This window comes from Phacochoerus africanus, chromosome 2, assembly GCF_016906955.1.
Source record: "Phacochoerus africanus isolate WHEZ1 chromosome 2, ROS_Pafr_v1, whole genome shotgun sequence".
Lineage (NCBI taxonomy): Eukaryota > Metazoa > Chordata > Mammalia > Artiodactyla > Suidae > Phacochoerus > Phacochoerus africanus.
The window spans coordinates 118,417,730-118,561,908 of NC_062545.1; the positions used below are offsets into that span (position 1 = coordinate 118,417,730).

The window sequence follows — 144,179 nt, forward strand, 5'->3', positions numbered from 1 at the left end:
CCACATCTGAGCTGTGTCTGTGACCTACACTACAGCTCACGGCAACATTGGGTCATTAATCCACTGAGCGAGGCCAGGGATTGAATCCATATTCTCATGGATACTAGTCGGGTTCTCAATCTGCTGAGCCACAGTGGGAACTCCCATGACAGTCTTTTAGCTTATAGCTGAAAGAGGAAACAGACCTGAACAAACTGGTAAAATGTTCCTTTGGGAAGATTAAACCTTCAGTTTCATTGGAAGTTGAGAGTTCATGCTGTATTTCCAGAAATGATGAGGCAAGAAATGGAAGTAAAGCTTTAAACATTCTGATAGTTGTGTAAAGGTAGGAAAATTTGCCTAAAGTATGTGAATTTTTACATTAATGTGCTTTAAATATTTTCTAGAATTAATTGTTCAAACTGTTAGCTGAAAAGTCTTTCTTTTTGGAAAAATTACAGAGTATGTTTATTTTTTTATATTTTAGGATAGCAATATTCCAAGTTTACTGCTTTGTGTATCTTATATAGCAGTTAAATCAACTTTATAGTCCATGCTCTAATGCTTCTTTTAGGTGGTTCTTAGTTCTAAATATACTATAAATTGGTGAATAATTCTGTGTTTGATTTTATACGCTTTAGCTTTTTTTAGTCTATATAAAAGAAAATTTGGAGTTCCCTCTGTGGCGCAGTGGTTAACGAATCTGACTAGGAACCATGAGGTTGCGGGTTCGATCCCTGTCCTTGCTCAGTGGGTTAAGGATCCAGAATTGCCGTGAACTGGGGTGTAGGTCGCAGATGTGGCTTGGATCCCCCGTTGCTGTGGCTCCAGCGTAGGCCCGTGGCTACAGCTCCAATTAGACCCCTAGCCTGGGAACCTCCATATGCTGCAGGAGCAGCTCAAGAAAAGGCAAAAAGACAAAAAAAAAAAGAAAGAAAGAAAGAAATATTACTCTCCAGTCGTCTTCAGCTACATTTTCTGTATAGAATTAATAATTATCGTGGGTCATTTGTTCTCAAAATGTGGTTCGATCAAAAATACAAATATGCTATATTAGAATCCTGTCTTTAGGAGTTCCTGTGGTGGCTCAGCAGGTTTAAGAACCCAACATAGTGTCCATGAGGATGCAGGTTTGATCCCTGGCCTTGCTCATTGGATTAAGGATCTGGCATTGCTGCAAGCTGAGGTGTAGGTCATAACTGAGGTTTGGATTGGCATTGCTGTGGCTGTGGTGTAAGCTTCAGCTGCAGCTCCAATTCAACCCCTAGCCTGGGAACTTCTACATGCCACAGATGCAACCCTAAAAAGAAGAAAAAGAAGAATCCTATCTTTAAGAAGTAATCTTTGGGGAGTTCCCATCGTGGCTCAGTGGTAACAAAACCAACTAGTATCCATGAGATGGCCTCGCTCGGTGGGTTAGGGATCCTGAATATCTATGAGATGTGGTGTAGGATCCAGATGTGGCTTGGATTGCACATTGCTATAGTTGTGGCATATACCAACAGCTGCAGCTCCAATTCAGCCTTTAGCCTGGGAACTTCCATCTGCCATGGGTGCGGCCATAAAAAAAAAGTCATTGTCATTCAGTTACCAATTGAAATGCTTTATTTCTTAAAGGTATTTTTTAAAATTAATTCAAATATTTTTATATTTCAAATCAGGTATCCTAGCCTTAGATATAAAACTCATTTTTCTTGGAGTTCACGTTGTGGCACAGTGGTTAACAAACCCAACTAGAATCCATGAGGATGTGAGTTCGATCCCTGGCCTCGCTCAGTGGGTTAAGGATCCAGCATTGTGGTGAGCTGTGGTGTAGGTCACAGACATGGCTTGGATCCTATGCTGTGACTCTGGCGTAGGCTGGTGGCTACAGCTCCAATTCGACCCCTAGCCTGCCGACTTCCATGTGTGGCGGGTGTGGCCTAAAAAGCTAAATAAATAATTAAAAAACTCAGGAGTTCCCGCCATGGCACAGCAGAAACAAATCCAACTAGAAACCATGAGGTTGCAGGTTCGATCCCTGGCCTCACTCAGTGGGTTAAGGGTCTAGCGTTGCTGTGGCTGTGGCGGAGGCCGGCAGCTGTAGCTCCGATTGGACTCCTAGCCTGGGAACCTCCATATGCCATGGGTGTGGTCCTAAAAAACAAAGACAAAAACACCTCATTTTTCCTGAGTATATTTTCTCTTTATTTGAGTAATATATTTTCATAGAGTGTGTTGAAAATTAGGAAAATCAAGTGTTCTTGCTCTGTCAGGTGTAGTGTTTAGAGTGTTATTTTGATAAAAACCAGTAGCTCTGATATGGCTTGAAAATACTTGCTCCTTTGGAGTATAATAACAGGGGAAAAACTGTGGCATAGGTAAAAATTCACCGTAATTACTTGAATTAGTTTTATACATAATCATCTTAGGTTTTGATAGTGAGGTAGCTGTATGGAGTGACCTTGGGTCCAACATACACGAAAACACAGGATTGCCAGGGTTCACACAAGAAGGCTGTTGTTCAGGTTTCATTTCTGTGTCTGAATTTGAAGCTGAAGTACTTTTCTTATCCTAAAAGATAAACACATGTAATAATTCTCAATTATAAAATTCTGAAAAAAATAATTATTTTAACTGAGCCCCAACCCTATCTTCCACCACTAAGAAGAAATGGCATAAGGAGTTCCTGCTGTGGTGCAGTGGGTTAAGAATCCAACTGCAGCGGCTTGATCCCCTGGCATGGTGGGTTAAAGGACTTGGCATTGCTGCAGCAGCAGCGACATAGGTTCCAGCTGTGGCTTGGATTCAATTCCTGCCCTGGGAATTTCCATATGACCTGGGTGTGGCCATAAATTTTTTTTTAAAAGTGGCTTGAAAGGGATCAAAGATTTAAATGTAAGATCTGAGACTATAAAATTCTTAGAAGAACAGAGAGTTGTGATGCAGCGGAAAGGAATCCTACTAGTATCATATAGGATGGGGATTTGATCCCTGGCCTTGGGCAGGGATTTGGCATTGCCATGAGCTGTGGAAGGCTGCAGACATGTCTTGGATCCCGTCTTGCTGTGACTATGGCATAGGCGGGCAGCTGCGGCTCTGATTAAACCTCTAGCCTAGCAACTTCCATATGCTGAGGGTGTGGCCCTAAAAAGCAGGAAAAAAAAATCCTCGAAGTACATTTAGAGGAAAAGTTCCCAGGAGTTGGTCTTGGTAATGATTTTTTTATTTTTTTGGATATGACAAGAAAAGTATAAGCCACAAGAACAGAAAGAAGTGACTACATCAAACAAAAAGCTGTTGCACAGCACAAGAACAGTGGAATGAAGAGGCAGCTTGGAATGGGAGAAAATATTTGGAAATGTTTGTTAGATAAGGTGTTAATATCCAAAATATGTGAAGAACTCAGTCAATTCAATAGTAAAAAAAACCAAACAATAGGAATTCCTGTTATGGCTCAGTGTGTTAAGAATCTGACGCTATCTCTTTGAGAATGTGGGTTTGATACTTGGCCTTGCTCAGTGCGTTAAGGGTCCAGTGTTGCTGTGGCTGCAGCACAGGTTGCAGATGCAGCTCCAATTTGACCCCTAGCCTAGCCTGGGAACTTCCATATGCTGCAGGTGTGGCCCTAAAAAGAAGAAGAAAAAAAAAAAAACCACCCCAAACCAAACAATATAAATAAATAATGGGTAGACGATCTGAATAGACATTTCTCCAAAGACATACAGATGGCCAACAGGTACATGAAAAGATGCTCAACATTCCTAATCATCAGGGAAATGCAAATCTAAAACCACAATGAGATATCACTTCATACCTGAAGAAAGGCTATTACCAAAAAGTTGATAGAATAAGAGTGAGTGAGGATGTGGAAAAAAGGGAGCCCTTCATGCACTGTTGGTGTAGGGATCCAAATTAGCACAGCCACTGTGGAAAACAGCATACAGGTTCCTCAAAAAATTAAAAATAGAACTACCATACGATACAACAATTCTACTTCTGGGTATATATCCAAAGGAAATCAAATTGCTGTGTCAAAGAGATATCTGTACTCCGATGTTCACGGCAGCATTATTTACAATAGCTAAGACACAGAAGTAGCTTAAGTGTTCATTAGCAGATGAATAGATGAATAAATTTTATTATATATACACATTGGAGTAGTACTCAGCCATAAAAAGGAGGGGATCCTGCCATTTGCAACAACATGGATGAAACTTGAGGGCATTATGCTAAGAGAAGTCAGAGAGAAATAATGTGTGATCTTACATATATGTGGAATTAAAAAGAAAGTCAAACTCATAGATACAGCAGAATGATAGTTCCCAGGGGCTGGGGAGTTAGGGGGAATGGAGAGATGTTGATCAAAGGATACAAGCTTCCAGTGATAAGAAGAGTAAGTTCTGGGACTCTAATGTACAATATTATGACTGTAGTTAACTATACCATATTATATATTTGAAAGTTGCTGAAAGAGTAGATGTTCTCACCATACCCACACACACAAATTTGTAATTATGTGAGGTTATAGTTGCATTAACTAATTTTATTGTGCTAATCATTTCATTATATATATGTATATCAAAGCATCATGTTGTACACCTTACACAATGTTATATGTCAATTATATCTCAATAAAGCTGGAAAACAAAACAGAAGGAAACAAATTTATCCCCATCTACTCTGCTCCTTTGAGAAATCCTTTTCTCTTGAGGACAATGAAGAGTACCCAGTGAATTATATGTACAAGATAACTTTTAAAAGTCCTATTCTAGGGAGTGCAGCAGAAACAAATTTGACTAGTATCCATGAGGATGTGGGTTTGATACCTGGCCTCATTCAGTCGGTCAGGGATCCAGCATTGCTGTGAGCTGTGGTGTAGGTCTCAGATGCGACTAGGATCCTGCGTTGCTGTGGTGTGGTATAGGCTGGCAGTTATAGCTCTGATTCGACCTCTAGCCTGGGAACTTCCATATGCTGTGTGTTCGGTACCAAAAGCCAAAAAAAAAAAAAAAAAATCTGTTCTAGAGCTATGAGAATTGATAAAAAAATTGTAAATTAGAGAGTAAATCTGTAATAGGTCATAGAGGAGGATGTATACAGCTGAATTTTAGAGAAGGCAATGAAATAAACATTCAGGTATCTTAACCTTGTGGGGGATATCCATTAAGCAAATTATTACAAACTAAATTACAGTTGTGGTAAGTGCTATGAAGAAAAAAATCCAAGATATTTATGAAGCATGGGGGTTCTAACCTAGTGTGGTGGCCTAGGAAGTAGGAAGGCCATTCTGGTGAAGTGTCATTGAATCTAAGACTGGAAGACAAGGAAGGAAAATGTAGAGGAGGGAACAAAGAAAAAGTGTGGCCAAAGTCAAGTAAGTTAGAGTAGAAAGGGGCTTGAGATGAGATTAGAGGGGCAGGAGTCTGATCCTGCCTGTTTTTTTCACCATGTTAAAAGTTTGGATCTTTTTACCATAAAGCAATGCAAAATTATTGAAGAGTTTCTTTTCTTAAATAAGTTTCTTCCTCTACCTTCCATTGGTGAAGACAAGTATTAACCTAGCCCTGACTTAATGATCTCAGAATACTTTTACAACTGATTTAGGGGGGGTCCCTAAAGTTCTGTTACTATATATATATTGCTGTTGTTGTTTTCTTTTTGCCTTTTCTAGGGCCACACCTGTGGCATATGGAGGTTCCCAGGCTAGGGGTCTAATTGGAGCTGTAGCCACTGGCCTACACCACAGCCACAGCAATGCCAGATCCAAGCCGCATCTGCGACCTACACCACAGCTCACAGCAATGCTGGATTCTTAACCCACTGAGCAAGGCCAGGGATCGAACCCGAGACCTCATGGTTCCTAGTCAGATTCGTTAACCACTGAGCCACGACCGGGAACTCCAAGTTCTGTTACTATAAATAGACTTTTTGTTTAGCAAACTTCACCCACCTTGAGATTGTATTATATTGCTCAATTTTTTTTCTGAAAGACTTGGAAGTTCTTATAAGCTAATTTTGTTGGTATTTCTAGTTGGGAAAATCATAAATATAAATGTAAGTAAGAACCTTTATCCATATATTGTCTTATATCTGCTTGTGTTTTAAATGCACTTGTGTCTGGTTATAATCTTAAAAAATAAAAAGGTGCTATGTGTTGATTGTGAGCTAAAATGTTTTCCCAGCAATTCCTGTTGTGGCCCAGCGGTAACAAATTCGACTGGTATCCATGAGGATGTGGGTTCGATACCTGGCCTTGCTTAGTGGGTTAAGTATCTGGCATTGCTGTGAGCAATGGTGTAGGTCACAGACTCTGCTCCAATCCTGTGTTGCTGTGGCTGTGGTGAAGGCCAGCAGCTGTGGTTCAGATTTGACGGCTAGCCTGGGAACCTCCATATGCTGCACATGTGGCCTTAAAAAGCAAAAAGAAAATTTAAAAAAATTAAAAAATAAAGTGTTTTCCCTATCAATTCTTAAAGGCTAGCTTTATTTATTTACATTATTGAGGTACAGTTGAATTATAGCATTATGAATTTCAGATGTACAACACAGTGGTTCACAATTTCTCAAGGTTATACTCCATTTAGTTATTATAAAGTATTGGCTTTGTTTCCTATGCTGTACAATGTATGCTTGTAGCTTATTTATTTTATACATAATAGTTTATACATCTTAATTTCCTTTGTCTATCTTGACCCTCCCCTCTTCCCTTTTCCCCCACTGATAACTAGTAGTTCTTTATATATGTAAGTCTTCCTTTTTTGTTATATTCACTGTTTTTTTTAAATTCCACATATTAAGTGATACCATACAGTATTTGTCTTTGTCTAACTTACTTCACTAAACATAATACCCTCCAGATCCATCCATGTTGTTGCAAATGGCAACATTTCATTCTTCTTTATAGCTGAGAAATATTCCATTTTGTGTGTGTATGTGTATATAAAATCTGGAACATGTCAACTTCTTTTTGGCCTCTCTGCACAGCCCAGGACTGTGTCATTTGGTATCTGCAAAGCAATTGATTTAAGAAGCCAGTACCTGGTGGGTGTGGATTTACAGGCACATCAGATTGACATTCACTGTGTCAGAAATCAGGTAACTGAGGCAGAAAAAAAAATTGATAGGAATAAAATTTTATAGCATTTCTTTAAAGATGTTAAGATAGAAGTATTTTCCTCCAGAAGTTCTCGTCATGGTGCAGCGGAAATGAATCCGACTAGGAACCATGAGGTTGTGGGTTCCATCCCTGGCCTTGTTCAGTGGGTTAAGGATCCAGTGTTAACCGTGAGCTGTGGAGTAGGTCACAGATGTGGCTCAGATCTGGCATTTCTGTGGCTGTGGCTGTGGCCAGCAGCTATAGCTCTGATTGGACCCCTAGCCTGGGAATCTCCATGAAAAAAAAAAAAAAGGTAAGAAGTATTGTCCTCCAAAGTAATGTAGCATGATTTTTAGAAGACTGTTAACATGCATGGGATTGGGAAAGGTAGGACTAAAGTTGTTCCAGATGATACCAATAAACTCCATGCTTAGCAAAAAAAAAAAAAAAAAACAGCAAAAAAGATATATATGTATGTATTTGTTGATGGACACTTAGGTTGCTTCCATGTATTGGCTATTGTAAATAGTGCTGCTGTGAACCTGGGGGTGCATATATATCTTTTTGAATTAATATTTTTGTTTTCTTCAGCTATATACAAATTCAGGAGCGGATTTGTTGGATCATATGGTAGTTCTGTTTTAGTTTTTTGAGGAAACTCAATACTGTTTTACACAGTGGTTGCACCAATTTATATTCCCAACGACAGTGTCAGAGGGTTCCTTTTTCTTTACACCATCATCAAAATTTTCTTTGTGGATTTTTTTTTTTCTTTTTAGGGCTACTCCTGCAACACATGGAAGTTCCCAGGCTAGGGGTTGAATCAGAGCTACAGCTGCCAGCCTACGCCACAGCCACTGCCAGATCTGAGCCATGTCTGTGACCTACACCGCAATGCCAGATCCTTAACCCACTGAAAGAGGTCAAATGGAACCCACATCCTCAATGGATACTAGTAAGGTTTGTTATTGCCAAGCCACAATGGGAACTCCTTTTTTTTTTTGTGGACTTTTTGATGATACCATTCTAACAGGTGTGAGGTGATATCTCATTGTGGTTTTGATTTGCATTTCTCTGAGGATTAGCATCTTTTGATGTGCCTATTGGCCATCAGTATATGTCTTCTTTGGGAAAATGTCTATTCAGGTCTTCTGCCTTTTTTTTTTTTTTTTTTTTTTTAGGTCTTTTGAGGGCCGCACCCACGGCATAAGGAAGTTCCCAGGCTAGAGGTCCAATCGGAGCCGTAGCCGCCAGCCTACGCCAGAGCCACAGCAATGCCAGATCCGAGCCACATCTGCAACCTACACTACAGGTCACGGTGACGCCGGATCCCCAACCCACTGAGCGAGGCCAGGGATTGAACCTGCAACCTCATGGTTCCTAGTCGGATTCATTTCTGCTGTGCCACGATGGGAACTCCTCTTCTGCCTATTTTTAATTGAGTTGTTCTAGCATTTTATTTAAAAGTACTATCAAAGCATATTCAGTCACATCTTCAGTCAACTATTAATGTTCTACTTGAACAATTACATTAATAAACATTTTGAAAATACTCTCTGAATAAGGACTTTAAAAGAATGAATCAAGTATAGTGAAAAGAGCTTGGAGACCCAGTTTCTAGTCCTAGATTGGGTAAATCAGATTCTCTGTGCCCCAGTTTTCTGTTGTAAAACAGGGGAGTCTGGATTATTTGTCCCCTCAAGATCTACTTACTCCATTTCTTACATAGATTTTATAAAGTTTCTCAACTTATGCAGTATACTTAAAAGTAGATAGTATCATAGTATATGTTCTATGTAGATAGTATCATAGTATATGTTCTATATGATCATATTTTGCCTTATTTTAGTGACAGTTATAAACTTTTCATAGGGTTTCTTTAAATGACTTTGATAAATCTTTTGGAACACTTGATAGCTTTCTGAAAATCCAATCCAAGAATACTTATTTGCTGCGTGCTTTCCATAGGAGTAAAAGCCTTTTTTCCCCCATTTATAAACACAGGTGTTAGAAATGAAATTGCTGATCTTTTAAAAATTTTTTTATTTTTATATTTTTTGCTTTTTAGGGCCACACCCGAGGCATATGGAGGTTTCCAAGCTAGGGGTCTAATTGAAGCTACACCTGCTGGCCTACACCACAGCCACAGCAACACAGGATCTGAGCTGCATCTGCAAGCTACACCACAGCTCATGGCAACGCCAATTCCTTGACCTACTAAGCGAGGCCAGGGATCATATCCGCAACCTCATGGATACTAGTCAGATTTGTTTCTGCTATGCCACAACGGGAACTCCAGCTGGTCTTTTTTTTTCCCCCTGCTGCTTTCCAGGTAGCTGTCCATTTCTTTAAAAGCTGACATAATTCACAGAGGTTTGAGTGTCTAGTTATTGTTCTATTGTCTTGGTATCTTGGACTGAGAGCCTTTAATCTTTTGCTTCTGAAAACTGACTGGGGAGTTCCCATCATGGCTTATCAGCAATAAACCCAACTAGTACCCATCAGGTTTCGGGTTGGATTCCTGGCCTCACTCAGCGGGTTAAGGCTCCAGCATTGTGGTGAGTTGTGGTGTAGGTTGCAGATGTGGCTCAGATCTGGCATTGCTATGGCTGTTGCATAGGCGAGCAGCTGCAGCTCTGATTCGACTCTAGCCTGGGAACTTCCAGATGCTGCTGCTGGGGCCCTAAAAAGCAAAAAGAGAGAGAGAAAGGATGAAAGGAAGGAAGAAAGAAAGAAAGAAAAAAAAAAAAAAGAAAGGCAGCTGAACTATCATTGGTCAGTTCTTGGAAATAAGACTATTATTTTATGAATATCTATCTTATTAGAAACTCTAGCTATCACTGACCCAGCCACCTTTAAGGCTTCTTCATTTCCTTGACATTAATTTTTTTTTTTTTTTTCCTTTTTAGAGCCACACCTGCAGCATATGGAGGTCCCCAGGCTAGGGGTCTAATCGGAACTGTAGCCGCCAGCCTATGCCACAGCAACTCAGGATCCGAGCCGAGTCTGCAACCTACACCACAGCTCATGGCAATGACGGATCCTTAACCCACTGAGCAAGGCCAGGGATCCAACCGGTGACCTCATGGTTCCTAGTCGGATTTGTTAACTACTGAACCACCATGGGAACTCCTCCATGACATTACTAATCAAAGAAAAATCTTACCTCTTACTGATAACACACACACACACACACACACACACACACACACACGCACGCACACAATTATCTGAAACTAGTAGCCCTTTCTCTGATAACACTGAGAGTTTACAGGTTCCTAGTCAGAACCACTAGGGTGGTTCCCCAGTGCATTGTTTCTCAAACTTTTATATGCAAATGTAATACTTAAAATCTGATTAAAATACAGATTTCTGACCCAGATCTTGGGCGGGGCCAAAATTCTGCTAAGAAAATCCTAAGTGATGCTGCTGATCCCCGGATTACATTGTGGGTGGTAGGTTAAACACTTGTGAAAGATGTAACTAAACTGTAGTCGGGAGTTAAAAAGGTCTTTGGATGAATGGATAAAGAATATATGGTATATGTATATATATATAATGCAATACTACTACTCAGCCATAAAAAAGAATGAAATTTTACTATTTGCAACATGGATGGATCTGGAGGGTATTATGCTAATTGAAATAAATCAAAGACAATTACTGTATGATATCACCTATATGTGGAATCTATAAAATACAACAAAACTAGTGAATATAAAAAAGAAACAGACTCACAGATATAGATAACAAACTAGAGGTTACCAGTTGGTAGAGGGGAGGGGGAAGGGACAAGATAGGGGTAGGGGATTAAGAGGTACAAACTATTATATATAATGTAAGCTATAAGAATATGTTGCACAATACAGAGAATGTAGCCAATATTTTATAATAACTGTAAATGGAGTATAACCTAATTGTGAATCACTATTTTATATACCTGTAACTTATATATTACACATCAACTATACTTCAATTAAAAAAAATGCCTTGGAGAGGCAGGCTAAGGAGTGTGGGGATATGTAGAGACTATCTGAGAAACCTATATTTGTGTACCTCCTGCTGCAAGAGTTATCTAAACCACATAAACTGGTTGTTATCATTTCTGGGTTCTGATATTGCCAGTGGTAATAGCTGTGTGACTCTGATGAAAATTATTTTTGCAAGGATTCAAAAAAATTCCTTGTCTGTAAAAATAAAGGAGATGAATTGAATAGTTTTGTTTCCTCCTCTGAGGATATCACAGCTCTCCAAATGTAGGAAGAGAAAAGTGATTTTTTTTTTTTTAGGGCCATACCTGTGGCATATGGAGGTTCCCAGACTAGGGGTCCAAACGGAGCTGTAGCCTCCGGCCTACAAGAGAGCAGCAATGTGGGACCCGAGCCAAGTCCTCCTCGTATACCACAGCTCACGGCAACGCCAGATCCTTAACCTACTGAGCGAGGCCAAGGATTGAACCCATGTCCTCATGGATGCTAGTTGGGTTTGTTAACCACTGAGCTACGACAGGAACTCCCAGAAAGTGATTTTCAGTTATTTGAAAAACATGAAGGAAGGTATATTCTTACTTGTGATAAGGTCCTTAAAAATGCATCCTGTGGTGTCCATGTAGGCAAAAAACTTTTGTTAGTTTTAAAAAACCTCCAAATTTGGCAATTTCTGGAATACCTAAGTTCTAAATTCTTCTATATTATAAATTATATCTAATCTCATAGAGGATGGGAGGGTACATAAACCTTTTATTTTTTTTTGGACGCACCCACAGCATGTGTAAGTTTCTGTGCCAGGGATTGAACCTATGCCAAAGGAGGAACCCAACCCAAAGCAGTGACAATACCAGATCCTTAACCCACTGAATCACATGGGAATTCCCTGCCTTTTTAAGGTTGAATTAAATAGAAGTTTGTTTATATGCATTAAAATTCTTTTTCTGGAGTTCCCTGGTGTCCTAGCAGTTAAAGATCCAGCATTGTTAGTGCTGTAGCTCGGGTTATTTCTGTGGCCTGGGTTTGATTACCTAGTTCAGGAACTTCTACATACCATGGGTATGACCCAAAAAAAGAAAAAAGAAAAAAATTCTTTGAAGACTCTGTAGTAGATTCTTGTGATTTATAAAACTGAGACCCTTTAGGAATTCTAAATCCTTAAACTAGCAAGCATATAATCTCAGTTTCTCCAATTCTAAATTGGAGGCAAGAGTACTGACCAAGTTGTAGTGTCTGTCTGAAGTGAGGATCAAATTTGTATCAGATTAGTTGGGTTCCTTGTTAGAATAATCCAGCTCACTCTGAATTCCTGGGTTATTCTGCTTAATGTCTCAGCAAAGTTAAGTTTCTCATTATTAGAAACCTATTTGCCGTGAAATCTTGAGTTTATATCTGCAAATGTGAAGTATTTACTCCACTTTCTTTTCTTTTGTTCAGATTTGAATGAGTATTAATAGTGTGTTGGAGAAGTTGCACAAGGCAAGAACTGTATGACCTAAATTCCAGTCCTTTATCATTACTGCACCTTGTTTTTATGTTGTTTGTAAAATTGGTAAAAAAAAAAAAATCTGCCATAGTTCCTGCGGTTGTGGAGATAAAATGAGAGAATATCGGATGTAAATGCTAAGTGCTATATAAATGGAGCCAGTTTTTTTTATCATTTTCTTTTTTGCAAGTATACCTCAATGCATATGCATGATTTTTCAGAGTTCAGTTCTGAAATTTACAGTTAATAATACTTTGCAGTATGCTACAGTTTACTAATACTCATAACCTTGTGGGAAGCTGCCAAAGCTGGAAGTAGAATTCATCAGATTTTGCTATTTATTTTTAAAAAAAATTTATTTATTGAAATATATAGTTGATCTCCAATGTTAATTTCTAATGTATACCACTATATATATATACACACATATACACACACACATATATATACATATATTCTTTTTCATATTCTTTTCCATTATGGTTTATCACAGGATATTGAACATAGTTCCCTGAGCTATACAGGTTGTTTATCCACCTGTATATAATAATTGGTGTCTGCTAATCCCAAACTCCCAATCCTTTCCTCCCTTAACGTCCCTTCCCCCTTGGCAACCACAACACTGTGAGTTGTTTTGTTTGATAGATATGTTGATTTATGTCGCATTTTAGATCCCACATGTAAGTGATATCATATGGTATTTGTCTTTCTCTTTCTGACTTCACTTAGTATGATAATCTATAGGTCCATCCTTTTGTTGCAAATGGCATGGTTTCATTATTTATTCTTTTTTGACACTGTTTAATAATTTGTTTTAAATATCAAGAGCACAGACATTATAGAATAAGAAGTCACCTGAATCCTGTGGCATTGCAACAGGTCAGCTTTTTTTGAAATGCCTCCTAGGTTTCCTCAGCACAAGGAAGGCTGCTTAGGTGAAAGGTGCTACCCTGTGACTTGTCGGAAAAAAAGGAAAAAGCAACAGTAATTTACTTTATGGACACCCAGTCAGGTGGCCCAGGGCAACCCCAGTCACAGAAGTTGTGACTTTCAAATCACCTTTTACAACTGGCTCTAATATTCTGATCAACTTTGACTCAAAATTTAAGACATAAAACAGAATCTTGACAAAACAGAGGACAAATTGGCTGAAAATTTTTGTTGGCATAATTTGTACCACACAATCTGTAAAAGTTAGTGCCTACTAAATCTTTTAGATCTCCAGGATAACTCACAAATGTTTACAGACTTAGAAACAAACTACTCATTCCCTTTACATTTAGGTCCTCACTGCAGCTTTCTTACTTGGGTTTCACTCTCTTCAAATCTCTTATTCTTAAAATGTATTCAAAACAGATACAGTTAAAAGCAAAACAGTCTAATACACAGAATAATAAAAAGATTATTTTAAATTCTTGGAGTTCCCGTCGTGGTGCAGTGGTTAACGAATCCGACTAGGAACCATGAGGTTGAGGGTTCGATCCCTGCCCTTCCTCAGTGGGTTAACGATCCGGCGTTGCCATGAGCTGTGGTGTAGGTTGCAGACATGGCTCGGATCCCGCGTTGCTGTGGCTCTGCCCGCGTAGGCTGGCAGCTACAGCTCCGATTAGACCCCTAGCCTGGGAACCTTCATATGCTGTGGGAACGGCACAAGAAATGGCAAAAAGACAAAATAAATAAAAAATAAAAAAATTAAAAATTAAATTCTCTGCTAGCCTACATATTAGGTCGGCAACTATTACTTAAGGATAAGAAGATTACTTAAAATTATAAATGAATCTTTTAAAATTAAGTCTTAAAATTAGACCATGAAAGTGCCTTGAAAAGAATGAAAATATACTTTGATCTTTCAGTCTTTTGTCATAAACACATTTGTATATAGATAAAAGCAAGCCACTGAAATACAAATGCCATTACAGAAACTGTAATTATAAAATCTGGTGTTGTCACAGGTGATGTCAACTATAGTGACTCCAAAAGCAAAAAACCCCCTAAAAGTATAATTTTGAGGCACCCTTTTGTTTCTCCTCAAGCCCGCCATCCTCCTTGTTAATGTTTTTCTTAATCTTTTTTTGGTCACAAATAGGGGACAGAGAATTTACTGCCTTAACTTACTGTTTCCAGCAACATTGAGTATAAGTTTTGAACAAGGCACAATGTAAATAAATATAAGTTTTAAAAGACTGTATTTTTCTTGTTCAAAACCATCTCCAGTTCGCGAACGGGTACAAATCGCATACCATCTCCAATCTTTGTACTTTCAGAGGCAATTCTGGCTTAATGCAATGTATCTGTGTGGCCCAGTGGTTGCCTAGAAAGGTGGCTTTTCTGGGGGTAGAGGTGGGTGGGAGTGCAGGGTGCCCCAAATTTATAGTAACGACAACAGTCAAAAACATCCAGCCCTCGGCCCCAACCCACCCAGTCGCACTCGGTCATTCTTGCTATCTTCTTTATTTTCTCGGCGAACGCAGTCTTTTCCTGCAGCAGACGGCGAGAAAGCCAGCGAGCGCCGAGGGCACGCGGCCCTTCCACTACGCCCAATTAAAGCAGCAAAGAGAAGGCGAGCCGTCGGCTGGACCAATACGTGAAAACGAATCCTCTTAATCCCGGGACCTGTCCTCCTGGGTGGAATCCTTTCGTGTGGTTGTAAAAGCCCGTCTCCATAGTGACCGGCCACTGCGCCTCTCCAGTGCCGGGGCCCGGATGTTGTGAGGATCACTACCTCGGGGCCCAGCTTCCTCCAGCCTCGCCGCGGCCGGCTGCGCTTCCCTGCGGGAGTCGTAGTTCTTTCCTCCGCCACCGACCGTTATGAGGTTCGGAAGGGACTACGAGTCCCGGCATGCGCCACGGCGCCCCGCCGGCCGCCGCCTCCTGGCTGCGGACGCCTGGGAGCAGGTTGTTGTTTTTATGAGAGGCGTCACTGCTCTGGGAGCTGTGACTGCCGCCACCACGACAGCCAGCGCCGTCCCGCGGGGGGTGGCGCTGCTCCTTCAGGTACGGCCCTGGGCTGGTTTGGACACCGGGAGGGGAGTCGGGCCGACTGTCGGGGTCTTGGCCAGCACCCGTGGTTCATCCGCCTAGCGGAGGCAGTCGTGGGGTCTCGCTGAGGCAAGTTCTTGACCCTAGGCGTTTAGCGTTTGCGGCTGCCGGGGTGGCCTCTTTCGCACGCGAGTCTGCAGCTTCCGCGGCAGAGCTGATCCCCGAGGCGTCTGTTGCGGTGGTCCTGCAGCCTTGAATCGCTCCGTGCAGACGCGAGCAGTGCGCGGGGGTGTGGGGGAGCTGACGGCCGGGGGATGCACCCGCCTTTCGTCCCTGGGCTGGCTTAAGGCGCTTCTTGGTCCTGATTGATGAGAGTCCATATGGTGAGATGTTATGTGCGTCACCCTGCCGGATTTTCAACCGGCCCATCTTTTTTGGTGACGTTTGAGTCCCGTGATACCAGGATACAGAAAGATTAAATAATGTATTTGAGATTTCTGTTTGTGCGCCAGGCTAATAATGGTCAAATCCCTCTGCCTATCCTTTTTCCCCTCCACGGATCTCTTTTAGTGTGGACCTTCCTAATCGTTAAGTCCTCCGTAACAGTAGTCCGCACAGTGCTTTGTACAAATTACATGTTTACCTTTGTTTAAGGAACCCAACTTTTTGCCATTGGGAGCGCCAGTTTTAACGAACTCGGCCAATTAGGTACTTTGTTGAATGAGTGAAATTTGCACTGCTTCATTCTAGCTTTATTAAAAAAAAAAAAAAAAGACAGTGGAGCTTTCTTGCAGCTAGAATAGGTAGTTATTTTAGTACTGCGAATTTTAGATTTGTCTCCTCCAGTAAGGTCACATCTACTGGATAGTACTGGAAACGTCATATTAGCGCATCATATCTTTGGCTTAAGTTTTGAATCTTATTAGGCCTCACATTTCTCAGGGGGATATTTATCACACTTTGGAAGCTGGTGTGAATGGTTTATTATTCTCTGAGCTACAGTCGTAAGGGGGAAGGTAAAGGAAATCCAGGGTATTATTTTAGTAAATTTTTAATATTTTACCAAAGCTAAGGATGGGATTCTAATTAAAGAGCTATTAGGAATTGTTCTGAAATAATATTTAAGGGGGTGGGAACTACTAGTTTTTAAGTGAAAATAGGTTAGAAAGTATAATTCTCATTTTGTTAACTAAACTACAGAACTAGAAGTGATTCTATGCCTATTGGAAATTAGAATCAAAAAGATAATAGAGTTGTAAAAGTGATTGGATAGTGAAACTACAGATTTTTTTTTCTTTGTATTTTCTGGTATTTTCACAATTTCTATAGAAAAAAAACTTAATTTAAAAAAAGGAACACAGGGGAGTTCCTTCCCTGGTGGCCTAGTGGTTAAAGATCTGGCATTGTCACTGTTGTGGTGAGGGTTAATCTCCTAGCTCAGGAACTTCCATATGCTGCCAGCGTGGTCTAAAAAAAAAAAAAAAAATTAAAAAATTAAAAAGGGACACAGGTGCAGCAATTCCAGTTAGTCTACATAAACATTAATTTTAAAAAGCAAATAACAACAGACAACATAGGTGGAGCCCCCTTTTCTGCATATACAAACTCTAAGAAGAACACATTTAAGTGAAATTACATATGGAAAAGTGACAAGAAATGTGTTGGACTAGAAAGGGGAAAAAACCCAGTGACAGTAATTCTTAGCGTTTGTGCTTTTCTTCTTATTTTGATCTGTTTTCAATTTGTACAGTAAAAGACAAAATTGCTTTCTTCAGTTAAGGCAGTGGAAGCTTGATTATTCCTATGATTCAAGGTGGCACATGGGCATTTAATCTGAAAGGATGTGAATGTAGAAGGATTTTTTATTTATTTGTAATCACTTGCTAGTGGGAGTAAAGAAGTTAAACTATTATAAAATGAGAAAATTTTAGCTTGTTTTCATTGAATCATTTTGAAAACTATGTTTTTTGTTTTCTATTATGGACACGTTGGATATGGTTGGGTAAATAGCATATTTAGTTCACATTTGCGCTCTGTCATAAAGAAAGGGCACGTTATTCTTTGATAGGAATAGTTTATGTATTTTTGAAGTTATCAGTCTTGAAAAATTCGGGTTTACCTCAACTCCAAGTGTCCATTAACTCTTAGAAAAATATCCATTCTGAAGCATTTTAGTTTTTTAGACTGTAGAAGTCATGCTTTGTTTTCTTAGGTTGTTTTCTTTGGAGCTTTGTTTCTCTCCCCAAATTTCAACTTCTTTTCAATACTTTCTGTTGTTTAATTTTGTATGTTTTGTGTCCTTTGTTGATTCAGTATCTTACCAGATACTTGGGTTCATTTACAAGGTATAAAAAACATTCATAATTGATTAAAATGTCTGATTTATTAACTGGTTCCACAATATTGTTGTTTAGTTTGTATAATTGTATTCTTATCCAAGTTAAATATTTTAAAAAATTAGGTGGATTTCAACTGATTTCTTAGAAGTAGTAGCTTTTGACATATAAAGAGTATGGACATAGTGCAAGGCCTGTTAAGTCCAGGGTATTTTAAAACAGAAATGCAGACTCATCTAACAATGCAGAACTACTAGAAGCTAAATTGTTTTTGTGCTTGTGTGTGGTTAGGATGAGGAAGTTGCCATATTGTAAGTGGTAACTACTTTTTCAAGAACTTTCTTCCTAGGAGTTCCACAGTTTTTGTTTTTTTTTTTTTTAAATTAGTTAAAGTTTTTGAATACAATTTTTAAAGGCTACTTTTCATTTACATCTGTTATAAAATATTTTATATTCCCTGTGTTGTACAGTATATCCTTGAGCCTTTCTTACACTGGATAGCTTGTACCTCCTACCTCGTGCACCCCTATATTGCCCTTTCCTTACTCCCTGCTGGTAACCACTAATTTGCCCTCTTTATCTGTGAGTCTGCTGTTTTGGTTATATTGATTGGTTAGTTGTATATTGTTTATATTCCATGTATAAGTGATATCATACCATATTTATCTTTCTCTGGCAGTTTTGACTAAATTAAAACTGTTAGAAAAAAATGAGTTGGTTTCAGAGTTCATGTTTGATGTGTTGCATCAGATAAACCTGAAAAAAAAAATCTCAGTTTGAGTTCTAAGGTGAAATTTAGTCCTATAATATGGGGAGGATCACAGCTTTCTGATAGAGTTAGAGAAGTTTTTTTTGAAAAGGGTATTTAACATGTGGAAACCTGCCTAAGGGCCTGTAGGGTTTCCTGAAGGAAGTATTTGTATTACCAGAAGTCAGAAATCTGATTTTTCTTCAGTATTTGTCTGTAAAGCCCTATTCCAAAACCTTTCTTCTGGTTCATGTTGCTAGCATTATGAAATATAAAAAAAGAATTGGATTGGGAGTCAGGATATTTAATGATGCTGACAAATGATTTAACTTGTGAGCCTCTGTTGTTTCCATTTGTACACTGTAAATCATTGCCATACTTGTGGGGGTATTTGTGAAGATCAAAATCTGATATGAAAGTGATATCACTTTATAAATGGCAGTAATCTACCTATGTAAAAGTATTGGCCTGCATAAATAACATTTACATAAAGCAGGTTATACATTTGGAGTGTGATAACTTAATGCGATATATACTTATGGACTGGAAAGTTTGATGGAAAAAAGTCAAATGGGGTCTTAATTTGATTTCTTTGGTAGAGCTTTTTGCCTTTTACGAAGTTGAAGGAAACCTGGCTCCTTTCCTGACTGTGACTTTGCAGTCTGCTGCATTAAAAGTCTGAAACTGTAGTGTGCATTTTAAGGTTGGGCCTTTAATTTTGGTTTTGATTTGTTTTAATTACACATCTAAAGTTTAAGGAAGGTCGTCAGAGTAACTTAGCAGTAAGAAGTGGGTGGGGTTGTTAATGTTCTAAAACGGTTCTCTAAGTGGACTTCATGAACAGTGAGCCTACACTGAATGTGAAATCCCAGATCCTACCAGAGATACATTGCATGTGCAAGCATTTGTTATTCAGAGAAAGAGGCAGTTTAGAGCTTAGACACCTCCTTCTGGCAATGTCAACCTTGACTATATTATATACAACATCTGACCTTTTGAGTGTAACTTCACATTGGGTCAACCTGTAGGACATTCAAGTAAAAAGGTCTTTCAGAAACTTGTAAATCAATTCTGAGGACCTTAAGAGGGCAAATATAAGTGAAAGTAAAAGGCAAAGAAATGTGTAGTGTATCATAGTTTAGTCTGCTTATATATATGATTCATTGATAAATAACATCTTTACTAACATTTTATCTAATGTTACTACTAGAAAGTCACAGTGGATGTGCAATTATCTATTCTGTACTTTAAAAAATGGAGAACAAAATAAAAATATGTAAAATCCCTTTGTTTTCTATCTTTCTGGCTTTTTTTCCACATGAAAAGTAGAAGAGTTGTGAACAAAAATTAGGGCAAATTAGCCTCTAGTGGAAAGTAGGTTTAAAATAAAAAATATAGGCCTCTGATGAATACATATATTTTAACAAGTAAAAATAGTTTTTAAAAATTTGAGAGTAGAAGAAAACATCGAACCAGATCCAAGTAGTTTTACTTATTTATCCCTGAAAGGGGAAAATGAGCCACCAAGGGCTAATACTGCCCAAGTGAGGGCAGTATGGAGTCTAGTCAGGCTTTAGATTTATGGGCTCTTTCAAGCTTTTTACAAAATTAGATCTAGGAGTTCCTGTCCTGGCGGCAGTGCACACGAATCCGATTAGGAACTATGAGGTGAGGGTTCGATCCCTGGCCTCACTCAGTGGGTTAAGGATCGGGCGTTGCCCTGAACTGTTGGTGTAGGTTGCAGACTCGGATCTGGTGTGGCTGTGACTGTGGCGTAGGCTGGCAGCTACCGCTCTGATTCTACCCCTAGCCTGGGAACCTCCATATGCTGCAGGTGCAGCCCTAAAAAAAAAGACAAAAAGACAAAAATAAAATAAAAATAAATAAAAATTAAAAAAAAAAACAAAATTAAGATCTGACAATCCTGGAAAGTCAGTGTTCTTCTTAGAATGAGAATAGCTGATGAAAAGGTTATTTCCTAACAGGTATATTAATTTCCTTTGAATTCATATTGTTTACTCACTTTATTTTAAAATTTTTATTAGAGGTGTGGCTTTTTTTGATGAAGGCAAAAAGGGATACTTTTATCTTCAAATATGGTAGTAGTTGCTTTTGTTTCCCAATTTGAGGGATGTTACATCATAGAAGAAAACTGTGATGAAATTGTCTATTGACTCACTTCTTGCAGAATTTGTTTTCTAGATCAGAAGTTTAATCTACTGTATGTAACACTATTGTGCCTCTTTCTGGATAAAGTGAAATTTCTACTCCCACTGGGGATTATTTTTCCAGATACCTATCTTTTGCGATAGATTTCAGTCATTAAAAGGAATTTCACTCCATTAGAATTAGGAAATCCAGCTTGCTGCAGAGAGGTTATCTTTACATCCACTTACAAGATGAATATAACCAAGAGGCAGGACACCAGTTGGACTCTTGTTGCCGTAATTGCTGCACTGTGAACTCTTCAAAGCCCTGGAGCATCAGTTTTCCACAGTAAACTTCTCTTAAGTCCTTTAACTTCTTGAAGGGATTGGTCATCCTGAAGATGATTGGATTTGTGTCATTTATTTACTTAAAGATGGGTTTGTCTTTTCATTTAAAAAGTTTATTTCCTGCTGATTATAAAGATAATAATAGGTCATTGAAATTTAGCAAACATATGTGTAATTTTAGTTTTTCAGATTTGAAAGACCTTAAGCACAGATATTTATTTGTTTTTTTTAGAGCCACGCCCATGGCACATGAAGGTTCCCAGGCTAGGGGTTGAATCAGAGCTGCAGCTGCAGGCCTGCACCACAGCCACAGTAATGCGGGACCGAGCTGCTTCTTCAACCTACACCACAGCTTATAGCAACACCAGATCCATAACCCACTGAGCAAGGCCAGGGATGGAACCTGAGTCCTCACTGATACTAGTTGGTTTCGTTTCCACTGAGCCACAGTGAGAACTCCTGTGAATTTTAAATTAAATGAACTCACTCATGGTAGACCTTTCACATTTCAGGTGTATATATTTTCGTACTCAGGTGGGTATTTCTATCAGATAAATTTCTAGAAACGAATTGGATAGGAAATGAAATTAATGGATAGGACATAAGATTTTAATGACAATATACATTTTCAGGGTTTACAGTGCCCATTTTTTCTGTATCTAACCTATTGACCTGTTTAATCTTTGTTACTCTCTGTTTAGGCATTAAAATAATCTTGTTTCTTTTTGTGTATCTTTGGTAGTAAGGTTGAGCATTTTTTACCTCATAAGGCATTTTAATATTTTCTATAAATTGCTTACTCATGTTTCTTGCTGAGTTTTCTATTCAGTTTTTTAATCTTTTTTCTTATTGATTTATTGGTGTACTTAAATGTTTTCAAAGCTCTGTTATATATGTTACAGGTATTTTCAGTATATCATGCTTATATATATGACTTTTTACAAACAAGTTCATGATTTTTGTATAATGAAAAGCTTTTTCTTTATGACTTCTAGGTTCTATGTAAAGCTTAGAAAAAGGTCCTATCTTTATCCCAGGATTGTAAAACTTCAGTTTGAGTCTTTTTTATGTGTGGTTTATTTTATTTTTTGCATGCACTATTCTGTAGCTCATTTTTAATTTTTTTGTGGTTTTATTTTGTATATTTAAATCTTTGAGCTATATTTTTGCCAGGTGGTCTTAAGGTTTTTTGAAGCTTTATATTAATAAATCTTAGATGACTTTTTTCTGCATCACTATTTCTTATTGTGATAAAAACTGTAAATAAACATCCATTAATAGGGGAATGAATTGTAATAAATCTACCTATTATGTAGTCATTAAAGTCATTTTTGAATAATTTTTAAAATATTAAAAACATTTCTAAATAGCAGAATGGAAAAAGTTAGGAAACTTGTTCCCAATGCTTATATCCTGCTTATATATTGGAAGTGTATGTCCTAGATGTATTTAAATCAAATTGGCAATAAACATAAGAGTGTAGTCCTTATGCTATTGAGGACTTTTTTTGCCCATGCTTTTTCTTGCCTTTGTACATGCGCTTCATCTTACCTGAAATGCCTTCTCCACTCTTGTATTTTTTCTTTTAATAGGGCTGCACCTGCAGCATATGAAAATTTGACTCCAGACCAGGAGTCGAATTGGAGCTGCAGCTAAGGCCTATGCCACAGCCACATCAACACTGGAACTGAGCCGCTTCTTCGACCTACGCCACAGCTTGCAGCATCCTTAACTCACTGAGGGAGGCCAGGGGTCGAACCCATATCCTCACAGAACCTAGAAGGGATTGAACCCTTAAGTCACAAGGAAACTCCACCCTCTTCACTCTTAATCTGCATATTTTATTTCTGTTTGTACTCATCGTACTTGTTGCTGTAATCTTCAAAATCTATTTTGAGCTCTAAAGGTTAGTAATTAAATAAGTGGATTTAGAACATTGTTATGTAATTGGTGTTCAGTAAATACTTGTTGAATGAATGTCAATGAATGGATGAGTTTCTCTTGTCAGAATTGAAGCAACTTATAGAGATAGATAAAATGCAGCAGGGTAACAAAAGTACAAGAAAAAATGAAGTGAAGGGAACACAGAGGTAGGAATTATAAAATGGAACCAAGAACGAATATATTATTCTACACAAATTACATACTATGAGAGCCTAAACTTTTTAATTACCTAATCCAACTGCTCAGGATAAGTTCAGTTATTCTAACACTAAAATCAGAAAGAGGTTTTTACTGATGATTTTTATAAAGAAAGATGCTTGAAAATATAGTCAACTCTGTCCTTACTAACAGTTTTAGGAACAAGAAAATGAGTCCAGTAGGGCTTCCCCCCAACCCCTAGTGGTATTACAACAGAGTTTAGGTCGAGGGTAAGATTGAGGCCTGGTACTTTTATGGGGGCTGTCTGTGTTACAGGATTGAAGAGTAAAATGCCTTTGGATAATCCGAACTAAACTTCACTGTCTTAATGCTATGTTAAGATCATCTTCAGTATTGTATCAGAAAGATTGGTCTCATATAACCATCTGACTGCTGAAGGTGAGGCGAAGTATACGTAGGCTGGCTCCAGTTGGAAACTTTCATCTTTTTGCCTAACGGATTATTAGGTTTTAGTAAGACGTCTTTTTAGAGCTGAGGAGTACAGTAACGGGCCAAACCACTGGGTAATATGGCATTGGGCATCATCACATTTTCCTTCCTTGTTACTGGAGACTTTTTAATAGGAAGCTAAAGTGGGGCATGTTCTCTCCACACCTAGCTGTGGGCAAAATTGTTAGATAATAGCGGATTTCTTAAGCTTTTCTGTTTCAACTCCTTCATTGTGGTGGTCAGTGATTTTGGTGGCTCTAGATCCCTTTTGAAAATAGGCAGAAATAAAAAACACTTAGGGAGTTGCTGGTAGCCTAGTGGGTTAAGGATCTGGCATTTTCACTGCTGTGGCATGGGTTTGATCCTTGGCACAGGAACTTCTCCATACCACAGGCATGGCCAAACTACCCCGCCCCACCCAGAACTAAAAGCATTCATCATCTGGTATGTTTAACAGAGAGGCAAGCTTAAGGGTGGAGCTAGACCTGAAATTAGACTCTATCTCATTACTATTTCTGATATGAATAAATGCTTATATGTCCTTTTCTGTAGATAAAAATAGGATATTAAGGATTAAAGATGAGAGGTTAGGAGTTCCTCTTGTGGCTCAGTGGAACAAATTGACTGGCATCCATGAGGACTCAGGTTTGATCCCTGGCCTTGCTCAGTGGGTTAAGGATCTGGCATTGCCATGAACTGTGGTGTAGGTCGCAGATGCAGCTAGGATCCCTCATTGCTGTGACCCTGGCGTAGGCTGGCGGCTACAGCTCCAATTCAACCCCTGGCCTGGGGAACCTCCATATGCTGCGGGTGTGGCTCTACAAAGACAAAAAAAAAACCAAAAAAACAAAAAAACAAAAACGAGCAGTTATTATGTGTGAATTTTACGACTAGAAGAGGGCAGTTAAAATTTTTATTCTGTTATAAAGACATCAAAAGTAAAATTGGAACTCCTTATCAAAGCTTTGAACTTAATACTAATTAGTAAGGTAACTCATGGATAAAAGTAATAATAGAAGCTGCTGTTAAGCAAGTTATGCTAAGAAGTAAGACGTAAATACTGTACATGGAGGAGAAGGAGAGATCAGTGTGTCAGAAACATGAAGGAGAACTTCATAGAGGAGGACTCAGCCTTAAATGTAGAAATTAAAACAAAGGAGGAAACCATGCCAGGAAGTATGACTTGAGTAAGTGAAGACATGGAGTTAGGGCTGTCCTTTTCCACTTGTAGCAAGTAGATTACTTTGACCAGGTGAGATAGTTCTTTAGGAAAGAACTAATTGATTGCAAACTAGGCTAAAGTCAGATAGTGAAAGCATTTGAATTTCACCCTAAGGAGTTTGACCTTATTGTATAGGATACTTATTTTCAAGGTTCTGGGGAGACTTTGGAATAAGTGTTGTATGTAACTTGCAGTTGATTTCATTGTTATCTGTATGTAAGTGTTTAGGGTAGTTGTGTGTATTTTGGGAGGGACCAAGGAAAGAGTTGAAAAATGGCACAGTAGAAAGTGATGAGGGCAGAGCCTCCTCGCACCTGCCCAGTTGCATCTCTCACAAGTGACCTATCTTATTTATTTATTTTTTTGGTCTTTTTGCCTTTTCTAGGGCCGCTTCCCGTGGCATATGGAGGTTCCCAGGCTAGGGGTCTAATCAGAGCTGTAGCTGCCAGCCTACACCAGAGCCACAGCAACGCGGGATCCAAGCCATGTCTGCAACCTACACCACAGCTCACTGCAACACCGGGTCCTTAACCCACTGAGCAAGGGCAGGGATCGAACCCTCAACCTCATGGTTCCTAGTCGGATTCGTTAACCACTGCACCATGATGGGAACTCCAACAAGTGTCCCATCTTAATCTATTTCAGCATTGTTTTGGTGGGACTCTACAAGACAAAGAGTGGCATTTTATCTTGTTTTATTTTTGTATTTTTTGTCTTTTTAGGGCCACACCCATGGCATATGGAGGTTCCCAGGCTAGGGGTTGAATCAGAGCTGTAGCCACTGGCCTGCACCACAGCCACAGCAATGTCAGATCTGAGCCGCTCTGTGGCCTACACGACAGCTCATGGCAACACTGGATCCTTTAACCTACTGAATGAGGCCAAGGAGAGAACCTGTATCCTCATGAATGCTAGTCAGATTCGTTTCCGCTGAGCCACTACGGGAACTCCAAAATGGATTCTTGAAAACTTTCCAGACTGACTGACTCATCTTTGATTACATGTACAGTCCAGAAGCACTTTTGGGACCTTTACTCACAGCCCATTGGTTGGCTTACATCGGAATTATAGACATGTGGGAGAATAATGCCCCCATTCTTCTCCATCATGTCTAATTCTATAAGATACAGTAATGGAAACCATACCTTTTCCATAGTAAAATGTAGCTACTCAGGAATTATGAAGGGTAACATCATATCAGGTAATATTCACTCCGTACTTTTTGAGTTAAAATTAATATTGTTGCTGTGTTTACTAGTTTTGACAGCTGCCACCTAAAATGTCTTAAAATTATATTGTTAGTCCATATCTCTCCCCTAAATTCAGTAACCAGCTGCCTATTTGACTTTTCCACTTGGATGTGATATTAGCTTTCTGAAATTTAATATATCTCCAACCAGTGTACCAATTTTCCTTTCATAACCTGCTTCCTATCTCAGGGGCCATTCCATTCTTGTATATGTTTAGGACAAAGGTCATCCCTCATACCTCATATTCAGGAAGTCCTCTTGGCCAAACCTTCAAAGTACATGTATAATTTGCCCACTTCTTACTGTCTTTGCTACCACCTGGTCCAAACCACCACCATCTCATCTGGATTATTGTAGTAGCTTTTTGCAAATGGTATTCCTGTTTCTGCCTTTGCCCCCTCACAGTTCTGTCTCAATAGGGTAGCCAGTGTGGTTTTTCTATTCCTTTTCTGAAAATTCTTCTGTGACTTTGTTTCATTGAGAGTAAAAAGTCTTAAGATCTGTAAGGCCCTCCATCATTGTCTCCCACTCTCTTATTTCTGCCCTCATCTCTTCCTGCTTTCCTATTAGGCCACTCCTCTTCAACCAGATAGGCCTCCTTGCTCTTTCTCAGAGATAGAGGCTTGGTTCTAACTTTGTACCTACTGTTCCTTTGGTCTGAACACTCCTCCTCCAGTTAACTACGTGATAATTCACTCACTCATTCAAATCTTTGCTCAAATATACTTTCTCAAGAGGGCTTTCCCTGACTATCTTTTGTGAAATTAAGCCTCTCCAAACCAGAATTTTCTATTCTCTTTTTTCATGTTTTCTCTGTAGTAGGAAATACACCATCAAACACACAAAACACTCTTCCTGTTTTATGTTGTTTATTAGATGACTCCAATGTGAAAGATGAGATGCATAGGCCAATTGAGATGATTTTAATTCAGACTATTGCAATAGGGAGAAGGTTCATTAATGAGGAATATCTCATTAATGAACCAAGGAATTTTGTTTTTGCACTCATTTTATTGAGGTATGTTATACCTAACGTAAACATTTAATTTCATAAAATGTTGAATGGTCTTATAATGGATTTGAAACCATCTTGATGCGGCCTCCTCTTTGTCTTCTGGAGTAGGATAACTTTTTGAAAGTTTCCAGTCCATTTGTTTGAAGGTCGTTCAGCATTTGATTGTAATTTTGTTGTTTTTATGAGAGAAGGTGAGCTCCACTCCTCCAATTCTGCCATCTTAATCCCATCTCCCTGAAGAGACTCATGAACCAAGGAATTTTAATAAGAGGCAAGCAAACAAGGGACTTAAGATGGGTGGAAGTGAACCTTACCTGGGATTTTGTGAGGGCAGGTTGGTCCTTTACAGTTAGCTATTTGTCAGAACACAAAACAGGATGGGTAAATTTCTCAACCTTCCTTGCTTTCCTGAAGCTTAGACAGATAAAGTTAAACATAGTCAATTACTAATAGAATTTAGCCTCAGGAAGGCAAGACTTTTTTTTTTTTTTTTTTTTCCTGTCTTTTTTAGGACTGCACCCATAGCGTATGTAAGTTCCCAGGCTAGGGGTCAAATTGGAGCAGTGGCCCCTGGCCTCGGCCACAGCCACAGCAACAGACAGATCCGAGCTGCATCTGAGACCTATGCCACAACTTGCCAGCAACACCGGATCCTTAACCCATTGAGTGAGGCCACATATTGAACCTACATTCTCCTGGATACTAGTCAGGTTCTTAACCCACTGAGCCACAACGGGAACTCCAAGACACTCTTACGTATTTTGTAGATTGGTATATTTTTAGATTCTCCCATGCGCTAAGAACTCAATAAATAGTGAATGAACAGGTAGATAAAGGAGTGACTTTAAAATAGTATTAACTGTAGGCCCCCTATGTGCTGGAGAGTGTGATTATACTAGTGCAGTATAGTACTTCTACCGTTTAGTAACTTTGTAAATGAGATATGAGAAACCATGAAATAAATTTATGTCCTAACGTGATTAGTATGCTCTATATTCTTTATCGAAACCATATGTCTGTAGTACTTAGTGTCAAGTGCTCTTCCATAGAGTTCTACAAAATCTTAGATGTGAAGAAATGTTCCTAGGATTTATGAAGTGAGAGTCAATGTAAATGACTTGTTTCTCTTCTGGAGGCTCTTGTTATTGGAGTTTGGATTTTATCTTGAAGGCACTGGAGGCTAATTTTAAATGATAGAGTGATTAAGTGATGAGATTTATGTTTTAGAATAAACGAAGTAGGGCAGCCTTGGTAAGGAGTGACTGGGGGGTGGAAATTGAAACTGAAGACACTGTCATTGTAATTGAAGTGGGAAATGATGAACTAGGGTTAGGAAGTAGATAAAGATTTAGGCTTGATGGGCTTTTTCTGGCCCAAGGTAAGAGTTTTAGTTATCCCAAATGCAGTTATCCTAAATCCTAAATTTTTGACCTGATGTTTGGTGGCTTCTGCTTGCAGCTGGATTATTTTTAGCTAATGCTTTTTTCTGAGATAACAGTAGGAAAATGATCTTGAGTTTTGTAGGTGCTGTATTTGAAATGGCTGAGAAGCCTATGAGTGGTCATCCAAAAAGCAGTGGGGAAATACTTGTCTGGAGATTTGGGTAAAGAAACTACCCTAATGAGTGAAAGGAAGCCTGCGTCTAGGAAAGGATTTCCAGTTTATTGTTTTCATTAGTACCTTTAGCTTTATAACTCTGTATGATTTTTTTACGCCTTTGTAAATTTCGTATAAACTCTGGTGCTTATTTCTAAGTTATTAGTAAAGCCCTCTAAATGGGATGGATTTTTGTGTTCAGCTGTGGGTCAGAGTAATGAGGAGAAGGACCTCATGGTTTCCTCCAGAATTTTGAGTTCCTTGAGGAACAATTTAGCTTTTTTTGTGTGTGTCTTTTTAGGGCTGTGCTGATGGCATATGGAGGGTCCCCGGCTAGGGGTCATTCTGAGCTGTAGCCACTGTCCTACGCCACAGCCACAGCAATGCGGGATCTGAGCCACATCTGCGACCTACACCACAGCTCACGGCAACGCCAGATCCTTAACCCACTGAGCGAGGCCAGGGATGGAACCTGTGTCTGCATGGATGCTAGTCGGGTTCCCTAACCACAATGGGAACTCTGCTTTTTTTTTTTTTTTTTTTTTAAGGGCCACACGTCGCATATGGAAGTTCTCAAACTAGGAGTCGAATTGGAGCTGTAGCTGCCAGCCTGTGCCACAGCCACACAGGATCTGAGCCGTGTCTGCAGCCTACATTGCAGGTCATGGCAAACGGGGCCAGGGATCAAACCCTTGTCCTCATGGAATACTAGTCAGGTTCATTACCACTGAGCTCTATAAAGAATATAGAGCATACTAATCACGTTAGGACATAAATTTATTTCATGATTTCTCATGTTAGAAGTGTGTCACTAACTGCATCATCACCCAGATGTGTGTTTATCTTTTCTCTTTATTGAGTGCCTAATATGAGTTAACAGACAAGTAAACAAGCAATTACAGCACAATATTCTATTTTAAGTGGTAAATTAGGGAAAATACTAGTCTTTGGCGATATGGTCAGGGAATGGTTCACAGTCATGCCTTAGTTGAGATGGGAAGAGTGGGCAGGGAGTTTGGATGGAGGTAAGAGAGAGGGTGAGAAACTCTATTGAAAGTAACTCAAAGCCCGTGAGTTAAGAGAAAGCTAAGCTTTTTAGGAAAATTGAAAAGGCTGGGGGAAGAGGGAGGGAAAGGAAGGAGAGGTTGAGATACTAGAGACAAAAGTGCTTGATATTCAAGGCCTGTGGGCATTATCCTGAAGGCTGTAGGAAAGTTTTAACACCTGGGGCACATGGAAGTTCCCAGGCTAGGAGTCAGAGCTGCAACTGTAGTCTGCACAACCATAGCAACGCTGGATCTCAGCTGCATCTGTGACCTACACTGTAGCTTGTGGCAATGCTGTATCCTTAACCCCACTGAGTGAGGCCAAGGATTGAACCCACGTCTTCTCAGACACTCTTTTGGGTTCTTAACCTGCTGAGCCACAACGAGAATTTTGAAAATCATAGCATTTTTAAGGAATGGCAAAATATTGCCATTTTAGGATGATAACTGACTATAATGGGGAGGTTCAAACACAGTGTAACTTTCGGAGTTGGTGTGTCTTGGGTGGGGTTCAGAAATTTACTTTTTTGTGCACCCAACTTTTTGAAAACAGCTGAATTAAGAGGGTTCTTTAGTAGGGCTGTGAATTTTGCTTATTCAAACTGTTACTCTGGTGGTGTAGCCAGTAAGGGAATTTTTTTTCCTTCATTTGGGCTTGATGTCAAACTTGTTCTGCCTCTGAGACAAGTAAACAGAAGTAAACTGGGATCTGATTAAAGAGGGCTCCTTGATTTGGGAAATACAAATATGTTAAAGTCCCAGTTTAACTTTTTTTTTTTTGAAATGTTTTCTTTGTTAATCTCATCTCCAGAGCAATTAGGAGTTTGTTTTTGCTAGAAAGCAAAAGCTAAGGACTATCTGTTTAAAAGAACTGTTTAATTGGAAATTTCAGAAATTACCTAGATAAGGGTAGGAGATATATACACATTAAATATCCTTAATCTTTTAACCTAGCAGTTTTGGGAGGTCTTTATGAAAATAAAGAAGTGAGATGGAGAAGCAGTGAGGATATGGGCTATTAGGGGACTTTAGGAGGTGGGGGTTTGCAAAGGCAAGGAGAGAATCTTTCACCTGAAGAATGAATGCTTTTTTTTAGGCTTCAGCCAATTTTCTTAATCTCAAAGACCTACTATAGTTCTTTTTTTTTTTTTTTTTTCTTTCTGCTTTTTAGGGCCGCACCTGTGGCATATGGAATTTCCTAAGCTAGGGATCAAATCTCCACAGTTGCCACCCTGCCACAGCAATGCCAGAGCCAAGCCATGTCTGTGAACTACATATACCACAGCTCAAGGTAACGCCAGATCCTTAACCTGCTGAACGAGGCCAGGGATTGAACCTGCGTCCTCAAGAATGCTAGTCAGATTCATTTCTGCTGAGCCATGATGGGAACTCCTGGTTCCATATTAAATTGTTTAGAGTAGAGTTCCCTTAGAACACTAACCATCAACTTAGATATAAATGGGTTCTCAGTATATATGCAATAATAAGCAATAATAGAAGCATTTGTAAGACTTATACATATAAAACAAAGTCACTAAGATACCATTTACTTTAAGGAGCTTGATTTTGAAATTTAAATGGTCATTTCAGAGAAAAAGGGTAGAACAAATCAGGTAGAATAATCACTGTGTGCTGGTTTAGGGCTTCAGTCTATCTAGGTTATTGCTAATGACCAGATTTCTAACCAACTCCTGGTCTTTTTCTTCCCCTGTTTTAATCCAACTGAAGTATTACATGGTTATTTTCCTAAAAACCATTCCTTCCCTTCTTGAAGACGTTAGTTGCTTCAAAACACAGTAGAGTTCATTTTGCTTGGCCTTGAAACTCTTCCATTTCCCCCACCTGGTTTCTTCAGCCATGATTTTCACACTGTACTGTTCATTGAAAACATAGGCTTTTACTCTTGTTGACTCTTCCTCATTTATCATTCTCTCAGCAGTTGACTTCCTCCCAGTAAAATTGTTTTTTTCTCCCTTTGAGTCTGTCTGTCCAAATAGTCCATTTTCTTTCAGGCCCAACATGCTGGTTCTTTCCACAGTATGACCACCTAGACCATTCTAGCTAAGGAGGATCTCTGTCTTAAAAGAATTGCGTTTGTTCATACAGGTCTGCAAGCCTGTCTTGTATGGTAAACCTGTGGGTGGGTTGTCTCAGCTTAATCTGGAAGACAGTAAGCCACTTTTTGTACTGGGGTCACATATAGTGCTTCCTATAGAATTTAAAAAGTATGTCCCACATGTCAATATGTTTTTGTATTTGTAGACCTGAAAAATGTCTGAAAATTCCAGTGACAGTGATTCATCTTGTGGTTGGACTGTCATCAATCATGAGGTATATGCTATTTAATACTTTTTATAAGGAAGTTTGTAATATTATGTGTTAACAGTGATATAAACTCTCGGTTCTTTGAAGGCCAGTATTTTTTATATTTAAACTTAAGGTTGAATTGTCTATAGCTGGGGCATTTTCCCACACACGTTATGCTTCACTGCTGAAAACTCTTCATGAGCCAGCATCTTCAACATTACTGTACATTGCTTTCCTCAGCTTTGAGACATTAGGCAGATAATTTATTGAGGGTTAGTCTCTGTGCTTTACTTACATTCTCCTATAATTTTAAACAACCCTTTGTGTTATGGGATTACTTTCATTCTCATTTCATAGTTGTGAAAATCAAGTCTTACATTTAGAGAGGTTAAGTAATTTGGCCAAAATTATATAACTAGAAAACACCAGAGTCTACGTTAAATAGACCAAAAAGGAGTGTGGAGAACATGTGTTTCACCTATAGTTATATTACATTAAATTATGTTATTGCAGAATTTGGCAGGAAAAGGACTATGGCTATAACTCTGTCACAAAAATGAATTTTATTATAAAAGTATGGTGTTACATATTATACCTAACATTTTCTCACATGGGTTGTGTGTGTGTGTGTGTGTGTGTGTGTATTTTTTTCTCTTTTTCCGGCCGCGCACACGGCACATGGAGGTTCCCAGGTTAGGGATCGAATTGATGCTACAGCTGCTGGCCTACACCACAGCCACAGCAGCGCCAGATCCAAGCTGCATCTGTGACCTACACCACAGCTCATGGCAAGGTCAGGGATCAAACCTGAAAACTCATGGTTCCCGGTCAGTTTTGTTTCCAATGTGTCACGACAGGAACTCTGGTAATATTTGTTAATTACAGAAAAAAAAAATCATAAAATACTGATGAATAGCAGCAATAAGATAAAACTATCTGTTTAAAGTTTTAATGGATTTAAATATAGTTTTCCTGTTTGTTTTTAGCATCTTTTTAAGTCTCACCAGCTTTCCTTCATCAATAAAAGTTTTGAATGGCATTTTTCACAGTTGCTTTGATAATTTAAGGTTTAGACAGCTGGTTAGTCATGTCCTGCAGAAAACAACATTAGGTGTTCCTGCTGTGATGCAAGGGGATCAGTGGTGTCTCTCCCATGCTGGGACACAGGTTCCATACCAGGCCAGCACATTGGGTTAAGGATCTAGCATTGCTGTAGCTGCAGCATAGGATCTAATCCCTGTCCCAGAAACACCATATGCCTTGCGTGGCCAAAATAAAAAAGATTGCCTTTTCTGTAAGAAAATTTTAAAATTAATAGCAGCTGTACTGGTTGAATTTGGTGTGGTTTTCTTTTTTTTTAATAAATGACTTCTATTTTTAATCTGTATTCTCCAAAGCTTAGATCAACTTTCAGAGAACAACTTCTCCTTCAAGGATAATGAACAGTGTAGGAGCAGCACATTGGTGGGCACCTGCAGTGTGAAGCAAGACAGCAAACCTTTCTAACACTTAAACGATGTGTGTCATTTGGGTATTCTGTATTAGGGATGCCTTGCCACAGAGTTGATCGTATTTATACATTTTCCCCTCACCCTCTATATCTTGTTAACAGGTTCTGCTCTTTCTTGCTAGTGTCTATTATGTGTATTTCCTTTCCCTTTATCATTGCTACTATTCTGATATAGGCCAGAACTGATTTCCCCAGTGACTCATAATTCAACCTGAACCTTGTGTTCCCAAAGCCTTATATTCAGAATTTTCTTTAGGACTCAACTCAAACCCACTCCTTTAATGAAATCTCAGTTTTTGCTCTTATAACTTCTGTGTGTCAGAAGAACTTAGACTTTTTGATTTTGTGGATTAGTAGATTATAGGAAAAATGGAGGGCGGAACATGGAGAAAGGCAGAATCATTAGTGGATAACTTTATTTTGCTAGTTAAGATGAGAAAAAATCCATTAAGATCCACTTTTATTACAGAAAAGATAGTCTTATCATCAAAGTAGGAAGGACAACCTTGGAAGAATAAAAAGAGTCTAAAATTTTATAAGGAAAGTTTACTCTGTTAATCTAATAGGTTAATTTTAATCCTTGCTCTTAACCTCTTTTAGCTTCTTGTTGCAATAATAAGTAGTTATTTGCTTGTGGCTATTTCTCTGAATAGGCTATACATTTTTTTTTCCCTTTTCTTTTTTGGCCGCCCCTCAGCACATGGAACTCCCCAGCCAGGGATCAGATCTGAACCTCAGTTGTGACATAAGCTGCAGTTGTGGCAACACTGGATTGTTAACCCACTGTTCCAGGCCAGGAAGTGAACCTGCATTCCCACATTCCCAAGATGCCACTGATCCCATTGGGCCACAGCAAGAACTCCAAATCTGTAGATTTCAATTTTTATACCCCATGGCACCTGACAAAATGCCTTGCCTATTGTAGTTCCGTAAGTGTTGAGTTAGAGCAAAGTAATAGAAATAGGTAAGTTTAGAAAGTTATCATCCGGGATTCATATTTATTACTTGGGCTTATAGCATAGAGTGTTTAGCTTTGGCTGACTTCTAGAATCTAAACCTGTGGCTTCTCCTGCTATTTCCCTGCCATAGGTTTTTCTGGACTAGGTTGAACAAAAGAATACTGTTCCTTTTGGAATATAGCAGCAACTGAAGCATATAATAATGGAAGCATGTACACATATTTCAAATCTAGCTTTGTGTAGTTGATAGACAGATAATTGATTACTGCTTTTTCTCTAGGGGTCTGATATAGAGATGGTAAATTCTGAGCCTGGTACAGCCAGTGACAGCTGTTTGCTCACCCCAGAATGTTCATCTTTATCGCAAGAGGAGCTGCAAGTATTGCAGTTAGAGCAGGGAGGTAAGATGTTAAAGTCTGATTTTTTTTTTTTTTTAATAGGATATGTGTGTGACATTACCAATCTTGCTTTCTTTCTAGGTGGGCAGCCTTTCTGGCTAGTCTAAATGATGAGGTCACTAAAAGACTAGAATTTCAGTGTAGATGAGGCAAGCAAGCTTAAAGAACCCAGTGACACCAACCTGCCCAGGAGTTTATTTGCAACTATAGTACATACTGAGGCCGCCATACAACTCTTTGGTACTGCTAGTGTAACCAGTAACAAAGTATTATTAATCTTGATTAAGACTAGGGATATACAAAATTTTTTATTCATCACAAATGATGTACTAAACACTTCTCCAGTTATCACACTTCAGAGTACCTTTGGTTATAGGTGGTAAATGGTGGTCTTTAACTGCTGTATTGCATTGCTGTTATGTATACTTCTGTGTGATTTTATGCCCACATTAATTAGACATAGAGAATTAAGAAACCCAGATAATTACTGTGTATTCATCTTCATATTTAAATTACTTCTTAAACTTCCTGTAAAAAAAACCCCTGAATTAAAATGTAAATGAAGCATTTCTCCCACAGGAGAATAAAGCAGATATATCAAGGCTAGAAATAAAAAAGATTATATCTGTTAATTATGTTTTCAACCTGTTTGTCGATTGCTTTTCTTATTTGTTTTTTTTTTTGTCTTTTTGTTGTTGTTGTTGTTATTGCTGTTGTTGTTGCTATTTCTTGGGCTGCTCCCGCGGCATATGGAGGTTCCCAGGCCAGGGGTTGAATCGGAGCTGTAGCCACCGGCCTACGCCAGAGCCACAGCAACGCGGGATCCGAGCCGCATCTGCAACCTACACCACAGCTCACGGCAACGCCGGATCATTAACCCACTGAGCAAGGGCAGGGACCGAACCCGCAACCTCATGGTTCCTAGTTGGATTCGTTAACCACTGCGCCACGATGGGAACTCCCTGCTTTTCTTATTTGAACAGTGACTCTCCTCATCGTTCATGGGTCAGAGATCTCTTGAGAATCTGAAAGCTATGGATGGTTATTTTCAAGAAATACATATATTTATGTTTGTAAAAAAATTATCATACTTCCTCAGGAGTCCTTGTACCCAAGTCCACCTTTGTTGAGGAGTTATCTCCAAATTTATATTCTCTTAGAGGCTATATAACACACACAAAATGTGCTTTATTATTATTATTTAGGAGGGGTTAAATTATGATAGAAAAATGATGAGCAAAAAAATTCAAATCCACCTATAATTCTTTTTATCTGGAGATAATTTCTGGTAACATTTGGTGTTTTCTTTGCTGTGCATAAAACCTGATGTTTATTATATACTATTTTATTATTTTTAGCTTCTGCTAACATTTTATAGCCTTTTTCATTAAAAAATATGACATGAACTCTGTTCACTTTTTTGAGAAGTTTCTTATAAACTATATTTGCTGTAGTAACATTATCTTATTTTTCTGTGTTGAGTCCTTGTTTTTTATGGTCTATTTTTTATTGTAAAGAGTTTGTAATTTTAAGCCATAATTTTGATTCTTGTGTTATCAGTATAATGATTGCCTTGCATTGACAGCCTTTAGAATAGTGATACCTTTAAGAATTTTGAGTATAAGAATTCAGGAAATGTAGCATCAGTTACCTGAGGCATTTCACAAATGCCTTGGATTAAGTACCTTGGAATTGTAATGCAGAGACTGTTTATTTAGAGATTGTACTTTTTAATAGATTGTGAAATGAATTCAGTAGCTAAAATTATCTTCTGACAATTTTTACAGAGGTCTTTTTAGCAACAGTAAAGTGTCTATTTTAATTACATCTGGCATTTCATTAAATATGCTTAAAAAATTAGAAATAGAGTTTATCTACCCACATTGTAATATATTCAGACTACAAAAAGTTGATGAAATGTAATTAAATTGATCTTTGTTTTACATCAGAGAGCAGCCAGAATGGCACAGTATTATTGGGAGCATCTACTTACCCGGCTTTGGAGGAAATGACGTCAGCACTTAAGGTAAACTTGTGTTTTACTCTGTGGACATGATTAATAGTGTTTCTTAGAGAATACTAATTAAGGCTTCTATTTCTAGTTGTGCATTCTATTTGTATTTGAATTATAAATAATTTTTGTTGAAAAATGTAAGATGCCACCGACTGGTCAGTTTAAAGATGAAAGTTACTTTCTATTTTAATTCCTAATTAAGTGAGCTGTCTTTTAATTTAGAAAAGCGATTTCTTGGTACCATGTTAAAGACCTATTCATTTAACCTCTAACATTTCTTTGGAAATATGTTGCCTTCTTGAATTACATTGAGAAATTAAAGATTCATATCTAAAATGGAGATTAGTTTTAAAATTTGAGAACAGGGAGTTCCCATTGTGGCTCAGTGGTAATGAACCCAGCTAGTATCCATGAGGGCTCAGGTCCAATCCCCTGCCCCACTCAGTGGGTTAAGGATCTGGTGTGGCCATGAGCTGTAGAGTAATTTTGCAGATGAGGCTCATATCTGGTGTTGCTGTGGCTGTGGTATAGGCTGGCAGCTGCAGCTCTGATCAACCTTTAGCCCAGGAACTTCCAGGTTCAGCCCTAAAAAGAAAAAAAAAATTGAGAACAAACTAGATCTTGTCCTTATATGGTGTAGCTGTTGAAGTTCATCAGAAAAAAAATTTTCTTTCCAGTAATTTTTGCCTTTATTTTCAGCTAATAAATACCACAAAATGTTTTGTGTATATAAAAACTGATGCAGAAAGTCTTGGGATGTAACCAAGTTTTTTTTTTTTTTTCTTTTTTTCTTAGGGCCACACCTGTGGCATATGGAGGTTCCCAGGCTAGGAGTTTAACCAGAGCTGTAGCTGCCGGCCTACACCAGAGCCACAGCAACACCAGATACAAGTCCCATCTGCAAAACTACTCCACAGCTCATGGCAACGCCGGAACCCAAGTTTCTTTAACTATATAGTAGGAGATAGGATCATAAAATAAAAGAAAATATGCATAGTTCATTCAATAAAAATATCTTCTGTATAGTATTTCTTGTATCAGGATGACTACAGCCTGACCTAGAGAATCTACAAATCTAGGGATTCTTTTTTTTTTTTTTTACATTTATATGATTTTAATTTTTTTCCATTGTAGTTGATTTACAGTGTTTTGTCAGTTTCTACCATATAGCAAAGTGACCCACTTTTATGTATTTTTATACATATATATATATTCTTTTTTCTCACATTATTCTCCATCATGTTCCATCACAAGTGACTAAATATAGTTCCCAGTGTTATACAGCAGGATCTCATTGCTTATCTACTTCAAATGCAGTGGTTTGCATCTATTAACCCCATATTCCCAGTCCATCCCACTCCCACTCCCTCTCCCTCCCCTTTGGCAACCACAAGTCTGTTCTTCAAGTCTGTGAGTTTCTTTCTGTAGAAAGGTTCATTTGTGCCATATATTAGATTCCAGATATGAGTGATATCGTATGATACTTATCTTTCTCTTTCTGACTTATTTCACTTAGTACGAGAGTCTCTAGTTCCATCCATGTTGCTGCAAATGGCATTATTTTGTTCTTTTTTATAGCTGAGTAATACTCCACTGTGTATAAATAACACATATTCTTAAGCCATTCAACTGTCAATGGACAGTTAGGTTGTTTCTATGTCTTGGCTTTTGTGAATAACACTGCAATGAACATATGGGTGCATTTTTCTTCTTCAATGTAAGCTTTGAATTTAATCAGTTTTTTATGGGTTCCTTGACTACAGAGTGAATGCCTAGAAAAACCCCAAAAAACTGGTGAGAAATTAATCCTCTCCTTTCTGTGGACGGTGGGTTTCTCAGCTTCTGCAGCCCATGATGATAGACAGCAGTTCGATTTAATTCTGAGAGAGAGTTGCCAAATTTGATGTGTTTTCAGACTACAAGATGAGCCTCCTGGGAAGGATTTTTATTTTATTTTATTTTATTTTGGCCACATCTATAGCATGTGAAAGTTCCCAGGCTAGGGATTGAACCTGCACAGCATTTGTGACTTGTGCCACAGCTGTGGCAACGCCAGACCCTTAACCCGTTGTGCTGTAGGGGAACTTCCAAATATCTTTTATTTTAAATCCTGTTACTGTGCTGCTTAAGTACCGTTACATACTTTGAACCATCTAGAAAATATAAGGCCTGGCATAATTGTTGAATTTGTCTCTAAAATTATGATTCTTCAGGGAGAGGAAGAAAAGTTACTTGAGGACAACCTCTATTTTGGAACTGTCAGTGATGATTCTGATATTGTTACCCTTGAGCCACCTAAGGTAGAAGAAGTTGGAAATCAAGAAGAAGCAATAATTGTTAAAGAAGAAGAGAGTCCAGAAGACTTTAATATGGGTTCTTCCTCTAGCAGCCAGTATACGTTTTGTCAGCCAGAAACTGGTAAGAACTACATAATGAATACACTGATGGGAGACTTAGGATTCCTGTGACCACATTTTATATAATAGCTTGTTTCCTGACCCTGAATGTCAAGTTTTGAATATATTTGGGTAAAACTCAAGACTTTTTGTAAAATCTAGTATACCTACAGCCTAGAGCACAGTAGTCCAGTAAATACCATCTTTTATCATTAAGTAAAAGACAAAGAAAAAAAATGGCTTCAGGGAGATTTATTCATGTCTTAAATGCTCCAAAATGTGTTTGACAGTTTTTAGGGCTTTAGGAGTAGGAGATTGAGCTATTATACCTAAAAAACAGGAGAATATTAAGATTGTTAGTTACAGTGGTACAAATTTTGTATTGTTGAAATAATGAAAGAAACTTTTTATTGAAGCCTTCCAGATCTATTTAGTTATTAGTCATTCAACAAACATTTATAGGGTGCTGCCATGTGCCACATAGCGTTTAAGGAGCTGGCAAAACAGCAGCATCCTAAGGCCCCTGAGCTTTGGATCTTTCACTTTAGATTGAGTTATGAAAATGTGCATATTGTAAATCTCATTCTTAATGCAGTTAGTTAATGTTTATTGTTCAGTCAAAATCATTTGGAGGTAAAATGTGAGTTACTGAGCTAATTCCCTTCTACAATTCTTTGGCTGGGTTTTAGGGATACATATGTAACATTTGTTAAGGTAATATAATATTTAGACACAAAGTTACTGGAACCTCTAAGAAGCAAATCTGTAATTAACCCATGGTTATTAACCCCCAGTTATAATTTATGGCTAATTATAGAAGAGACATCTGGGAACATTGCTAGTGATAACAAGAATTTTGTAATTTGATGCAAAAATAGGAATGTGTAGTGTTTATGTCAGATCATTTTCTTAGATTTTACCATTCTTTGTTACATTTGCCCAAATCAGACAATGGAATTTCTTCTGTTATTCCAATTTAAGCTAATAAAATTTAAATAGAGGTTAAACCAGATGCTGTTTAATTTGAGAATATTTGTGAGCCAGAATATGTAGTCAGATTGAAGCCAGGAGCATTGCATAAGAGTCCAAGCAGACACTTAAGAAGTGATGCTACACGCTGTTGAATTTTTTTTCCCAGGAACTTTGATACTTCAAAGCACTAGTTTCAAATTCTAGTTTTTAATCTCCTTTCTGAATTTGGATTTCTTGATTCAGTTAAGCAGAATATTTTTTAGATGTATTTTTATCCATTGCTATCCTTCCCAAGGGAATTACTTATTTCAATAAAGAAAATGTTAAAAAGTAATAAAAAATGACATTTTGACTATGTTGAAAATATATATAAATCAGTTATCAAGAGTTTTTATTCTGTTTCCTTAGCCCATATTTTTCTAGGTTGGTTAATTTCTTGCTAACTTTGCTTAGTTTTGTTTTTTTCCTTTCCCTTTCTTCTCCACCCTCTATAGGATTTCAGCTTCATTTTTTTTCTTCTTATGAATTTCATTCTTGTGGCAATAATCTTTTTGTTGATTTAAGAACATTTCCCACTCCCTCCATGTGACACTGTCCTCTCCTTAGGAAGCAAAGTTGGTAGGTGTAGAAAAGTTTGTATTGTATATGTGTTTTTTAAAAAGGTATGACTGTTAGATTTTAATGGAGCACAAGTGATAATGTTAAGTGATAATTGAAATAAGTATTTTCAATTCTCATTTTCCTTTATATTCTTTATAATAAAGCTTTATACATCTTTTTTCCTGTTTATTCACAAAAGAAAGGTGGTGGGAGAAGCTGTGGAAGATTCCTGAATGCATAAGGGGCTGGGATGATCAGCTGAAACACCATGTTCCTAGCCAACTCGCTTTCCAAGGTGGTGTGACTAAATCTGATCAGCTTTTCTAGAGCTGAGTGTGCCTAGTCACATTTACTATTTACTTAGTGCTTTAAAGATATCTATTGTAATCTTTGATACTCTGAACAGGTGTTCAGAATTGATCTTGTATTAAAGCTGGCTAAGCTTATTGCATGCCTTTGCATTGCTTGCATCTTGGACTGTGGGCCAAATTAAGCTTTGAAAGAAGTTTAAAAATCAAAATATTCCACCTATCATCTGTATGGGTTAAAAAAGATGGAAGCATTAGATAATATTAATATGGGTTAGGCTTGTTTATTTACTTAGAGTATATAATGGAAGGCAATATAGTTAATATAGAACTGAAAATTTAAGAGAATTTGACAAATGGTTTGTTTTATATTTACCCACCTTAATAATGTCAGAAAATCTGACTTAAATACTCCAATTATGATCGTGAATGCCTTTGTATTATGTAATGCTTTGTTAAAGTCTTCCTTTCTTTCTCTTTGTCCAAGAAATGTAACCTCACAGCTGAGGCGACGACATCTTGGAAAAACTAGTGATCAAGAATAACCAGATAAACATGATGGGCATAAGGGTTATAGCCAAAAGATCTCTCAGTGGCATCTTTATCACTAAATATTAGGAATATTCATTCATTCAGTAGTGCCTTCTGTCTTTGTGTTTGTTGTTGTAAGTGTAAAAGTTAACTGAATTCTCCAGGATCCATCTTTTAAAAGTATTACCTAACCTTAGTCACCAGCTTTCCTGTGGCACAGATACCTTGTCTTCTGAAGAACTTTTTTGCTTTTAGAAGCATGAATGTTTGTTGTTTTGGAGCTCTTTGTATCAAATTCAAGTTCACATTTTATCTTTACTTTTAGTGCTTTTTTTTTTCTTTGCTTGGCCTAAGGAAACTATACTGAGTCATCTAATCTTCCTTGCCAGCATATAGTTTACTGATAGATGGAACAATGTTAAGAAATTATACATTTGAAGAAGTTGAAGATGTTTTTCTCAATGGCTATGTTTCTAGTACTTGAGATTTCCAGTACTTTTAGAGTTTTTTTCAATTTGTTTTTCTTTATTATTCTTTTCATGAAGGTGCAGCACCAGACTAGTCCTTAATATTGGAGATAGCTATTGTGTCACTTCCTCATGCTGACATATTTACTAGAGGGTAAAGTTAACAACCTTCTAGTAAGAGTGGCAGTCGAAGGGAAGGGCTCATCTGACTTCTGGAAACCTGTGTTAAACTATAGTGCCTTGAACCTTGATATTAGGCTCATAGGATGGAAATGAAACTAGGGACTAGATATACTCAAGGAACCTTTTGGTAGTTACTGTCCTTTTAAGTCACAGGAACTGATTATATACTTTCCTGTGTTCCTTTACCAATTGAGATTTAATTACCTCCATTTGAAATTGAATGAAGAGATAGAGGTTTTTTTACCCTTCTAGAAATGGTATTTGTGCCTCTAATAGCAATAAAATTTAACAGGCTACGAGAATGATTGTTCTAATGACGTGAACTAGAAAGTTTAAAAACCCGAAACACAAAAAACCAGACCTTCAGAGACCCCAAATATAGTTAAAAGATTCTTATGTATTACCATTGAAATCTTTGGCTTTATGTTGATAAACTTGAAAACTTGAGTTTTTGTTTATGTCGTGCTGTTTTTGTTCTTGGCTGTTGTATGTAAAACGGCATGTAGGGATGGCATTGATTATTCTAAATTCTATTTACTGGGAAAGCATTTATAAAATATTTAATATTTATCTACATTTTTCTTTTAAAATAGTATTTTCATCTCAGCCTAGCAATGATGAGTCAAGTAGTGATGAAACCAGTCATCAGCCCAGTCCAGCCTTTAGACGACGCCGTGCTAGGAAGAAGACTGTTTCTAGTTCAGAGTCTGAAGAAAGACTACTTGCTGAACAAGAAACTGAACCCTCTAAGGAGCTGTGTAAACGTCAGTTCAGTAGTGGTCTCAATAAATGTGTTATACTTGCTTTGGTGGTTGCAATCAGCATGGGATTTGGACATTTCTATGGTAAGTAAGTATTGAGAATTTGTTATACATAAACTGATTGCATAGTGTAGAGGAGGCACTTATGAAGAGTGCCTCCAGGGATTTTTTTTCATTGTCATCCTTGAAATATATGACCTTGGAAAGCTTGTACCTATTTGAGCCTTAGATTTTTTTATTTGGATAATGGGGATAGTGTTGCCTATCTCAGAAAGATGTTTGCACTTAAATTCAGTAGTATTTAAGAAATTTAAAGATTGTTAGCACATATGTATTAAAAAGATTAAAAATCTGAAATGCCTACAAGTTAAATCATTTTAATTTAGAATCACAGTTAAACTATTTTTTTGTTGTTTGTTTGTTTTTGGCTGAACTCCCAGCATGTGGAAGTTTCCAGGCCAGGGATTGAACTTGCACCACAGCAATGACTGAAGCGGCTTCAGTAATGATACTGGATCCTTTTTAAAAGAAATTTTCATTTTAGGGCCACACCTATGGAAGTTCCCAGGCTAGGGGTCAAATCAGAGCTGCAGCTGTAGGCCTCCTCCACAGCCATAGCAATATCAGATCAGAGCTGCCTCTGTGACCACTTACACTGCAGCTTGCAGCAACACCAGATCTTTAACCCACTGAGCAAGGCCCCGGATCGAACTCCTGTCCTGGGTGCTTTTGTTGGGTTCTTAACCTGCAGAGCCACCTGGGAACTCTGATGATGATGCTGGATCTGTAACCCAGTGCACCACAAGAGACTCCTAAACTAGTTTTAACTGTGACTTTATTAAGAGATTATGTAAATTTCAGTTGAAATAGTTACATTTGAAATGTCAGTATAATTGGTGCTCATTATTTTTACCTTCAGGCTTTATATTTTGTGACCTTTGTTGCCACTTCTGTGATTCATGTGATATGAACATTCATTCATTTTATCCTTTGCTCACTATTATCCTTGTTAGTTTCTTTACATTGATTAATTATGTCCTTAATACAAAGTTTTCAAAGGTATCTTGGGTGAAAAGAGAAAGGATTCCATGTGCTCTTATTTTCTTTTGGCGTGCTATTCCTTGAATCTTATTTAAGGTGTATATATGTACAAATTAAGAATGTTTGAGAACTGAAAATTCATACTTTTTACTTATTAGAATTTTAAAATAGGCATTTTAAACAAATATCTTAGATCTTCAAAAATTTCAGTTTGCCTTATAGTAACTACTTTTAGGATTTTTGCCTATATAATATATAGTTTAGCTTTCTGAACAATTGGTTTTGCTAGTTCCTTCTAACTATATGTTCCTTATGACTGAAGAATTACTTGTACCCTTTGTTGATTTGTGGAAAAGATGTATTCTTCAACATAGTGTAATATTAGAATAAACGTAATGAAGACAGTCAGTACTTGTTGAAAGTCAGTCAAATGTATTTCTCCTTGTATTAATTTTATATTAATAAAAGTAAGTAAACTCCTAATAGATGCCTGCTTGAGTTTGATACTATAATTTATATCCTCCTTGAAGTTTGTTGTAAGGAGATTTGACTTTAAATACACATTCAACTTGTTATCTAGCTAGATCAGATATGTGAATATGTTTTTTTGAGTATGGTTTTTTTCCCTGCAGGTAAACATGGAGGTAACAAAGGAGAAGGTCTTATTTAATTTTAATCTTCTTTCTTACTAAAAAAAACAAAGTGCAGTGATTTAATATTAATCCAGATTGCATTTAAACCCTACCAGTTTGCATGACTTTTAAGTATTTTGTAAAAAGATCAATTTAGGAGTGCTTTCAAAATTGAGAAATTATTGCCATTATTTAGAATTTTGCTTACTTATAAGATTTACTTTATTAATTATATTTAATAAAGTATATTCTTGTAGTGGGTCAAATTACCCTTTCAGAATAAGAACAGCCTTTTTTTTTTTTGTCTTTTGTTGTTGTTGTTGTTGTTGTTGTTGTTGCTGTTTCTTGGGCCGCTCCCTCAGCATATGGAGGTTCCCAGGCTAGGGGTTGAATCGGAGCTGTAGCCACCGGCCTACGCCAGAGCCACAGCAACGCGGGATCCGAGCCGCGTCTGCAACCTACACCACAGCTCACGGCAACGCCGGATCGTTAACCCACTGAGCAAGGGCAGGGACCGAACCCGCAACCTCATGGTTCCTAGTCGGATTCGTTAACTACTACTGCGCCACAACGGGAACTCCAGAACAGCCTTTTTTTAATAAAACATTTTTATTATAGCTTTTTTAATAAAACATTTTTATTATAGTTGATTTACAGTGTTCTGTCAATTTCCACTATAAAGTCATACATTATTTTTCTCGCATTATCCTCTATCCTGTTCCATTGCAAGTGATGGGTAGAGTTCTCTGTGTTCTATAGCAGGATCTCATTGCTTATCCACTCCAAATGCAATAGTTTGCATCTATTAACCCCAGACTCCCAGTCCATTCCACTCTCCTCCCCTCCAACCTTGGCAACCACAAGTCTGTTCTCCAAATGATGAATTTGTTTTCTATAGAAAGTTTCATTTGTGCCATGTATTAGATGCCAGATATAAGTGATTATCATATGGTATTTTTTCTCTTTCTGACTTACTTCACTTAGTGTGAGAATCTTTTGTTCCATCCATGTTGCTACAAATTGCATTATTTTGTACTTTTTTATGGCTAAGTAGTACTCCATTGTGTATGTGTACTGCATCTTCTTAATCTGTTCATCTGTCAACGGATATTTAGCTTATTTCCAAGTCTTGGCTATTGTGAATAGTGCTGTAATGATCATAAAGGTGCATGTATCTTTTTGAATGTAAGTTTTGTCCAGATATATGCCCGGGAGTGGAATTGCTGGATCATATGCTAGTTCTATATTTAGTTTTCTGAGGTACCTCCATATTGTTCTCCATAGTGATTGTACCGATTTACATTCCCACCAACAGTGCAGGAGGGTTCCCCTTTTTTCACACCCTCTCCAGCATTTGTTATTTGTAGACTTAATTAATGTGGCTATACATTCTGATTGGTGTGAGGTGATACCTCATTGTAATTTTGATTTGCATTTCTCTAATACTTAAGAGATGTTGAGCATTTTTTTCATGTGCCTATTGGCCATACATATGTCTTCTTAGGAGAAGACACCTATGGTCAATTAATCTTTGACAAAGGAGGCAAGAATATAAAATGGGAAAAAGACAGTCATTTAGTAAGTGGTGCTGGAAAAACTGGACAGCTGCATATAAATCAGTGAAACTACAACACACTCTCATACCACACACAGAAATAAATTGAAAATGGCTTAAAGACTTAAACATAAGACAAGGCACCATAAAACATCTCGAAGAGAACATAGGCAAAACATTCTCTGACATCAACCATTCAAATTTTTCTTAGGTTATTCTCCCAAGACAATATAAATAAAAATAAAAATAGGAGTTCCCGTCATGGCGCAGTGGTTAACGAATCCGACTAGGAACCATGAGGTTGCGGGTTCGATCCCTGCCCTTGCTCAGTGGGTTGAGGATCCCGCGTTGCCGTGAGCTGTGGTGTAGGTTGCAGACATGGCTTGGATCCTGCGTTGCTGTGGCTCTGGCGTAGGCTGATAGCTACAGCTCTGATTAGACCCCTAGCCTGGGAACCTCCATATGCTGTGGGAGCGGCCCAAGAAATGGCAAAAAGACAAATAAATAAATAAATAAAAATAAAAATAAATCAAGGGGACCTAATCAAACTTAAAAGCTTTTGCACAGCAAATGAAACCATAAAAAAAAAGAAAAAAGAAAAACCCAAAAAGACAACCTACGGAACGGGGAAAAAAATAGTTGCCAACGATGCAACCGACAAGGACTTAGTCTCCAAATATACAAGCAACTCATACAACTCAACAGCAAAAAAAAAAACCAACCCAATTGAAAAATGGGCAGAAGACCTGAATAGACATTTCTCCAAAGAATAACAGCCTTTATAATAATAGGTTTATGTAATAATGAGATACAAAAACTTAACTTTAATGATTGCTAGCTTTTCAAGTTCACATTTAAAGGACATCACATTTTTTCTTAGTTGTGGCACTGATGTCAATACTTTAAGAACTCTTTTAAGTTGATTTTAGAGCCAGCTTGAATTTCCCATGCACCATGAAGTCAGTTGGTTTATAATCATTTAACAAAGACACAGTACTAAGTGAATCACTCAGAATATTAACCAGCCTTGACTCCATTACTGTCAGATCTATCTTGGAAGGAAGAGAGAACTAGCAGGACTGAGGATGGTAAAAAAAATATACTGTAGGTATTTGGCACTGTTTCAGGTCTTGAAAATGCTTACAGTTTTTTTTTTTTTTTTTTTTTTTAAGTCACGATGTATGAAGTACCTATCTTTCTTTACCTGTAGATTATCCATCTAAGTCAGTGGTGCAGTTCAGTTGATTTGGTTTCTCATGGATTGCTTTAAGTACTGATAGGCTGCCCTGTTCTTGAGCTCAAACTGTGATACTTACTGAGTCATCCTAGCGGTGGTTAAGATTTGAGTTGGGTCTGGACTTAGGCTTATGATATGTGGAAGGAAAGTGGAACCATACTAGCAGTGGAGAACCTGATAACCTGAAAGGAAACTTGCTAGGTTTGGGAGCACTGGAAAGACTGGCAGGACTATAGCAAAACAGATTATGTAGAGATAATGGAGTATAAGGTTGGACTCTGTGGGATACTATTATATTATAAAACATCATAGAATCTGGATAGGAGAGTTAGATTTGTAGAGTGACCCAACAGCAGTAATTTTAGAGGAAAAGTGCAAATAGTGTGGGATAAATTAGAACAGTCAACTAGGAGGTATTTGGTGATACAGGGCCTTGACAGAGTGATGGTGGGAATGGAGAGAAGGTTGGTGAAATAAAGGACACTGAAATACTGATGGAAAACAGAACTTCCAGTCTGGATGCTTAAGATATTGGTGATTTACTTTTTAAATTCTGGGAAGTGAGTTAGCTGCTTTAATTTTGGAGTTGGGAAAGTTAGAGGGGAAGAGTTTTGCTAGATGATAAAGTTAGTAGATGGTGAGCACAGTTTGGTTTGTTTTTACCCAACTTCTTGAATGAATCAGGGCAAGTGCTGAAGTTCCATTTTGTTGTTGTTGTTACTATTCATGAAGACACCCCCAAAATTGTGCCCATCAGGCAGCTGGATGTATTGGCTGGAAGCTCTGGTGAGATTGGGACTTTATCTGTAGAAGAGAAGGCTTACAGCAGTGATAGCAAAAACTGACAGGGGGTTGATGTGATTAAGGTAAGCAGATTTGTGGGTATAACCAGGCCTTACGCCCTGGGTTGTTGAGTTAGGCAGCTGGAGATAGGAAAAAACACCCCAATAGTCAGTGAGATTGATTGAGACCATTTTGACCATCATCAGACATATGCTGTATATTAATAGTTCTGCAAACTCAGATTTCAACATGTATTTTTAAGTTATTTTCCAGTGGGCAGAGGAATTCATTTATTAGCAGTTTGAAAAGTCAGAGGTTTTTCTTTTGCTTTAGGAACTACTATTTCAGTATTTTAAAAAATATGAGATAATTTTGAGTAAATTGAAGCAAATTTACTGTGCAAATTTTGATTTTTTTTTGTTTTTATTTACTTCTTTTTGCCTTGTTTGAAAAGAAGTGAATTATTTTTTTTCCCCCATGTTTGGCCACCCCATAGCATATGGAGTTCCTGGGCTAGGGATCAGATCTGAGCTGCAGTTGTGACCTACACTGGATCCTTTAACCCACTGTGCTGGGCTGGGAATCAAACCTGCAAGGTGCCCCTGATCCTGTTGGGCCACAGTGGGAACTCCAAGAAGAAGTGAATTCTAACAGAATATCGTAGCTGTTAACTGGTAACAGATGTCTATAATTTAGCAAAAGTTTTCTCTTTAGTGGTTTTCAGGATGTACTGAAGAAATAAGTTAATTTTTCAGAAGTCACAAAGTATAATAATTATTCTACTTTAAAATTCTCTGTCTTTACATAATGGTATGCCACTCAGTAGATGTAATATTATGGTGGCCAAATGCATTTTGCCTTCTTTTTGATTTTGCATTGTTTATTCCCGTGCATGAAGCATGTAGCAGCATGTGAATGGCATGTTTTGGCAAATTAACATTTTGATTTTTAGGATGAAAATGTAGAGCATCTTGGTTAATTTATGATTCATTTATCACTGGGATAGGGATGGTGATACTTCAGTTACAGACCTAAATAATGTGGAGCTCTTAAAAGATCTGGCTTTGAGAATGGTGGGTCATCACAGTTTAGCCAGTTTACTTTCCTTACTCTTCTTTTTGGGCTTGTGCTATTATCATTTAAGCAAAACATAGTGAGAAAAACAGACATTTTCACTTTTCCTTAGTCTTAAAACCTGTAAATAGACTCTATGGTTTATTTCTTTCTCTGTCGAAGTGGGGAGTGTAGCGCTTTATATACCTCAGAGAACCCTTAAAAACAGCAAAACTTGAGTGCCTTCAATATAGTAAGACAAAAATGTTACATGAATTGTTATGTTTGGTAGGGTGATATGGTCTGGCTTGTTTTAATCAAAAGGATAGTAAACTGCTTAAATGTCCCTGGTGTATACCAAATAAAATAAAAATTATAGTAACCTACTTGGCCTGATTTATGTATTAACATCCATCTACCACTATTTGGTGAATGACACCATAAGATTTTACTTATTCATTCTTTGTTTATGTAATCAGAATTTTTATGGAACTGTGAAATGCGGATACTTTGAAGAAAACGATCCTATCTGGGTTAAGTAGTTAAATATTCAAATTAAATGTTTTATTGTATGTTCAAAAATGTTGGAAATCATGACATTTATGTTATGTATCCCTAATAAAAATTTTAATTTTTAGGCACAATTCAGATTCAGAAGCGTCAACAGTTAGTCAGAAAGGTACATGAAGATGAGTTGAATGATATGAAAGACTATCTTTCCCAGTGTCAACAAGAACAAGAATCATTTATAGATTATAAGGTAAGTATTAGTAAATTTTATAAATTGTGTTAGCCAGTAATTATTGTGCTATTCATATACAAGCACAGCGAAGTTTAGTAAATTAATAATGCTGTTAATAATTGTTGATTGAGCACAGTTCACCTACCTCCAACAGCAGTGTGCTGTCCATTCTGTCCAGTTACCTAGCAACTTTCTTGATTTATGAGGACTAGCAAAATAGGTGATACCTTATCTAGTTCTTCTCTAGGAAGTGTGTAGGGATTGTAGATAAATTCAGGATAGAAATAAACTGTTCCTTTTTCCTTTCATTCGCCTAGATGTCCTTCCCACTTAATTTATTTATGTATTCCTGGAGCTCCCATTGTGGTAATGAACCTGACAAATGTCCATGAGGACACGGGTTTGATCCCTGGTCTCATTCAGTAGGTTAAGGGTCCAGCATTGCTGAGAGCTGTGGTATAGGTCACAGATGTGGCTTTGATCCTGGGTTGCTGTGGCTGTGGCATGGGCCGACAGTGGCAGCTCCGATTTGACCCCTAGTCAGGGAATTTCCATATGTCACTGGTGCAGCCATAAAATATATATATCTATATGTGTGTGTATATATATGTGTGTGTGTATATATATGTGTGTGTGTGTGTGTGTGTGTATATATATATATATATTCCTTATAGGGTTATGTTTTTCTTTGGAAGACAGAATACCACTTAACACCTGAATCACTTCTTTTAGGGAGGGGCTACTAAAGTTAATTGTGAATAGTGTAATTTTCCCTACCTCAAACAAAGAATGTCGTAAAGAGAGTAGCCATTTTCTTCATCACTTTGGTTTCTGGCTCCATAGAATGACTTTGGCTCTTAGGGGTCTTGCCCTGCATAGATCTTTACTGAGTCAATTCTGACAGACCTTTTGTTTCCAGCTATTTAAGTGTGGTTTGGATTTTGAAGATCATCATGAAAGACCTGTCTAGGATCTGCTTACTTATTGAATTCAAGATTATGGAGTTTATTGGATGTAATACCTTTTTTTTTTTTGTCTTTTTGTCTTTTTGCCTTTTCTAGGACTGCTCCTGAGGCATATGGAGGTTCCCAGGCTAGGGGTCTAATTGGAGCCGTAGCCACTGGCCTATGCCAGAGCCACAGCAACACGGCATCCAAGCCGCGTCTGCGACCTACACCACAGCTCACGGCAATACCGGATCCTCAGCCCACTGAGCAAGGGCAGGGATCGAACCCTCAACCTCATGGTTCCTAGTCGGATTTGTTAACCACTGCGCCATGATGGGAACTCCTGCAATACCCTTCTGAAGCCATTCTTTAATTCACTGTGCTTGGCCATTTAAAGTTAATGTTACATCAGTCTGTTCTACTCCATAGTTCACTTGGGCTTTTTGGTTTTTTTTTTCTGGCCATGCCTGTGGCATGTCAAAGTTCCAGGTCCAGAGATTGACCCACACCACGGCTATGACCCACGCCACTGCAGTGACAACGCTAGCGAGATCCTTAACCTGCTGTGCCACAAGAGAGCTCCCATGGTACACTTTTTAAAAAAAAAATTTTATTGAAGTATAGTTGATTTACAATATTATATTAGTATCAGGTGTATAGCATAGTGATTCAGTATTTTTATAATTATACTCCATTAAAAGGGATTACTAGATAATTGTTACAGTTCCATGTGCTATACAGTACATCCTTATTGGTTATCTATTTTAAACATAGTAGTATGTTATCTCTCTCTCTTTTTTTTTTGCCATTTCTTGGGCCACTCCCTCGGCATATGGAGGTTCCCAGGCTAGGGGTCTAATTGGAGCTGTAGCCACCGGCCTACGCCAGAGCCATAGGAACATGGGATCTGAGCCGCGTCTGCAACCTACACCACAGCTCACGGCAATGCCGGATCCTTAACCCACTGAGCAAGGGTAGGGATCAAACCTGCAACCTCATGGTTCCTAGTCGGATTCGTTAACCACTGCTCCACGACGGGAACTCCAGTAGTATGTTATCTCTCAGTCCCGTAGCTTTACTGTGCCTCTCCGCCTTCCCTCTCCTCACTGGTAACCACTGTCTTGTTTTCTGTATCTGTGAGTCTCTTTGTTTTGCTGTATGCAATTTATTTGTATTATTTTTTAGATTTCACATATAAGTGATACCATACAGTGTTTGTCTTTCTCTGACTTACTTCACTGAGCATAATATTCTCCATAGTCCACTTCCAATTGGGTATATGGAACTTTTTTTTTTCTCTTAAGCAAGGAGAGCAGAGTGGAATTGTCATTGCTTTTATGAAAAAGGCAATGATACTTCAATTTTGCTTAATTTACTACAGACATCATGGCTCTCACCTTTGAATCAGACCAGAAAAATATCTAATATACACGGTTTAAAAAAAAAATGTTCTTTAAGAGAATGACAGTATTTTCCACTTGAAAAATAACTGTCCGAAATGGATGTTTCACTTTCTGGCCTATTTATTTTCAAAAAACAAACTTACGCTTCATTATAGTTTTCCACATGCCACAGTCCTAGCCAAAGGAAAAAAAGTATGGGTGGAGTTCCTGCTGTAATGTGATGGGTTAAGAATCTGACTGTAGCCAGCTCCAGTTGCTGTAGAGGTGTGGGTTTGATTCATGGCCTGCCACAATGGGTGAAAGGATCTGGCATTGTCTCAGCTGCAGTGTAGGTCACAGCTGCAGCTTAGGTTCATTCCCTGGTCTGGGAACTTCCATATGCCTCAGGTGTGGCCATTAAAAAAAAAGTATAGGAGAACTTGATTATCTATCTGAACTTAGAGGTGTTAATTTGCATAGGACCAAGGTAATTAATGAAAACTTAATGAAAAAATTAATGAAACCTTTTTCCTCCTAAGGTTGCAGCAAATATAAACAGTATTTTTGAAAATACTGAAAATTAAAGTTAATGAAAACTTTTTCCTCCTAAGGTTGCAGCAAATATAAAACAGTATTTTTTTTTTTTTTTTTTTGGCCATGCCTATGGCATGTGGAAATTTCTGGGCCAGGGATCAGACCTGCACCACAGCAATGACTGGAGCCACTAGAGTGACGATGCCAGATCTTTAACCTACTGCACCACAGGAGAATTCCATAAAGAGAATTTCTTGAAGTCTGAAGTTATCTCTAGCTATAATTTTACTTTATATAAAATATAATTTCCTTAACCCAAGGTTCATAGAACCCTTAGTCTCCCCTAAATCCTCTCTAGAAGCCTTCTCAGGAAGATTGGAGTCCTGTAGTCAAAAGATAAAAGGTTGTCTTTAATGCTATATGTTTATTTTGCCATAGCTCTTTGCTGTGCATATGAACCATATTTTTTCCAGTTTTCATTTATTGAAAATACTACATAAAGGATAGTCTCTGCAGAAAATGGACACTAAAAATTTATGGAGTATTTGTTGTATTTTAAAGATTTGGGGTTTTTTTTAGCTTTTTCTTTTTAGGCTGCATCTGTGGCATACAAAAGTTCCCAGGCTAGGGGGTGAATGGGAGCTGCAGCTGCTGGCTTATGCCACAGCAACGCAAGATCCAAGCCCGTGTCTGTCACCTACACCACAGCTCACAGCAACACCGGATCCGTAAACCACTGGGTGAGGCCAGGGATGGAACCCGCATCCTCGTGGATACTAGTCAGGTTCATAACCTGCTCAGCCACAACAGGAACTCCCTATCTTAAAGATTTAAATTCAGCTTTTAAAACACTTGACATTTTTTTCTTTCTTGTCTTTCAAAAAATTTTAGTCATTGAAGGAAAATCTTGCAAGGTGTTGGACCCTTACTGAAGCAGAAAAGATGTCCTTTGAAACTCAGAAAAAGAACCTTGATACAGAAAATCAGCATCTAAGAATATCTCTGGAGAAGGAGGAAAAAGTCTTATCTTCATTACAAGAAGAATTAAGAAAACTAAGAGAACAGATTAGGATATTGGAAGATAAAGGTACAAGTGCTGAATTAGTTACAGAAAATCAGAAACTTAAACAGCACTTGGAAGAAGAAAAGCTGAAAACACACAGCTTCCTTAATCAAAGGGAGACTCTGTTGGCAGAAGCAAAGATGCTAAGGAGGGAACTGGAAAGAGAACGACTGATAACCATGGCTTTAAAGGTGGAACTCCAACAGTTAAGCTCAAGTCAGTCATACGGCAGTCCAGACTCTCCCAGTGTAGTGGCTGAAAAAAAGGAAATAGAAATGTTACGGGAAAGACTTACTGAGCTGGAGCGCAAGCTAAACTTTGAACAGCAGCGTTCTGATTTGTGGGAAAGACTGTATGTTGAAGCAAAAGATCAAAACGGAAAACAAGAAACTGATGGAAAAAAGAAAGGGAACAGAGGAAACCACAGAGCTAAAAATAAGTCAAAGGAAACATTTTTGGGTTCTGTTAAGGAAACATTTGATGCCATGAAGAATTCTACCAAGGAGTTTGTGAGGCATCATAAAGAAAAAATTAAACAGGCTAAAGAAGCTGTGAAAGAAAATCTGAAAAAATTCTCAGATTCAGTTAAATCCACTTTCAGGCATTTCAAAGATACCACCAAGAACATCTTTGATGAAAAAGGCAATAAAAGATTTGGTGCTCCAAAAGAAAATGTAGCTAAAAAACCAGTGGTTTTTAGTGAATATTTACATCCACAGTATAAGGCACGTACACAAAACCAGAATAGTAGAGGCCCTACTACGCAAAGAGAGGGAAGGAAAGAAAAGCCTCACTTTGAAGAATTTGGAAAATTTAAAAATTCACAGAAATGCAGTGCTGAGCATGACTGTGGTGAAAATTACAATTCTTTCAGAAAGGCTTGTTCTGGTGTATTTGAATGTGCTCAACAGGAATCCATTAATCTTTTTAATGTTAAAATGTTGAATCCTGTAAGGATAGATGAATTTAGACAGTTAATTGAAAGGTATTTATTAGAACAACTGGATAGTTTTCATCACTGGAAAGAACTTGATCACTTCATCAATAAGTTTTTCCTAAATGGTGTCTTTATACATGATCAGAAGCTCTTCACTGACTTTGTTAATGATGTTAAAGATTATCTTAAAGACATGAAGGAATATCAAGTAGATAATGATGGAGTGTTTGAGAAGTTGGATGGATATATATATAGACACTTCTTTGGTCACACCTTTTCCCCTCCATATGGACCCAGGTCGGTTTACATAGCACCATGTTATTATAATAGTTTTTAACATTTATAGATTGCATAGCATTTTATCATTTGATAAGTTTCTTAGAATGTTATTACAGTTGATCCTTAAACAATGTGGGGGTTAATGTGTATATGACCTATAGTCAGCCTTCTGCATCTGCAGTTTCTCTGGATCTGCAGGGATTCAACCAACCACATACCATGTAGTACTGAAGTAATTACTATTGAAAAATATCCATCCATGTATGATTAGGCCCATGCAGTTCAAACCCATGTTGTTCAAGGGTCAACTGTATTTGTGAAGTACTTTTTGTAAACAAAAGTACTATTTGTAAAAATACTCTATTGGCAGATAACTTAGGGTAAATTACAGTGAAAGATAAAATTTTAAGTTGAAATTATTACCTACTGAAAATTTCATATGATTAATTTGGCTTGAGCCAGTGGTTTAATTTCTGCCTTAAGAAATCAGATAAGGAAGGATATGTAATCTTATTTTAGCCTGTTTTGTTCCTTGTCATTGTAGTTTATATAAAAAGATAATCACCCTAATTGAAATTATTCCCCTTGAATCTTTTATTTATGTACTCACTTTGAGAAGCTAAGATGAAAAATACAAATTTCACTTGAATTCAGAAGGGTTCATATATAACAATTCATATATCCCACTTATTTTCATTTGTCTATTCCATTTGCCAACAAAATTATGACATTTAATATATTACAGAATTATTGTTGGTAGAGGTAGAGGCATGATCAAAGAGGCGGATTTAGCAAGCCACAAGTTCTAATGCGTGTGTGCTTCATTTATAACTTCTAAAACTAACTTTGTATCCATTGCTTATCAGCTTTCTATTCTGTAACATGAAACTCATCTAATCTTCAAATGTTAGCTTTATTTTTACCTTTGAGATAGTTTTATATATATGTGTGTGTATATATACATATATTTTTACATACACACATACATCCTTTTGAATAAATGTAATGTGTCCATAAAATAATGAGACTGAGTCTAGTGTCTTTAGTTATTATCTAGTGCCTATAATGTGCGAAGCACTGTGAGGCTGCCTGGAGGAAACAAATGAGAAATTTTTGCTGAAAAGAAACTCATAAGCTTTGGGGGAATTAAGTCAGTATAAGAAACGCAGTGGAAGTATGGAGGCGTATGTATATGGAGGCGTATGTATATGTGGCCTCAGTCTGGAGAAATTTGGGAAGGCTTCATGAGTGAGATGCCCTTTGAACTGAACTTACTTTAAAACTAGCTTTTGAAAGAGAAAAGAAAATTTGCCAAGCAGAAGAGGGTAGGACATTCCACTCAAAGGGAACTTTGCACAGATTTGGAGATGTACAGACATTCTACTTGAGGCAGGGTGGTGCTGGGGTGGGAATGGAAGAAAAGATTCAGATCATGAACCTTCATTTTATGCTGAAAGACTTGATTTCTTACATTTTGGGTCTCTGGCAGCAGCCTGAAGGATTCGTTGGAAAGGATGAAGCTAGATGCTATAAGGTGGCCTTGAACATAATATAGACATGAGCTAGTAAGTATGTGAATTAGGGCATAGCAGGAGTGGAAAGGAGACAAATCTGAATAATATATAGTAAGTAGAATTGATGGCATTTTCTGTGAAAGAGAAATAGAAAGGAATAATGACTTCCAGACTTCTGGATTGAGTCAACAGTTAGTGATATCATTGTGCTTAAGGAATACCAGAAGGTTTTGGGTAAGGGGAATTGGAAGTGAGAATTGTGTTGGAGCTATCTATTGACATACAAGTAGGGGAAATTAGTTGGCTTTAGTTATATGACTCTCTAGCCCAGAAGGTTTTTCGGACTCCTGGGGAGCACCGACATCTTAGAGGTTATAGAGAAAGAAAGCTGAGAAAGACCACCAGAGAGTGGCATATGAAAAGCCAAAGATCATCTCAAGTAAAAGGGATATTTCAGCGTTAAACACTTTAAAAAAAAAAAAAGATTGCATGTCTTGGCTGGGAATTGGCTGGCAATGGATGGGTTACAGATTGTTCCAGTGAAGTAGTGACAGAAGCCTAACTATAAAGATTGAGAACTGTAATTGTAGACATTTTCTATAATTCTTAGCTGTAAGAGAGAGAGAAAAAGAGACTGTTTATAAGAAATGTGTACATATTCCTGGTGAAGGATGAAGCCACTTGGAGGGTGGATTAATTTTTATGGAAAAGGAGCAAAAAATAATGGAAACACATATCTCATTATTTTATTGTCACATTTATATTTATTTATTGTTTCCCCCTCTTTGCCAGCACAATTACGTTTGTCTTTTTTCTTTCTATATAGGATAAAAGTGTGATACTCACTGAATCTTTTTCATATGGTTATACTAGGATTATACTTCAGATTAATTTAACATCCTTTTTCAATGCTCAGATAATAGATTAATGGAGAAAAACATTAAAATTGTTTCTTGTTTAAATAAATTTAACTCTAACATGGATGAAAAATGTGTTTACTGCTTTCAGTCGACCAGATAAAAAGCAACGTATGGTAAATATTGAAAGCTCCAGGCATCGAAAACAAGAGCAGAAGCATCCTCAGCCACAACCTTATAAAAGGGAAGGTAAATGGCATAAATATGGTCGCACTAATGGAAGATATATGGCAAACCTTGAAATAGAATTGGGGCAATTACCTTTTGATCCTAAATATTGACCATCACAATTAAGTTAAATTAGAAAACTGTAACAGAAACTTGGATGCTTTCTATGTTTGGTGTTGAAACTAAGATGAAATTATCAAAATAATGTCTTTTTATCATTTCTATGTATCAGTTTGATGACTTTATATTATTACTCAGAAGCATCAAGCAAAAGCTTACTAACTTGCATTTTCCTGTAGTTTAGCTTTGCTGAATTTTTCTGGCACTGAAAATGTTCAACTGTAGTTTTATTAAGGAAGCCAAGCATGCAACAAATTTTGTGCATGAAATGAGACTTCCTTTCAGTGTATGAGCTTAAAGCAAGCTCAAATCATACATGACAAAGTGTAATTAACACTGATATTTGTGTTAAATTTACAGTAGAGCTTGAAAAAAGTACATTGTGATGGAATTTCATCTTTAACATTTTATAATCTTACACTCACTTCTTGTCTTTTTGTGGGTTCAAGAGCCCGTTGACTTGTGAAGAATTTGCTGCCTTCTTATGAGCTTGCTGACTTGTTCTCTTGTGAAATTTCTTAAACATCTGAATATTGTGGAAGAAACAATAAAACTACACCATGAGGAAAACTAAAGGTCTTTATTTAAAATATCTAGCATTGTATTAATATATGATTTTATATTTTGTGATTTTTTCAAACATTTCCTCAGTAGTGATATTTGGTAAAGCAGTTTATAGTGGTTTTTCGCTAGTTCCATGGATATTACCCAGTATTTACTAGCATGGTTAAGCAGCATCTGAATATTTCCACTCAGCAGTGTTTATTTCTCTGAGAAAGATCTAAACACAGTCCAGAATTTCATCTTTGGTTGAGTTTCCCTTTTAACTTCCGTTCGTAGACGTATATGTGATTTCCAGTCCAATGCTCCGGAAAGTGAGTGTGGAAGAAAACAGCAGTTCGTTCATAGTTGTGTGAAATTAGGAAAGGACTTATTTCCTAGAAGTAAATGTTTAAATAAAGGCTACATTATGCAGAGTACTCTCTCAAGGATTTAAGAATGACCTATTATACACCTTTTTTTCTTAATAAAACAATGCAATTTCTTAATACAAGAATTAACTCATGGTAAGTAACATATACTCCTCAGTAGTTATAGAACTAGTGCTGATTTTGACTAGGGAAAATACCAATTAATTATAAGATACAGGTTGAAAGGAGCCATATAAAAGTGATATTGTCTAATTTCCAAGTATTTGTTAAACTTGAGGTGAGATAAAAATACTGTAACTTTTTTCACATTCTCTTACCTTCTCCAAAACGTTGAAGATGATCAAGTGAGTAGGTAGTGTTGAATCATTGTGAAACTCTCTATACAGCCACTTTAAGGGATTTAGATAAAATATATCTGCTTCAACAAGATAATCACTTTTTCCAGTCAGGTCTGGGGGACATTGGAGAAATCTCATTGGAAGTGGGTAGTGGACATGGCTATGGAAAGAAAGTTTTACCATTATAGTTATAAGAGGTTAAACTAATTGTGAAGGTTTTCAAGTTATTCTTAGGCTAAATCATGTTGACATAACAAAATGTGAAATCTGAAACTAAAACAGGTTCCAGTTAAGGTGAGGAATGCAGTTTTCTCAAAAGTGAAGAACATGATTCCCACACCATGTACCTGTGCAGTAACACAACTTAACAAGTCCAGACTAACAAGTGAAATTCCATTTCGAAGTGGGAAGTAGGTTGGCAGCTTGTGGGACTCAATATTTTCTACTATTAGATACTGTTCTAGGATGGATGGGGCCTTTGGGACCATGCAGGTTACTTGTTAATAAGACAGTAATACTTGGTAAGGTAGACATCTACCCATGAACCAGAAAGGATTCTTCATTATTTTCCCCTTTTTTAAATCTTTTTAGGGCCTCACCCATGGCATAAGGAGGTTCCCAGGGTAGGGGTCGAATTGGAGCTGTAGCCGCCGGCCTACACCACAGCAACACCAGATCCGAGCCACAGCGGCGACATACACCACAGCTCACGGCAACACCGGATATTTAACCCACTGAGCAAGGCCAGGGATCGAACCTGTGTCCTCATGGATGCTAGTTGGATTTGTTTCTACTGTGCCATGACAGGAACTCCCTATTTTCCCCTTTCTGCTCTGAATCTTTATGACAAGTTTTTCCTTGGTTGTTGCTGTTGTTCTTAAATGTTTATATGAGTAAGATTTAGTAATACTGAGCAATGTAGGTTCACTGATTAACATCCAAATAAATAATGGTTTTATTGTGGCATAGAAAGACTAGAGTGGGTGTAAAAATGATGGATTGATGAAACATAACAACTTAAGCCAATTACTTGAACTATACAAAAAGCCATGTGGATAACTTTGCTTTAGGAAAAATTAATATAAATAAAATGTGTCTCAGAAGTTTATTTTTATCTAAGAAATGCATACAAAGTGAATTTGCACACGACCTTAATACTTCAGGACTTTTACAGTTTTGAAGATGAAGGTCTTGATTCAAGGGTAAAGTAGTAACACCTGAGAAAAAACTGCCAGCCTCATATTCCAAAGTAGGTATTAGACGTGTGTGTGTGTTCCATTGTGCATGTCAGAAAAAAATCTAAGATGAGAACTAGGTGAACCACACAAAGCCTTAGGCATCAACTACTACAACCATGTATGGGAAGCATCTGAGTACTCCTAGAATTCCTTTTCTCTTTGGTGTTAGCACTTTTGTGAACATGGAGGGAGAAGGAATGTCTTTCTCTGAGCTCTATTCTTTTTATATAGTATACGATCCTCAGGCTAAAGGAATACCTGGGGTTTTACACACAGTAACCTGTGGCTTTTGCTAGGCAATCCCAGTTCTCCAAACTGCATATTAATGACTGACATTAATGATTCAGTTAATTAGGGTATTCCAAAAGTGTTAAATTACCTTAAAATGATACCAACTTTGATATTAAATTGACTGATTATAAACATGGAAAATTAGCTTCACGGAATTCCCGTCGTGGCTCAGTGGTTAATGAATCCAACTAGGAACCATGAGGTTTCGAGTTTGATCCCTGCCCTTGCTCGGTGGGTTAAGGATCCGGTGTTACCGTGAGCTGTGGTGTAGGTTGCAGACGCGGCTTGGATCCTGTGTTGCTGTGGCTCTGGCATAAGCCGGCAGCTACAGCTCCAATTCGACCCCTAGTCTGGGACCTCCATATGCCGAGGGAGTGGCCCAAGAAATGGCAAAAAGACAAAAAAAAAGAAAAGAAAATTAGCTTCAGATTGTTTAAAGCCAGATTAAGTTAAATAGGTACAGGATTTTCTAAAGGAAAGCTGTTTGTCTTTTCATCATTATTGCGCTGTTGGTAAAGTAATAACAGCTTCCTGAAATACAAGCATAAGGTCAGTGATGTCTTTTTAAATGTCCTGCATAATTAAAGCAGTTTTAGTGTTATCTCCCAGATACACTTAATCCAAGCATTAGGAGATCATTTAATTGAATTCCATAATTTATTTTTTTGTCTTTTTACGACTGCACCCATGGCATATGAAGGTTCCCAGGCTGGGGGTTGAATTAGAGCTGTAGCCACTGGCCTACACCACAGCCATAGCAATGCAGGATCCAAGTCACGTCTGCAATCTACAGCATAGCTCATAGCAATGCTGGATCCTCAACCCACTGAGCAAGGCTAGGGATCTAACCTGCATCCTCATGGATGCTAGTCAGATTCGTTTTCTGCTGAGCCATGACAGGAATTCCTGGAATTCCCTGATTTTTGTAGACAAGACAGCTGGTACAGATTAAAAAGACTGGTTTAAGACCAGGACAACAGTACACCAGTAAATCTGGACTTGATCCAGTGTTTTGAGATTAATTCAAAATTATGTAAATATAAGATGCATCACCAAGATCTGTAGTAAAATCAATGATAACAATTTTTTTTACTAAGAATACCATCAAATAACCTATACATTATTTTATACTACATTTAAGTCAGATTATTTAAATGTAAGTTGTTTGTTTCGAGAAAAGATTATTAAAGTGGTATATGGGAGTCCCTTGGTGGCCTAGTGGTTAAAGATCTGGTGTTGTCACTGCTTGGTGTGTGGGTTCAGTCCTGGCCTGAGAACTTCAGCATGCCATGGCTGCAGCTAAAAAAACAAAAGGTGTATGATTTTCATTGACACAGTTCAAATGACTTTTAAAATTCATTGTGAATAAGTATGAATAGGAGTTTCCAATTTCTTACACAGTCATTTGATCAGTTAATTTAAATCTAGGAATCTAAAGGAGTTTTAAAGTAGTTTTCATAATAATAGCATATAGTGAACAACTTTTTTTACCTATAATAAGGAGTAGAGTGGCAAGGCATCATCATAAATACTGAAGCTTTAGATATATTTGGATTGTTGTAACAGAGTTCTTGAATATTAGTCATGACATCAAGAGTACCTCGTTGATGAACTAAACCAGTATAGAGGGCAAGAAGTGTATTTGATAAAAACAGGAAACTTAGAGCTGCTTTCTTCCATGTCTTCAGGCTGTTTAGTGAGTATCCTATGTAAAGACAGACATTGAATTTTAATACACTGGCAATCTTTTCTTATAGCTAAGCAAATGTCAACTGCACATATATTTAATCTTTCATGGAAATGTAGCACAAGCTGTAATGCTGTCATGGACAAATAAAGAAGTAAGCAGTAGGTCCTCTTTTAATTTCTTGACCATTCACTGTCATTGTCCATTATCTCCATCTTGACCTTTTTGCTAGCAAAACTAATTGAAGTATAGTAGAAAGATGTGGCAAGGGAGTCAACAGATCTAGATTGAATTGTAGCTCTGGCATTAGTTTCCCCATTTGCAAATGGGATAACAGTACTTTTTTCAAGTATTAGAAAGAAATGTGTATCCAGTGTCTGTCCTGGTACCTAGCAGTTGCTAAATAAATAGGACTTGTATTTATTCCATTTACCTATCTCTTTAATCTCCCAAACCACTTGCAGTGGACTGGGTACAGACAAGTCTCAGTAATTCTGGAGGAAGTATAACAGAATATCCTCTTAGAAAAATACACCACTGGGGCTCCCGGGATATCTTCAGTGGGCAGCTTATGAGTGGTGCTGTTAGTCTCCTAGAAGAGTAATTATGATTTTTTCCTTTTTCTTTCACCATAGTGTTGGGCAATTTGGAGATGGTAAACTATTTTTTAATCTATAAAAGTAATGTGGCAAAAAACCAAGTAGAACAAACAGGAGGGTAAATGAAAAGGAAAAGTTCCTGTCCCCATCACATAGTCCTACTCTCCAGCAACAGCCACTAATAATGAGCACATTAGGATCTATTAACAGTACTATAAAAGAACAAGCCTTTCCCCGCCAGAAAAAGAATAAGCTTATTAGTAAACTTCTTGACATTTTGTTCATGTTCCACATGCACTGTCTCCAGGGAACAGATGATCTTTTGGAATTTGGCGCTTCAAGCTGTGGCCTGCCTGAAACTTAGGCACTAATTCCCACTGGGCTCAAGGCACTGTTTTTTATGACCATTATCTAATTGCTGTGAGCTATCTTGGTTTAGCTTAGTCACTAAAAATGATTAAACACGAATAAAATTTATTTTGAACTGTTCCCATTTAACTGTATAAAGTTGGCCTTAGAAGGATTGTTTCAAAAGAAATCAGGACCTGTAACTCACTTGAATCACATCTAGTACTTGACACTAACTGAAGACACCCAATTTATCCTTGTTACAAATGAAGAAAAAGTATTAACGTTCAGTTTTGGAAAGACTAAAGATACTTTTCCTTGTATACTTAAATGTTTCTTAATTAGCTGTGGTGCCTTTATATAAAGATTGTCTTTTATTTATTTTAAAAGGCTTGAATACCGTAAAATGGACTGAAAATAATTTCATCTATTCTAAGACATCTAATACCTGCTGCTTGATAGCTGAAGGCAAATCTGGGCAGGAATCCTGGATGCTCAATTTTATTCCTCTAAGAAATTTAACTTACTTTAATTTTTAATCGAAGTATCCTCTGATTATTTTAAATATTAAATTATTCCATTCAGTATTTGGAATATCATACATCCATTTCACCTAGTACTACGAGAAAAGCATCTGATTAACTAAACATTCTGAGAAGTGGTATGATTAAAAAAAAAAAAAGGTAGCCAGATCAGGAAAACCAAGCCTCTATTTAAAACTTAAATCTGAATTTATAAAAATGAAGAACTTCGCTTTTATCAGAACTGAAATAGGATTTCAGAAGTTTTGATACTTCTGACATACCCATGTCTGTAATTCCAGACGGCTATAGCAAACCAGCAAGTACAACTTAAAATGGGTTGACAGCCAAAAACTAAAATCAGTGGGAAATTTAACAAAAAGCTACATTAAAGTCTAAGCCTTCTAAAAGAGAAGCTGCTCTCAGGAATACTCAAATAAGTATAATGTAGGAATCTGTAAAGTGGTTGACTTATTAACAATTTGTTCACTCACTAGATGTTCATTGAAATTTTTATCAGAAAACTACAGCATTAGGGAGATGACAGTATTGGTGACTGATATAAAATTGGAACACATGGCGGTTAGTGTTGTAAAAATCTGGGTATGGTGCTGTAAGAAAACATGCTTGTATTCCCAGGCTTCTTAAGTACCAAAGTGGGTCTTTGAAGTTAAGTAATGCTTACATAACTTCATGTTGATCTTCACTTTCTGAAGCTAGCTAGCTCAATTTTAGGATGGATCCTTTTAGTGAGAACTAAATCTCCACGTTATTTGGAGAAGTAATCTATTTAAAATGCTGGGAGAAGGAATAGTTGAGCAGGCTTGAATTTGAAGACTCTGAGGGTTTTCAAACCATCTGACAGTGAAAGTTTCCCCCAAAGATTTTGGAAACTGGGATTGCTAAATAGCTGGAAAGATACATTACAGCATCAGTGCTAAACTGAGCCACAAGAGAAGAACAGAATCTATGATTTCTTTACAGGAAAGCAGAATGGTTTCTTTAATATTTCAAAGAGATAATTAACAGGATCCTAGTAGCTTTCATTCAGTAAGTCCTTTTAACTGTATACACAAAAAATGTGGAGATGCAGTTCTCACTGAAAGAATCTACCCTAAGGTGAGCTAGCTTCAGAAAGTGATAGTCACAACCATGTAAATAATGTAAGTCATGAGCGTTGAAATACATTCCCCTGGTCCCCCACATAACACACAATTCTGGGAACACAAGTTTTCTATCTGTCCCATAAACCACTTACAGAAATCTTTCTCTCATGATTCAGTGTGAACCCTGATGACCACCTGTCAGAATACAGGCCCTTTCCTTTTACATGGTATCTCTTGCTAACTCAGTGCTAAACATCCCAGAATATTTAATTTGCTCCTGTTATCTGGGCCTACAAGAAGATAGTTAAAAGTGGATATACAGAAAATTTCTGGAAGTATTTATAGGAAAGTGATATTTACCATCTCTAGAGCCTGGGGCTAGAGGATTACAGGAATATACTAATGTTGGTGTTTGTTTTTTAACCACGATTCTTCTTTTTGCTTTTTGGGGCTGAACCTGTGGCATATAGAAGTTCCCAGGCTAGAGGTTGAATTGGAGCTGCAGCTGCCAGCCTGTGCCACAGCCACAGCAACGCCAGATCTGAGCTGTCTTCGACCTACACTACAGCTTACAGCAACACTAGATCCTGAACCCATTGAGCAAGGCCAAGGATCAAACCCGCATCCTCATGGATTCTAGTTGGATTTGTTTCTGATATGCCACAGTGGGAATTCCCATGATTCTTTTTATAATAAAAAGTTCACTGGGTTCTTACTAAATCATTCTCATCAGATTATTGCTTAAAAAGTATTCTGAATCTATTATGTCCCAGTTGACTGCTTCCCAGGATAAAATCTTAAAAAATGAGTATATAAGAAGGCCTTTAGTGAGTTGGTTCCTTCTTCACTTTGCCGTATCTCCTGATCCTGTATTATTTATCTTGATAGACAATAATTTTTTTTAAGTTTTGGCTGTTTAGTTTGGCAAACGGTTCTTCAGCAGTGACTGGTAAGTTTCATCTTACTAAGGTAAGTTTCACCGTTAGAAAGAGTATGGGAAAGTCAGGGACTGTACATTACCGAACCCATCAAATGCTTAGGGGATACATCCTGGTTTTTGCAAGAAGTATTAGAAGACTCAGTGTTGAGGAAAAAATCTCTACCAAGTTTTACCAGAGATATTTCTGAGTTAACCTGTTCATTTTTAAATACTCCTTGGGAAAGTTGTTACTTCAACTTAAATTTCAGTGTTTTTATGAAAATAAAAAGGGGGGGGGGTTAATTCTAGAATGAGAAAATGTACAAGAGGTGGGCCTGGGGAAGAGAGACTTTCGATTACTAAGAACCATAATAAGAGTACTGGGCACAGATAGAGGGAGGTGTCAGGAATGATTTTATGTTGGAAATCATTTATAAGGGAATCTATGTTTTCATCTTTCATAGTGAGAGGTCAGTAGAAAATGCCCAAAGCAGTAACCTTTAAGAACATTATTAGCATTTTATTTAGAGGGAGATAAAAAACAAAGTGACCACCTAAAAGAGTGTAAATGATTGCCTTTGAGGACAGTAGTGGGAGGGAGGGCAGGAGCTCTTAAAAACTCCTTAACCTACTTTTAAAAAAAATTTATATGCGGTTTTGCTTAAAAGATTAGCATATGGAAGTTCCCATTGTGGCTTAGTGGTTAACGAACCTGACCAATATCATGAGGATGCAGGTTTGATCCCTGGCCTTGCTCAGTGGGTTAAGGAACCGGCATTGCTGTGGACCCCTATGATGATAGGGGTCCATCAGCTATAGCTCCGATTGGACCCCTAGCCTGGGAATGGCCCTAAAAAGACAAAAGACCAAAAAAAAAAAAAGAAGATTAGCATATAGGAAAAACAAAGTTGATTAATCATGGACAAGTAAGTCTGCATTGGCCATTGCAGTAAAAACAGATTAAAGCGGACACCCAACCCAGAATGTGGCAGCAGGTGCTGGAAACAGCATAAATAACACAAGTTCAATCTAAGAATTTCAGCGTTATTAGACCAATACCACTTTACTTTTACACATAAGGAAAATGAGGCACAAGGTTATACAGTTCACTAAGGATCAAAGTCAATCAAGGAAGGTATGTTTTCTACAATTAAGTCTTATATTAGTTAGGACCAAGGGAAATTCAAATTAGGTATGAGAAGTTACTATAGACTGAAAAAAATGGCTGGATCCATTCTTCTTCCTGTGTTTAGTTTCTACACAAGCCTGAAGTTTGTCATTTCTTTGTCTGGCCTGGCTTTATGACTTGGTTTGACAAAAAAAATGTAGCAGAAACGACACTGTCCCCTGTCGTTTCTTGGGCTGCCCTCTCTTGGAGCCCTGCCTACACCAAGCTTGATCAGCCCCAGGTAGCCTGCTGGATAATGAGAGCACATAGAAGAGCAGAGGTACCTTGGCCTATAGCCAGCTGAATCCCAAATGTGACAGCCCAGCTTATTAGTTCAGTAGAGCTGCCTACCTCATCTGTAGCTGATCACATTTGCGTAAGTGAGCTCAGTGGAGAACTGCCCAGCTGAGCTGGACATTTTTGTAAGTAATAGTACATGAAGTCTTAAGACACTAGGTTTGAAGTGGCTTGTTACACAGCAATTGCCAGCAGAATTGTCATGTTTTTATAAAATCAGGTTAAAATATGTCACAAAAGAATAGAATAAAACTGAGATTTGAGGTGCAATACAACTCAAGATCTCAGGTAGTTACATAAGACTCCGACGGGCCTGTTTAAAACTTGTAGGACTCCAGTGAGAACTGTTGTCTTAAGTCATTCATGAATACCCAAAGACTTTTGTCTAGGGGAGCTCAATACTTAATTGGTTGTACTGCTGGTTGTTAACAGTAGAATTCTAACTCTTGGTGGAAGTACAAGTCTACAAGGAATCAGAATCATTTGGCACACTCAGGAATCTTACATATATGTACCCAAGGAAAAGCTCACGTCCTGTGAGAGGATCAGGGCTTTTTCTAGGTCTCTTTCCTTTAGGGATCTTTCTGAGTAGATACAGGATGGAAGAAAGGCTGATTCTTGTACTTTGGAAGGGGATCTCTTCAACCCTCACCAGCATTTTATCTCAATCTTTTGAGACTGGGAAGAAGGGGTTACTAGGATCGTGCCAAAAGATGAAAGATTCAGTCTTCCAGAATGGGAACGAGGAGTTAGGCAACTCAGTCCTTAAAACACTTTGTAAAGACAAACTCTTTGTAAAGACACAGAGCAGAGAAATAGAATGCTGGAAAAACCAGATTATAAAAATGAAACGCGGAGTTCGTGTTGTGGCTCAGTGGGTTACCAACCGGACTAGTATCCATGAGGATGTGGGTTCAAGCCCTGGCCTTGCTATGAGCTGTGGTGTAGGTCACAGGTGCAGCTCAGACCCTGAATTGCTGTGGCTGTGGTATAGGCCAGCAAATGCAGCTATGATTCGAACCCTAGCCTGGGAACGTCCATATGCCACAGGTGCGACACTAAAAGGCAAAAAAATAAATAAAAATGGAATGGAACAAAGTTCTTAAACTAACCACACAAAACGTGTACACACAAATAAGTATCTGTCCTCCAGTAGTCTGGCAGTGCTCACCTGGGCAGAAAGAAAACTTAATTATAACTCTTAAGTGATTATAAAATAGAAAAAAATTTTTTGAATAGTGATTTGTGAGCAGATTTGCTCTGCTAAATGGGCCCACTATTAAGACTTGTTAAACAGCCCTTTGATGCTTACATTTTTATTTGTGCCTGCATTTGTATGTGAAATAGGATCATAAAGATACTGTATGACATTAACTTTGATTTCAATACTTTAGATGTTTCAAAGTATATTCTACCTACCTGTGTGTAAATTGAAGAGAGTACCTACATCTGAGATTTGTAGATAATGTTTACACTGGTCAAAGAAAGCTGATTAATTCAGTGTGTTGTTAGGAAGGGTTTTTTTGTTTTTGTTTTTGTTTTTGTAAAAAGTTTGATACCATTAACTCCCTAGTTTTTCTAAGCCCCCAGGCCCAACTCATTACTCATTTCTTCCTTCCTTAGTCCAGTAATTTTTTTTTTTTTTAGTGACTAATATCTGAAGGAAGCTGTCATTTATTCTGAATTAAACTTGAAGGTAATAAAGTTTCAATTCATACATTTTTCAAACCAACCAATATAAAAAAAATCATATTTTCCAGAGTTGAGTAACTTAAGACTTTTAAAAAGTCACATGGAAAAAATTTACTTCAAAGACCTAGTGGAAAAATGGAGAAAAAAAATCAAAACTTAAATCATTGGTGTGAATCATGCATTAGAGTGAGTCTTAAAGGGACAGATGTGTGTAAAAGCATTAAAGATTAGTTTCAACATACATTTTTAATTTGTGGAATGAAGAACTTTGTAGTTTAAGTTTACATAAACCTAAATTAACTTTTCTAAAACAGACACACTATATTACTTTTTGGCGAAAGATTTCTAACAGCCAGAAAAACCACCACCAAAAGGTACTATAGGCACTGGATCCTTAGGTCTTTATCTCACTTTACAGGAAAAAGGACATTTAAGTTGCAAGAAGATAATGATGCAGTCAAGTTTAATAAGAATTGACTGTCTTTCAACTATTTCTTTATAATGGATTTTTTTTCTCTACTATACAAAAAAACTTACCACAGAACACCATACAAAATGGTAAAACTGGATAGATAAACCTGAATTCTTTGTGGCTCAACATGCTATAATAAAGAAGAATATTAAAAGAAAATATTATTTTCTCATATTAAATGTTAGTTTGAGAAGTTAATGTCTTTAAAATCAATATAATTAACATCTGTTTTTGTAATTACTGAGACTGAATTTCATGCTTCAGGGATCAGTCTCATTATTTTTGGTTGTAAAGGTAAAAATAATCCTAACGTTTGATGTCAATGCAAAATTCTAAAGTACTATTACTGTCTAGAAAAGGGATTTCTATTACCAATCCATCTAAGTTAAATTACTCATTTGGAATAAAGGGGCATACATTTTTTTTGCATACATTTCGTTTAAATACACCCCTCTGGTCCCTAAATAAAGTTTTGGCAGTTTCTGTTTTTCAAAAGCAAATATAATTTGTTCAACCTCTTAAAATTGAATGTAATCTTTGTTAAGCCAGCTATAAGTTTATGTATCAGAAGTATTCAGTCCATCTGAACACCGGAATAATTACATTTTCTGTCTGCTACATAATCCCAACAAGCCATAAGATTTAATGCATCTCCAAAAGATAAACAATTTACTTTTTGAAGAATTTAGTTAATTTCTTGGTAACATTAACTGAAAAATTATTTGAACAAATAAAATCTTACCTATAAACTAGCAGTGTCCACAGCACAGTCACCAAAAATATTCTGTACCTCTTTGGAGTTAGAAAGCAGCCATGAATAAAGAAGGGTAAGTGAGTACCCAGGACAGCTGGAAATCCTTGACTGAAGTACCAGTGCCATGGATGAGAACCATAAAATGATCCCAAGTTCTGTAGCACGTTAAATTTCAGAAAATTATATTGAACCAGAGTCCACTGGCATCATTGAAGGAGGGAGAAACAGAAATGTATTAATACCAAGGGTGAATCTTTGGCATTAGGGAACTTGGCAGAATCTTGACATTAAATCAAAGTGAAGTCTAAAGACCAAATAATAGTTTACATGAATAACTTTGATTAACGGCCATATGAAATCATTTTTTATTTTTATGTTCTAAGTATTAATGTGTTCTTCGTTAATTTCTAAAACACTAGTTTTTTTGAGTCAAGAAACTGCCTATTTTGACAATGCAAGTTGTACATACAGTTAGATATAAGAGAATCCTTAAAAATAATTTTTATGAATATATGTTTGGTGCCCATATTAAAAATTTTACTACATAAAAAAATAATAAAAATTTTACTATAGTACCTTATGGTATCAGATATTACCTATTAAGATAAAGCTTTGAAAACACTGCAGTTTGAATTATAGCACAAAACAGGTGCTATAAAAGCAACAGCAGCTAACGTTAACTGCTCATTTGTGCCAAGCAATGTTCTAAGCATTTTACATGTATTATTTCATTTAATCCACCAACCTTAGGAGACAGGTACCATAGTTATTTACGGATAAGGAAACTGCCAAGAAGATACACACCTTGTCCAAAGTCACACAACTAATCATGAGGGCACTAGGCTTCAGATGGTAGCATCTGATTCCAGAGCCCATAAGTGTCTTTAAAAACAGTAAACTTAAAAGCAACCAGAGGCCATTCACCAAAAATCTTAAGGTTAAAATGCCAAGCCAGATACTTGAAGTAATAGAGTAGTAGAGTATCTAGTTAATCTGAATTCTGAATAATTAGGGTCAATTAAAATCATTAAAGAAAATTAATCTTTTTTTTTTTTTTTTGGTCTTTTGTTATTGTTGTTGTTGTTGCTATTTCTTGGGCCGCCCCCGCGGCATGTGGAGGTTCCCAGGCTAGGGGTTGAATCGGAGCTGTAGCCACCGGCCTACGCCAGAGCCACAGCAACGCGGGATCCGAGCCGCGTCTGCAACCTACACCACAGCTCACGGCAATGGCGGATCGTTAACCCACTGAGCAAGGGCAGGGACCGAACCCGCAACCTCATGGTTCCTAGTCGGATTCGTTAACCACTGCGCCACGATGGGAACTCCAGAAAATTAATCTTTATTACAAGCCTTGACAAAAATGTTCAAACCTGACAAAAATGCCTTAAAATGGACTCAAACTTCAATTAGAATACACAGTTCTGTTACACTGAAAGCATAGCAAGTTGAACCAAAGGCATATGCTAGTAGTTTTTTTCCTAATATGTATCATTAAAAAAATGATTTGCCTATGTTCCCAAATAGTCATGGATTTAAACATGAGGTTGGAAGTTCCCGCTATGGCAGGTTAAGAATTCTACTCTAGCAACTCAGGTCACTGTGGAGGTATGGATTCTACCCCTGCAGTGGGTTAAAGGATCTGGCATTGCTGCAACTACAGTGTAGGTACAGTTGTGGCTTGGATTCAGTCCAAAGCCCAGGAATTTCCATATGCTGTGGGTGTGGCCATAAAATTAAAAAAAAAAAAAGTTGAATTTTTAGTGTAATAAATAATTACATTAAAATAAGCTTTAAAAAAATAGCTTAATATATTTTTACTTACTTGACCAAAAAAAATACGATCAATTATCAGAGACAGACTCAAAGTGACAAATCTGAAAAATAAAACAGAACTTATTGAAAAATCCAGTAGTGGCATATGGTTGTACAAAGTGCCTTACATCAAAAGCTGCTTTTAAAATGCTGTAAAAGTTTCATCAACTGAATATGAATTTACATGTTTTGAAAGATACTTCATTAAGAGAAGCTGTATTTAAGCAAACTTTTAAAAAAGTGGTAAACACTGTATCATTTACTGCTGCATACCCCAAAACTTGGCAACTCAAAACTGAACATTTATTATCTCACAGTTTCTGTGGGTCAAGAATCCAGGTGCACCTTAGCTGAGTGTCTCTGGCTGATAACTTATCAAGATGTTGGCTGGGGCTACGGTTTCATCTGGAGGCTCTTGTCATTCTTCCCTATGGCACTTATTGTCACTTGAGAAATATACGTTAATCATGTTTTTAGCTGTCTCCCCCTCCACTAGAGTGTAAACTTCATGAAGGAAGGGATTTTTTTTTGTTAAACTGCTGTATCTCCAGTATCTCGAACAGCACCTAGCACATACTAGGATTAAATATTTGCTGAATGCATGTGTTACATTCAAAACAATGTTAGAGAAATTACAACACTGGGAACTTAGCCACTATATGATTTTGTCCTTTTTAACAGCTCCAGAAAATACCTCTACAAAGGAATCCTGGTATATTGAAAAAGATCACTGCTTTAGGAGTCAAATGCATTCATCCCTTCAATAAATAACTATTTTGGCTATTCCACTAGGTCTAATCCTAGGAGCTCAAAATGTAGTTAGAAATCCCATTTCAGTCACAGCATCAACCCAGTGACACTAACTCATTTTATAATTTCACCAAGCCCTCTTGTTTCCTCTTTCACAATGTAAAAATGCCTACATTGCCTTGATGCAAGAATTATGAAAATCATTAATATATGAATACATATTATATATTATAAAGCCCTAAACAGATATAAAGGAATCAAGTATCTCTAAAATGTATTTGAAAAATATTTAGGAAATACAGCCTAGGAAAGTTCTAACTTACAAAAATTGCAGGGATCCTCACTTATATAAATTAAAATACTTAATCAGAATCACAAAATATAAAATAGAAAATTGGAAATACTATATGTTTCCTTGGTCTGATAGTTCTCATTGATATTAGAGATACCTCATTGATACTAAAGGATGTAAAATCTTGTTCATAATCTATAATTTATAGGTTATTAAGATTAATAGATGAGTTGTAGTCATACTTACCCTACAGGTAAAAACTTATGCAGAATAAGATCAAGTTTTTTCTGTTCTTGCCAGAAATGTCTGAACAGCAAAGGTATCCAGGGGATAACAGCCGTGGGACGAATTATGACGGCAAGTGCCACCAAGGATGAGTACTTGACACTATCAACAGGGAAAATGTGTTGTCAAGATAGCTAGGAAATGAGTTAGAAGTTAATCTATTTACACTGATATAACTTTTTTTTTTTGTCTTTTTGCCTTTTCTAGGGCCGCTCATGTGGCACACAGAGGTTCCCAGGCTAGGGGTCTAATCGGAGCTGTCGCCACCAGCCTACGCCACAGCCACAGCAACTCGGGATCCGAGCCACGTCTGCAACCTACACCACAGCTCGCGGCAATGCCGGATCCTCGGCCCACTGAACAAGGCCAGGGATTGAACCCGCAACCTCATGGTTCCTAGTCGGATTCGTTAACCACTGCACCACGACGGGAACTCTGGTATAACTTTTTTTTTTTAATGAACATTTTCCTTTTGGTATAAATAGCTGTGTGAACTGGGGGAAGTTAAACTTTCTGGCTCTTATTTTTTTCTCATCCATAAAGACATAATATCTAAGGTCTTTTCCAGCTTTAATATTCTAATTCTGGTATTTTCAAGTAGGTTTTTCTATGTCTTAATGTTGGTCATGTTTACTGAGAAGTATATGAACTTTTAACTGTACAACTCTGCCCGTTGCTTTCCTTGTGGAAAAAAGATCAAGTTTCTCCTAAAGAGATAAAAGGCAGTCACAAAGTATCATTCTTTAAGAAAAAAATAAGTTCCTTTAAAGAAACATTGGGATTATTTAGGCAATAATGGGCTTTTGGCACAATGTGATTTTGTTTTGAAAGTAGCTGGTAATTTTGTCCAACTGAAAGATGTACATACACCCTTGATTAAAAAAAATAGCTTTCTATCTAAATCTTTATCATCATGGGTAGGAATGTAGATTTTTACTATTAGGACTTCTCTCAATTAATGGCTTAAGAAAAGTACTTGGTAATTTACTCACAAAGACTGCAGATAATGTGGCAAAATAAAACAACTTTATGGTACCATTATATACCTGTTTACTAATAAGTAACTACAAAGAAATTTCCAATCTTGGTGAAAATGTATGAACAGGAATTTCAGTTCACATGCTTACAGAGACCAGATAAGTTTCAAAAACATATCATATAGGCTGCATGGAGGCTCTGATATTGTCATGAAGGAATCCTGGTCCAAAATGTTGCTAAGCTCTCCATTTTTTTCAGGAGAAACCAGAAATCCAGATTTCATGTAAGATCTTGCAATTTCAAAACTTTGCATCCCGGGCATAGGAACTTCCGAATGCCATAGGTGTGGCCAAAGCAACAACAACAAAAACTCTGCCAAGTAGTTTATTCAAGACTGCAGTTAAAAAAAAACAAACAAACAAAAAAACAAAACGACACTGTGCAGGTGAAATAAAACATTTGTGGCTTCGTCAAACTTTCAGTCAGCCTAATTGCAAATTCTGCCATAGTGAAACTCCCTAGAGGATGCCCACATTAATATACCTAGTCCTAACCTCACAAATTGTCAGACTTGGATTTCTTAATCCATCCTGAATATTTCTACATAAATTTCTTACTGGCATTCAAAGTCCAAAGTGTATGAAATGCACCCCACAACTTTCTCCCAAGCCTGGTTGGTGTCTAGTATTTAAGTTAATAGCATCACGCAGTTTTGCAGTCTTAAAATTTTGGAGTCCCCTTAAATAGCAGCTTCTCATCCTACACATCCACTTTGTTTCCTTCCTATTCCCAACTCCCATCATTTTACATCAAGTCCTCTCACTTGAGTCTTTTCCTAATAACTCTGTCACTTGTTTGGAATCTTCATAATCGCTGTCTTCTTTTATTTTTTCTAATTGACGAGAAATATTCCTTAACATTGTTGTCATCATCAACATTGACTGAACAGTTACATTATAACAGGCCCTGTGCTACACACTGTCCATAGACTGTCATTTAATTCTTTTTTTTTTTTTGCCTTTTAGGGCCACACATGCAGCATATGGATCTTTCCAGGCTAGGGCGTCGAACTGCAAGTGCAGCTGCTGGCCTATGCCACCACAGCCACAGCAATGCAGAATCCGAACCATGTCTGCAGCCTACACCACAGCTCACAGTAGTGCTGGATCCCTGACCCCACTGAGTGAGGCCAGGGATCGAGCCTGCATCCTCATGGATACTAGTCAGATTCATTATCACTGAGCCTCGATGGAAACTCCCTCATTTAATTCTCGAGAGCTGTTTTATTATTCTCATTTTATAGAAATCAGTGCTTAGGTATCCTCATCTATCTGTAACTTAAGTATTGCTCGTTCCTGCAGTCAAGAGTCTAATGCAGAAATGCTCTTATTTGATTTGATCCTGCCAACAATCTTTATATATAAGGAAGAACAGACACTGGCTTCTTAACCAGATTCCCAGATATTCTGGCTTTCTCCCTTTCAGTATATCCTAAATACTGCCACTACAAAAGAATTATTTCTATATCAGAATTAATTATGCCATGCTTTTCAGAAGCCTCTAGTGGTACCCTACTAACTACAGAATAAAGTGCCAAGTCTGAAGAAGGGTAAGGTTCCATTCCAGCCTCATCCCTTTCTTCTCTTCTCCACGCATCCTGCCACACATCAGCTCCTCAGGACAGCCTACCCAGAATACAATAAAGCCCTTTTACAGCTCTGTGCCTTTGCTCATGTTATTCCCTTTGCTTGGTATTTGGGTCCCCGAATTATATAAACCTAAACCAGGTCCATGTATTTGCTATATGCTCATCCAGATCTGCTCTCCACTCTTCACCTGCTCAGTGGGCAGGGAGTGTGACCTGTATGGACTCTTATCAGTCTTGCAAATTGGCTTTGGTTAATTGGAGGGCAGAAGAGTCAGGGTGTTTTATTCACCCTGGTCTCTTCTTGGTGTGGCTAAAGGCTGGTCGTGCTTTCTCCTGTTGGGGCCCCTCTCAAAGTTATGTCTCTGTGGATTCCAGTAACAGGTTCCAGTCTTTGCCCCCTGGAGCCAAAGGGTAATAGAAACTTCCAGCCAGGACTAGCCCATGGGTATCATGGTACCCCTTATTAGTTTTTCTAAACATTGTTGACACCTTTGTAAACAGTCCTTTTATTAAAACTTCCTTAATTACCCAGTTTGAGTATATTTGTTTCCTGTTATGATAAATATCCACTGAGAATTTGTGGTTCCAATAACCTTCATGAACAGTAGGGGGACAACTGGACATTGCAATATATTGATAATTTAAGATTTTTCAAAAGCATGCTTTAGAGTCTTGTACCTAATTATTAAAAGCAATATATCTCACCTGTTCATAGACTTTGACCCTTCCAAAGGATAGTAGAAAAGAGCAATTATAGTGAGAACAGTTTCCATGGTGTTTGTAAGGGTTCTGGTACAGCAATACCACGTGAACCAAGAGCATAACTGGCAAAAAAACTAAGAACAATTATAAGCAAACATATGGAGTGGGGAAATGGAAAAGCTTAGTATTATCTTCTAAGGAAAATAACAAGCAAGTCTAAATATTGCAAAAATTGCATCAAAAGGTAAATTATGTTAAAAGTAGGCATGCCCAAACATTGTTTTAAGTCTACAAAACAAATGCCTTAAAAGAAACTGTTAGTTGGTGCAGGAGTGTTAAAACACATGGTACTAGTTTCCTGTCTCTTCCAATACAGGCTTTAAAAAATGTTCTCAATTTTTGTGGCGTTAAGGGCTTTTCCAGAATTAGAAAATCCAAGTGCTGCTACTTTGGAGGAAGGATTTCAAAGGCATTATTATGCCTTTGCCATTTTCGGTTCAGCCTTCAGCAGTGCTTATAAGCACAAATTAAAGAGAATGACTTAACCCAGTTAAGCAAGGACTCAACTGCTAAACCAATCTGTCTTTTTACTGCAAATCAATTTACTACCTGCAGAAATATGTCCTCTTAATAATTAATAAATTGTTAGTATTCATAAATTAACAAATTACATTTCAAAATATGGTAAATTGGTTACTTGAAATTCGAAATATATGTGCTAATAGAAATATTTTTAAAAAGTATTAAGATTTCTAAACTGGATCATATAAGCTTACTTAATTCAGTAACTCTTTAGGTTATGGTTTAAATGGGACAATCCATTCAATACTTAAGTGGGAGATCAGGAATCTATCTCCCCTTGGTGAAATAAGGCAAATGACAAAAGACAGTCTTCTATACCACATTCACTTACAGAGTCCAGCTCTTTCCAACATTCTAGCCAAAAGTGAAGGAGTGCATTAGTGAAAAGATATTTCTTAGGCTCAAGTCTCAGGCAACTGGAGGAGGTGATTTGTGTGGTAGGCAATGATTTAGAATTATTTCTACCAAATTTTATGGAAAGTGAGGCAAGAACTCTGCTAGTTTTGAGTCAAAGTGCTTTCCAAGGCTGTGATCTACGGTTCAGCTTCTCAGAGGGTTGGAGGGCATCAGTAGCTTCTGCTGCCTAGGGCTCAAAGGAGAGAGATGGCATGTGCCACTGGTATTTTACTGTTCTCTATTATGGAAGTAATTCTACAAATTTGTATGAAGTTCTGAAAACTGTTCTGGGAATCACGTTGACATTCCATGTGCTTCACGCTCAAAGGAATGAAGTAACTGACATAAGTTTCTAAAGTATTTAGGACTTACCACCCATCTTGCCACTTGCTGATTTTCTAGTTGCTTCATTAGTGAGTAAAGCCTCAAGTCTGCCATAGCTGACAGAAGTGCTTGGGAAAGTCTAGGAATCCAAATCTTCATTAGTTTAAAAAAAAAAAAGTATTAAAAATATATGTTGGTTCACACAGAAAAATCATAAGAAATCAACAAGCTGATCCAACTATCAGTTGAAAACCATTCTTAGAAAAAATAATAGATGTATTCTATTCTTCTTCAAAAATACCTGGTTTTCTACAGAAAAATTACATTCATTTTCATGGACATACCAAAAGGTAGTTTTATCATTCTCATTTTCCCTCTCTGTAATATATGTATATTACAACACTACTAACTTTAAATAGCCAGCAAACCACTTCATTGTATGAAGTTTTCTTTTAGAAGCACATTTAGTTATTTTCATTAGCATAACAGGAGGTAATTTTTTAATCAAACACTTAGATCAGTTCATTCAGTCCTTCTAACAGGCCTGTGAGACAGGTACTGCTTTATAGAGGAAACCAAGGCACAGAGAGGTTAATTTACCCAAGGCGGAAAGCTAGTTAGTGTGGAGGCTAGGACTCAAATCTGCCTGACTCCAGAGCTCCTAACTACTAAGTTAGATTGCAATATAGATAATGAAATAATAGGAGTGAGTTTTTTAGGCACAAGTAATCTACAATTACAAAAACATGGTATTCAGATGACATTTAAGAGTAAAAGTAAAAGAAATTAAAGAATAAATATAACTTAGAGTTAGTAATTCTAATGTATCTTTGAGTGTCTGTTTTGTTTTTTGCTTTTAGGGCTGCACCCATGGCATATGGAAGTTCTCAGGCTATGGGGTCGAATCAGAGCTGCAGCTGCGGGCTTACACCACAGCCACAGCAACATGGGACTCGAGCCATGTCTGTGACCTACACCACAGCTCACAGCAATGGACCCACTGAGTGAGGCCAGCGATTGAACCAAATCCTCATGGATACTAGTTGGATTTGTTTCCACTGAGCCATGATGGGAAATCCTCTTTGAGTTTTTAAAACATATCATTACTATCATTAACAAATTAACACTTGCTGGTAGAGTGCAACTTAATTTTAGCTTCTTCAAAGGATGTGTTTCTAAAACTTTATACGTAAATGTGTATTTTTGTTGGATCAGACTCACTAATTTTACCCTGTAATTAGAGATGCTTTACTTTCAGTTGTCAGTGGCTTCTAACACTTTAGCTTTATGTCCTTTCTCTTCATCAGTAATCTATAAATAAATGTTTAAACTTTAGTTAAAGATACATTGTACTTCGTAATTCCACTTAAACTGTGCCCTGTAAAATACAGTAAAAGGCACCAATGTACACACCTCTTGTTCACCCTGCATTAAAAATCTGTAAGCTTCCTCCTCACTTCCCAGGCATGCAGGCATGGGAAAAGTTTTATGTGAAAAGTTAATTTGGTTACAAACTTAGTATGAGCAAGGTAAGCCACTTTCTTTCTTTTTATTTATTTTTTTTTTTGGCTTTTTGCCATTTCTTGGGCCGCTCCCGAGGCATGTAGAGGTTCCCAGGCTAGGGGTCTAATCGGAGCTGAGCTGCCAGCCTACGCCAGAGCCACAGCAACGTGGGATCCGAGCTGCGTCTGCAACCCACACCACAGCTCACGGCAACGCCAGATCCTTAACCCACTGAGCAAGGCCAGGGATCGAACCTGCAACCTCATGGTTCCTAGTCGGATTCATTAACCACTGCACCACGACGGGAACTCCAAGGTAGCCACTTTCTAAAGGAATCCTTGTGTACAGAAAGAAGTATATAGTATTTATGAAGTTAATGGTCCCACTATATTCTGAGTTAGTTACCCTAGCTTTCAATATTGTGTTCCATTTCAAAACCTACATTTTAAGATGGACATTAATAAGTTACAAGATGTTTAGTGGATATTATCTGATTATAAGGTTTAGAACTGGAGATGTTTATCCTGAATAAATAAAACTTTCTGAAGGGTCACGTAGAAGTCCTGAATTTAAAAGAAGGTAGATTTTATTAGCTCAATGCAAAAAGTAAGTGGAATTGTAAATTCCTAGTAATTAGCAGTCTCTCCAGACTTTTAAGATACCATAACTTTCCAAGTTACAGGAAGGATCTGACAAGAATTAAACAGTTGCATGTGGCTTCTGGAAAATAAAAACTATTTTAGTCCAGTAGGGTAAAGAGGAGAGGAACATGCCAGGGGTAAACCTTAGAGATGAGGCCTGTGTTGGCAGCTTACCAGTCTATACTCCTGTTCTTTAAGATCCCGACTCCTCCCTTAAGCTCCAGGAACCAAATGCCCTTGTGCCGTCTTCTGACTGTTCAAAGCCCCCACTGTGGTACCCCCACAGGTCTCCCTTCTTATCCCTCTTTCTTCTCACATGTTCTAAGCCAGCGCTGTCCAGCAGAAATACAATGTGAGCCACATATTTAATTTTAAATTTTATAGTAATCAAAAAGTTAAAAAAAAAAACCCAAACAGGTAAAATGAATCTTAGTGCTCATTATATCTAAAATAATATCATTTCAATATTTAATTAATATAAAAAGTTATAGAAATATTTCACATTCTTATTTTGTACTAGTTCCTTGATACCTGGTATGTGTTTTACACTAATAGCACTTCTCAATTTGGACCAGTCACATGTGGCTAGTGGCTACCATATTGGACAGCAGACCTCTAAGCCAGCCCTAAATCTGTGCACATACTTTATGCAGTTTAGCTAGAAGTTATCTGGAAAGAGCACTAGGCTGTGAATAGGTAGAACTAGCATCTAGTTTTAGCTTTTAACATGCTGTGACTTTGGTCTGTTTTCTTCACATCTCTGACCCCTTCTAGTTCTAAAACTATAAAATCTATATTTAAAATAATCAGTATAAGAGTATGAATGAATGACTGACAGCATCCTAATAGTTCTCTCTTTGCTCTAGCTCTAGCTAGGATAGTTTTTTGGGAGGTTAGTAGGGTGGGTAGGAGGGGAACAAGAGGAAGTTTCCTTTAAATCACAAAATAGCCAGGTGGGTCAGCTACAGGTTGAGGGCAGTGGAGTGGATCGTTCTTAGAGGAATAAGAAGTATTTCAATCTTAAAAGACTTCTTCATTCATAATACAAGCTACTTTCTGGGAGATTATATATATTTGCCTATGCTTCCTATTTATTTATTTATTTATTTATTTATTTATTTATTTATTTATTTATTTAGGTCTTTTGTTGTTGCTGCTATTTCTTGGGCCGCTCCCGCGGCATATGGAGGTTCCCAGGCCAGGGGTTGAATCGGAGCTGTAGCCACCGGCCTATGCCACAGCCACAGCAATGCGGGATCCGAGCCGCGTCTGCAACCTACACCACAGCTCACGGCAATGGCGGATCGTTAACCCACTGAGCAAGGGCAGGGACCGAACCCGCAACCTCATGGTTCCTAGTCGGATTCGTTAACCACTGCGCCACGACGGGAACTCCCTATGCTTCCAATCTTTATGAATCCTGCATGACCTAGAAGCTAGTGGGTAGCACTGAGAGAAGAGGACGCACAGCTAACTTATGCATGTTTAAATGGGAGAAGCCCTGCTACTGCTCTAAATATCTCCCTAAGATAGTCCCAAATGAAGCATCAATTCCACTGACATGGTCCTTGTTTCTCAATAAAGGTTAATCAAATATCACTGCAAAGGGGAAGGTACAGTACAGCACAAAACAAACAAACAAAAAAACCAAAAACCTTTTAGAACCTCAGTGTCTTCCCATGTTTCAAAAAACCCCTAAGGATTTGGACTGCCTTTGGAATTCTGGGCCACTTCCCTAACAGAAAATGGGGAAAGCCAAACTTCTGAGTCCAGCTTGCAGACCACTTTAAGAATCCTGAAAGTGAGGTTAGAAAAACTTTGGCACCATTAGTTTTTTTGTATCCTCTCCTGGCAGCTGACTGCAGGAATTCATGATCTAGGTATTACAGCCCTGCCTAAGATTGATGGCTAATTACTACATAGCACAATGACTGTACATATCATTAAATTTTTGTCAAATTTCTCTGTTTTCATTTCAACACTAAGTCCTGAGTGGGTTTTGTATGTATCTAGTCTTCAAAAGCTCACATAACATGGTCTTATGCTCACAAGTTAAAAACAAGATATAACACTGCTCTTAAATAACTCTTTTATGAAGGAAATATACTTCTAAAGTACAAATAATATATAATGTAGTCATTTTGAAAATCTGTATATTTTAACAGGATTGGTCAACAGAACACTTTCATGCCCAGTCTTATGTTTTAGGCACATATTGAACAGTTACACATCACAGTATGTCTCTGAACCCTGGGCTTCCCAGATATGGTCAGAGTTTGGCAACAGCAGTCTTAAAAACAAACTTCATGATACCAGTATTATCATTTAAATAATTTACATTCACCTTTAAAAAAAAAAAAGGATTGGAATAAATCTGTTAGCAACTATTTTTATTATTTTCATTTAAACTTACCAGTAACTGAACACTATCTTTCCCCAAAAGATGCAGAATCTTGTAAATGCTTGCAAAGATTAATGGGTAAGTGTAACCCCTCAATCTTTCTGTCCATTCCCAGGTCAAATAGCCATAATTAGTAATGTTAAGGACTAATATTAAGCAGCATTGAAACAAAAAAACCTCTTTTCATTTCCATATACAAAACAGTTCATTTTTTGGCAAAGAAGCTTAAAAACATAGCATTTCATACTGGATATTTGAAATTAAAAAATGCAGTCGGCCAAAGCATTTTTTCTTCAAAGCAGGAATGTGTTCTTTACTTCATCCATATCCTCCACATCACTGAGCACTGTGGAAATACATGCTTACAGGTGGAGTCAAGTACATTAATGTCAAAAGGTACAGAAGAAATACTAACATATAGAATTTTAAGTTAAAATTATTTGAAGAAAGTATGGAAAGTTGATTGAAAATATGTAAGAGAACTGACAAATCCTAAGATGAAAATACATTCTAGTCCAAAAAAGAAACTATAAAGGATATTTGAAAACCATGTGATGTGCAACTTCAAGAGACTGCCAGTATTCATCTGGAACAAAACTTGTCTGGACTAAAAAGCAGTTACATATTCGTAATGCTATGGTAAACAAGACCAGATAAATGTTTTCGCCAAGAAGATCTGAAAAAAACAAAAAAGCCAGGTAATTGTAGCACACAAAGGCAAGTTCCACTGGGGAACTAAAATCTGCTGCTCCGGTTGGCTCCTTGCTCAAGCTCTGTTAAGGCACAGGTATGAACTCTAGCCCCTCCACATTACTCTTAGAGCAGACCTGGGCGGAAAGTCAGACAAGGGCCAGAGCCTCACCCCTGGGCGATTACCAGTCCTTCATTTAACAGATCTTTCTTGCAACTTACAATATAGAGAATATTAAGATAAAGAGATTGGGTTAACTAAGACCTTAGGCTGTTTTATAGGTTATCCTATATGTGTGTCCCATGAAAATCAGTTAACAACTTACTAAAGAAGCAACACTTTGCACATGTGCACACACTGGCATGTGAAAAGGTCCTCTCTACATTTAAAAATAGCCTTACTGATACTTAAAATGCTAAACACTGAGTTCATTCCTTTACTTGCACTATCTTATTTAATCCTCAGAATAATGCTATGGGGTAGGTTTCATTAGCCCTCTTTTACACATGAGAAAATTGAGGCTTAGAAATTAAACTGCCTTCTCAGGTCAAAAAGGTTTAAATGACTAAACACGATTCAAAATCAGATCTGTGTTCCGACTCCAAAGCCCTGCTCTTAGCCTGTGGAATGAATACAGAGTTTTTCTAAAATGTGAATTTAGTTGCCAAACTTTGAAGATCAGATTTTTAATTAACATCAGTATTGCAGCCTATCTTTAAGATCTGGCAACACAGAGCTCAACTGGGAACAATGGGCTGGTCCTGAAATGTAGAGTGCTTTATGTTACTTGCCTGCTGGGCCTCCTGAAGACTTGAGTTTGCAACCTGCCTCTGATCCACTGGGAGTCTCTGCTTTCAATCTGGGTTCCCGACACTCTCCTTCCTTATTTCCCAGGAACACCTTTTAAATGTTTCCCAGACAACTGGTACACTCAACACCACATACACGCCCCTTCTGAACTTTCATCTTCCAGAAACAAATTTCCCAATTGGACTGTGTCTGTTGTCAAAAAAGCTTGTTGTTCTTTCCTTCCTTCCTCTTACTCTGCAGACTCAAGCAGAAGAAACTATACTCAGAACTGACCCTTGAATATCTGACCTTGGATACCTACAAGTTCAACCGTACCGGTGGTTCTTTACCGTGGTTACTACCCTCTACCCTGACAGGACACGGTTGCTTTCTAACAAAGGGTGTGTTAGGGAAACGAAAGGAGCGAGCTTCGGCCCAGTTGCCTCTCCTCCCCCCGCCCCCCATCACAATTCTTTCTCCCTTCCTCACTTTTTCATTGAGCGAAGTAATTCTCCCCTTTCAGGGTCTCAGGTTTTCAGAGGTTGAACCAGGCTCTCTTTTCATACCGCTTCTACCGAGCTTGGCACATAACAGGGTCTCAATAAATTCTGAATGAATTAGGAGTCCTTCTTTACATTAAACACCCTCTCCGACAGATCAAAATCGGACTTGCTGGGGTAATTTTTCTTCTGTCAACATTACATCAAGGCCAAAGAGAAGGCGGAGGGGGTGGGAAGAAGTGCGGCAGGGGTCAGACCTGATCCCACTCCAGGAATCCGCCTCACCTAACTACGAAAACGTTGGGTAATTCTGGGCCTGGTGCCCCCATTTTCTTTGAAGTGGCGATGGCCGCATCATGCATATTCACTTCACGCGGCTGCGGAGAGGATGGCATAAAATAATGCAGAACGCAATGCCATGCAAGCGTCTGGGTTCGAGACTCCTGCCTCGAGAGCATTGAGATTTCCTGCTCAGAGTCTGCGATTTCCCGCCACCGCTACTCCTCTCGGCGTCCACACCCCCTCACTCACCTCGGCAGCTCCCGGTGCGCTCCTGGGGGCTGACGTACAAGGTCGACTTTCTTTTCCGAAGCTTTATCTTCCCGTGGGAGCGGTTCTGGAGACCGCGGAAAAAGAGGCCGCCTTCTCGCTCCATCCCGCATCTGCTCAGAGGTCCGCTGAGGACCGCCCGCAGTCGCGATCTCTGGCAGTGGGTGGCTTAAGTGGTGTGCGTTGCTCTTCCGCCCACTAAGTTTGGCCTCTGCGAGCAGCCTTCGCTCACAGCCGCGGAGGTAGTCGGGAAAAGGCAACTTCGTCACGCCCACCCCCGAAGGGTCTCCGCCGCCTGGTGCTGCAGGTTTGGTGCGCACCTACACGGTTCGGTTTGTCCGGGGCCTCCCCTGCGCTTTCCTTTCCACATTTCCTTCTCGAGGGATTGTTGCTCTCCTTTGGCTTTGTGATCTCTGCCCCAGAGGTCCGGAAACTGCTGGAACGAGCCGGATCTCACCTCTTCAGGGGCAGGCAAGAGGCAGCGCGGAGCCAGACCGGAACGATTGGAGGTGTCTGGTAATGATAATAGTAGTAAAAGTTACAAACCTAAATGTTGGGGTAACACTGCACCATTTGGGTGATCTCACAATAATGTAGGCAGGGTGGGGGTAATTAAGCATCTTGTACAGATGTGGAAAATGAAGCCCTAAAAGCTTAAAGGGCTTGGTCAGGGTCACTTCGCGAACTAGTGACAGAAAGGGAACCTTCCCGTTTATGTGTTTAATTGTCTATTTCCTAGGAGCTGACTTGCTAATGTCTCCTTTTCTTATACTTAGCAGCCTTTGGGGGAAAGCATGTTGGTGAAGGTGTCATTAGTTTTTTGTTTGTTTTAATGGTGGCAGCCGTGGCTTAGGGCTTATGAAAGTTCCTGGCCTGGGAGCCTGTGACCTACGCTGTGACCTATGCTGAATTCTTTAACCGACTGCACTGGGCAGGGATCGAACCCAAATCTACGCAGCTACCCTGGCTCTTGCAGTTGGATTTTCAATTCACTGTGCTATGGCAGGAACTCAAGTTGCTGTTTGTTAATGTAGAGTCCAGGAGAGAAAACAGTCATTTCTTTCTCAGGTTAAATTATAATTTTAGGGAGTTCTCGTGGTGGCTCAGCGGTGAGTATCCTGACTAGTATCCATGAGGACGAGGGTTGTATCCCTGGCCTGGCTCAGTGGGTTAAGGATCCTGTGTTGCCACAAGCTGTGCCGTAGGTCGCAAACGCAGCTCTGATCTGGCGTTGCCGTAGCTGCAGACAAGCAGTTGCAGCTCCATTTCCACCCCAGCCTGGGAACTTCCATATGCGGGGTGCGACCCTAAAAAGACTACCCCCCATTACAATTTTAGCGATATATTGAGGGCAGGCTAGTTTTTAGTACCAATTCTGCAGCTCTTGATTTTCGTGGGAGTGGGGGTGTATGCTGGTTTAGAAGGCTGTGAGGCTGTGAAATATAGTAAAGAAAAAAATGTAAATTCTTTGCTTTCCTTATTCATAAAATCTACCTAGTGTCTCCTGAAACTATAGAACTTCTCAGAAACTATCAGTTGATTATAGGAGTATAATTTTCCAAGAAGTATAGAGTCTTAACTCCTCAGTTATTAAAAATAAAACCAGGCAAGTCTTCTCACTCCATCGTGCATCTGCTCTGAGGTCCGCTGGGGACCGCATGATCTGGGTTATGTCTGCGACCCACACCACAGCTCATGGCAAGACCGGATCCCCAGCCCACTGAGCAAGGCCAGGAATTGAACCCTCATCCTCATGGATCCTAGTGGGTTCCTTAACTGCTGAGCCACAAAGGGAACTCCTCTTCATTATATTTTTGTCAAAAAAGGATGGCAAATGATTTACAGGTGATGTCAATATTACATACTAAAGCATCAAAGGGAAATAAAGAGTCTTTTGGCTTGTTTTTTTTGAAGTTGTGTTTTTAATCATACACATTGCCAAAACCCATGAAATAGTAAAGAAGGGCTGATAATGAAAAGTAACAGTTCTTTCTCCAACTTCCAGATCGGATTGGCAATCACTTTTAACTTTTGGCGGTGGGGAGGGGGTTGTTTCTTTTAGTAGTTGGGATATTTCTTTGAAGGGATAAGAAGTGTGCTTCTCCCCTCCCTCGCATTTTTGCTGTTTAAAAAGTTATCCATTTAAAACTACTGAAAATATTTTATAATAAGATTTAGGCTTGGAGTTCCCATTGTAGCTCAGTGGTTAACGAATCCAACTAGGAACCACGAGGTTGCGGGTTCAATCCCTGGCCTTGCTCAGTGGGTTGAGGATCTCGCATTGCTGTGGCTGTGGCCTAGGCTGGTGGCTACAGCTCCGATTAGACCCCTAGTGTGGGAACCTCCATTTGCCTCTGGCGCGGGCCTATAAAGACAAAAACACAGGAAATAAAAAAGTTTGTAACAGGATTTAGGCTTGTCTTACACCATCCTGTCTCTTCTCACATTCCCTATGTATTTATATTCCTATTTTAGTTGTATCAGTAAGCAGTATTTACATATTATGACAAAAATACTATTCATGCAGGAGCAAAGTGACATGAAGTCTTTAAAAAGGATACTGTGCTAAGTTATTGTTTTGCTTCCTATTTTCTTTGTATACAGATGCGGAGAGATTTCCTGGATTTGGCGTGATTTTTTTTTTCCCCCAAACCTCCTTTGCACCGTGTGGTGTTTGTTGAAGAAATGTTTGGGAGGTTGACTTTTCCACAACTACTTTTTGCTAGCATCCTTGGAATTGCTGGAGGAATATATATTTATCAACCAATATTTGAACAGTATTCCAGAGATCAGAAGGAATTAAAAGAAAAGTTGAAATTGGCACAAGACTCAGAAGAGAAGAAAAATTAATACTACATGGAGTTGAAGTGTACTTGTTTAAAGTTCCATTGAAATTATATATTGACTATAACCGAGTAAAAGTTTCTGAAATAATTTTAAATGTAAATAAATCATACATAATGATTTTAAAATGATTTTTTAAACTCACATTGTCAGTTTTAATGTTTACTGTACTTTTATTTGACATTTTATGTCTTTTCACCAGGAGAGATTAGTAATTTCATTTTAAGCCAAAATGGATGTCTTAGGGAATATTTTATTTCCAAGTCAAGGCTTATTTTTTTGGGAATGTGGCGTATACATTGGCAGTCTAGACTATGTTTATAAAATAGCTGAGAATGGTGTTTACAGTAGTGTTTATAGATGAAGTGAACCAAATTTACTATCTCAGTTAGAATGGCCCAACTAGCCTACAGTTAGACTGCTTTACTAATCTGTAGTCTTTTAGTCCCAGCCCTTTCTCGGGACTGGGATTGGAGGAGTAATTTTTGCAGGGCCCAGAGAACTGAATTGAATGGAGGTATAGAGATGCACTACCCCTAGGCCCTTCAAATCTTTGAAGGTGGCATTAATATCTGCAATTCTTCCCATGAATTGCATTTAATTTACTGTTTTAGCCAGGGAAAGCAGAATCAGGGGCTTTCAGTTGGTCCTTTCTATGATGAGGATTTAGTATGGACTGAATACCCCCTCCCTCCCCCCGTTTATATATTAGAGCTCTAATCCCCAATGTGAAGGTATTTGGAGGTAGATCCTTTGGGAGGTCATTAGGTCAGGAGGGTGAAGTCCTTATCAGTGGAATTAGTGCCCTTATAAGAAAAGGTGCAAGAGAGATGATTTCATTTTTGCCCATGTGAGGATTCAGCAAAAAGGTGGCTGTCTGCAAATCTGGAAGGGGACCTTCTCGTCACACACTGAATCTATCAGCACCTTGATCTTGGACACCTCAGCCTTCAGAACTGTGAGAAATAAGTATTTGATGTTTAAACCACTCATTTGATGGTATTTTTTTTTGTTCGTTTGGCTGCACCCCCAGCATATGGAAATTCCCAGGCCAGGGATTGAGCCCTGCAACAGTAAGGCCAGATCCTTAACCCACAGAGCCACAAGGGAGCTCCATTGGTATTTTTTCAATAGCAATCTGAGCAGATGAAGGCAGGGCTCTTCCTATAAGGTCATTGTGAAGTCTCTGCCAGCTACTGAGTATATATGTATCTTAACCATGAATCTGGGCTTGGGGAGGAAGAACAGAGTGGGTCCTATAAAGTAAATTTGGTCCAAACCTGCATTTATTTTTTTTACCCCCATGAGCCCCCAATCTCAGCTAAAGGACTGATGGTATTTTGAACCTCGTAGCAGTCTCAGCTCAGATCAGGCATCCAGCAGTCATCAAAGTCTGAATTCCTCTTTCCCTAGTGCACAAGTATTGCAGTTAAAGGCCTTAAGTCTCTTGGTAAGAGCAGAGGAAAGTTTATAATACGTTGTTGTGGCGATGAGGAGTCCTTCCTCAGGTGAATACAGCTTCTTCAGTCATTGGCTCGAAGACTATGAAATTACTTAAATTTCAGGAAACTGATGAGAGACCATTATTTCCATTGTGGAGACTGATAGCCTTTTGTTCACTGGTTCTTGAATCCTTTTAAAAATAGATATGTGGAGTTCCCGTCGTGGCACAGTGGTTAACAAATCCGACTAGGAACCATGAGGTTGCAGGTTCGATCCCTGGCCTTGCTCAGTGGGTTAACGATCCGGCATTGCCGTGAGCTGTGGTGTAGGTTGCAGATGCGGCTCGGATCCCATGTTGCTGTGGCTGTGGCATAGGCCGGTGGCTACAGCTCCGATTGGACCCCTAGCCTGGGAACCTCCATATGCCGCGGGAGTGGCCCAAGAAATGGCAAAAAGACAAAATAAATAAATAAATAATAGATATGTGAGTCAAGAAACACCCCTTCTTTCCCTCAAACAAAAAACACCCCATGTGTCTTCTCCTTCAGAGGACCATGACCTATTAGCCATCACCACAGATCTCTGTGGTCAAGACACCCTGGTTGCTCTCCAGCCTGTCTTCCCATTATACATACTAGTTACGGCCTGCCATCTGTCCTTCACCATTTGGGAATTTTTAACCCTAACCCTTTCTTTTTTGGCTCCACTGCAGCATGTAGAAGTTCCCAGGCCAGGGGTCAAACCTGAGACACAACAGTAACCAGAGGCATAGCAGTGACAATGCTGGACCTTCAACCCACTGAGCCACCAGGGAACTCCTGGGATTCTTTTATTTATGATTAATACTTGGGAACCCTGTTCTAGCAGCATCTTCTATCAGTCTCAGCATGAAGGATAACCACCACTGAGCTTTTCAGAGATGTCAGTAGCCTCCACACCAGTGCCTCAGTGAAGGATTATCATCAGGGCCTTCCAAGGTAACATAATCAGGTGGTGGTTCTGCAGTTTCATCACAAAGCCATTTTAAAAGTTTCTATAATCTATTACTTTTAAATAATTTCAAACTTAAAAGGTGCAAAAAGAGTACAAAGAATTTTCACGTACCTATTATCCAGATTCCACAAATGTTAACATTAAACCAAAATGACTTTCTTTCTCCATGTGTATGTATTTTTATATATATATATATACACACACACATACATTATTGTTTTTCTAAACCCTTTGAGAATAAGTTGCCCACATGATCACCTTTTACCCCCAAAATACTTCAGTGTGCAATTCCTAAAAAGGATATTCTCATTTATAATTACAGTATAATCAAGATCAGGAAGTTAAGATTGATATATTATTATCTCAGATTTCATCCAAATTCTACCAAGTCCCACTAATGTCCTTTAGAGAAAGACAAAAATTTTTTCCTTATCTGGGAACTAACTCAGGATCACACTTTCATTTCTTTGATTTCATTTATTCTGGTTCCTTAGTTACTGCCATTCATGACCTTGACATTTTTTAAAAATACTAATCCATCTTGTAAAATGTCCCTTAATTAGGGTTTGTTTAATGCTCCCATATGATCAGATAGATTCAGGTTATACATTTTTGGCAGGAATACTGCAGAAATGATATGTCAGTATGATTCACAGATTTTTGTTTCATTCAGTGAATTACAATCTATTACTGTCACCAGGGCTAGCCTCATGATTTGTGGGGCCCAGCACAAAATGAAAATACACAGCCCTGCTTGGGGATGAGAAAGTCAGTCTCCTTGTCTCATGGGCCCACCTCTCCAGCCCACGGTAAGGGTAAATCCTCCAAGGGATTGCAGCTTCCATGCTGGATATTCTCTACTCCTTCTTGGTGGTGGCAGCTGGGTTGCACAGAATGTGCTGGGGTGCTAACCAACAGGGGCAGAGACACTGCCTTCTTGCCCACCTGTTGATGCCATGGGGCCTGTGCTCAACCCTGATGCCTCCTATACTCATGCCCAGGCTCCTGCCAAGTAGAACGTGGGCCTCCCCCAGCCAAGGCAAACAAGGCACCTCCTTGGAGCCAGGTGGTGAATGAAAGGCCTGGCAGGGCCCAGGGGACCAGGGGGTTAGGAGTGGGTGGTGGTAGGAGTCAGAGCCATGTGTAAGTAGAGACTTCAAGCCTCCAGCATGCTCCATTGTGCCATTGGATTTCACTTATAAAACACAAATTCGAAGATAAAATTAAGAGTTTTAAGACAGCGACCACAGAGCACAAAAATTCTGAGTGCAGGGCCCTGTATGCTATTCTAATTGCATGTTCAAGAAGCCAACCCTAACAGTCACTGTTTTTATATACAGACTGTCCCAGATCTGGCCATTTGGAGCCCCTTCAAGATGGCTTCTGCATCCCTTTTTGAAAAATGTTTATGTCAAATATGAAAAGTAAGGTTTAAATATTTTCCGAAAATAATTCTCTAGTTTAACAAGTATAAAACAAGACTCCTAAGTTTACAACTGGATATAAAATGCTTAAGAATATACTTTGACATCCACTGTGGACATTTTTGAGAGCTAAGTCCTGTTTTTTGTTGTTATTTGTGTGTTTGTTTTAATACACTTTATTGGAGTATAGGTGACCCATGGTGCTGGGCTGGTTTCAGGTGTGCAGCAAAGTAGAAAGCTAAGTCTTGTTAATGTAACTTATAAACAAATAATATTTGCAGTCCCAGTTAAAATAAGCATGTTCTTAGCTGAGGAACTATCCTCCCCCAGATGGATCCTGTGCCCTTTTGACATGTCCCTGTCATTGTCTGAGCACTCCTTTACTTTCTGGCTCATCCTTTTCTTTCTTAGACCAAGCTTTGAATCCAGGAATTTTGGTTCTTTTTTAAAAATTTAAAAGAAAAAAATTCACACGGAATTCCCTTCATAGCTCAGTGGTTAACGAATCCGACTAGAAACTGAGGTTTTGGGTTCGATCCCTGGCCTCTTTCAGTGTGTTGAGGATCCTGAGCTGCTGTAAGCTGTGGTGTAGGTCCAAGATGCAGCTCGGATCCCCGGTTGCTGTAGCTGTGGTGTAGGCCGGAGGCTACTGCTCCGATAAGACCCCTAGCCTGGGAACTTCCATATGCTGTAGGAGCGACCTTAAAAAGACAAAAAGACCAAAAAAAGAAAAAAAATCACATAAAAAATTAGCCATTAACCATTTTAAATCATACAATTCTGTGGCATTTAGTACATTCACAGTGTTGTGTAACTATCACTTCTATTGAGTTCTAGAACATTTTCATCACCCCAAAAGGGTGATGATGTACAATAAACGGTCATTCTCTATTCTCTCTATTCTGCCTTCCCTCATCCCTGGCAACCAGTCTGCTTTCTGTCTCTATTTACCTTTTCTGGATGTTTGACATAAATTGATCATACAGTATGTGTCCTGTGACTGGCTTCTTTCACTGAATATAATTTCAGGGTTCATCCATGTTGTAGCATATATCAGTGCCTCACTCCTTCTTATGGCCAAATAATATTCCATTGTATGGATATACCACGATTTCTTTATCCATTCACACATTGATGGATGTTTAGGTTGTTCCCACCATTTGGAACCTTTTGAAATAGTGCTATTATGAACTTTACGATACAAAGCAAGTATTTGTTTGAATACCTCTTTTCCATTCTTTTGGCATATTTCTAGGAATAAACTTGTTGGGACACATAGCAATTCTTTGTTTAACTTTTTGAAGAACTTCCAAACTGTTCTCCCAAGTGATTGCATCACTTTATATTCCCAGCAATAATGTGTAAGGATTCCATTTTCTCTACATTCCTGCTAACACTTGTTATTTGTATTTTTTTCTGTTTAAAAGAATAGCCTACCTAGTAGGTGTGAAGTGGTATCTCATGATTTTGTTTTCTTTCTTCTTCTTCTTTTTTTTTTTTTTTGCTTTTTCTAGGGCTGCACCTGTGGCATATGGAACTTCCCAGGATAGGGGTCTAATCAGAGCTGTAGCAGCTTGCCTACATGCAGCCACAGCAACACCAGATCCTTAACCCATTGAGCAAGGCCAGGGATCAAGCCTGCATCCTCATGGATGTTAGTCAGATTCATTTCCACTGAGCCACAATGGGAACTCCCTGATACTATATTCTTATCAGATATATGGTTTGCAAATATTTCCTCCCATTCTATGGATTGTGTTTTCACTCTCTTGATAGTATCCTTTGATGCACAAACATTTAAAATTTTGATTTAATCTAATAAACCATTGCCAAACCCCAAATCATGAAGATTTATGCCTGTGATTTCTTCTATAAGTTTTATTGTTTTAGTTCTTATGATTTACATCTTTTATCTATTTTTTTAAGGGCCACACCTGCAGCATATGGAAATTCCTGGGCTAGGGGTTCAGAGCTGCAGCTGCTGTCTTATGCCACAGCCACAGCGACCAGATCTGAGCTACATTTGTGACCTATGCTACAACTTGCAGCAATGCCAGATCCTTAACCCACTGAACAAGGCCAGAGATCTAACCCTCATCCTCATAGACACTATGTCAGGTTCTTAACCCACTGAGCCACAATGGGAACTCATCAGCACATTTTTTAGACTACTTCATTTCCTCTCACCTCTTTGAGTATCCTTCGTAATAGCGCCAGTTCATGTCTTCTGTTCTTCAGCACAACTTAGTCAATTGTATACTAAAGAGTTTCACTTGGGGAGTTCCTATAATGGCTCAGTAGGTTAAGAACCTGACTAGTATCTATGAGGATGTGGGTTCAATCCCTGGCCTCACTAAGTGGATTTAGGATCCAGTGCTGCTGCAAGATCCCATCATGAGCAGGATCCTGCAAGTCGCAGGTGTGGCTGGAGGGGAAAAAGTTTCATTTGGATAATCTGCTACTGCTGATACGTCAAACTTGAAATGTCCTAAACTTATTTATCATGGCCTATTTCACTCTCCCTCCCTGTTACTTTTTCCTGTGGCTCAGTGGCTCCTGGTTGCCCAAACCAGAAACATGGGCGCCAGTGTGGATTCCTCCTGCTCCCTCACCCCCTACAACCAAGTTTTCTTGACTGATTTTCCTGAATATCTCAGATCTGTCCGTTCATCTTCATCCTTATGGCCACTGCCTTAAACCAGATCCCTATTATCCTCACTTGGATTTTGGCATGTTAATTGGCTTCCCCAACCTATTCTTAGCCTTATAGCCATTGGGAAAATGGGTTCTAAGTTCTAGTCCTGGCTGTGCCACTTATTAGCTGTATGCTCTTGGTCAGGTAGCTTAATCTCTTTAGGACTCAGTTTCCTCATCTATAATACAGGGACAGGAATAGTGCTTTTTTCCTAGGGCAATTGTGAGAAGTAGACAAGGTGATATATGTAAAGTTCTTAGCATATTGGCAGATTCATAGTAAATGGTTAATCAGCGTTAGCTGTTATTTTAATAATCATTCCAGGGTTCTTCATAATCCAGCCTCTGCTTATTTCTCCAGTTTCTTTGATCGCTTCCTTCCACTCAGGTTTTCAGCTTTTCTGACCTTTCAGTTGCTCCAATATCTCTTTCTCTCTTTTGCCTCCAGGCCATTCCTCCGCTCTCTTTTCCTAGAATTCTCTTCTCTCTCTCACCCTCTGCCCTTATTCATCATTCTTTATTTCTATATCACTTTCTCTGAAAAATCCTGACTTGGTGTGGTTTGTCTGTGTTCCAATTACACTCTTTAACTTCCCTTTTCAAAGGTCTTGGCTTGCTGCGCTGGAGTTAACTTGGTCTCTCTGAGGGCAGGATCCTAGAAGGCAGGAGCCAGTTTTCCTTCTTCACTATTGGATCTTCAGTACTTGACACAGTGCTGGACTCATTGGATGAAACAAATGAACAGGTGATGAGTGGGCCACAGCACTGCTGTCTGTTTCCTGATCTCCTGCCTGGTAAACACTGGGGCAGCCCCACCTGGCTGTTGGAGGGGGAGTTTTCTTTATATCCTATCAGTCATTAGCAGTTGCTGCATTGTTGGCCTCCCAGATCTTAGTTCATGAGAGACTCTGAAGACTTCTTCCACACATGAACATGGGGCTACTTGTCCTATCTTAACCTCCAACAGTCTGATGGCCCTTTAATTTAATTTAATTTTATTTTATTTTTTGTCTTTTTAGGGCCACACCTGCAGCATACGGAGGTTCCTGGGCTAAGGGTCCTATCAGAGCTGTAGCTGCCAGCCTACGCCACAGCCACATCCTATATGTGAGTTTTTAAATAGTCTGATAAGCTAATTGTACTGTAATGCAAACTATGAGTAGTTAGAGGCTGAAAAGATAATGGAGTAAGGCAGGTAGTTCTGAAACAGCTGGAATTTGTGGTGCAAGTAGAGGTAGAATAAATGAGACAGAACGGATGGTAAGTGGAGCAGGACTAGGGCTTCCAATCATTGTGTTTTGCTCAGAAGTGGAATTATTGGAGTTCTCATTGTGGCTTAGCTGGTTAAGGGCTGGAATTGTCTCTGTGAGTTTGAATCCTCACAGAGGTTTGACCCCTGATCCCTCCTTCAGGTGGGTTAAGAATCTGGCATTGAATCTGGGGTTGCCCTGGCTGTGGCATAGGCCTCAGTTGCAGCTGCCATTCAACCCCTAGCCTGGGAACTTCCATATGCGGCAGGTATGGCAGTTAAAACAAGAAAAAAAAAGTTTTTCTTTTTTCTTTTTTTTTTTTTTTTTTGCTTTTTAGGGCTGTGCCTGCAGCATATGGAGGCTCCCAGGTTAGGGGTCCAATCAGAGCTACAGCTGCGGACCTACACCACAGCCACAGCAACTCAGGATTTGAGCCGATCCTGCGACCTACACTACAGCTCATGGCAACACCAGATCCCTAACCCACTGAGCGAGGCCAGGGATTGAACCACAACCTCATGGTTCCTAGTAGGATTCATTTCCGCTGAGGCCACGACAGGAACTCCATATATGTATAAATTTTTAAGAAGTGGAATTATTTGGTTCGGAAGTGCTTGCTTGAGAGCTTGCAGTCGCAGGCCCAAAAGCTACTGTTTAGACCCCCGAGGTCACTGGAGGAGGAATTTGGCTATCTGTGCTTCTCAGCCAAAAGTCCAAGCGGCCCACAAAAAACCTTGGGCGCTGAGGGACGAAAGCCGCTGGGGGGCAGCAAAGACTCGCAGATTCACTCCTACCAGGGCTATTTCGAGCCTTGTATTATTGTTATTTCCTTTTTTTTAAAAATTACTTTAATCTTGGAAATTTAATTTAGAGCGGTTTTATAATCTAAACGAGCATAGACCCCGTTTGTCACTTCCTCCCAGAAATATATTTTATCCTGCCAAAGTTTTACTACCTACCTCCCATTCCCTCCCACCCCCTGGTCATTTTCAAGAAAACCAGACCTTTCCCTCACGCCGAGAAGGCCATACCCCGGCCACCAAGTGAGGAGCTGGGCTGAACATTGGCAGAGCCGGACGCCCAGCGCGAATCTGGCCCCCGGGAAGCCGGACCCAGGGTGCACCTCCAGCAGGAGCGCCCCTATCCCACCCCGGGCCGGCCTCTGGACCTCAGGAACTCCCAGCGAGGTCAATTTTGCTACAGGGTGGAGACGCCAATCTGATGCCCTGGAAAACACCTTTAGAAACTGGCTTTTAGGGGAAATTTGGGGAGAGACATCAAACTATGCCTTGCAGTGCACCAATCCCCTAGCAGTTTGTAAATGTCACCCCTTGCGTCCCAAAACTGAAACAATCCCCTAAGGTTTTATACCTTCCAGGAAAGGGCAGTGGAGACCCGGCTGGGGCCAAATCAGGCGACAGGGGCCTTTGCGTAGCTCACTCGAGGACTCCTCCGCAGGTGCGGCGGGTCTGGGGGCGGCGCGCGGGGAGGACTCCCGCAAAGCACCCTTGCCCAGTTGGGCGGGCCGGGTGCTCCCCGAGGTGACAGGAGGAAGTGGGAGGTGGAGGGTGGAGAGGAGGTCCCGCCCCCACCTCGCTCTCCTTTACGGGAAGTGATGTGGGGCCAGACGGAAAAAACCCGCCAAGGACCCAAAAAAGATCGGCAGCGGGTGGACACGGCGCGCAGGGTAAAGAGAGGCGTGGGGTCCGCGGACGTAGCAGGTGAGGAGGCGGCTGCTGGTGGGGGAGGCGCGCTCAGACCCTGCCGCCCCGCAGATTACAGTCACTCCGCAGGGCTCGGCGAGGTAGCCGGCAAGCGAAGGGTCGGACCCTGGGATGGGAGTGGAGGCTGCGGCTTCTTCTCTCCGAGGCTCTGGGCTGCCGAGCCCACCGCAAAGACTGCTTTGCATTTCCCAGGTCCTCAGCACAGACCCCACGATGATAATCGCAGGGGGTGGGGGTCAGCTTGGGCGAGGTATTGATTAGGTGGAGCCTCGGGGACAGGGCTGAGGTCACCCCCCCGGCACTATCCAGGTGCGAGTGTCCCATGGAGGGTGGGTGGGAGTGGGAGGAAGGAAACTTCTCTGGCAGGAGAAGGTCCCAGCCTTACTGCGCTACTGCCCGCACCCCTTCTTTCCTGTCTCCCGCTGTTGTCAATTTAATGATTTAACTCTTCACCTTTGTTGGTTAGGGTCTGGACAGCAAACTGCCCAGGTGGGAAAGGGTTCTCCTTTTTCCCGTGAGTCAAATGGAAAACCCTACCTGGCAGCCCCGCCCTCGGGTCCTGATTTGTGGTAGGACTGATGGGATGACAGGTTTCGGTAACTATTGCCAAGGCTTTGTCTCTGGCCCAATAGATCACCAATTAAGCAAAATCGGGCCTGAGGTGAAGGAAATCTTGTGAGCCCTTGACTTTGCCTTTCCAGCATTTTGGCTCCTGCTGGCCCACCAGGCCACGTGGCCTCAAAATCTTATGCCCACAGAAGTTGGGGGTGGTGGGGTGGTCTTCCTTCTTGCTTCTGTGGGCTAACAGATGTTTTTTCCTACTGGACGGATTCTCACTTTTTGATTAGCTCATCAGGCAGATGTTGAGAGGGTAGGAGTAGTGTTATGCCACAAAAAATTTCTGTAATTATTGCTGATCAATTTGTTGGTGCTCCACTGTTCTTCCTGTTCTATTTATATTTATTTATTTATTTATGCCTTCTTAAAAACTTGCTTTAGGGTGAAAATACATTCTGGAAAATAATTTCTGCAGACATTTACAAATGAAGAAAGATTAATGTAATGCTGAAAAAATTTGACTGATATCTTTCTTTGCTGTATTTTGCTAATTTTCATTCCAACTTTCTTCCTTTATTCTTTCTTCCTTTCTCTTTCCTTAATTTCTATGGTCTACCTTGATATTTAATTTCACGAAGTATAATTGATTTTTTTTTTCCTTTGCTTGCTGTGCTTTTGTGCCAAATCTAAGAAGTCTCTAAATCTAAAGTCATGAAGATTCATGCCTTACATTTTCTGGTTTTAGCTCTTACATTTCAATTTGACTCATTTTAAGTTAACTTTTGTGCATGATGTGAAGTAAGGATCTAACTCAATACTTTTGAGTATTGGACATCCAGTTCTCCCAGCACCATTTGTTGAAAAGATTAATTTTTCCCCTTTGAAAGGTATTGATGATGGTGTTGAAAATAAATTGACTATAAATGTGAGGGTTTATTTCTAGACTCTCAATTATATTCGACTGATCTGTATTTCTTTCTTTATGCTAATATCGTAGTCTATTAGCTACGTACATAATAATTTTTGTGAGTCCTCCCACTTTGTTTTTCTTTTTCAAAATTTTTCTAACTATTCTGGGTCCCTTGAATATCCATATGAAATTTAGGGTCAGCTTCTCAATTCTGTTGCCTTTGTTTTAGAACAGATGTAAGGGTCTTGAAGTGGCCAATAGTCTTTAGGAATCAGCATGGAACTTAGGAACTTGATTTTTCTCTTACAACCCTCCTCTCCGTTAGTCTTCCTTGTCTCAGTTAATGGGAGCTCCATTCTTCCAGATGCTCAGGCTAAACACCCAGAGGTCCCCCTGGTTCTCTTCTTTCTCTCATACCCCATGTCTAGTCCCTCAGCAAATCTCATTGGTTCTACTTTGAGACTATATCCAGGACAAGAACCACTTCTCACCATTGCTTCCATCGTGTTCCTATCATTTCTGTCATCTGGATGACTCAAAAAGCCACTCACAGGGCCACTTTGCTTCCACTCTCGCCACTTTACACTTTATCTCCATGCAGCAGCCAGAGTCAATTATGTTACTCCTCTGCTCAAAACTCTCCAGTGGCTTTTTATCTCAGAAAGAAACCGTAGTTCCTACTGTGGCCTGCAAACCTCTTATATGGTGTGTGGCTTCATCTTCTATCACTCTCCTCTTTTCTTACTTCTGTTTCAGCCATATCTCAGGACCTTTACACTTGCTGATTACTCTGCCTGGAATGTTCTTCCTTCGAATGTCTGCACAGCTTACTCATTTCATTCAAATCAAAAGTCATTTCTTGGCGCTCCCACTGTGGCACAGTGGGTTAAGAACCTGACTGCAGCAACTTGAGTCACTGCAGAGGCATAGGTACGATTCCTGGCCTGGGAATTTCCGTATGCCATGGGTATGGCTGTAAAAAATCAAATTAAGGGAGAGAGTGGGAGGGATCGGGAGCTTGGGGTTATTGGATACAACTTGGAATGGATTTACAAGGAGATCCTGCCGAGTAGCATCGAGAACTATGTCTAGATACCTATATTGCAACAGGACAAAGTGTGGGAAAAAAAATGTATACATGTAAGAGTAACTTGATCCCCATGCTGTACAGCGGGAAAAAAATTAAATTTTTGAAAAAGTCTTTTTTTTTGGGGGGGGGGTGGGGCTGCACCTGTGGCATAGGTTCCCAGGCTAAGGATTGAACCCAAACCACAGTTTCAGCCTACACCACAGTGGCGACAACAACAGATCCTTAACCTACTGTGCCACACAGGAACTTTCAAAAGTCATTTCTTTAGAGATGCCTTCTTGTACCGTCCCATAGCATCCCTCACCACACCCCCCCCACCATGAGTATCTATAGCCCTTACTGTCATCCCACACACCCACACCCACATGCACCCATATGTCTCCTACTGGTAGGATGCAAATTCCATGAAGGCCAGGAATTTGTCTTTTTAAAATTTTTTTCCCTTTATTTTTTTAAATTATAGTTGATTTACAGTGTTGTGCTAATTTCTGCTGTACAGCAAAGTGACCCAGATATATAAATATCTGTATTCCCTTTTTTATATTATCTTCTATCATGGTCTATCCCAAGAGTCTGGGTATAGTTACCTGTGCTATACAGTAGGACCTCATTGCTTAGCCATTCTAAACGTATCAGTTCACATCTACTAACTCCAAACCCCCTGTCTGTCCCTCTTCTCCCTCCTCCCCCTTGGCAACCACAAGTCTGTTCTCCATGTCTGTGAATCTTTTTCTGTTTTGTAATACATTCGTGCCATGTATTAGATTCCAGATATAAGCGATATCATATGGTATTTGTGTTTCTCTTTTTGACTTACTTCACTTAGTATGAGAATCTCTAGTTGCATTGGAATTTGTTTTCTTTGCCATGGTGTGCATAGCACTCAGAATGGTTTCTGGGGAGTTCCCGTTGTGGAGCAGTGGTTAACGAATCCGACTAGGAACCATGAGGTTGTGGGTTTGATCCCTGGCCTTGCTCAGTGGGTTAACGATCCGGCTTTGCCATGAGCTGTGGCGTAGTTTGCAGACGTGGCCCGGATCCCGCGTTGCTGTGGCTCTGCTGTAGGCTGGAGGCTACAGCTCCGATTGGACCCCTAGCCTGGGAACCTCCATATGCCGAGGGAGCAGCCCAAGAAATGGCAAAAAGACGGAAAAAAAAAAAAAAAGAAAGAATGGTTTCTGGCACATATTAAGCCCAGAAAAAGCATGCTGAATGAATGGAAGGGGAATGAGAGTTGGAGAAATGGGGATCCCTCTGCTATTTCTTTCTCTTCTTCTCACTTTTTCTGAGAGGCAGTGTCCATAACTTCACTAGCAGCACCTAAGGCTCCCCTCTGCTATCCTTCTACTTCCCTCAAGATAATGGCCTTCCCGTACTTGGAAAGGGAAGGGTCATACAAGTAGAAAGTTGAGGACTTTGGGTCGCTCCCACGGTGTTAGTGGGGAGCCCTCTCCTCCATGGCCTAAGCTGACTAGGTGGGGCTTTCAGCACCGGTGTGCAGTGATTCAGTCTCTTTTGCTGATCTGGGGAGAGAGTGAAATCCCAGAAAATGGCATTACATTTCTTGATGAGTATTTTGCAGCAGAGTGAATTTCATCTTTCTCCAGCTTCTAACTGAAATTGCCAATTTTGAGACTCATTTTGTCCTCTCATTACAAAACTACTGTAGACTGTCAGCAGATTATGTGTATGTGGCATTATTTCCATGACTAGATTGCAATATCCTGGAGGCAGGGCATGGCTTCATCTCCTCTGTGAGCCCTCTAATACAAGCTGCCACAGACGAAAGAAGTGTTCAATAAACTCTTGCTGAATGTACTCATAAGTTAATGAATATACTTGGATTTATTTTCATCATTGGAAACTTCTAGTCCATATTTAGTTTGTCTTCACCAGTAGTTGTATTTTGTTTTAGTCCACCTCATCCTGCTACTGCTGATAGAACAGTATTGGCTACAGTTGAAAGGGGTTTCCTGTGGCTCTTTCTCAGTGAGAATCAAATTAACTGGCTTAGAGAGAATGGTAATCAGTCTTCTGTGTTCTTTTAAAAACATGGAACTAGCCTTCCATGTTTATTTAAACTTATCTTGGAATGACCCCTACCTATATCTTCACTACACACTGTGAAAAAAGATTGTTTTACATGTATGTGGAATATATATGTATACAATATAGGTATGTATTTCCCTCTAATAAATTTTGATAGGTTTTATAACCACCTGAAAAACAAACAGAGCTTTCATGCTTAAAATATGAACTTTTAGTTAACTAGGTAGCGGGCCAAGGGGGCAGGGTTGCGGGTTCAGGAATCCCTTTCACAATGTATTGTGTATCAAATCACCATGATGTACACTTTAAATATTTTACAGTTTTGTATGTCAGTTATACTCAAGGCTGAAATTAAAGTAAATAAACTATGAGTTCCTTTGGGGCAAGATTGTCTTGCCATTGTTAGAACAATGTTGTCTTCTGAAGAGAGTTTTTCCCTTTCACTGCCTTCACTTTTTATGCCATGTGCTGGTTTTTCTTGGACCATATTTTTTTTTATATAGGCAAGAAATAGATTTATTAGGATCGGACACTTGTGAGAGATGCAAGTGGACAGGCAAGGAAGCTCTGCCCCAGTATCTTGTGGGCTACAGTTTTATCATCCAAGGGGAGTCTCTTGGACCATTTTTATTCCTCTGCCTCTTGGTCAGGAAGTTCCAGTTTATGGTCTGGTTTCCTCTAAGCTGATTACTTTGGGAGCAGACATGAGTGCTGAGCTGGAGGAAGAGATAAAGGGATTGTAATTAGCTTTAGGACTGTAGGGTGAGAGTTGTGGAGCCGTGAGCATCTAGTTTGTTTTGGCCTCTTGTCTGGCCGTGCAGTACATCTTATTCATTTTCTTGTATGATTAAAGCCTACTAACTTTCATATTTTATTTACTGTTAAATAAAATTTGATGTCCCTCTTAGTCAAATATTGAAAGTTATTCTTCCTTTCTTGTTTTTGCTTTGTTTTTTTTCCTCCCCTCTGGCATGTTACCCATGAGAAGGCCTCCCATTTAGTGCCTTAGCCACACTTGAACCACCCACATGTATGAAATCAGACTTTTGATTCCTGAAACTGAAATTTTAATGTGGGGTCAGAGGTAGGGTGCTGGATTTAGCAAATTTAAAAAAAAATTGCATTTTGGATGAACAACAGATAACATTTTACTGTATGTTCCATATAATATTGGAGACATACTTACACCAAAAAATTATTTGTTGTGTTTTGTGAAAGGCAAAATTAACTGGTGTCTTGCATTTAATCTGGTAACCCTGGTCTCGTAAACCTATGTTTGTGCATAGGCGATGCATTGATCATGATATCAATGCAGTGTCTAAAGAAGTGCTGAACTATGGCTCATTTTGGTGACTGAGTGTGTGTCCATCTTCAGCAAGGAAAGGGCTTGTAAACTCAAGGAGTATTAGGACTAGAAGGACGTGGGAGAAGATTCAGTTTTACTCTAGTGTTTTATAAAAGAAAATTTTATCCAGAGATGTTAAGACATTTTCGAAGATCACACAATTAGTAGCAGAGCCAGAACCAGAACTCTGCTGCATGGTGTCTTCCATTAAGGGATTGTGTGTAAGTTGCTTATGTTTTCATGCCGACTTCTCATCATTTCTGTTGCCACCCTCTCACCATCACTCCATTATCTTGCTGTGTGTCCTTCCAGTCCCCTCCATCCAGCATGTGGTAGGTAGAGCCGTTCTCATGGACACCCTTGACTTTTGAAAAAAAACCCAGGACGGTTGAAAGCTGCTATTGGTTGGATACCCTGTGGTGATGCCAGAAAGCTTATCTTTCAATGTGTCTCTTTTTTCAATGTGCTTTTATTCCTTTTAAGATCTGGTTAATATTTTTGTCACCTTTGGATTTTTATTGTGAGATCCTTTGATTAAGGTAGACTTGTTGAGAGTAATTCCACAACCACCAATTATCATCTCATGAAAGTCACTTGCTTTGTGTGGCTTAGTCCTTTGACTTATCCTGTTGTATTTTTTCAGAACAAATGTGGAAGATACATGGTAAGGATAATATAGGTATGGGTGACTTCCTCTTTAAAGATGTGTCCTTTTAAAACACTGGGTTATTTTTGTATTATTTTAAAGTGATTTGTACTTATTTAAGAAAGCAGCCTTGAAAACAAACATGTTCCCTCTGACTGCCACTGGAACACCATATTTCAGAGGCACTAATCCTGTTTTTTTTCATAGCTTTGTTGATTAATTCATATAAAGCCTTACCAGCTGCCAGATCAAAGCATAATAATAGAATCGGTTGCCAAGAGACTGAAAAATCTGTTCGTTCTTATTAACTGCTGCTCCTCTATCCTGCCCTGAGCCCACCACATGGGCGGCTGGTCAAGTCTTATCTGGGTATGACTGGTTCCTCATCTCCTGTATACTTATATCATTTGAAACCAAGACAGGGTCTCAGTCAGCTAATGAAAGCTTTTAGTAAGGTATTTTTCTTCTTGCTATACTAGCTCTGATCTGGGAAGGAAAGGGATATAGAGAAATAGGTCTTGACTTAAATGTTCATTGGAGAGACCTAAGAATTTGAAAATATAATCCACAGTTGGATTATATTTTCAGGATATATCACAGTCAGGATTTCTGTGTTTCCTGCAATGTGTGATTTATTTTCATAATAAATCTCACTGATGCAAGGGAGCAGCCCCAAGTGTGAATAGAAAGGTCTAGCAGCCCTTGAAAAAATAAGGTGCCGTCCTTTGAGTCAGATACCAGAGACCAAATGTGGTCCAACAGACGGCTGGCTGTTCCAGGCTAGGCTTCCCTGGTCAGGGCCAAGGTCAGCCCTCCATCACCTCCCACCCCCTGCCTGGGCACAGAGGGCTGTGAAGTGAGTGGTGGACTTTCCTCAGGGGTGACTCATCGCTGTGTTCCAGAGCTCCTGCTTCTGTGTGGGGGAACCAACACCACCAGGAATTAGTGGGTCAGTTTTTCATTTCTGACATTGCTGATAATTAACTAAGTGATGTTACACCAGTGGCTCTCACTTGGGCTAATTCCGACACCTTCCTCCCCAGGGGACCTTGGGCAATGTCCGCAGACATGTTTGCTTGTCACGATGGGGGAGTTACTACTGGCATTTAGGGGTGGAGACCAGGGACACTGCTGAATGTCCCACAGGGCACAGGAGAGCCCCACATGACAAAGGATTATCCTGCCCCAAATGTCAGTGGGGCCAGGGCTGGAAAACCCTGTGTCAGACAACTCGTTCAACCTCTCTGGCCTGCAGTGTCCTAGGTTCCACATCCTCTCCAGCATGTAAAGTTAAGGAAGCCCAACTCCACCACTGTGTCTTTCCAACCTCTCCCTCACCCCACGTCTCTGTCATTAAATGTGGAGTCAGGCCCAGGCATCTCTATGTGTATTATATTCTAATCCCTCGGGGATTCTGACGGGCACCTGGGACGAGAGCCCCTGCCCTCAGGGATCACACATGGTGAGGTCCTCACCATGGTGCCAGGGGGGCCATTGGAGGAGAGCGGACCATGTGGGGACGGACTGCTAGGAGGACGCGAGAGGCAGGTGGCAGGGCCGGGCTGTTGTGTGATTCAGCACAGGAGGAAGGCTGCCAGGAAGGCCTCAGACAGCGCTGTGACTGAAGGCTTGGCCACTGAATTCCTCAGAGATTGTGCCCTCAGGCCCTGGGTCCCTGAGAGCCTGTGAGCTCTCAGCAGACTAGGAGCGTCAACAGAGATGCCCAGCTGGCCACCACCTTGTGCCAGAGGTGCCCCAGCCCCCGAGTTTCCTGAGGAAATAGTAAGACTAGACAGTTTCTTCATTAACGCTCCATTTCCTGCTTAACTAGAGCCTCTCTGGGAGATTAAAAGTCAACAACAAAAACCCCCAACCCTGAGTCAGCAGCTCACTCTGCCACACAGATAAGGAAACCTCATTTGCTGCATTTAGAGCATCGTGTAAGTTAAGGGCTTGTAGGCACCTTCGAGCCCAGGAAGCCCCGCATCCCTCCACCTCAGAGGTTCAAAGCTTTGCCCAAGGTCACATGGCAGGTTGATGGCAAAGAGGGTTCTATAAGACAGGTCTGCCGGCTCCCAGTGGTCCTCTTTCTATGCCCTGGGCTAATGATTCTTCATTAGAATGAACAGTGTCTCCTTTTGAACTCTTCTGAAATCTGACAGGAGGTGAAACACGTATGTTATGATGTTCACTATGTGAAAGCAGTCCAGAATTATCTGAGTGCATGCCATGGCTACTGCCAGCAGCCAGTTAAAGACTACCATCATTTCTCACCTAGACTGCTGCTTTTCTGGCCCCATTCTTGGCCCCTCCCCCACAACCCATTCCTTACACAAAGCCAGTGATCTTTTAAAAATGTAAATCAGATCATACCTTTCTTTTGTTTCAAATTCCTCAGTCAGTGCAAGATCCAAATGTTCTCCCCATGGTCTGTAAGAGCCTCCATGATCCGAGCCATGTTGGCCTCCTTGAGCTCAGCTCTTCCCTGTGTCACAGTCTTTCCACCTCATCTCTTTACTTTCTGTTCCTTAAAAACGCCCAGCTCTTTCCTTCCTTAGAGCCTTTGCACTTGCCTATCATTCTTTTCTCTAGATCTCACCTGGCTGCAGAGTGACCCCTGAGGGCTCTGCTGAGGAGTGTCTATCACTCTCTACCCTATTATTACATTATTGTCCTCACAGCATTTATTACTCTTAGAAATTATTTTATCTTTATGTTCATGTACTTGTTATCTGTCTCCTGCTAAATTATTCTCCCTTTGAGAGCAGGGACTTTGCTTTGTGCACTCTGTATGCATAGCACCTAGAATCATGCCTGGCACATGGTAGATGCTAAGGGAGTAAGTAACTGGAAGTTGGTATTAGAGAAGATTACTTGACAGATTCAGTCCTGTGTAATTCTTGTTTTTTGCCTACATTGGACTTGACCTATTTATTTATTTATTTACTTACTTACTTATGTTTACAGCTGCACCTGCAGCATATGGAAGATCCTGGGCTAAGGGTCAAATTAGAGCTGCAGCTGCAGGCGTACGTCACAGCCACAGCAACACTGGATCTGAGCCATATCTGTGATCTACACCGCAGCTTGCAGAAACAACAGATCTTTAACCTACTGAGCGAAGCCAGGGCTCGAATCTGCATCCTCACGGGCACTGTGTCAGGTTCTTAACCCACTGAGCCACAGTGGGAACTCTGTACTTTATTTTTTAAGCTGAAACTAGAATGCCAATTTGATACGTAGAAATGTGTCTGCAATGGAAGTATTAAACAGATGAGATTATTGTCTTTGAAGATGAATGTACTTACTTCCTCTGGTAAAAACTCCATGGGAAGCAAATATAAAAGAACAAGGCTACTTGGTAAGCACAGATTCAGGCACAGGGACCTAGAAATCAAAAAGATCCAAGAGCGTTTGTTCTGGAAGAGACCTGAAAGATTGCTGAGGGGGTGGCTCCTCAAAACTGTTTACCCGTGAACATCATAGAAGGAGCTTTCTTTTTTCTTTTTCTTTTTGGCCATGGTCACAGCATGTCCAGGTTCCCTAGCCAGGGGTTGAACCCAAGCCACGGCAATGACAACACCAAATCCTTAACCACTAAGCCACCGGGGAACTCCAAGGGTGCTATTATTTAAAACAGTCACATAAAACCACATGATTTCTAGTTCCCTTTGGAGGCCATAGTTTGTTAGGTGTGGCGCTAGGGCTGGGGAACCCATGTTTTATCTAAAATGGTGCTGCAGTAAATGATAGTACAGGGCTAGGTTTGGAAACCAGTGACAGAGCCCCTCTCTGTTCCCAGGTGAACACACTGAGCTCAAAGAGATCACTTGTGTCTCACTCAGAGATACCCACCTGGGGAGTAGGGAGATGGTGCTCAAGTCTCCCAGCCTTCTCTCTGTGCCAGTCAAAAATATGTAGTGAGAGGAGTTCCCATTGTGGCTCAGCAGGTTAGGGACCCAACACTGTCTCTGTGAGGACGAAGATTCGATCCCTGGCCTTGCTCAGTGGGTTAAGGATCCAGCATTTCCACAAGCTGCAGTGTAGGTCACAGATGGGGCTGTGGTGTAGGCTCGGATCAGAGTTGCAGTTCTGATTTGACCCCTAGCCTGGAAACTTCCATATGCCGCAGGTGTGGCTCTAAAAAGAAAAAAAGTGTAGTGAGGAAGATTCTCAGGGACAGATGTGGAGCAGCCTTGAAAGCTGTGGGTTGATTACTTTTTTCTTTACTGACATGTAACTAACCAGTCTGGTGTCAAACAGGAAATGCATTTAACATAGTTTTCGTTTTTTATTATAAAGTGTCAGATCAATTTGCTTTTAGTACCGGGCTGCAGAGTGATGATCCGAGTGTGGTTCTGGGACCCACGACACCACCCAGAAACTTGTTAGAAATGGATTCTGAGCCCCAGCCCAGAACTGCTGATTCTGGAACTCTGGCCGTGGTCCAACAATTTGTAGGTTAAAGCCACTGTGATAATTCTGACACATGATAAAGCTTGAGAATCACTGTGCACAGGTACTTTTTACAACTTGACCATGGGTTAAAGCTGCCAACCTCGGTTTTTTAGCTAGTGACTCATTAGCATGAAAGCCTCAGCTTTAGCTTGCTATCTGCTTTCCTTGGTGACATTTATTCAAAATAGTTTTTTTTTTTTTTTGCTATAAATCTTTATTATAATGCCACACAGGAAAGGGGTGGGGGTGGGGCTGGATTAATTCTTATTGAACACCTGCTGCATGTGAGGTTATTACCTATTATCTCATGTAATTCTCAAAACCTTCCTCCTAGGTAGTATTTTTTTATCCTAAATTTACAGATTTGGAATCTGAGGCTGATGGAGGTTAAAGTGGTCTTTCCCCCAGGTTATTTACCCAGCTGTGGTTGTGCATTTTGCTATCTCTTATCTCCCTAGAGCAGTGGTTCTCAAACCTTGTTATGCATAATCAGGAATCCTCTGGAAGCTTGTTATGAATGCACTTTCCCTGGCTGTCCTCTCAGAGATCCTCAGCCAGGGGTCTGCGCGGAAGCCAGGATGATGGATTTTCATCAAGTGCTCCAGGTGATTCTGTGGCCAGTGGGCATCAGACCAGATTTGGAGAAGTTTTCTCATGCTTCAGGGGTTGGATCAGATGCCTCTCAAGGCTTCTCTGAGGTTCTGTGGTTCTCAAGTGTTTTATGCTCACAGGCCTCAGGCACTGGGTGGGGATGTTGGCAGAAGAAATGAAAGGAGGAGCTCGGGAGACTGTACAGAGAGTCCTTGAGAGCCTGGCTCTCTCTGTTGCCTCTTAGTGTCCCCAGGCCATGTTTTGGCTTTGAGTAACTTGTGGGTTTTTGTTGTTGTTGTTTTTGTCTTTTTAAAGCCGAACATGCGGCATATGGAGGATCCTGGGCTAGGGGTCGAATCGGAGCTACAGCTGCCAGTCTACACCACAGCCACAGCAACACCAGATCCAAGCTGAGTCTGTGACCCACACCATAGCTCACGGCAATACCGGATCCTTAACCCAAGAGCAAGGCCAGGGATCGAAACTTGGTCCTCGTGGATACTAGTCAGATTCGTCTCTGCTGAGCCACAAAGGGAACTCCTGGCTTCGAGTGACTTGTTATCCTTCCAGTTATCTCCCTCAGATTGTATACCTTTTCTTAGAGCAGGTGGACCCTTGTGTTGGTGGGCTGCCCCGGTGTGAGCAGTTTCCTCCAGGCTGTAATTAATATCTACTGAATGCTGAGTTGCTTCAGCTTTTGAGATCAGAAATGACGTTTCATCTGTTTGATGATAAGATCCCTTATTTTTCTGGCATAGCGTGGACGTATTTAGTGAGTGAATTGTTAATCCATTAGATGATGATTTGGTGCCATTATGAGGGAAAGGAGTAAAATGTAAATTAGAAAAGAATTTCTGGAAGTCCCCATTGTGGTTTGGTGGAAACCCAACTAGCATCCATGAGGACTCGGTTTGATTCCTGGCCCTGCCAGTGGCTTAAAGGATCTGGTGTTGCCATGAGCTGTGGTGTAGGTCACACATGTGACTTGGGTCTGGCGTTGTTGTGGCTGTGGCATAGGTTAGCAATTGTAGTTCCAATTCAACCCCTGGCCTGGGAACTTCCACATGCAGTGGGTTTGGCCCTAAAAAGGAAAATAAATAAATAAATAGAATTTTAGGTATGATGCCTGATGTCTTTCGTGAGTTGGAATGTTGGTTTCTGTTCAGAAGTTTAGAAGCAGCTACTACTATAAGTAAGTACTGGGGTTCCTGTGGTAAAAAAGTCACATGTATGCAAAGACAGTGGAAACCTTTCAGGCCTTGGCCCAATGGAGAAGTCAGCATTGCTGAAATATTGGAAATCTTTAATAAGTCTTAGTCCCTGAAATGGTGTGGGACAAAGGTGGAAGGAAATTCACAAAAGCAGACATTTCAGCTTCCTGGGATCCACTGTATCTAAGGCAAACTATTTTTTCCAATAAGAAAATAACCAAGGAACAGGTAAGGTTTTTAAGGACAATTTGTTTTGCCACTGAGGTTAGAGCTGGCAATGACAATAGGTACCTGAGTACTGTGGTTAGAGCCACCACTTGTTGAGTGCTTATTAAATGCCAGGAATTATATGAACATTCTCTCGTTTAGTCCTCAATAGACTTTTTTTTTTTGTCCTTTTGCCATTTCTTGGGCCGCTCCCGTGGCATATGGAGGTTCCCAGGCTAGGAGTCGAATCGGAGCTATAGCTGCCAGCCTACGCCAGAGCCACAGCAACACGGGATCCGAGCTGCGTCTTCAACCTACGCCACAGTTCACGGCAACGCTGGATCGTTAACCCACTGAGCAAGGTCAGGGATCGAACCTGCAACCTCATGGTTCCTAGTCGGATTCGTTAACCACTGTGCCACGACGGGAACTCCAACTTTTAAAGTAAATATTATCTATTTTTCAGATGATGAAGCAGGCTCAGAAAGATTAAATGATTTGACCAATGCCAGGACTGGGGTTTCCTGGAATGCAGGGTTTTCAGTGCTAAAACCCAGTCCTGGGTAAACTGGGATGGTTGGTTACCCTGAGTGTCACCCAGCTCACTGATGTACAGTCAATAGTTAGGAAGTAAACCCAAAGGGTTCTGAATTGTCAGATAGATGGTTCATATATGGAAACTTGCCAATTTGCCCCACAGAAAGACCCTCAGAACATTTCTTGGTGCTCATTTTTCTCCATTTTATACATAATTCTAATCTTGGTTATTGGTTTCCAGGTGCCTTGTCATAGCTGCACATTGACTCTAGAAGGGTGCACTGGGGAGTTCCCTGGTAGCCTGCTGGTTAAGGATCAAGCATTGTCACTGCTGTGGCTTGGGTTCTATCCCATCCCAGCCTGCGAACTTCCATATGCCATGAGTGTGGCCGAAATAAAAGCACACTGATTGCTGTAGTGAGGGATGGCTTGCTGACTGATAGGAGGTAAGGGCAGGGAGAATGAAATACAAACTAATATAAGACAAAATCAATGGTGTCAGAAGGCATTTATTACAGGGCATATGTACCTTAATAAGAATAGCTATTATCGAATATTTACCATGTGCCAAATACTGTTTTGTTTTGTTTTTTTTTTCCTCCTAGGGCTGCACCTGAGGCATATGGAGGTTCCCAGGCTAGGGGTCAAATCAGAGCTATAGCCGCAGGCCCACATCAGAGCCACAGCAACTCAGGATTTGAGCCATATCTGCAAGCTACACCGCAGCTCACAGCAACACCAGAACCTTAACCCACTAAGCAAGGCCAGGGATCGAACCTTCAACCTCATAGTCCCTAGTTGGATTCATTAACCACTGAGCCACGACGGGAATTCCACCAAATACTGTTTTAAGCACTTTATAGGTATTACATAATTCAATTTCTACAAAATAATCCTATTTATCCCTGTTCCTCAGATGAGGAAACTGAGGCACGGAGAGGTTAAGGAACTTGCTGAAGGTCACATTGCCAGTGAGTGCTAAAGCTGAGATTCAGAGCTGGGCGGCTTGACTCCAGGCCCAGATCTTCAGCAGCTGTTTTCAGTGTATGTCCTGGATCCTGAGGATGTAACATAAGATAGTGTTTATTTTGTTTATTGTGATGGCCTAAATCATCCAAAAAAACCCCAAAAAAACAAAAAACAAAAAACAAAAAAAGAAAGAAACATTTTAAAGCATGGGCATTATGTTTCCCTTTGTATTAATTAGTTGTTAAAATTTTATCAGGTTCTACTTGGCCATCGATCTACAAGGACTGTTAGAGGTCACCAGAGTCCCCACGCCCCAGCTCATTTCCTGCTCCCCAGAGTCAACTGCTTTCAATTGTTGCAGTGAGTTGACTCTTGATGTGGTTATATCCTGTCTCTCAATGACGTACCTAGAGTTCTCTGGTCGATTTTTCAGTATTTTACTATGGAAAAAGAGTTTTAGCTTGCTTTTCCATCTACCCCTACCACACGTGTGTACTGTTTCCATTTCCTCCTTCTCCCAGCAGGTACATCATAGTGTTAGCTGGCTTAGCATGTCCTGGGCTCCTCTTTATCTTTTTAGCCTTCCCTCCTGAGTTGGGCAGATTCTCCAGAGAACCACCAACTGAGCCACCTTCTGTGGAGAATGCCCACCTTCTGGAAGCCCAACGTATGGCTGGGGAGTGGAGGTGTCTTCATATCTACTGTGCAACTTCTTAGTATACCCACCACCACCACCTCCTTTGAAATTGGTGTGGCTCCGAGACCCTCTGAGAGTTTGATCCTCAGAGTTTTACTCTCTCTAGAGAATAAACCAGTGACTTCTGCTGGAGCTGGAGGAGTCCCAAGGCTGGCAAGGGGGAGGATTGGAGTGTAAACTGACTTCCCCCATTTTTAGCCCCACTTTACCCCCCGCCGCAGAGGTGTTTGGGACTCCCACTGTCTGAGCCTTTCTGGAGATTCTGGGATAAGTTTTTCCTTGGCTTTCGCTACTGGCAGTTAAGGAGTCAGCTCTCCCATGTCTGCTAATCAATTACCTCTCAGTCATCTACTTTCTAGCTTCCAACATTTTGTTGCTATTGTTTCCATTCATTTTCTCTTTGTTTTTGTAAGTTTAGGTCTATAAGAAATAAAATTCTTGGAAGTTCCCATTGTGGCTCAGTGGGTTATGAACCAGACTAGTATCCATGAGGACATGGGTTCAATCCCTGTCCTTACTCAGTGAGTTAAGGATCCGGTGTTGCCGTGAGCTGTGGTGTAGGTCGCAGATGTGGTTTGTGGATCCTGCGTCGCTGTGGCTCTGGCGTAGGCCAGAAGCTCTGGCTCTGATTCAACCCCTAGCCTGGGAACTTCCATTAGCCTCAGTTGTGGCCCTAAAAAGCAAAAAGAAGAAAAAAAATGGGAAATAAAATTCTTTTCATTTTATATTGGCGAGATTTGGGGAGGTAGTAAACTCCCATGTATTTAGGATGCCATCTTTCTCCTGAAGCCTGAAAGACATTTGAGAAAGCTTTCAATGCAAAGGGATCAAAAAAAGGTTGTGTTGCTCTGAGGGGAAAGCTGCTAGTTCTAGGGAAATTGGGGTTGTCTAAGTTTTACTGGGTTACTCTTAGTTTCAGGGCCAGGAGTATCATTGTTACCTGGCTCTCACCTGTGTGCTCATTAGAAATGCAGAATCCCGGGCCCCACCCCAGCCTCATGAATTAATTAGAATTAGCATTTTGACAGAATCCATGGGGGATTCCTTTGCACGTGGAAGGTTGAGAAGTGCTAATCTGAAACTTTCCTCAATTTATGTAATTTAGAATAAGATAACTATAGTGAATTTTCATCTGGGATTTAAATATTTTGGTACATTCCCTTGCTAAATTATTCTCCAGATTCTAGAAATTGCTGTGAGGTAATGAAGAGGAGCATATTTTTTAACTTTTTGGGGGGTCTTTTTAGGGCTGTACCTGTGGTGAATGGAAGTTCCCAGGCTAGGGGTCGAATTGGAGCTGCAGCTGCTGGCCTACACCACAGCCACAGCAATGCCAGATCCAAGCCGCATCTGAGACCTTCACCACAGCTCACGTCAATGCTGGATCCTTAACCCACTGAGCAAGGCCATTGGTCGAACCTGAGTCCTCATGGATATTGGTCAGGTTCTTAACCCACTGAGCCACAAGGGGGCTCCATGATGGGATTTTGTAGGTTGTAGGTGGTGTCTTCAGTCACCCTTGGAGCAGTCAAAGTGAGAGAGTGACTTCCCCTGGAGGCAAAGCATACAGTGGTATGTATTAGGCCCAGCCTGTATCCCAGTTACAGGCAGGTGTTCAACTAGTGATCTGTGGAATGCGCGAGTCCAATAAGACATAGTTCCTGTCTTCAAGATGTTTAGCAACCACCAAGAAATAAATTGGATAGTTATCACACAGGGTAGACCCATTGTAGAAAACAGCACAGAAGGGGTCCACTGCGGCATTACTGGCAGAAGAGGGAGCTGAGGGCTAAGTCTCTTGGTGAACAGAGCTTGCTGGTTGGAGAGCAGGGGCGCTCAGTTGAGGGTATCAGAATCACCTGGCAGCCTGATAAAACACAGACTGCTGCCCCCATCCTTAGTATTTCTGATTCTGTAAGCCTGGGGTGGGCCCAAGAACATGCATTTCTAACAATTTCCCAGGTGATGCTGCTGCTGCTGCTTTCCCATCTTGAAAACCACTGGTTTAGAGAAATGCAAGTAGTTCTGGTGGCCGGAGGTGGGCAGGCAGGAGGCAGGCAAGAGTCAGTGATACTGAAGGCAGAGGCCTGAGGAGTGGGGATTTTATTGCAGAGGTTGTGGGGAGCCCTTGACTGGTTTTACGGAGCGTGATGACCACCCATGTACCTTTTGGAAAGATTGCTGTGGGTGTGGCGTGGAGGATGGCGGGGTCAGGTTGCGGACCAGAAAACGTAGCCATCCAGATGAGAAATGATAGAAAACTCGGAATAAAGGCAAGACGAGGCAGGATTGCCTGACTTTGGTGGCTAATGGAAGTGGGAGGGGAGGGTCGCTGACGTCAGCGGTCTGGCTGGTTGTGTCGGGGGACTGTGTGGCTCTAGCGGTAGGAAGAGGAGGAGTGGGTCTGAAGAGAAGAACGTGGGAGGTGAGTGGAGGACAGGACATGGTGAATTTTAGATGCCAGCAAAATACGTGAGTTTTGGTAGTGGGTCTGGAGGCCAGAGAGAGAGTTCTGGAAAATCATCAGGCCCCATGGCTTCTACCACTTCACTGATCTCCTGTACTGTTGGTTTGGATCAGGTCTTATATTGGTAAAGAAACAACATTAGTATAACCTAAAGGATCTTGAGAATGCAGGACTTTTAAAGGTGTTTTCCTCCAGAGAACAAATGCTCTACTTTTTTGATTGGTGGGGAAAAGAAGTAGTTGAAGTATATGTCTTTTCACCCCAGAAGAGGTTAATACAGCCACCTTCTGTCTGCGAGGCCAGGAGAATTGGGTTTTAGTAAGCTTGAAAAGGGCAAAATCACTTGACTGGTTTGCAGGCCATATGACCAACAGCTGAGGCTAATTAGCTGGATTGTGGCTTTTTACAGAGATGCCTGATTTTGAGAGTTGATGGAGAGAATTGCTTTTCAAAAGACGCTTTTGAAAAACTTTTGCAAATCGGGGTTTCTGACCTTAACTTTTCTCTTTGTATTAAGACAAAAAGTAACTTTGTAGAAGAGGACATGTGACTGCATGCTGTCTAATTGTTGAAGCATTGGGATCGCCAGTCTCTAAAGTTTCAGGAAAATCAATCAGCAATTTATACTTTGTCAAGGTATGATTTTGCTTTTTTGCAGGGGGAGGGGGGCGGTAAGAGGTTTCGAGTCCTGCTGTGCCACTTCACAGGTACTTAAAATATGTGCAATTTCACATAAAATACCACTGAGCATATAAAATTCTTTTAAACCAAAGACTTCAAGACATCTGCTACATTTCTTGGGTTTAGTTTAAAAAGTGCATTTTCAGTTACCAGAGAGTGACTATGAATACTGCCTTTTCTTTCTTTTCTGTACTTGAACAGAGTAATAGAGGCTTTTATGCTCAGATAATATGTGAAATAAGAAAGCCGATTATAGTGGCATTGAATTGCTCTTAGAGTCTTGCTCATCCTCTGAGCATTTTATTCACAAACATTCAAGCTAATTGGGATTTTGTTTTTATTATTGTTAATAGTTCTAAAGGAGGTTTATGTACATATGGGTTTTAGGAGAAGGTGCATTTCTTCTGTCAATTAAATTTGCCTTCAAGTGACTGATTTTGTTAAGTTTGGAATTGGCATTGTGATTCTGTAAGGCAAGGTCCGTCTGTTTGAGAGATCCTTGGTGAGAGTTGCAGGAATGAAAGATCTGGGTGATGCGTATGATGGGGCATTTTATTATACAATTCTCTCTACGTTCGGATATGTAGTAGTTTGCTAGGACTGCCATAAAATACAGTCTCACAGATTGTGTAGCTTAAATAACAGACATTTCTTGTCTCACTTCTGGAGACTGACATCCAGGTGTTGGCAAGTTGCCTTCTTCTGGGGGCTATGCAAGAAGGATCAGGTCCCGGCCACTCTCCTTGGTGTCTCGATGGCTGTCTTCTTCCTGTGTCTCTTCTTGTTATCTTCCCTCTCTGTGGGTCTGTATTAAGATTTCTTTTTCTTTTTTTCTCCTTTTTTGCTTTTTAGGGCTGCACCTGCAGCATATGGAGGTTCCCAGATGAGGGGTCCAATCAGAGCTACAGCTGCTGGCCTACACCACAGCCACAGCCACACAGGGTCTGAGCTGTGTCTGCAACCTGCATCTCAGCTCACGGCAACACCGGATCCTTAACCTATTGAGCGAGGCCAGGGATCAAACTTGCAACCTCATGGTTCCTAGTTGGATTTGTTTCCACTGCGCCACAACGGGATCTCCCCAAATTTCTTCTTTTAAGGATACCAGTCATGCTGGATTAGGGCCCACCCCAATGACATCTGTTTATTTGATTACCTCTCTAAAGGCCCTATCTCCACATCAAGTCACATTCTGAAGCACTGGGAGTTAGAACTTTAGCTTATGAACTTGGGGGGGAACACAGTTCAACTCATAAGAGATAGATTTGAAAGATTTTATTACATCACATTTTAACGATTTGTCTCCAAGTGCAAGCAATAAATATTTGTTAAACCAAGTACCCACTGTTTTGGGTGTGGAGCGTGTGAAGGTGAATAAGACACTGTCCCTGCCCACTAACATAGGTTTAATCATATATATGGATATAACATTGTGAGTGTTTATGTATTCATTTATCTCTGCCATTGAGTGGTGGCCACTTTCATAGTTGGGTGTCCCTGGAGACACAACCAGCATCTTGGCTCTTGGGCAGCCTAATCTTTGAGAGGCACCTGGAAAAGCTTCATGGCTCCTGAACACCTTTAGTATTCCTGGCTAGGAGAGTGGAAGGACTGTAACATTCATCTAGACTGACCTCCTGATTTCACAGATGACGAAACTGAGGCTTTAAAGGGCTAAGCTCATTTGGTTGATTAGTGTCAGAGCTAAAGCAATATCCTAACTTCCACGCCAGAGTGCTGCCCAGTACATCATTTTGTTTTCTTGGCCACAAGTCGATACTTTTACCTAAGAGTGAACCCAAAGTCTCATTATCAGAAAGCACTGTGGGAAAGAGCCTCGATGAAAAGCTGACATTCTCTGTTGAGATTCTTGAATGGTTAGTACCAAAAAAAAAAAAAAAAAAAATTCCAGGGGGAATAGTGTTTATTCATGAGGGCATGTCATCCACAGACTGTTGTCTTTAATGCACCCCAAAGGAGTTTATTCCTACTCAGTTGTGCTCTCTGTCTCTCACCACTTTCTCTTTGTTCTTTCCAGACACACTGCTCAGTGACCTAGCAGCCATTAGAATACAAATGACATTTTTTTTCTTCTTTCTTGCTGCCGCAGCTGCCCACAAGACAGGAACTGTGGCAGAAAGAGACTGCTTGCTGATGAAACGTTGCCGCCAACAGGATGGCACCATGGCAACCAGGACCTGTGCACGTTAGCCACTGTTTAAGCTTCTGCCCTTTCCACTCCCTCCATACCTGGGTGCTCCTAGAGGGCGTGCTCACTACTTGCCTCTGTTTCTCTTTTCACTTTTTAGGATTAAAGCTGCCTGAGATATTTGCATACGTTATGCTCTTATTCCCTTCCTCTTCCCTCTGAACTTGGCTGATTTATAGCTTGAGCCAGGGTGCGGCATATGTGATAGTTAATAAGTCATGGAATGTGTCCATGAAAAACAAAAGCTGATTCTTTGCAGAAGCCATCCTTCTTTAGGGCTGTTTTTGCAAGAGGCCCCCTTTCTGCTTTCTTTACACAGTGTTGCTGTGGCGTGGCTGGGGCCCTGCCCTCTTGGCAGAGCAGAGGCTCGGTGCCTGTGGGTTGGAGGGTAGGGAGGTGATGAATGAGATGAGGATGCTGCTTGAGAGATGAGCTTGCATTGTTGCTGCTTCTCTGGAGGCAGGAGCCACTTTGTTCAAACACATGCAAATCATCTAAGAGCTGAGAGCGTTGGTTTTGTGTGTGTTTTCTTGTTTTCTAAGTTTCATCTCTTATTAGGCCTCTCTTCTCCCTCATGTAATCTGTAAAGGGATCCTTTAGCTCAAAGTGCTGGACTTATCACTCTGCAAATATTGAAAGTCAAGACAGCTTTAAGCTCACACCTGTGCTGTGACTGACCCAGGCTAAGGACTATCTTCTGAAAAATCTCCTTCCAAATTGTTCTTGAATCTTTCTTGCTGATTCTTAACATTTTGGCTCTCTCTTCACTCTAAGTGGCCATCTTATCTCTCCTGTGGTATCAGAAAACCAACTATGTTGATGATTCTAAAACCCATACTGTTAACCCTTATTTTTCTTTTGAGCCCTAATTCTGTTTCCCAAATGCCAGTTAATGTCTCCTAAATGCCTTTGGTTGTCCCTCAGAATGAGGGGCATTTAATTTATTCATGTCCCATAGAGTATAACATCGTAGTTGAAAGTGCGTCTGGGTTTACTTTTGACTTTGCCTTTTATTGGCCTGGAGATCTTAACCTTTCTGTGCATCAGTTTTCTCATCTGTAAATGAGAGCGTTCATTAGGACGTTGTGAGGCTCTCCTGAGTTAATATTTTCAGGGGCTTAGAAAAGTACTCAGTGAGTGTTAGTTATAATCATCTCAAACCAGCTTTTGCTCTCTTACTGAATGAGAATACTTTCTATTCAGTTATCAAATTAAAAGTTTTGGTTATCTTTAACTCCTCTACCAGTCAGTTAAGAAGTTGAACTGATTTTTTTTTTGGTCTTTTGTCCTTTTAGGGCCACACCCGTGGCATATGGAGGTTCCCAGTTTAGGGGTCTCATCGGAGCTGTTGCTGCCTGCCTATGGGAGAGTCACAGCAACACCAGATCCGAGCTGCATCTGTGACCTACACCACAGCTCATGGCAACCCCGGATCCTTAACCTACTGAGTGAGGCCAGGGATCGAACCTGCAACCTCTTGGTTCCTAGTCGGATTCGTTTCCACTGTGCCACGATGGGGAACGCCTGAACTGATTTTTTGCCTCCTAGATAGATCTTGAATTAATCCCTTCCCCTCCATCCCCACTGTCACCAACACATCAATGTCACTCGCCATCTCCATGGGGCTGCTAGAAAGATCCTTCTAAGGCACAGACCTTGTGTTCCTCTCCTTTATAAAAGCTAGTCATGGCTCTCCATTGCCTAGAGGGTAACACGCAGACTTCCTTGCGCCATGTAAGAGTCCTTTCAGGCTGAGGTCCACACTCTCGCCGACCTTTTCAGCCTGTCTGGACACTTCCTCTCCCATTTCCTTGCACCCCTTTAGTGGCATCTGTCTGCTGAGGTCCTCTAAAAGCACCATAACCTTTTCCCCCTGCAACCTTGGCAAGTGCACATGCCCTTCCTGACTCCCACCTCCAAGTCAGTCATTCCAGTTCCTGCTCCCTCCTCGTGTCTCTAAGCCTGGTCTGTGTTTGGTACTTTGAATGTCAGACAGCCCTTACCTAATTCCATCAAAACTCGGTCACACCTTTTGGATGGGCGTCAATGATTTTTTTTTCTTTTTTTTTTGTCTTTTTGCCTTTTCTAGGGCTGCACCCATGGCATATGGAGGTTCCAGGCTAGGGGTCTAATCGGAGCTGTAGCTGCCAGCCTACGCCAGAGCCATAGCAACTTGGGATCCGAGCCGCGTCTGCGACCTACACCCCAGCTCACGGCAATGCTGGATCCTTAACCCACTGAGCAAGGCCAGGGATTGGACCCGCAACCTCATGGTTCCTAGTTGGATTCGTTAACCATTGAGCCATGACGGGAACTCTCGATGATCATTTTGTTGAGAGTTTTGTTATCTTTAAAGGTTAATGCTTATTTGACACGTGAGGCAAAGTCCTTTACCACACGGTCTGTAAACTGTACTGTTTTTGTTCATTCACATCTATCACTTGTCCCTCTCTATGCCCGTGGAAATCCTTGGCTCAGATGCCCCTCCGTGAGGTGGTCTAATGGGCTCCCAACACCTCTGGTCCTCTCTGCCCCAGGCCTCCCAGGCCACCCAGCATTGTGTGCATTTTTCTTTCTTTTTTTTTTTCTTTCCATTTTTGGCTGCCCCACAGCATGTGGAGCTCCTGAGCCAGGGATCAGATCTGAGCCGTAGTCTTGACTAAAGCTATAGCAATGCTGGATCCTTTACCCACTGTGCTGGGCTGGGGATTGAACCTGCATCCCAGTGCTCCCAAGATGCTGCCAATCCCATTGTGCCACAGTAGGAGCTCCTGTGTGCATATTTCTGTAACAGTTCTTATTCCACAGCATTTGTATTGTTTGTTTCCATGTAGAGCACTTCTATCAGACTATTGCTCTTCTGGAGCTGCATTCCAGGTGCTTAACACAGTGATGAAAGCATAAGGCCTGTTCTCAGTGCTGACTCGGGAGGTGCATCATGTTTGAACTGATGTGCTTGCTCATCAGGTGCCATCTGAATCTCAGTCACTTCTGCAAGGCTCTCCCTCCTCAGTGTCTTTGGGTGTTGCCAGTATATATTTGAATCATTGGTGTAGGACAGTCCACTGGTCAAATTTTGCTTCAATTATAAATGTCTTTTTGGAGTTACCTTATGGCTCAGCAAATTAAAGATCTGATGTTATAACTGCTGTGGCGTGGGTTCGATCCCCGGCCTGGGAACTTTTGCATGCTGTGGGTGCAGCCAAAAATGAATAAATTATAAATGCCTTTTGGATTGGTCTTTAGATATCATTTCACATTTAGTTTCAGTCATATATAAGGACACTTGGTGCATTTAATTTCTTGGGAAGTACTTCTGTATCTCTCACAGGCATTCCCCACATCATTCTATGCTTTATAATTTTTGTAATTTTACATTTGTCTCTTGAGCCGAGTTTTTCCTCTAAAGCAACTTAAAAGTGCTGTTAAAAAATAGATTTCCATCTAGGCTAGTTTTCTAGTTCTGAAAAGTGTTTAATAACTAAGTGATTAAGTGGATTTCTCATTTTGGCTCATCAGTAAAAACCTGACTAGTATCCATGACAACATGAGTTCGGTCCCTGGCCATGCTCAGTGGGTTATGGTTCTGAGTTGCCATGAGCTGTGATGTAGGTTACAGTCTCGGCTCGAATCCTGGGTTGCTGTGGCTATGGCATGGCTGGGATTGAACCCAAGTCCTCATGGATCCTAGTCAGGTTCGTTTCACTGAGCCACACCAGGAACTCCAGAATTTAATTTTTTACTCATTCAAATATTTATTAATGACTCTGAGAACTATCGCCTCCTCTCCTGCAAGGATGGACATGAAAGAAACAGAATGATTTTGAAAGAGAGGTCTTAGGTAGAGAGTATAAATGAAGAAGAGAAAAAAGTAGAAGAAGGGAAAAATAAAGATCAAAGGTAGAATAATTGTAAGACTTGTAGATTAATAGATTAAGGGAGATCATATAATTTTTCCAATAGATTTAGAAATAAAATTTAATAAAATTGATATGCATTCATAATACTCATTCTGAGTGGAGTAGGAAGAGATAGAGAACTTCCTTAACTTGGTAAGAGTGTCTACCCAAAACCTATAGCAAATGTTATCCTTAATAGTGAAATGTTAGAATCAAGACAATATTGAAAGTTCCCTGTGGCTCAGTGGGTTAAGGATCCCTTGGCCCTGTTGTGGCTTGTGTTGCTGCTGTGGTGCAGGTTCAGTCTCTGGCATGGGAACTTCCAGAAGTTCCTGATGCAGCCGGAAAAAAAAAAAAAAAAGACAGGACTGTTTATTTGATACTTCTGGAGGACCTAACAATACAGTAGGGCAAGGAATATAAATACAAGATATAAATGTTAGAAAGGGAAAAATGTAATTATTTTCAGCTGTGTATAACAAATCATTAAAATTAGTGTGGCTAATTTAATAGAATTTAATAATTTAATAGACTCTAATAATTAGATAAAATTTAATAATTAAAAGAATTTAATAGAAGGCATATATAGTATATATATTTAAAATATGTTGCTTAGAATAGTAATATAAATGTAAGTGTATAAACTATCAGTAAGTCTAAAAATATGCAAGGTCTTTATGAAGAGAATTAACTTCAACATTTTTAAAGGCATTAAAGACATAAATAATGCAGACATTATAGGTTTTTGAGGAACTTAGCTGGAAGTGTGAAAGGTCAAGAATTTCTACAGTGAGGACAGGACTTGTCCTCCCAGATATTCATAAATATAAAGATGTGTTATAAAGTCATAGTAATTAATGCCTTATGACACTGGCCCGGGGTAATGAAAATGAAGAAAGGAACAGAAGAGACAGCCTAGAAACAGATGTGCCCATTCATGGGGAATCACTAGGGAAAGGATACTTTTTCTCAGTATATGGTACTATGATAATTAGGTGTCCTTCAGGAAAAATTAATGAAAGCAGATCCCTACATACACCCTAAAAAACTCCCATGGACTGAAGACTTAATGTGAAAGGTAGGATCTTTTGAAACATAATGTAAAAGAATATCTTCATCACTTTCTATAAATAAGGATTTCTTTGACATGATATAAAGATAACTAACTATAAAAGGAAAGTTTGATAGATTTGACTCGTTGAAGATTAAGCCATTGAAAAGTGAAAAGATGAGCCACAAACAGGAAGAAGACATTTCAACATCTGTAACTGACAAAGAATGCATATCCGGAGCACATGAAGCACTCCCGTGTGTCCATGAGGAAAAGACAAGCCAATAGGAAAGTAGGGAGAGGACACAACTGTGCTTTTCTACAAGAAAACATTAAATGGCCAACACATTTAAATTAGGAAAAAGAAAAAAGAAAATGAATGGTTCAGTCAGAAAAATGCTCGTGTAGATTCCAAGATGTTACCACTTTGAGGAGTCTGACAACAGACACCAAATGTGGGTGAAGATTTAAACGTGACTGTGTTGGACAAGAGATTGGCATTGTCTTGTATTGCTGAACATGTGCATACCTATGCCACGAGTTTCACTCATTGGTATATACTTCAGAGCAGAGCTTCTCCAGTATGTTCTGAATTGGTTTAGATGTGTCGAGATATTGAACCCTTCTTTTCTCAGGGTGGCTGGACAGGGCCTGGCATTGCTGGAAGCCCCAGCTCTGTTGCCTTGGGTCATGAGCAGTTGACCCAGTGTGTCAGACAAGTAGCATGAAAAGGATGGTAAGACATTTCCTGGAGAAGCCCTGGAGATGTACATGTGCATATTTATAGAAGTATTATTTTATTTTAAATGAAGACAAACACAAAGGGGACATGGTTTAGTTAAGCTAGTTCTCTTCTGAAAACCCACAGGCATTAAGTAATCAGAGAAGGATTTTGGCTTATCGTTTCTTAAAAGTGGTGATTATGTCAAGCCAAGTGAGAGAGGCAGAGAGAGGCTGAAAGGAGATGATATATTCCTGGCCAGGGTGTATTTTTATTAACATGTAGTCAGATGGGTGGTGTAAGATGATGTTTTGAATCTGAGGTCTAAGTTTTGAATCTGAGTTGGTGCCCTAATAAACAGTGTGGAGGCAGATAGAGATTCAGCTGTTTTGCCCGACATTTCTTTCACTTATTGCCAGATAAAGTATCTTACAAAAGAGGAATAATGTCTGCAAATGAACTTTCATCAGAACAGCAGGGCTGCCCATCATGTCCCACATAGTTGAGTTTGAGAACACCCTGCTGTGACCCTTCGTCTTGTGTACAAACCCTCTCCTGTGGTTTGTACAGTCATAGCCTTCTTTCAGGGCCTTTCACTGTTGACCTCTCAGCCTCTGGCCCAAGGACAGAGATAATCATGGGCACATAGGGAATGGGGGGTAGTTTTTAAGCACTTCTCTGTGACGTGCCTGAGTTGATCCCTAACATTCAGCCTGTCCCCAATCCAATCTCATCATCTTTCCCCTCCAAAACTCTGATACTCACCCCCCACAACTCTATGCCCTCTCCCAACTTTCTCCCTTTCCCTACTCCAAACATCCTATTTCCAAAACCACCATTTTTCTATCTTTGTAACTCAGCTTCATTGTTTGGAGTATTTATTTTCTCTTTGCTGCTTCCACTCATGAACCACTGCATTCTAACTAATGTCCCTTGGGTCTTTTCCATCTCATTCTCATGTCTAGGCTCTCATCTTTGAGGAGTGAGAAGTAAATACAAGGGACAGCTGCCACCATGATTCCATGTCAACCTCTCATGGCTAAACTCTGGACTTTGAACCTAGGAGCATAGAGCACCCAGTGCTTGTGTAGGGAAGAAACCAGAGGTCAACCTCTTATTTCTTATTTGAGAAAGCAAGGCCTGGAGAGGGTTGGTATCCATGCTGGATCCCACACAGATGGTAGCAGAGCTGGGAGTGGTACCTGGCATTCTGATGGCTTAGTCATCCAGCCCTCTTCAACTTGCCACTTTACCTTATGAGCACAGCTTGAATTTATTTAAATCCTTTCTGGCTGGGAAGGTGTTCAGCAAAGGCCCTGGTTCCCGTCGGAGGCCTTGGTCAGATTGTGCCCTATTTCTGCCCTCTGAGGGTCTTTAATCCTCCCAACAGTCTTGCTGGATAAATACTCCCATATTGAGGAAACAGGCTAGGAGATGTTATGTGACTTGCCATAGATCATACAGCTAGGAAGTAAATAGCAGAGTTCATGTTTTCTGACTTCAAGCCCATTTTCACTTTTGGTGTTCTGTGCTGGGTGATGTTTTGCTTCCTGTTTCTCTTGTCTTATTTGCCCTTTGTTGAAAATGAGTTCATTTTGTTTCTTTATCCTGATGACCAGCTTCATGAGGGGGAGTGGCTGGATCACAGATTTCTTTTATTCCTTTTGCAGTTGCCAGTTCAGAGTACTGGGCACAAAGAAATTGCTTGTCAAACACCATTGATTTGAACGCAAATGTGATTTACAAAACAACAAAAACAAAACAAAACAGAGAGAGAGAGAGTGAATGAGCAGCTATCAGAGGAGCTCCAGGACAGTTTTTTGAGTCATTCCTCACATCCTCCGTGCACAGAGCTGTGTTGTGATGGCCCACCCTGTGGCTTTTCTGGCATTGTCTCGTTTCACATATTTTTGTGCATTTATCCCTATAAATTAGTGAGGTGCTTTAGAAATTCCAGTACTGGAGTTCCCGTCGTGGCGCAGTGGTTAATGAATCCAACTAGGAACCACGAGGTTGCAGGTTTGATCCCTGGCCTTGCTCAGTGGGTTAAGGATCCAGCGTTGCTGTGAGCTGTGGTGTAGGTCGCAGATGTGGTTTGGATCCCGAGTTGCTGTTGCTCTGGTGTAGGCCAGTGGCGACAGCTCCGATTAGACCCCTAGCCTGGGAACCTCCACATGCCGCGGGAGCGGCCCAAGAAATGGCAAAAAGCCAAAAAAAAAAAAAAAAAAAGAAATTCCAGTACTTTGATAACTACACTCTATGTCCAACTCTGCCTTTTTCTAAAAGGGTCAAAAAAAGCCACTGACAGATTACATACTCTGGATTTTGGTTTGGAAATTCACACTGCATCTCCTGAGTTAATACACATTTTGCATCTGAACCAAATGTGAAACTTTTGCACTAGAATGCATGTGGAAAATGTCCCATTTCCTAACAGAAGCATGTGCATGTTCTTTTGTGAGCTGTCTCCTACAGAGGGTATAACATCAAGAGGTTTTAGATTAGGAGTTATAGACCTTTAATTTGTTGCTTCTTAGGTCAGAAATACTCAGTTACGCTTTATAAGAGCTAAAGCTCTATGTATCTCAACTACTTGAAATACATATACCAGTAGTTAAGGGATATTTTTTCAGGTTAAACATTGTAATTTCTGTAAAGAATTATTTTCTTTATTGTGTCCTATCTAAAATGTTCTCTACTGGAGTTCCCCTCATGGCTCAGTGGAAATGAATCTGACTAGCATTCAAGAGGACGACAATCCGAGGCCAGGGATTGAATCCAATCAGGTTGAATCCCTGGCCTCGCTCAGTGGGTTAAAGATCTGGCTTTTCTGTGAGCCGTGGCCACAGTTGCAACTTGGATCCTGTGTTGCTGTGGCTGTGGTGTAGGCTGGCGGCTACAGGTCTGATTCGACCCCTAGCCTGGGAACCTCCATGTGCCGCAGTTGCAGCCCTAAAAAGACAAAAAATAAAATAAAATAAAATAAAAATAAAGATTTTAAAAAATGTTCTCTATCTAAAAATGTAAATATGGAAGAGATTTTCTTGGACATATGAATTTTTAAGGTGCTAGATATCCCCTTTCTAGGAAAATTGATTAATGTCATTGTCAGAAATTTAGGTTTATTTTCAACATTTGATAGCTATATAGCAATCATTTTTATGTGATGTGCAAATAGATACAGGAAAGTTCTAAATTAAAAAGGATAACATTGGCGTCTCCACTCTGTTACAGGGAGTTAAGGATCCAGCATTTTCTTTGTGGCAGTGTGGGTTTGATCCACGGCCCAGCACAATGGGTTAAAGATCTGGTGTTGTAGCTGCAGCATATGTTGCAGCTGCAGCTCAGATTCAGTCCCTGGCCTGAGGGCTTCCATATGCTGTGGGTGCATCCAAAAGATAAAATAAATAAAATAAAATAGAGATACCAGTGATAACATTTTTTTAATGGAAAGATAACTCCTGAGGTCAAAACATTTAATTTAAAATAAAGTATAATATTACATGTTCCTTCATTTCCTCCAAACCCTCAAACAAAATTGGAAAGTTGTTATTTATCAATTATTATTAATGCTTGAATACTTACATCTTCATAGTGTTCCTGTCATGTGTTTTATATGCCTCTTTTCTATAAATTTCTTTACCCTCTTATTTTGTTCTTTTGCTAATTCATAGTTTCCTTGCTAACACAGGATATATTTTTGTGTGTGTGTGTTAGTAAATCTGTTTGAAGTTTCTTTTTCTTCTTCTTTTTCTTTTTTTTTTTTTCTTCATCTTTTTAGGGCTACATCCATGGCATATGGAGGTTCCCAGGCTAGGGTTGAATTGGAGCTGCAGCTGCTGGCCTACACCACAGCCACAGCAATGTGGCATCTGAGCTGTGTCTGCGACCTAAGCCATAGCTCATGGCAGTGCCAGATCCTTAACCACTAAATGAGGCCAGGGATCGAACCCATGACCTCATGGATACTAGATGGGTTCATTTACTGCTGAGCCACGACCGGAACTCCTACACTGAGGTTTCTTTATTCACTTCTTTTTAACAAGGCCCTATAGATTTTTTCAGAGTGACTGTCTTTCTTACTGACTCTGGTCCCTATGTTCTTAGATCCCTGCCTTCAAATATCTTTCTCAGGGATACATTCAGAAATAGAAGCTGTTCCCATTGATGTATTTTTCCCAGACTTGACTGATGACAGAGACAGATATGGCTTTGGGATCTAAGTTCTAACCTGGATGCTTGACTTTTCCATCTGTCAAGGGCAGAAGGTGGAAACTTAGTGAAAGAACCTGGTTGGATCCTTTGGGAAATTGCATGGGCTAGGCAGGGGTGAGCAATTAGATGGAATAAATTGCCCTGACTTAGAAGGTAAGAATCTCTCTGGTTTTTGAGAAAGCAACAGCTACCTGGGTCTTTTGTAGGTGTTCTTCCTGCTGGCTCTGATGACCTAAGTGGTCTTCCCAGTCTGTGTGGCTAGGTGTCCTCCCAAATGCCTCACGTCCATAAGCCATCTCTCCCCTTTTTGATCTGCACCTTACTTTGTTGATATTTGACTTTGATGTGACTTTGACTACCTGTCTGGGACCTCCATTTGTATTTAGCTATTCTGGCCTGAATTTGGTTCTGTGCCACCTTCACATGAGGCTGCCTTGCTTTGGTGGGGAAAACTGAGAGTTCCTTTTTCATCTTCCCCATGCCTTTTCCTCCCTACTTGGAACTTATTAATGGTTCTAAATAGCAGTGCTTTTTTTTTGGCTTCTGCAAAGCATATGGTGCTCTGAGGCCAGGGATCAGATCTGAGCCACAGTTGTGATCTGAACTGCAGTTGTAACCTAAGCCGCAGCTGCAGCAACTCTGGATGCTTAGCCCACTGTGCTAGGCCAGGGATTGAACCTGCACCCAAGTGCTCCCAAGATGCTGCCGATCCTGTTGCGCCACAGTGGGAACTCCTATAGCAGTGCTTTTAATGTGAAACATTCCTCATGACATAGCCATTGTTGGAGCAAGTTCTGTGAAAAAAATACCATCCTGGAAGTTTCTTCTGAATTTATAGAAGTCAAGTTAGTGGAGAGAATTTTAAGTTTTTATCCCATAAGTATTTAAAAAAAATGTATGCCTCCATGCTATAATTTAGTACAAATTGACTTCTAATGTAGCTCAAAGTAATATATTCTCAATTATTTCAAGTTTGTTGTATCAACATTTCATTGTGTTCTTCAAAGTGTATTTTGACTTTTGAGGGTTCTACCCAAACGTAAGTTGTTGAGTCCATCAAGACTAATTTGGTTGTATTTTATGATGCCCTTTAGGGAAAGATCACCATTGTAGCTGGTATATCCTCCCAACTGTTCCCTTTTTCAAAAACACTGGTTTTCTGTCCCAAGGCAGATGGTTCACTTCTGGCCAGTTTGACTTAGTTTTTCCCAGGACTATTAAGCCTTAAATCCATAGTTCTTCTTTCCCTTTGATCTACCCAATAATCATTGTCTTCAAGTCTCTTTCCCATAGGCTTATTCTCTGAAGTTCCAGTTGGCCCTTATTGGAATTTTCACCAGAGTCATCCAATGCATTCCAGATTTTCACTCCCAGATAGAAAGAGTCCTAAGGTGATTGTAAGTGGAGGATATTTGAGAGATGGTATCTTTAGGAGATGCTGAGTAAAAAGCCTGGCAGACCTTACACATGAGTTGTCAGTCTGAGGTGTGTAGGCTGACAGGATGTGTTGGGTACAAAGCTGAAGGCAAATGAGATCATTCAGAGCCATTCGAGGTTGAGCTTTCCACATTGATTTTCTACATGCATACAATAGCGCTCTTGTTAGGTCCTTGCTGGGTCCACAGGCCTTGGAGGTGGAGTCTTTATTTCTTTTCCCAGACTCTACTTTCACCTGTTTTATATCTTAGCGCACCATGCAAGATTTTATTTGAAGAAACTTAATGAAGAAAATCTGCAACCAGCTGGATCAGAGCAGTTTTTTGAGGGAGTAAAAGATTTGCTGCAGAAATATCACATAGGTTTTCTGAGACCCTATGCAAGAGTGTCCAGCTGGCTATGAAGATGTGGATCTGCTGTGGAAAAGTAACCCAAATCTAGAATAGCTCTAAGTCTGATAAGAAGCTCCCCAAACATAAAATCATCTCTACTGTGATGTATAATAAAATGTTAGGATGCAACATACTGTGTCCATTATTTATGGCTCAGTTGACTGTCCTAATAGGATGAAAGCCAACATGGGCTGAATAGGTATGCCTGAGCCTTGCTGTCATTTATTCAATATGGCTCACATATACTTCCTTAAATATTTTCACATGAGTGGACACATGAATCCATTCCAAGTAAGAATTTATTTATTTATTTATCTAATTTATTTTTTTAAAAAAAATTAAAAAAAATTTATTATTATTATTTTTTTGCTTTTTAGAGCCGCACCCACAGCATGTGGAGGTTCCCAGGCTGGATGGCTGCAAGTACCTAGGTCCTTTTTTGCATAAGTAAACCCAAGGCTCAGCCTGGTCTATAAATAGCTGTTGATAGAAATGCAAACAGTCCATGCTAAGACTGCAACCACCTAGGTGGAACAAGGCAAACCTTCTTGGGAATCAGTAAGAAGTATATCTGATTAGACCTCGGCCTTTAGGTGAGTTTCTTTTCTTTCCTTTTGATTTAGCTATTAAAGAATATGGTACTTAGGGAGCACTTAAGCATGTGTTGTAAATATATTAATGGAGAGAGTGGACGTGATCAGAAAGATCTATAGCTGGCTGTTTAGAGTTTAAGACACCAAACAAAAGAGGTTAAGAATCCCAGTATTGTTTCATGGTGCTAAGACATCAGGACATAGTTTGATTTTCTGAGCCTATTTTACCATTTTTAAAAGAACCATTTGGTGGAATATTTATAGATACTAGTGTTTTTTAACTCATGAGCAACTTGTGTCAGTATGCTGCCTTTTCATCAATATGTGGTAAAACCCCAGACTGGCACAGCAGAGAAGTCCTTGGGTTTCTGAAATGGCTCTCCTCCCAGACTTAGCTGGGGAAACTTCTTTCCTTATTGGAAAAGCAGAAGTCCCAGAGGATCTTATGGAGAAGGGTTCAATGCCCTGAAATTGATGAAGCAGCTCACTTTTCGAGGGAAAGCCCATCTTCATTGACTGGGGTTGTTAGTGTAAAGTCAGTTTTTGCACACACAAACTGGATTTTGGAGAGAGTGCCTGAGGGACAATAAGACCAGAAAAGGAAAAAAGAGTAGAGAGGCCGTGACTCAGGGTAATGGTTAGAAGTGGGGCTGCTAGAACTGTGATATTGTAGGGTGGATAGGAGAGTATGGAAAAGAAAACCAGCTGTGAAGAGGTGGAATCCTGTGTGCTTTAGCAAGCCAGCCTGTACCTGAGAAGCATATCCCTGGGGGCCAGGAGAACAGCTGTGCTCTGAGGTGGTCAGTGAGGGTGAGGCCGTGGGGTCGGCAGGACGAGGGAAGTGAAGCCGTGTCTGGTGCATCTTAGTTTCCTTTGTCAGTATCTGTGTGACTGATGCTTCATCTTAGCCTTTGGAGTGGGACGTGGTGTGGGATGGGAGCCCTCACCATTCACAGTCCCTACGTGTGCAGGATACAGTGCTGTAAGATACAGTCACCTTTGTTTAAGAAGTCAGGGAAAGGGTTACAGCACACTGTGAAAATCACCCTTGCAAAGCAACAGTGAAAAGAATATCCTGGTATGCAAAAGTTTAGGTCTGGAAAGGCAGGGTGGTGTTATATTCTGGACACAGTTTCTCTGTGGGGTGAGGAAATAGAGTACTCCTTCCAGTTTTTTAAAAAGGCAATGATAACAGAGGTCCTCTCTTCCCCAGTTATTGCCAGCTCAGGGATATTTTATCTAACTGTTTTTATTATTTGGACAGTCATCCTCAACAGGTCTTTTTATTTTATTTTATTATTATTATTTTTTTTGCTTTTTAGGGCCTTACCCGTGGCATGTGGAGGTTCCCAGACTAGGGGTCTAATTGGAGCTACAGCTGCCGGCCTACACTGCAACCACAGCAACACAAGATACCAGCCACGTCTTCGACCTGCACCACAGCTCACGGGGCAACGCTGGATCCTTAACCCACTGAGCGAGGCCAGGGATCGAACTGCATGGTTCCTAGTCAGATTCATTTCTGCTGTGCCATGACAGGAACTCCTAAAATTTTTTAAAGTAGAGTTGACCTATCATGCTGACAATGTTGGTCCAATTTCTGCTGTACGGTAAAGTGACACAGTCATGCATATACATACATTCCCTTTCTTATATTATCTCCCATCATGTTCTATCCCAAGAACATATAGTTCCCTGTGCTGTACAGTAGGACCTGATTGCTCATTCATTCTAAATATAATAGTTTGCAGATATCTACTAACCCCAAACTCCCCTTCCATCCCATTCCTTCCCCCTTGGCAACCACAGATCTGTTCTCTATGTCTATGAGTCTGTTTCTGTTTTGTAGATAGGTACATTTGTGCCATATTTTAGATTCCACATATAAGTGATACCATTTGTCTTTCTCCTTCTGACTTAACTGCACTTAGTATGAGAATCTCTAGTTGTATCCAGCAGGTCTTGATTCTTTTAACTCATAATTTTTTTTTCTCCATCCTAAAGATTTTCTTGGAATGAAAGAAGCATGATCGCGCCTTCACAAAATGAAGTGGTTCCTTTCTTGATTTGGTGTGTTTCCTCTGGCAGATCAACATCTATCCTGTGTCTCAGCACATGTAAAACTTTGAGGCTGGTGAGATGCAAGAGGGAAGCCAGGCTGAGTTGGTCACAAGCCTTAGCAACCCTCTCATGTTCTTGGAGCACCAGCCTGGGCAGAACCCCTGACTCCATTTCTAGGTCATAAGTGGAAATGTGTTATGTGACTTGCAACCTTGGAAATGCACTTGTCAATATCGAGTACTTTGAGTGCTGATTAGTTATCCTTCTGGTCCTGGCTGCAGTAGCAGCATGATCACTTCTGATATTTCCACCTTTGAATCTTTGGACCCCAGAGTTTGACATTGCAATGACATAGCCCACAGCGCTTCTTCTATCTCTTCAGAACTTAATCGCAGGATTCTTTCTATTAATCAGTTGGCCTTGCAGATATATTACCTTCTGGGTAGCCTAGGTCACTCCTTCTTTTCCATTTTCAAAGATTATTTGTCTCCATTCTCTGAGAGTTTTATATCTCTTAAGGTATAGTGGAAAAAGCACAGTCTTAAAGTCATAAGATCAGTGTTCAAGCCTTAATCTGTGGTATTCATAAAAACAGATTATGACTCTTCATTGACCTCCTGCATGCATTGTGCTACTCACTACATAGGTAAATGGGGAGGGGGTCCAATAGCTATGTTTCACTGTCATCCATGTGCTCACTAAAGGCAACCACTGTGTGGAGTAGACTTTACAAGTTTTGGACTTCTGTTGACTTCTTAGAACTTCCCCTGCTTTGTGGTGTCATAAGAAGCACATTTAACCATGGGGTGGACATTCCATGGCAGGGACATATGGTTCTGGCCATTATGGGGCACTTTCAGATTATTGGAGATATCGCTCAGCTAACCAAACAGCCACTCCTATCGCCACTGTATTGCCTATATTTTACAAATGACATATTCTGTAGTATGCCTTTATGCCTGTTACCCTATGTCTATAAAGCAAGATGAACTTGTCATAAACTGTAATATGGCACTCAATGTTTACTTTCCATAAATTTCTGTAAACATTAATATTCTTTTTTAAATTTTATTGGAATATGGTTGACTTAAAAAGTTGTGTTAATTTCAGGTGAATAGCAGAGTAAATCAGTTATACATATACATATATCCATTCCTCTTTGGATTATTTTCCCATATAGGTTATTACACAGTACTGAGTAAATTTTCCTTATATAAACATTCATATTCTAATCCTAAAAGGGGTGTGGGCAACAAATAATGTCTTTTGAGTCAATGATCTCCCCAACTTAAAAAAAAAAAAAAGGCAATATCTCATTTGAGTCATTGACAATGGTCTTCCGGAAGGACATTTTCTACTTTTAAGACTCTTTCCAGTGCCCCCTTCTTTCTTAATGTGGGTTGCTTGTCTTATTTGTTTACTGGCTTCTCTTAGTTACCTACGGAGGCGATGGCAACATTTTAGAAATAGTAGGTCAACTCCTGGATTGAGACTGCTTCTTTTTCCTTAATTCTGGGCTTTCTCTTTGATACCACAAAGAAATGGCAAATGTCTGAAGGGTGTTTTTAAAATGATCTATTTGGGTATCTTGGCAGTATTTGGAAATATACATTTCATTCAACAATTTTCATAGATCATTTTATTTTTTTTCCTGTGAATATCACCTATGCTGGAATATCACCATCTACTAGAAGTTAGTCTTGGTGCTTTGTTTAAATGGGGAAAATGGAGATTCCTATGTAACAGGCACATGTATAAATATTAAGCCAAATGATCTATAAATTTAGATTCTCTCATGCACCTCTCTTCTCACCGTTAAGCATGGATCTATGACATTACTATGGAACACTGTATTGATCAGAACACATTTATGAACCATAAATTATAGGTGAATATTTAATGCGGTTGTAATCTAGTATTCTGAATTTGGATAGACTCAAGCCCATCTTTCAATAAGACAAAGAAGAAATAGATTCCATTTTCCCAAATCTGACTAGGAACCCTGAGGTTGCGGGTTCAATCCCTGGCCTCACTCAGCAGGTTAAGGATCCGGCATTGCTGTGATCTATGGTGTAGATTGCAGACTTGGCTTGGATCCTGTGCTGCTGTGATTGTGGTGTAGGTCGGCAGCTACAGCTTGGATTTGACCCCTAGCTTGGGAACCTCCATATGCTGCAGTTGCAGCCCTAAAAAGAGAAAAAAACAAAAAACAAAAAAACCCAAAAAAACAAAAAACAAAAAAAAACCAAAAAAAAAAGATTCCAATTTCCTTTATTTTTCAAAGCCATTGGATTTCTACTTATGTCTTTTTCTCTGCCTAAAGTCTTTGAACAAAGAAGATAAGCTTTGTTTATTCATCTGTTCCACTCTCAACCCATTCAGAAGGGCAGAAACCTATCTATTCACACTAGACCAGAAATTTAGAAGAGGAAACTCACATCTACAGAGGGCAGAGGCTGTTTCATCTTGTCTGTGGAAATGGGGAGCTCCACTACTGCACAGTACACATCGTGCTTTTGCAGTGAAAGTAAATGTGTTTCGTTTCAGAATATTGGTATCACAGTGATCTAAGACAGTTGTAGCCAGGGCTCAGTTGGGAAACACAAGTTACCCCTATTCATATCTTGTTACTTTAAAAAATGCTGTGATGATGAATACTCTTAAGCTGCCAAAAATCACCCAGTTAATTGGAACACCAAGGTAGCTTTTGTGATAGAGACCTGATAAGTGATTATACTGAAATTGAATTTCTTTCCCTATTTTTTCTAAAGGTTCAGGTACTGGTTCCAATAAGAATAGATTATTAAATTACATGCCTTATCTAGTAAGAACTGAAGAGGTTATACTTCAGTTGCTAGAGAAAAGTTTCAGTTATTGGACACAACACAAACCAAGCAATGTGCTAAAACTTTCTGTGGATTATGTCACTTAATCCTTAAAGTAACCCAATGAGGTTAAGAATTTTATCTCTGCTCTGTAGTTGAAAGAATGGAAGCTTAAGGTTGAAGAACTTGGACCATGTTACACCAGGAAGAGTCCAGAATTTGAGTCCAAGCCTACTTGCCATCATATTGAGAAAACATCACTTTCTTTACAGCATGTCTTGTACCAATATTAAATTCCCCTTAACAATGATAAAATAAAATCATGCATATCTATTACCATTTGTGGCACATGGTGCTTGTACAGGTAATATTCCCCCCCCCTTTTTTTTTTTATTCTCTGTACTAAATATGATTGATAGAGGGAAAACTTGGCTTTCAAGAACTGGCTGGCTGGGAGTTCCCATTGTGGCTCAATGGAAACAAATCCCACTAGGGACCATGACATTGTGGGTTCAATCCCTGGCCTCACTCAGTGGGTTAAGGATTCTGAGTTGCCATGAGCTGTGGTGTAGGTTGCAGATGCGGCCCGGATCTGGCATTGCTGTGGCTATGGCGTAGGCTGGCAGCTACAGCTCCAATTCAAACCCTAGCCTGGGAATCTCTATGTGCCTTGGGTGCACCCCGCCCCCCAAAACTGGCTGGCTTATCTGGAGTACTTTATTTATTTATTTATTTTAATTTTTTTTGTCTTTTAGGGCCACACCCATGGCATATGGAGGTTCCCAGGCTAGGGGTTGAATTGGAGCTGTAGCCGCCGGCCTACGCCAGAGCCACAGCAACTCTGGATCTGAGCTGCGTCTGTGACCTACACTACAGCTCATGGCAATGCCGGATCCTTAAGCCACTGAGCGAGGCCAGGGATTGAACCCGCAACCCCATGGTTCCTAGTCGGATTTGTTAACCACTGAGCCACGATGGGAACTCCCCTATCCGGCCGGAGTACTTTTAGAATGATTCTGCCTAGTAACAGGGAATCCCAAGTTTAGCATCTAGGACTGACTTTAATAGGAAGCTTCATGGAGAATTTGGGCTATGGTCTGTGTGTGGGGATGGGGAAGTAGATTCCTTTCTTTACCCTTTGCTCTTAATCAAAAACCACTTTCTTCTATCTTATTCCCTGGAAAGCAATTAAAATATATTTTATTTTTTAAATAAGGAAGAAGACCATTGACTTTCACCAGGCAGTTATCACCACATAGTACATGTTGAGGAAATGGGTGTTCCTTGCTTTCTATTGTTAATCTGATGAGAGTGAGGGTGGAGAGCACTTTGAAAAAATATTTGTGTAAGGAGGAGAGAAGTGAGCTGAATAAGAAGGTCTTTTGCCTGTCCCATATTGAGGGCATTCTTGACTTTTTAGAAGGCTTTTCCTGGAGATATTCAGATGCTACTTCCTCCAGGAGGAATGGTATTTAAAAAAGTGACCTTAGGTTTAAGTGCTTTCCATAGATTCTTATATTTTATCTTATTTTTAGTTTAGGGATTCAGTTCTTTCTTATATTTCTAGGAAAAAAAGGAATATTACCTGGGTATTAACCCTTCAGACCTAGACTGTTGGGTGATGATGATAATAGCAGTTAATATTACATAGGACTTATTGTGTGCGGTGCACTGTTCTAAATTTTATATGTATATACTCAGTCCTCACAATGGCCCTCAGAGATAGGTCTATTCTTGTGCTGCATCCAATCTGAAATGTATTCATGGTGCATTCTTGATTTTTCTAGAAGATGCTAATGAAAGGTTTTCACAAAACTGTATTTCCAGTGCCACTTTATTTAATAACAATTATAAAAAATGTCATGGGTTGTAAGACTGTGAAATATAAGATGTGCTCCTCTTACAAAGAAGTTAAGAAAGCACATACCCAATAGTATTAATAAAATAAGATATCCTTCCCATTGTTAAGATGGGGAACCCATGGGGTTCCCATCATGGCTCAGTGGTTAATGAACCCAACTATCATCCATGAAGACACGGGTTCAATTCCTGACCTCACTCAGTGGGTTAAGGATCCGGTGATGCCATGAGCTGTGGTGTGGGTTGCAGACGTGGCTCGGATCCTGTGTTGCTGTGGCTGTGGTGTAAGCCTGCAGCTTTGGCTGTGATTGGACCCCTAGCCTGGGAACCTCCATGTACTGAGGGTACGGCCCTAAAAAGACCAAAAAAAAAAAAGGGGGGGGGGAATGTGAGGCAAAAGATTTACATTTCTAAAGCAACAAGACTGAATTCACATCCTGGTGATTTGGTTCTAGAGTCCCTGCTCTTAACCTCCACCTTTTTTTCTGTCTCTCAAAAATATGTTGGAATTGACCCATGTTAACATGTGGATAGACTGCCCAGGACCTGCTACTCATCCTCTCACTGTAGCATCCACGATAGAAGTGTACTGAGAGTCTTCTGTGGGAGGGGTGTGTGTGATGTATGCACCACCTGCCTTTAGGGCTGCGATGAGGATTGCTGCCCTCATGCATGTAGAGTGCTTGACATGGGCATCTGGCCTATTTTTAGCAAGAAACAATGCAATTGGCTTGCTTCCCCAATGAACTGGCTTCCCAAGCACCAGTAGATTGGAGTCCTTGCTGGAAATTGTGTGCACAGAATGTAGTATGGGTGCCCCACATTCTGCAGTGTGTATTTTCACTGTTTCTCTTTCTACTCTAAAATCTCAACACAAATATAATTTATGTTACTTCCATAATTTGGGAATGGAGTATTTTTTCCCCATAAAGAACAGGCCCCAGAAACACCATTCAGGACTAGGGTAACTAAAATAAGAAGGAAAAATAATTTCTAATAGGAAGATGTTCTATATTAAGACTTATCAGCAGCTGAAACTTAACATTATGTTGTCTTTACCTCGTGGTGGTAAATGGCATCGAGACAACCACATAGGGGACTATAGGATTGGAATTGTTGTTTGCTATGGACTTAGAATTATCCCCTTTGAAAGATGAAGTGATTTCATTAAATCTAGATTTTGACTAACTGACATCAGGCTCAGATAAGTGTCACAATCAATACCCTGCCTAAACCCTGAAAAAAATCTCTATTAATAATTTGGAGACCTGCCCCACTCCCTGAATCCTTTTACTTTGCAGATTCTTTGCTCTTGAGAATTCTGATCTCTGTTAACCAGGACCAGCCTGGGCATTGTGACCAATTTAGGACAAACCTCCATCGCCCCTCATTTTGCTGAAGGTTTTCTCCAACTGAAATCTCTATTTTATTGCTGGATCGTGGATTAATGTTTTGCTGCCAGTCCCAGAGATAAGACAGGAGGTGAGTTTTCAACCAATGAAGCCTGTGTCACTCCCCATATCTTTTCCTATTGCTTATCATATTCTCCTTGCCAGTATCCTTTTTCCCAACCTGCTTACTGTACTCCATGTATAAGCTGCTCAAGTGTAGAAAGAAACTAGACTGTGGTGAAATAAATTCTTGAGTACAAACTGTCTACAGTTGATGTAATTATAAGTAAAATTTTAGACATTGATTTGGCCTAAGTTTAAAGCCCCTAACCATTGCTTTTTCTGCTTCTGATTATCATTTTACATTTTTGGTCTTGAAGTGTTTGAACAGCTTATCAGTCAACTTGGACTGATAAAAACTTGGAACCAGTTTTTTCCTTGAGCTAGTTACAAGCAGTTTGATAAAATTAGAGCAAGTATGACCTAGCTGGAGATCTAATTGGTTAGTACTAGCTCAATTCAGTAAAATATACTTTGAACCAATCAAGCTTGTGAGCCAGTCAGAACCTGCTTGTCCAGGTCAGAGCTTATTTGAGCTAGCTAAAACCAGTCTGAAACAATTTGAGCTCTTAAAACCAGACTCAAGTGATTTTGGTTAGATACATGTGGTTTTAGCCAGAGTGGCTTTAGATCAATAAAAAGTGGTTTTGTAGGCAGAATGTCTTTTAACTTCACTCTTTGACTCTGAACCAATATGAACCACTGAAATTCTTTTGAACAGGTATGAATTTGTTAGAATGAATTGGAGTATTTTATACAGTCTAAACCTGTTTTTATGTTTGTTTTTGCTGGGTTTTTTGGCCACACCTGTAGCATCTGGGGCCAGACATCAGACCTGCACCCCAGTAGCAACCCAAGCTGCTGCAGTGACAATGCTGGATCCTTAACCTGCTGTGCCACAGGAAAACTCCCCTAAATCTGTTTTAAAGCTGGTTATAACTCTTTTGAAATTGACATACGTATTTAAAATTAACTAAATATGGTTTGAACTAGCCAAAAAAAAGTCAGAATTAGCTTGAAGGTGACCTTTTTGACTCAGAAAACCCTTCTTAGCCAGTCTGCAATCTTTTGTGCCAAAAATACAAGTGTTGAACTGCCCAGAGGCAATTTCAGAAATCGTTTTAGGTCTTCAGAGCCAGTCTGATCTGTCCAGAATGGGGAGAAGAGAGTGAGCCACAATTTACTGAGTATCCAGTATACGCTAAGCATTGTGCTGGGCACTGTGCAAAGTGTTATCTCATTCAATCCTTAGAACAGTGATGTGTTGTGTATATTATCTTATTTTTCATGGAATGGAAACCTGAAAATCCAAGACGCACGGACTTCTAAGTAGCTGCTATGTGGAACACTAGATTGTTCTGGCTCTGTGTGACTTCAGAGGTCACATGTTTCCTGTTAGATAACCTTGTATGATATCATACCTGGCCACTTTTAAGTCCAAAATGCCTTTGCAAAAATTTTAGTAACATTCACAAAGCTTGGGGTAGGCTAGACATTGGAGTTGAAGTTAGGAGACCTATGTTCTAAGCTGTGCAAGTGAGTTAAACTCTTTGGTTCTGTTCAGTGCTTTAGCAAACTTAACACAGACAGTGAAAGGTCTGAGCCTGTATTTTCGAATCAACAAGTCAGATAACTGTCTAAAGTTATAGTCTGAAGAGTGCAAACTATGATTAATATTGATGGTGGTATCTGTACCTTCAGTTGTGGTATTTCATTTGTTAACACTTCTTTTTGGTGGTTTGCTTTGGGAACAAACTGTTACATGTTGCTGTCACCATGAATGGAAAAAAAACTCATGAAGATCATTTGATCATTTGTAGACTTACGTATATGATTCTTCCCCCCGATCACTAAATATGTTAAATTTTGGTGCAGTAGAAGTAGGTTCATCTGTCTTTGAATTCCATTCAAGTGGGTTTAGAGAATTCTAGAAGAGTGATGTCATTGGTGACAACATTTTCTCCTGTACCTGAAATGATACAAAAGCATAGTTATAGAAATGACTAACTTTTTTGAAATTAAAATAAAGAGAAATAAGGTAGCACAATGTCTTCCTGCATCATTCTCCTTGCAGAATTCGGAGTTGCTTTCTGCTTCCTCATTTATTTGGAGGGGGACCTCCCAAATGGTTAAGTATTATCTGGACCTGCTTTTAAATTCTTAGCTCTTATTTATGAATAACTTGGAGCCAAGTGAAATGCTCTGATAAGACGTGCTCAAGCTTTTAGTTGTACCCAAACGAACATTTTCTTGAGAGGCATTCTGTTACATATCCGTAATACTGGCAACCTGCACCTGTGAATGTAGAAGGTATAACATAGGAAGGCCATCATCTGTAAAGTGTCATGCTTTATAGTGTGCAAATAGAATTCTGAATGTTTGTAGAGGCTCTGCCCTTATCGACAAAATAGCCATATTTGCATGGGAGCTCACAGATCTGCACTAAGGCACTCTGAGGAAATACACTGTAGCAGCTCTTGGGGACTAGAATTCAGGATTTTTGAGCACAAAGTGAGTCACCAAATTGAGGATGGGGTTGGGGGAGGCAACCTTGAAAATCAGAGAACATCCTTGCCTGAACTTTTATTAATTTTATGGATCTATAGAAATAATCCTATAGGAAGCACTGAGAATTGTGGTAAAGTTTGTGTCTAGGGGCTGGCTGTGTGAAAAGGGGACCATGTGAGGAAAGTCAGCAGCATCTAATGTAGGGCGTATGGCATGTGTCTTGATGGGTGAATATGTAGGTTTGCATGGGCAGTAGAGTTCAGAGGTAATGAAGTAGCTGATGTTTTTCCGATTTTCAGGCTTTATTGGGATTAGAGGATTAAAAAGAAGTAAACCTTCCTGGAGACAGACTCTGATAGATGAAAGAGCCCTTTATTGTGGATCTCAGTCCTCGAGTGAGCAGTGATATTCCAGAAAAATATGATTAAAAAATAATGTATAAGGAAGCTGCAGATAGCTTACTTGTGAATTTAACTTTTTTTTTTTTGTCTTTTTGCCTTTTCTAGGGTTGCTCCCGTGGCATATGGAGGTTCCCAGGCTAGGGGTCCAATCGGAGCTGTAGCCACCAGCCTACACCAGAGCCACAGCAATGTTGTATCCGAGCCTCGTCTGTAACCTACACCACAGCTCACGGCAACGCTGGATCGTTGACCCACTGAGCAAGGCCAGGGATCGAACCCGCAACCTCATGGTTCCTAGGCGGATTCGTTAACCACTGCACCACGACGGGAACGCCAACATTTTCTTTTTTTAAATTTTATTTTTATTAGAGTATAGCTGATTTAAAGAGTTGTGTCAACTTCTGCTATACAGCATAGTGACCCAGTCATACACACACACACACACACACACACACACATTTTTTCCTTCATATTATTTTCCATCATGTTCTATCCCATATTATTTCCATCATGTTCTATTTTCCCCATGTTCTATCTATATCTTGTATATAGTCCCATGTGCTGTAGAGTAGGACCTCATTGCTTATCCATTCTAAATGTAATAGTTTGCATCTACCAACCCCAAACTTCCCATCCATCCCACTTCCCCTTCCCCCCAGCATTATCTTTGAAGAAACTGTAATGACATTTGAAAATGCATAGGATAAATGAAACTTCATCGTGTCCTAGTAAAAAGAGAAAAACGAAGGATGCAGCACGAGGAGGCTTTGAAAAAGGAGGGGCAGTTAGAACCACTTGCACACTAAAAATTATTATTACTCCTGTACATTCTCCTTCCACCTTTCTTTCTTTGCTTTGTTAATTTTTATTCTACATGATCTGTCTGTAAGACTTAGTGACCATTGTGTTCTTGATTTTCATTCTCACTTGGAATTTTTGTCTTAAAGGTACCATAATGTGCACATTAAATTTAAACTGAACTCTTATTATTGCAGCAGCATCTCATCTAGCAAATGAGTCTTTCCTTGGGGCAGTGAATTGTGTCTAATCCTCTCTTCACAGAACGCTTAGGCATATAAGTGTTATGCAGTAGTACTCGTTGAACTGGATATTACAGGAAGTCAGTTTATTCATGGGGATTCTCATATATTCTGATGAGTTTGGGAAAATTTGCATTTGTTTGTATTTTTCAGGTGAACCACTCAGTTCTTCATTATGTCTGATGGAGACTATGATTACCTCATCAAGTTTTTAGCTTTGGGAGACTCTGGAGTAGGGAAGACCAGTGTACTTTACCAGTACACAGATGGTAAATTTAACTCCAAATTTATCACGACAGTTGGCATTGATTTCAGGGAAAAGAGAGTGGTAAGTTCTTTACCCTTCTATATAGAAATACAGTCTCTGAGTCAACATTTGCTTGTCTGTTTTGTTTACTTTGTAGGAATTAGGAGGACAAAGGTTGGAATTTAAAATTAAAGGGTGCATATGAAAGTGTTTTGTGTTCAGTTTGGGCAATGTGATCAGAGCCTGTGCTGAAGGACCCTTCATATAAAACTTAGCAGATAAAATAAAAATGAAGATTCTTTTAAAGTTTCCCTTGATACCCTTTTGACTTGGATCTTCCTTCCACAAAGTTGTTTGTCTACTTTTGTTATGAAGTTAGAATCTACTCTGCTTCTCATACTCCTGCTTTCTGTGCTGTTTCTTCCCTTTTTGACATATATATATATATATATATATATATATATATATATATATATATTTTTTTTTTTTTTTTTTTTGGCTGTGTCAGAGGCATGTGGAAATTCCCAGGTTAGGGATCAAACCTGCACCATAGCAGGGATTTAAGCTGCTGCAGTGACAACATCCGGTCTTTAACCTACTACACCATAAGGAAAATCATTTGATATCATTTTTAATGGCTTTCTCTTAATTAAGGCCTTAGCAATTCCATGGGATACACTAACTGGCAGAACTCATTGCTTATGCCAGGAGTGTGAGTTTGGAGTAGGAGTGGAGACATCAGTAATGCCTATGATCTTGGAGGTAACCAAGGGAACAGAAAGACTCTGCAGGATAAAAAAATGTTCTGCAGGACTTTTTAAATTAAAAAATTAAATTTTTTTTTATTTTTTATTTTTTAGGGCTGTACCTGTGGCATAGCGAAGTTCCCAGGCTAGGGGTCGAATCAGAGCTGTAGCTGCCACCATCACCACAGCCAGAGCAACTCGGAATCTGAGCCACATCTGCGACCTGCATCATAGCAACAATGGATCCTTAACCCACTGAGCAAAGCCAGGGATTGAACTTGCATCCTCCTGGATACTAGTTGGGTGCCTAACCAGCTACATCATAATGGGAACTTCTGCCTTTTATTTTTTATTTTTTATTTGAGGATTGCAAGACAAGTTATTCTGCTGGTAGGTAGAAGGCAAAAGGTCA

General features: G+C 39.7%; 5 protein-coding genes across 16 annotated transcripts in view; 3 read left to right on the forward strand and 2 right to left on the reverse strand.

The window, feature by feature from the left end:
* Positions 1–2,144: 2,144 nt before the first annotated feature.
* PIERCE2 (piercer of microtubule wall 2) lies at positions 2,145–14,995 on the reverse strand. 2 transcript variants are annotated; one of them, XM_047766300.1, is made up of 2 exons: positions 14,948–14,995; positions 2,145–2,532 (listed from the first exon to the last, which is right to left on the reverse strand). In XM_047766300.1, exons 1-2 carry the CDS (start codon positions 14,963–14,965, stop codon positions 2,185–2,187), a joined length of 366 nt encoding a protein of 121 aa, XP_047622256.1. In that variant the 5' UTR covers positions 14,966–14,995; the 3' UTR covers positions 2,145–2,184. The 2 variants fall into 2 exon arrangements, 1 of the variants encoding a protein (XP_047622256.1); XR_007133085.1 differs by lacking the exon at positions 14,948–14,995 and adding an exon at positions 13,385–13,961 and having other exon boundaries at positions 2,476–2,532.
* A 384-nt stretch (positions 14,996–15,379) lies between these two features.
* Positions 15,380–58,688, forward strand: CCPG1 (cell cycle progression 1). 6 transcript variants are annotated; one of them, XM_047766292.1, is made up of 12 exons: positions 15,385–15,523; positions 32,071–32,139; positions 34,865–34,985; positions 36,932–37,008; positions 39,210–39,414; positions 41,164–41,259; positions 43,047–43,298; positions 44,888–44,899; positions 50,154–50,275; positions 54,012–55,417; positions 57,922–58,019; positions 58,568–58,688. In XM_047766292.1, the coding sequence occupies exons 2-12, from the start codon at positions 32,080–32,082 to the stop codon at positions 58,582–58,584; spliced, it is 2,466 nt and encodes an 821-aa protein (XP_047622248.1). In that variant the 5' UTR covers positions 15,385–15,523; positions 32,071–32,079; the 3' UTR covers positions 58,585–58,688. The 6 variants fall into 6 exon arrangements, with proteins under 6 accessions (XP_047622250.1, XP_047622248.1, XP_047622245.1 ...); XM_047766289.1 differs by having other exon boundaries at positions 15,386–15,523; positions 57,922–58,688; XM_047766290.1 differs by lacking the exon at positions 15,385–15,523 and adding an exon at positions 22,809–22,993 and having other exon boundaries at positions 57,922–58,688.
* PIGB (phosphatidylinositol glycan anchor biosynthesis class B) lies at positions 58,680–85,557 on the reverse strand. 3 transcript variants are annotated; one of them, XM_047766296.1, is made up of 12 exons: positions 85,306–85,557; positions 83,335–83,470; positions 82,807–82,924; positions 78,298–78,402; positions 76,951–77,081; positions 73,581–73,721; positions 72,303–72,354; positions 70,469–70,635; positions 69,792–69,856; positions 62,409–62,622; positions 59,368–59,548; positions 58,680–59,056 (listed from the first exon to the last, which is right to left on the reverse strand). In XM_047766296.1, exons 1-12 carry the CDS (start codon positions 85,427–85,429, stop codon positions 58,919–58,921), a joined length of 1,572 nt encoding a protein of 523 aa, XP_047622252.1. In that variant the 5' UTR covers positions 85,430–85,557; the 3' UTR covers positions 58,680–58,918. The 3 variants fall into 3 exon arrangements, with proteins under 3 accessions (XP_047622252.1, XP_047622251.1, XP_047622253.1); XM_047766295.1 differs by having other exon boundaries at positions 70,469–70,680; XM_047766297.1 differs by lacking the exon at positions 78,298–78,402 and having other exon boundaries at positions 70,469–70,680.
* A 13-nt stretch (positions 85,558–85,570) lies between these two features.
* PIGBOS1 (PIGB opposite strand 1) lies at positions 85,571–88,298 on the forward strand. The gene is made up of 2 exons (XM_047766302.1): positions 85,571–85,839; positions 87,928–88,298. Exon 2 carries the CDS (start codon positions 88,009–88,011, stop codon positions 88,171–88,173), a length of 165 nt encoding a protein of 54 aa, XP_047622258.1. The 5' UTR covers positions 85,571–85,839; positions 87,928–88,008; the 3' UTR covers positions 88,174–88,298.
* A 9,245-nt stretch (positions 88,299–97,543) lies between these two features.
* The window catches only part of RAB27A (RAB27A, member RAS oncogene family), a 73,219-nt gene continuing 26,583 nt past the window's right edge, over positions 97,544–144,179 (forward strand). The window contains exons 1-4 of one of the 4 annotated variants that reach the window (XM_047766304.1): positions 97,544–97,692; positions 115,948–116,066; positions 138,714–138,856; positions 142,928–143,102. In XM_047766304.1, the coding sequence (XP_047622260.1) occupies positions 142,950–143,102 (153 nt within the window). In that variant the 5' untranslated portion in view covers positions 97,544–97,692; positions 115,948–116,066; positions 138,714–138,856; positions 142,928–142,949. Of the gene's footprint in view, positions 97,693–112,544; positions 112,627–115,947; positions 116,067–138,713; positions 138,857–142,927; positions 143,103–144,179 lie in introns of those variants that run through there. The other 3 variants (XM_047766305.1, XM_047766303.1, XM_047766306.1) reach the window with 3 other exon arrangements.

Bases quoted from the DNA above. Each gene is read 5' to 3' on its own strand.
- CCPG1 (XM_047766289.1), top strand. From the start codon at position 32,080: ATGTCTGAAAATTCCAGTGACAGTGATTCATCTTGTGGTTGGACTGTC. The intron at 32,140-34,864 runs GTATATGCTATT...CTTTTTCTCTAG, and splicing joins GGACTGTCATCAATCATGAG to GGGTCTGATATAGAGATGGT. The intron at 50,276-54,011 runs GTAAGTATTAGT...AAAAAATTTTAG, and splicing joins AATCATTTATAGATTATAAG to TCATTGAAGGAAAATCTTGC.
- PIGB (XM_047766295.1), bottom strand. From the start codon at position 85,429: ATGGAGCGAGAAGGCGGCCTCTTTTTCCGCGGTCTCCAGAACCGCTCC. The intron at 72,355-73,580 runs GTAAGTATGACT...TTTATTTTTCAG, and splicing joins CATAAGTTTTTACCTGTAGG to ATTTGTCACTTTGAGTCTGT. The intron at 69,857-70,468 runs GTAAGATTTTAT...TCTTTATTATAG, and splicing joins TGGACACTGCTAGTTTATAG to CATGTTGAGCCACAAAGAAT.
- PIGBOS1 (XM_047766302.1), top strand. From the start codon at position 88,009: ATGTTTGGGAGGTTGACTTTTCCACAACTACTTTTTGCTAGCATCCTT.